General features: G+C 45.4%; 2 protein-coding genes across 3 annotated transcripts; one reads left to right on the forward strand and one right to left on the reverse strand.

Moving 5' to 3' along the window:
- Window positions 1–24,003: 24,003 nt before the first annotated feature.
- Window positions 24,004–55,961, reverse strand: TTLL6 (tubulin tyrosine ligase like 6; the record flags this gene model as incomplete). The annotated part of the gene is made up of 13 exons (XM_082679633.1): window positions 24,004–24,060; window positions 40,281–40,562; window positions 41,516–41,693; window positions 42,371–42,559; window positions 43,851–44,026; window positions 45,357–45,582; window positions 50,249–50,334; window positions 50,935–51,078; window positions 51,853–52,009; window positions 53,504–53,634; window positions 53,772–53,890; window positions 54,890–54,906; window positions 55,762–55,961. The coding sequence occupies 13 exons, from the start codon at window positions 55,959–55,961 to the stop codon at window positions 24,004–24,006; spliced, it is 1,962 nt and encodes a 653-aa protein (XP_082535759.1).
- A 23,447-nt stretch (window positions 55,962–79,408) lies between these two features.
- Window positions 79,409–102,083, forward strand: CALCOCO2 (calcium binding and coiled-coil domain 2). Of its 2 annotated transcripts, none has more exons than XM_082679185.1 (13): window positions 79,409–79,462; window positions 86,474–86,663; window positions 91,026–91,128; window positions 91,284–91,417; window positions 92,229–92,354; window positions 93,238–93,326; window positions 93,707–93,776; window positions 94,280–94,402; window positions 94,703–94,789; window positions 97,502–97,597; window positions 99,142–99,277; window positions 100,516–100,544; window positions 101,055–102,083. In XM_082679185.1, exons 2-13 carry the CDS (start codon window positions 86,484–86,486, stop codon window positions 101,226–101,228), a joined length of 1,347 nt encoding a protein of 448 aa, XP_082535311.1. In that variant the 5' UTR covers window positions 79,409–79,462; window positions 86,474–86,483; the 3' UTR covers window positions 101,229–102,083. The 2 variants fall into 2 exon arrangements, with proteins under 2 accessions (XP_082535311.1, XP_082535312.1); XM_082679186.1 differs by having other exon boundaries at window positions 79,428–79,481.
- Window positions 102,084–134,110: the final 32,027 nt, after the last annotated feature.

Below are 134,110 nucleotides of genomic sequence, written 5' to 3' on the forward strand. Positions count from 1 at the left end.
CATCCTGTGGCCCTCTTCCCTCCACCACCACCATAGCAAAAGCTTTTCCCTGTTCCCCTCACTGAGTTATCTGTTTCAAGAAACAAAGTTGGGAGAAGAGAAAGGCAAGCATTTCGCACACACGCACACACAATGGAGCAGAGGAAAACGGCCCGTAATCCATGCCTTCTAAGACATGTCCTGTCCATGGTGCTCATGAGTTCCTGTCTTTGAAGGAGCATAACCAAGATGGGAGGGAAAGATGCCACAAAACACTACCTTCTGAGAATTCAAGAAAGCCTTGAAAATAACCCTTCTGCCTCCAAGAGTGTCTGGCTGTACACACACACACATACATACACACACATATGCCCTCTGCCTTTCTGAATCCCAGCCTCAGCCTGAGATGAACATTGAGTAGCTCCTTGTTACCATCTGAGGACTCTGATCTGGAGGAAAGCCCATCTCATTCATACCCCCAAGGTTCTGGACTGGCCACTTATCCCAGAACCTGACACCTATGGGGCTGGAGGAATCTGTCCAACCGTCTACACTGTTACCCTAAACGTCCAGAGGTGAGATTGGGCCACACATAAGGAACTCCACCAAAGTGAGAGTTGGGATTGGTGCAGAGCTCCGGGCTCATAATCTGCTCAGCTCTAGGTCACTTGGGCTTAAACTAGTGCTTCTTCCCCTCTAGCCCCCTTCAGAGGTTTTCTAAGAGTTCTGAGAGGGTAGACGAAATGTCTTTTACTTTAAATGGGAAAATCACCCACTAAAAAATTTTTTTAAAAAATATTTGGCCTTGGGCTTCCCTGGTGGCGCAGTGGTTAAGAATCCGCCTGCCAATGCAGGGGACACAGGTTCGAGCCCTGGTCTGGGAAGATCCCACATGCCGCAGCAACTAAGCCCATGGGCCACAATTACTGAGCCTGCGCTCTAGAGCCCACGAGCCACAAGTACTGAAGCCCGTGCACCTAGAGCCCGAGCTGCACATCAAAGAGTAGCCCCTGCTTGACGCAACTAGAGAAAGCCGCGCAGCAACAAAGACCCAATGCAGCCAAAAATAAATAAATTTATTTTAAAAAATATTTGGCCTCCATAGAGTCCACAGCTTTATCCATGATTGGAAGGGATTGTGGCTGTTATTGTCCCCAGATGCCAGAAATTTTTCCCCAGAGACATGAAAATCTTTGCTCTCCCCTCACATTGCTTAGATGGCCACAGTAGGGCTTGAGAGGAGATTCCAATCTTAGAAGCTCCAGGTGTAGAAGGTAAATCAGGAGTTAAGGATCTAGAAGTTTAGAATAAGGATCTAGAAGTTTAGGAAGCCTCAAATCCCCTAGTTACCCAAACTAGTCAGTTGGCATTTGGAACTGGAGGATCCTTAGAGATCATTCAGTTCTAGCCAGCTATGTGCTCAAGCAGTGGCAGATGCTAAGGAAAAGAAGGAAGGAAAAGAAGCTGTCTTGCCTAAATCAGAACGACTTGACCTCAGGAAACTGATAGCCAGTTCTGTGGGTCCAGGCAACTCTGCGCTGCCACAGTGGGGGCAGGAGGAGGGATGAGCACTGAAGTTAGACGGCTGTGGCAGCTGGATGTGATATTGGAACGTCCAGTGATGCCCTGAGTACCCCTCTCGTGCCTCCTCCAGGCAGACAGGGGACTTTTGGGTACGTAGAAGCTTCGCAAGTTCAGGGTGGTTTTCAAGTCTCAGCTCCCTGTCTAGCAGGTCCTACGGGGCCAAAGCTTGGTCACAAGGGCAACCCGTCCCAGGTTGAGGGACTGCTGGTCTGGCTGTTCCAGCTCCTCTAGGCAAGACCAGGGCTCCAGTTTCTTATTCCTGAGGTCAGTCTGGAAACTTTCCAGAGCAACAGGGCTCAGCCTCAGAGGCCCAGATGGGGGCCTGAGGAAGAGCCATGGGAAGCAGACCATATCTTTCCATCCCCTCCAGTCCCTCCATATCCCCCAGGATCCAGCACAGGCCCAACCCAGATGTGCAGCTGCCTGTGTGTATGGAGGTGATGCAGACGGGGATTGGGGGTGCTCTCCGTCCTTGGATTGGAATCCCCCCCACTAGCCTACCTTTGGTTTCTGCCGCATTTATCCCCTGCTCGCCCGCCCCATCTGCATGGTTTTTCTAGCTCAGGAATCACCTGTCCCAGGGATGCAGGCCAAGCCTTGGACCAGGGGAGGTGCAGATGGACCGTGGACCTCGTCCCCCGGGGGCCCTTCGTGGCCTGAGACCCGTGCGTGTTAGGCGGGCTAGGCGGCTCCCAAGGGAAGCCAACAGCTCTCCACCAAGACGAGGGGCAGCCTAAGGACTTTCCCGCTTTTGTCCAAGAGCCTTAATTCCCTTCCGTGCCGTGTGTAAACACTTGGTCCGGCAGATTTTTCAGTAACGCGGCGGACCCAGCTGAGGTTTGTCTACTCGCCCGCGCCTGGCAAAACGGCCCCGTTGGCGGCTGAGGTCTCTAACCTCAAAGGCACAGCTGGAGAGCATGGGAGCCAGACCTCCCTTCCACCCAGAGACTTAGGTGCACCTTGCCCTCCAGGGATCCCTCACCCTCAGGCAGAGGTTCTACCTCAAGATGGAAGCTCTCGCTGGACCAAAACCCGCTTAGAGCGTCGGGGAGACACGCGCGGCCGCCTGCCCGACCCGGGTTTGCGACGCAGCCTCCCTGGACGCCGCTTTGGCCAGGACCTCGCGCCCCTACCTCCCTGCGCGTTGTCCCTCCTGGGGGCAACGTTGCTTCTTGGGGAGTCTCCTTTAGAATCCTCATCATCGTCGTCACTCATGTGCGGGTGTGCCAGGGAGTGTAAGCGCTCTGTATGTACTTTTCATTTAATCCCCACAGCAATAGAACTGGGTGGAGGGCAATTGTTATTCTCGTTTTTGTAGATAAGAAAACTGAGGTTTAGGAGATTAATTTGTCCAACTTCAAGAGGCTAATAAATAATGAAGCCTGGACTCCAACATGGGTCTTTTGGGCACCAAATCCAGGCTTTGACCATTTCACTTTCTCTTCCCTATTCAAACACCAAGTCGTTTCCAATTTTTAAAATGGAAATAAATCCCATTTAAAAGTACAAACTGATACACACAGACTTGAGGTATTTGGGAAGTTATAAAAGGAAAAAGGAGGAAATAAAGGGATTGGGGACAAATAAAATACTGACTCCAAAATAAAGGAATCCTTTAACACACACGCATTTTTTTAAATTGAGGCATAGTTGATGTACAATATTATACAAATTTCAGGAACACGCAGTCATTTTTCTATGTATTCCCCGTGACTTCTAAAACTACAAAGTTAGGGACTGAGCTCAGCCCGCTTATGCCTACCCCTCTCCTACCACCTTGTCTCACTTCGGAGTCTAGTCCATAAGACCAAGGAGGGAGCTATGCCTGGAATATTCACCTATAGCTGAATCGCCTGAGACTCAAACTCCTCAGTGTTTGTTGGCCCCATTGCCCACATCCATAGCACTGCAGAGAAAAACGATGGGATCGGTCTGGTGCTAAAACACTTTCCAATCCTGCTCGCTCCCTGGGGAAAAATGGGTGTTTGGTGAGCCTGAAGATGCTGAACTTGATTCCATGAGCGTTCTCAAAGGCTCACCCCTTGATATTGAGGGTGAAAGTTGGTGTGTGTGTTTGTGTGTGTGCGTGTGTGGTTTTTCTGGGATGTGGATTGACAGCCTTATTGATTTGTTTTCTAGTGGCAAATTTCACATATACAGAAGAGTAAACAGTAAAAATAAAAAATAAATTTCACACATACAGAAGAGTATAATAACCCCTTAAACTCGTCATTCAGTGTCAACAATTAACAACTCAAAACGAATCTTATTTCAGTTTTTTTCTGGAGTATTTTAAAGCATGTCCCAGACATCGTTTTATCCAAAAATTCTTTGGTTTGAATCCTTAACAGACAAGGACTTCTTTCTTTCTTTTTATTTTCTTTCTTTTTTTAATAGAACCTTCATGTGATTATCACACATAACAAAATTAACAATAACCTCTTAATACTATCCATGTTTCAGTTTCCTCAGTTGTCTCAAAATCTGTCTTTTTACAATTAGTTTACTCAAATCATAATCTAAATAAAGTCACACATTACATTCGGTTGATATGTCTCAGCATTCTTATGGCAGTCTACTTGTCTCCTTGTCTCCTTTTTTTCATACCATTTGTTTATTTGAAAACCTAGGTCAGGGACTTCTCTGGTCGTGCAGTGGTTAATAATCCGCCTGCCAATGCAGGGGACACGGGTTCAAGTCCTGGTCCGGGAAGATCCCACATGCCGCAGAGCAACTAAGCCCGTGCGCCACAACTGCTGAGCTTGTGCTCTAGAGCCCGCGAGCCACAACTACTGAGCCTGAGTACTACAACTACTGAAGCCCAAGTGCCTAGAGCCCGTGCTCTGAAACAGGAGAAGCCACCACAATGAGAAGCCCGCGCACCGCAATGAAGAGTAGCCCCTGCTCGCCGCAACTAGAGAAAGCCAGAGCTCAGCAACGAAGATGCAATGCAGGCAAAAATAAATTAATTAAAATAAATAGATTAAAAAAAAAAACCTGGGTCAACCATATTCCCAAAGGTATTGGTCATCTTCAAAAAAGATTACTGTTCTATGTTAGACCAAACAACTTATTCTTACAGGTTTCTGCTCCACTGTCTAGGGCAACTGGCTGTGGACAGGAGAGCTGCACAGTTTCCTGTACCGCCTCCCAAAGAAAATGGAGCTGGGCCAGGCAATGCCCCTCGCCCCACAGGCCATATTCTGCCCCCCTTTGGTTCCCTTATTGCCCTTGGAATGGGGGACCTCCCTCCCTCTCCCATTCCCAGGCAGCCAAGAATGGAATCCTCTGATGAGTCTTTGGATTATCCAGGTTTTGAGGAGTGTCGGAGACTGATACACAGCTTCAGATCTAGAGGCAAGATTACTGCCACTGTGGCAGGACTGTCCAGTCCCTTCCTTGGGGGTGCCCCCAGAGGCCTCCATGCTTCCCAAGGGAACCAAAAAGCATGGTCTGTTTCCAAGGTGCAGTGGCCAGACTAGCTTTGCCATATGTTATTCTTTCCTGCCCCTAGGGCATTACTGACATGGGGAGCTTGAACGTCTCTCCCTGCTCTGGCACATGTTGCCAGCTGTGTGTCCTTGGGCTGGCCATCTCTCTCCAACCCTCAGTCTCCTCATCTGTAAAGTGGGAGTGATTGTCTCTGCCCAGCCTTCCACACAGGGCTTCTTGGAGACAATAAAGATGAGGGAAGTGGAGATTCTGTATAAAGATTACAACATACATATAACCAATAGGTTGTTTCTCTCATAGTTGGTGTGTCCGAGGAGAATGTGAGGATTTCTACTGGGGGAAGAGGAACCAGCCTACAAGCTTGTTCTGGTCCCACGTCTATGGAGAAGCACCTCCATACACATACAGCAATGCCCCCCCCCCACCTCCAAACTAAGAAGAGATCTGGGCTTGGTGGTGCCCAACCGGAGAAGCTGTGACCTCCTGGCATGGAGAAGTGTACCATGATGCTGACTTTTCTCTCCCAGGAACTGCCAAAGAGCCTGGAGCTAGGATTTTGTTTCATCCCTGAACCCTTTCCCCACTGCCCACACCACTTCCCTCTTTCCAGGGCTCCCAGCTTTGGTGCCTCAGCCACCCCAAAGCCCCAACTCATCTCCAAGAGGAAGTCCAGGAAACACTGGCCAGGCCCTGGTTACAGGAGCTGAAGAGGGTCCAACTCAGCTGCAATAAATGGGCTCTAGCCTTCCAAGCTGAAGTCCCCCACCCCCCCGACTTTGCTCTCTGGGATCTGGTGAGAGGGAATCTCCATGAGCCAGTGCAGAATGCAGTGCAAACATCATTGAAGAGCCCTCACATTTTTCATTTCCAAACTACACTTAGCTCATAAAAAGCTGGTGAATGTAATAAATTATCCCCTGCAGAACATGGTTTTAATTAATTATTGGGTTATTCAAGGTGACTCATGTGTGAAATGCAATTTGCCCTCGTAAACTGAATCTCACATAATCCATTCAGAGTAACAGGCTGTTTGTGGTCCTCTCCAGAGACTTACACCAAACTCATATTTATCCTTAGAAGGTCTTGGGGTGAAATTAAAGTGTGACTTTAGCTTAAAGAGCTAAAGTCGGACAGCGGTACTAAGAGATTGAGTCTTGTTTCTCCAACTGCTGATTTGACAGAGTTTCTTTCCTAGAAAATCTGGTGTTTTGTGTACACGTGCACACATGCACATTTATGTATATTAGTCACTTGTTTTGCAATGTCTGCAAAGGACACGGGAAGCCATCTCGTTGCAGAATAGAAATGTAAGCTGAATTTTGCTTCAGCTAACCTGGCATCTGCTGGTCCTCCTACTGCTGGGGCCTCTGAAATTCAGTGTTTATCATCCAAGATTCATGTTTGCCGCCTATCATGAGGTCTCTGCTGTGCAAGCACAGAATTGCTCTTGTCTAGGATTTACACTCCTTTCTGTTTAACTTAAAAGCCCTTTACCCCAGGCCCCACACCTACAAAACAGGCTCCTTCCCAGAACGAGTGTGGGATCCCCATAGAGCCGTTAGCACTGCAGGGCTGGTCCATAGCATCAGGGAGGCTACATTTTTTAGACTTTTTTGAGTAGGGTTGGGGAGCTGAACGTGTTCATTTAAAGAGAGTCTGGAGGTATAGTGGGTGGGGGGAGCAGTCTGGCTGCTCTGAGCAGTGATACGTGTTTGCTAAGCTCCTTCCCCAGATCAAGGCAGTGCTAGTGGGAGGCAGGGAGGGGAGTAGAGGGACGGGGGTCCAAGGTCGATTTAAAGCCCCCCCACCCAGAATTCAACCAAGAAGAGGTGGGGGATTCTGGCACTGTGTCTGGGTTCCTGCCCTAGGGAAGAGTGGGGGTCTTTAGGGGGGAAGAAAAGAGGGGGAGATTTAAAAAGAAGAGCAGGGTGATGTGTTTTCTCTTAGTCTTAGTCTGGCCCCTGAGTTGAGCTTGGAGGCTCTGCCAGGGGACCTGTACCGAGCCAGATGGGAGCCAAGAGAGGCCTCCCCCAGCTTGTTTTCTTTTCCCTTTTGCCTCCTTTAATTTCCTTCCTTGATTTGGGTGCCAGAATTTATTATTTTTTTTAGGAAAAGGGAGGCTGGATTTCAAACACCCCTCAGCTCCCTGCGGACCCCAGAAATCTGTCCTGGCTGATCCCTGAAGTGGGGTCTTTCCAAATGGAGAGGAAAGTCTGTCTCAGCTGGAATCTCAGCCTGGAATTTTTTTTCCAGACATAGCCAAGACAAGGAGACTCCAAACTGAAACGAAATAAAATTGCCTTCCCTCTCTGGCTCACTCATATTTTCAGTTTCAGGAGGAAAGAAATTTTGATATCATTTCAAAGTATGTGGGAATTTAATAAGCATAGTTAGGTGGGTCACCCTCCCCACGAAGACAACTTGTCCAGTCCATAATACATCCAAAACAGTACCCACAAGCTCCGCCTGTGGACAGACTGACAGAACCAGTCTGACAGAACCACAGACAGCAGTTGCATCATCACACAGATGCTCTGACCGAACATGTGAGCCGATTAACCAGTGACCTGTTAATTTTTTCACCAGGAGTGAATGAATTCAGCGGAAGCCCCCTAGAAAAATGGATGCAGTCTATGACAGAGAGACGGATAGAGAGCCGGTTGGGAGCACATATAGAGAAAAGAATAGGGATCGAAATTGGAGCAAAGAAATTAGGAAATTTCAGTGCATGCAGAACAGAGGGGAAGTCCTGGTGAGCTGGACAGGAAAGCAGCGGGGGCTGGGATCTTCCATAACCTGTGTTGACACAGGTAGATATCCTAGTTCAGCACCCGCTAGGTTGGCCTTCTAAGATGCCAAAATGCCCAGGCAGCTCAGCCAGTTCCAGGAGAAATCAGCCAGAGCCATTGTTTGTCTTTTCTTCAACCAAACAGCTTTCCCTGAGCTGTTAACTCCTGAAGGGAGGTGGTCAGGCCCCTTCTGCTCCAATCTAGGATTGGACTCTCTCCCACAACTCCCATGGGGGAAAATCTCTCACCTTTACTCATTCCACATTGGAGAGGAAGTGCTTTAGGTTTGTTGCGTGTAAACAAAACAACCTTGAATGATCTCGAAGTTTTATCAACTTCAATTTTATTTCCTTGATCAGGTTATAGGCCAGAAGCAGGACCAGAGGCCCAACCAGAATTTTCAAGTCCCAAAAAGCCAATGAGTTTTTATTTTATTTTTATTATTAGTCTTATTCTTGGTCATCTCCTCTTGCCTGGTGTGACAGAGCCACAGCCATATTTACATAAAGAAGGCTGGAGCATTTAGGCAAATACTCAGATTCCAAGCCACCACCACCCCCATTTTAGCCATGCCAGTCAGATGGGGGAGAATGTGACAGAGGAGCAAGATTCCAAGGGCCCTGCTGGGCTGATGGCGATCTTTCCTTCATTTAGAAGTTTCCTTGGAGAGGGCTGAAAATGGGTAGCAGAATCCCCAGGAAGGGAAGAAATGAAGGAAATTCATGGTTTGGGGGTAAATCCAGTCAGTTTATAATTCCCATGACGTCTGGACCATTTCAGCCTCTGAGCAGCTGCTCTTTGAGGAGACACGGGGTGTGGGGGGTTGCCTTGCTGTCTTTTAAATCAAAATCTCCCTCCCCAGGGCTCTTCGTGAGGGCCTCCGGGAGTGTGGGATCTCAATGTCCTCCAGCAACCCCTCTCCTGACCCCCAACTCGGACCTCCCTTACTTGTCTGTTCCGCCTCACACAATTCATCCTCTGGGTTTGCCAGATATCCTGCTGGCCAAGAAACCGTCCCCAAGATCTCCTTCTTGACCCAATTCCAGCAAATGTCTTGAATCTTCCTGTGCCTCAGTTTCCCTATGTTTTTATTGAGGGAGGCTGGGAAGAGAGCTGAGGCACTGGTCTAGACAGGGGAGGATTTGGGCCACAGACTCATGTTTCTCCTGCATGGATTGGAGTCGGTCGCTGGTCGCTCCAGTGACACGGAGAGCAAGTGCCAAAAGCCACCTCAACCGAAGCGGGTGGGAGCAGCGGACCCACAGGCGCCCCAGAAGCCGCCTGGCTCTCGCCCCCTGTCCCCCAACTCACCCCCGGCCCCCAGCTCAATGCAGGGATCGGGAGAACTTCAGGCCCGCTGGCTTCCTCACCGTATCCTAGGATACCTGGCCTAAAGGGCCGACCTTCTTTAGAACGACGCGCGGTAGTCGGCCCAACCCGCTGAGATTGCCCGAAGCGGTCCGGCGGTCAAGGTGGGTTGGGAAGCCAGGGACTGGGGAGGCCGCGAGGGGCGCAGAGGGAGGCATTTCCCTCCAGGAGCATTTACTCCCATCAGGGGAGGTGCCTCTACCTCTGCTCGGTCTCCATCCCCAGATGCCCCGGGACAGCCCCAGCTCAAGTCGCCCGCCGACTCCCCGCCAAGTGGCCGCCGAAACAGCATCTCCAAGAGCGCCTCGGCCGGTCCCTGGGCGAAATGGACGGAAGATCTACAGAGCCGAGCCGACAGGGAGAAGGCGGGAAGTCCCGCAACAGTACATATGTTTCAACTTGAAAATGAACGGCTACAGTTTGGCTTAATTTTTGCTCTGAGTGGTGCAGACAATGTCCCCTTTTCACTCTTCGGTCGGAGATCGCAGATGTATAGACCTGGTCTGGGAGCTTAAAGTTAATTCCTACTGCCCTCGCCCCCACCCCGCCAAATAAATCTTTTTACTCGGACTACCAGCTAAGTGCCTGCTGTAGCATCGTTCTCATCGAGTTAAACTCTGAAAACTTGCTTCAGAAAAAAAAAAAAAAAAAAGACAAAAACAACCAAAAAAAAAAAACCCTTAGTTTTTATTTTTTAAAACGAATAAGTCAACGGCCTGATTTTTATTCTAATTCTGAGAGAAGTCTACATTTTAGTTGTTACAAAGACTGTGCGGATCAGACCTCATAAGCAGAAATGTAATTCGTTTTTAATTTTTCTGTTTTCAATTTTTCCATAATAAATTTTATTATCTATAAAATTAAAAATGAATACTACTAACATAATAAATACCAGATTTTAATCTATCTTTTTAAAAATTAGGTAATGTATGCTAAAAGTAGAATTCCAAGGTTACAAAAGGACATAGATTGAAAAGTAGTTCTCTGTCTCTTCTGACCTCCGTTCCTCCCAGAAGCAACCACTGTTCTCAGAGTCCCCTGTATCCTTACAAATACCTTCAACACAAAAGGCAGCATACCATACACATAGCTTTGCATTTTGTCTTTTTTTTTAAGTGTTAATGATGTTTTTACGTCTTTACTAATGTCTTTTTAATGGTTCCATTTTATTGTATGAATGTGTCACAATTTATTTAACCAGGCTACTACTGATAGATATAGATTGTTCCCAATTTTCTCTTCCTTTTTTCTTTTTTCTGCTATTGCACCAAAATACACTACTCTGTGTATATATGCAAGTGTATCGGTGTGAGATATTCTTAGAAATGGGAGGTATTTGATATCTTTGAGGCTTTGTGAATTTTTAATATTCATAGAGATTGAACATTGCTTCACAGTGTTAAAGCAATTTGTATGTCCTTTTTCAGAGAACTGTCTTTTCTTGTCCTCCCATTTTTCTATTGTTTTTTGTTAATCTCGTTTCCTACTAATTTGTTTTTTACGATATTTTACTAAAATGTGAGGTTGTGGTTTTTGTCCCTATGATTACACTTGTGACTGAGGATTTGGAGTTTATAGGTATTAGAGTTTTCCTGACATTTTTTTTTTCTGGAGGGAATAGAGTAGATTTCAGACTAGTGCCCATTTGGATTTTCTCTTGCAGAATTCCATTTTTATTGGAAAGTGGGGATAGAATTGTTTTTTCTTAATCATTTCCTCATCTCCTCTGACTCTCCTTAAGATTAGAAGACAAAGAAAAGTCCCAGGTTGGACTCTGATGGAAACGGCTTCAGCGCTACAGAACTAAGACCTCAGGCCTGGCTCCCCCTCTGTCTCCTTCCCTCGAAGCCTCAGCCCAGGGCAAACCCCTCAACAGGTCACAGACTCTCACCCAAGAACTTAGAAATCACTAGAAAATTGGGGTGGGGTCTAAGATAAGGTTCCTCCAGACACCTGGCAGATGGGCCTTTGGAGAATTGGCCCTTCCACTCTGGACGGCGGGGGTTGGGGGGGGGCGTCTGTCGACTTGGCCTCTGGTTCTCTGGAAACTGAGAAAAAGCTGCTCCGTCTCGGAACTTAGTGATCACCACGCGCTTAGTTTTCCCCAGAAGACATCTGGGACGGCCAGGACTGCGTGGGGTCGGGAGGGTCGGCGGGGATGAAGTTGGGGAACGAGGGAGGCAAGCGAGGAGTCGGAGGGATCGGAGGTGCTGCAGAGGCCGCATCTCGCTCTCCGCAGAGGCGCCCATCAACCGCGGGATCCCGGCAACGAGCCGACCTCCCCGCCTCCTGCCTCCCAAAACTCCAGGCGTGGCTCCGCGATCCCAGGTCGCAAACAGAGCCTCTTTCTACCGCACCGGATATTCCGCTGGTGGACCAACGAGCCTTTGCCAGCGCTTTGCTGGGCAGGGTGAGGGGACCTTCAGCCGCGCATTCCCACCACTTTCAGGAACTCTTTGGGAAGGCAGAATGGTTTGCGTCTTTATCCTACCTGGGCAGTGGAAAGAACCTGGGCAAAAAACGTTAGGCAGCTCTGTAGAGAAAAGGTCAAGAGAGAATTCGGGCCCTGCAGAGTTCCTTCATCAGGAGCCGGATCTACCCAAGGAGGAGAGGACGCGCGCTGACACTGAGCGCTTTGTGACCCAGACTAACAACTTGGAATTTGGGGGAATTTCAAGGTAGTCAAATGCCTCGGGGCAGTGTTTCAGATTTGAAAACAAGATATGCCTTCCCCAAGATTTTGTTATAAAGTTTTATCCCGTCAGAATTGTCAGAATTGAGGTATGGATTTGGTAAATCGAATTTTAAAGGTTTTTTTAAAAAATTAGATAATGACATTATCTATTTATTTTTCAGTCAAAAGACCTCTTTCCCAGGAGAGGCGTGAGGGGCTTTCTTACCTGATTTCTGATCAAAGGACGTTTAACTTCTTGGTCCCCTTATTGCATTATTTCAGGTGAGGAAATGATCCAATTATCCAAATATTTGCTTGAATTAGTGTAAGCCACATACTTGGGTTTAAGTGCTCAGCTCCAGGAAGAAGAGTTCTCCATCCCCACCCTCGGGACCCTTCTGCCCCTCCCTGTGGATGCCACTTCCCCACAACCCCACACTTCCTCTTTGGCCAGAGCCTGTCTTCCTGGGGTCTTTTTCCAGTAGCCATCTCTTCCTCTGGAGGAGTGAAGAGAAGAGATCTAGGGAAGGATTTGAGGGCAGAACCGGTGTCGCTGGTGGCAGTCGGGGTGCTTGAAGCACGCAGCTGCGGCGAGAAGACCCAGCTTTGTAACGGTGGCTCCCTCCACCCTGGACAGAGGGTCTGCGAACCTGGGGCCATGACCTACATGGGCTTTGTCCACGCTCCTGTGATACCAGGGGGAAACCACCAGCATCCTGATGTTTCCCAGCAACTTGTTGTTTTGATGCAGACGGTCTCCTATTAGCGTAATTCCCTTTTCGTGTGTGTGTGAGCAATATTTCAAAAAGCAAAGGAAATTGAGAAAGCAAGAACATTATTTGGTGGTTATGTAGTCCCAGTGGACAGTCCAATCCTTTTCACTCTCCCCCCCAAGTTCAAGGTGGAGCTGAGAGGGGTTTTAAGCTTCCGTTTCTGAAATCATTATTGACACTCTGACATCAATTTCTCCTTTCTTTGTCTTAATTTTTACTGTTCCCTGGAGCTCTTCTGAGACAGAATCTAACAGACAAGGGGACTTGTGGCGAGACAGAGGGTGAAGGAACCCTATTTTAGACCAACCGTGTTTCACAGAAAGCTGGCTCCGGGTCCTGAAGCATCAGGATGGGGGAGGGGATGTGGGGGGAAAGGCCAAAAGCGTGGTGCACTGGAGTCCAGCCCCTGGGGGAAGTGCAGACTCACCAACTGAGCCCTCAGCCGGGCTCATGGAAAGGACAGGCAGAGAAGTCTAGAAAGGCAAAGAAGTTAACGATGTTTGGCCGTCTGGGGACTTATCAGTGGGTCGGGGTCAGGCGGGGGCCGAGGCGACATGCTCGGGCAGACAGGGCCCGGGGTGGAGCTGCACAGGTGAGGACGCTGACCCCACTCGGGACGTGGCGGCTGGCTGGGCTAGGGGACAGTCCATCCCGGAGCCTCCAGGTGGGAGGAACGGGGTAGCTGGTGAAATATCAACCCCTTCTGGGTTCTGAAGCGGGAAGCCATTCCTCGGAGGTCATGGACTAGAAGAGCTGGGAGGCTGCTACCCCTTCCTCCCCACATCCTGAGATTCACTTCCAAACCCTTTGAATCCCCAACCCCTGGCCTTTGGGACAGTGCAAGTTCGTGAGTTTACCCCGCCTCCTGGCTCCTTCTCTCCAAGGGCAAAGAGGAGTCGCTCAGCTAGGTTGGGGGGTGGGGTAGGTGGGGGGAGGTGAGCAGAAATCTCTAGCCATTGGACAGGCATGCACCAGACAAGCCAGGAAAGTCTTAAAGTAAACTGGGGGTGAGGTGGGGTGGATTATGAGAACGTCCTCTCTAGAGCCCTCAATTCTGACAGCGACTGGGGCTGGGAGCGCCCCTCGGAGTCCTCCCACGCTTGAGCGAGCATCCGGGCTTAGCAGGCGGGCTTGGGAGGAAGGGCCGGGTCGCTAGAGGGATGCCTGGGAGGCTGGGGAGTCACAGACGCAAGTCATTGGCAGGGCTGTGTGGGGTTTCCAAGGCTGGATTTCCTCACTCTCTGCCGAGCTCGGGGCCGTTGGCTGGGGGCCGGGCTCGTGTGCCTCCCTGCGGTGAATCAGGCTTCTGACCTCAGCGCCATCCCGGCCACACTCCAGAGGGTAAACATCCTCTCCACTTTGAAAATTGGTGGGACAAGAAAGCGAGGGGGTGGCTGGGAGAGGGAGGGAGGAAAGAGAGAGACTGAGACGAGGGAAGTTTCTGAGATCCTCTCTCTCTTTCTCCTGCCAAGAATCCAGTGGTGGCCTTTCTTGAGGGTAGCCTGGCTGCCTGCTCGAGGCCGAAGAAGGAGCATCCCATGGGGGCATTGTTTCTCTCCAGCTAGATAAAGAATTGGCATGGACATATATACACCAACAAACGTAAGGTAGATAGCTAGTGGGAAGCAGCTGCATGGCACAGGGATATCGGCTCGGTGCTTTGTGACTGCCTGGAGGGGTGGGATAGGGAGGGTGGGAGGGAGGGAGACGCAAGAGGGAAGAGATATGGAAACATATGTATATGTATAACTGATCCACTTTGTTATAAAGCAAAAACTAACACACCATTGTAAAGCAATTATACCCCAATAAAGATGTTTAAAAAAAGTGAGGGTCCACTAATAAATTAACGTGATCAGAAAAAAAAAGAATTGGTTCTCTAGGGCCTCCGAAGTGGGACTTTGAAAATGGTTCCAGCCTTGGGGGATGGGGGGAGCAGGAAAGAGCTGGCAGGTACCAGCTGGATTCCCATCCCTCAAAGGACATCCTTTTGAAGGGACACTGGGCATCTGTGAAAGGTTAAGGGCACATACCCAACAAGAGGAAATTTTCACTGTTTGGGGAGGGACTTGGTCACTAAACTTTAAGAACATAGTTACTATGACTATCATTTTTAATGTTGAAGATGATGTGGAGGGAGCCTGTTTTGACTCTCAATTCAAAGTCATTCTTGGGCCATGGGCGGAGTAGGGAGAAGCTGTGAGGTCAAACAGATCCAGCACAGACCCGGATCCCTCTCCCCACCAGCTTCAGCAAGAGTCTTCATCTCCCCGAGCATAACCTTCTCGTCTGTAAAAGAGGGATGATACTAACAGCTACGGTGTTGATGCTGGAATCATATCAACACGGTATAGCCGAGGACTTTGTGTGAGCAAAAATATCCCACCAGCCTCAGCTTCCTCTCAGACCTTGCTAAGGCCCCAATTACATGAGTCCCAGAAAAACCCTGAGCCACTCGCCCTCTGTCTAGTCCCAGCCGAGTGACTAGAATGACTGAGAAGTGAATTAAAGGAAAAGTAACATCCAACTCCACTCTTCTCCACAGCCCCCAGAGAGGAAGGAAGGAAGGAAAGGAGGGAGGGAGGGAAAGGGAGAGAGCTCAGTTCCCTTTCTTCTGGTGTCCAGGCTGTAGCCCACCACACCAAGAGAACCAATGGCTCTGGGAAGAGACAGATGCTAGTAAATCACAGCTACCATGGGCAGAGACACCCCTAACAGTCTGTGTTTTACTCCGAGGCTGAAAATAAGTCAGGAGAACAGCCGGGCTGAAAGCTCTTCTTGGGTTTAGGACATCAGAAGACCTTCCTTGAAACTTCTCTAGAGTATAACTTGCATGTAACTAAGCCCAGTTCTGAGGTTGAGGTTGCCCATTCCCACCCTGTGTTCATGGGAGTCCTTATGGGAGCAGCAACGGAACGGAGGTGACCACGCTGGAATGTCCAAGCTCTGTTCCCTGCGTGGGAGCACGAGATCTAAACACTAGAAACTAATTCCAAGCCTGAAGTGTAAGTTCAAGCAGTGGTGGTCCAGGAGTCCAAGGTCTCCCCTGGCTTTGGAGACATGGACTGTTCAATCTTGAATCTGACACGTATTGGTTTACTTTGCTTCTCAGGCTCAGTTTTCTCATCTGTAAATGAGGATAGTAGCCCCCTTATCAGGTGGTTTGGGTAATAATAAAGCTCGTTATGTGCTTTGCCCCAGGGTCCGGAACATCATATTTGTTAAATAAACAGCAGCGATGCGTACTGATTCGGATTCTCAAGTCCGTACCGGAGGAAGCCAATTTCACGCCTCTGGGGAGTCGACTTTACTTCTCCGGCTTTGTGGGGCGAAGCCGGGAGAGGAGCGAAAGGGAAGCGCCTGGTAACCGGCTTTCCGGCCCTGCCATGAGCGTTTTCAGCGGGAGCTCAGGCACAGTTCCCCCAACCTCTGTCGTGCTTCCGGCCCCGACAGATCCTCCTCCGACCCCGCTGGGGCGAAGGCCTGGCTTCTCTGCGGGGAGCCCTTTTGCCCGCCCGGTCCGGCGCCGGAGCCCTGATGCGCTCGGCCGGACAGCGCGCGTGAGGCTCGGTGTCGGGGAAGCAGGCTGGGAGTAATGGTCCACCCGCGATTTTTCCCCGCTGGGGAGTGCGGGGCTCAGCGCCCCAAATCAGTCGTACTGCTTGGGTTGCTTGCAACCGCGCTTCGGGTCTGGGTGGTGGGGAGCGAGGTTTTTACTCCGCGTGTCCTAATCTCCAGTTACCGGCAAATTCGCCCTGATGCGCCTTTCCGGGGCCGCACCTTCTCCAACAGAAGCTCCAAACCAGCTCCGCACAGACCTCGCTCTCTCCTGGGGACCCCCAGCCCTACTCTGCCTTCTAAGTCTTCTCTCCAGAGAAGGGGATGGAGGACTTGCTCCAATCACGCCCTCCACCTCCACTTTCCCGGACCCCTTCTGACAGTGGCTTTTCCCTGCAGGGTTCCCAGAAGAAGAGCAAATGAAAATGTTAGGGGGAAAAGGACTGGTTACAGGGTCCGAGTCCAATGAACGATTTCTCTTTCTTCCTCCTGTCCCTCCTTCCCCTCAAACAGTCATGTTGGAAAAATAATCAGGAAATTTCAAATAACCAGGGAATCTGCTGGGGAATGGGGACCCAGAAGGAAACAGCCATCCCAACAGCTGGCTTTTCTTTTCTCAATAGGAGCCCAGTGCCTCCATTAGATATGAATATAGCTACTGTGCAACTCTCCGTGAAATATAAATTTCCCAACCAGGTGGCAAGGGATATGAATTTTCATTGGGCCCTAGAGACACCAAGAGGCTGCAAGTCAGAAGAGGGTCTATTCAGACGATGTCCAAACACAACCAAATTTTAACATGAAAACCAGAGATCTTGATTCAGATCTTTCCTGTTTAAATAAGGGGTGGGGGTCAGAAACACTATTGAAATATCCAAATAACTGAAAATATCTGTAAACAAATTCATCTCACTGGGCCTCCGTTTGTGTTGGTGGGTGTGGCAGACAGACTCTTTCCTGGTATAAAAACAAAAAAGAACCCCCTCTCCCTCCTTTGAGCGGCTGCTCACTTTCTCAGAAATGGAAAGAAAGAACTCAAGTCCTGCTTAGAGTGTGGGAGCTCTGCCAGTGATGGGACTGGGAACTGACATGGGAGAGTTTGGGGTGGAAAGGCAGAGGGGATGAGAAGTGCAGCAGACACTGAGTCAGAGCCCCTGAGACAAAGTCCAGGCTCTTTGTCTTTGATGTCGCCTAGCCTCAGTTTTCTCATCTGCAAGATGGGGATAATACTGATCTACAAGACTGCTGTGAAGAACAAAGTAATACATGTGAACATGCTTGATCATTATCAGACTTTCCTTGGCCTGTGCCAAATTCAAAGGGGATCATGGCAAGGAGAGCAAGGGTCCAGCTTGTGCCCCATCCTGGGGATGGATATGAGTGTCCCCATGGCTACTTGATGCCCTGACACCTGGGTTTGGCTGCCTCAGTCTCACCCTCTACCAGATCCAAGGGGAAGTGAGAGTCTATCACAGCGGGCTGCCTCAGCTCCTGTTTGCTTTGGCCACGTTGTGATGACCCTGCTTGGTTTGCTAGCAGGATTTGGGTGTTTGCTCTCCCGCCTGGCATGACTGAGGAGGCAGCAGGCATTCTGCTCCCAGTTATCATGCTGACCAATGTTGCTCATAGCAAGGGAACCTCAGTGCCTGCTTGGACTTCCTGCTGCTTCCGCCCCTTTCTCAGATGGGCAGGGTCCCTTTTTATTATCATCACTAAGACTCCTAGGCTTGGGGAAGCAGGGTGTTAGAGAGACACCATAGTCTTTCCCTTTAAAATGGCTGATGAATGGATAAAGGAGATGTGGTACATATATAGAATGGAATATTACTCAGCCATAAAAAGGAATGGAATTGGGTCATTTGTAGAGACGTGGATGGATCTAGAGACTGTCATACAGATGAACCGGTTTGCAGGGCAGAAATATAAACACACATGTAGAGAACAAACGTATGGACACCAAGGGGGGAAAGTGGCGGGGGGTGGCGGTGGTGGGATGAACTGGGAGGTTAGGATTGACATGTATCCACTAATATGTATAAAATGGATAACTAATAAGAACCTACTGTATAAAAGAATAAAATAAAATTCAAAAAATAAAATAAAATGGCTGCCCAAGTAGTACATACTCAAGAATTAAGAGGAGCCGGGAAATAAGCCAGCAAAAGAAGTCAGACAGAGAGCTGAAGACACCAAGCACCAAATCTAGATTTTTAAAATTAAATCCTAGATTTTGCTTTCTTTCCTCATGCTTTCTGGGGACAGTAGATATTCAGGAATAAAGAGGAAGAGGGGGCTTGATGAAGACCACCCCAGACCAGTCAGGGCCCATGGTTCGGGAGAGTCATGGCGGAAGCAGGATTAGTAGGTGCCTGGTGGGAGAAACACATGCTCAGAACAATCCCCTCCCACCTCAAGGCAGCTCCCGGAGCTTCTCACCACCTCTCCAGCACACAGCGCGTTCTCAGGAGACGTGAAATACCCTCCGCAGGACACATGGCCTGATCCGCTTTCCCAGGCTTCTGGTTAATAACAAGAGTCATGGCTGGAGAATGCAAAATAATTGAAAGCAATGCTTAGTAAATTGCAGTTTCAAGGTCTTCATTGCCTTCCTAACAATTTGCAAAACCCATTTTATTGCCTTTTTAGATTCCTCGAGTTGAAATGCCACTGTGTGCTGTAATTAAGCTAAGTGATATGCCAGCTGTGAAGACAAGGGTTGTGAATGATTACATTGGGCTCATGTAATCAGTCAGTATGGGTGGGGGAGGACGCTGGAACAGCTGCCAGTCTGCCTGCCTCACACTCCCTGCCAGGGTGGAGGGAAAACTGGAATCTGAAATGGCTCTTTTAAGGCTAGGGAGAGCTACCCAGGCTGTTTGAGGTGGGCTGGGGCCGTCCAGTGGGATGAGCCAGGTAAGTGGTTCCCAAACTCGGCTGTTCTCTGGACGCTCTGAGGGAGCTTTCTAAATCCAGGTCAACAGCCCCCCTCACCCCAGCCAGACTGACCACTTTCGTGTGATGGGTGGGGGCACAAAGATCTTTTAAGCTGCCGGGAGAACCTACCCAGTTCTGAGCCTGGAGGACCTACCCAGTCCAACATGGCTACATTTAACAATTTTGTCTTTAGGAAATCACTTTTGTATTTGGAAACGTTTCCTTCAGTGCTGCTCTTTTAAATCCATCTGGAGACAGAAACTCATCCACCTGCTTTATGAAACAATGACCCTGATCTCCTCCCCCAAAGCTCCTTCTCCCAAAATTCCTGTTCTCTTTCGAGGGACTCGGTTCGTTTGAAGCCATCTTTCTTGTTCTCTTTTCCTTTTCCCCTGCATTCATTCAGCTGCTATGTCCAAGCTCGACAATGTTTTTCTCACCTGTCTCCCTTTCTTTCCCACAGTCAGCCATCCTGATAGGGGCTGCAAGGGCTCGAAATCTGGGTCATGGTAATGAGCCTCCTAATCTCTCTCCCACCTTCGTTCTCTTCCCTTGCCAATCCTCCATTCTACCATCTACTATGAGATTCACCTTTCTAACACTTAATAAAGTCTCTCTTCCATTCAAAAACCTTCAGTGATTTCCCACTGCCCACTGAATTAGGTCAACACCTCCCAGGATAACATTTTAGACTCTTCACGATATCAATTCATTCAGCAAGTATTTACCGAATCCAATTATGTCCTAAGCACCAGGCTGAAAGCAGGGGATACAAAGAAGTAAAGACATGGTACAGTGCAGTGGAGAGACAGCCACACAAACAGGTCCACCATCACGAAGGGTACAATAACGACAACATAAACAAAGAGCACCTGGGTCTCCAATGTCTTCTTTTAAACTATCTTTCTATCGTCATCTCCCAATTTTTCCTTTCTGATCCAGCCAAATTGGACTAGACCTTACTTCTTTTTTTTTTTTTTTTTTTTTTTTAGACCTTACTTCTTAATCATTTTCAGGGTTGTTTTTATTTTCTTCCAGGACTTTATACCTCAGTCCCACACCTCATATACACTTTAAAAAATCCTATTTATAGGGAGAAGATATGTGTAGATGATATATCCGGTAAGGGGTTAATATCCAACATATATAAAGAAATAGCACACAACTCAATAGGAATTTTTTTTAAAGCCAAACAATCCAATTTAAAACAATGAGCAGAGGACCTGAATAGCCGTTTTTCCAAAAAAGACACACAGATGGCCGACAAATGAAAAGATGTTCAGCATCACTAATCATCGGGGAAATACAAAGAAAAGCCACAATGAGAGATCACCTCACACCTGTCGGGATCCCTACTATCAAAAAGATGACAAATAGCAAGTGTTGGTGAGGATGTGGAGAAAAGGGAATCCTCGTGCACTGTTGATGGGAACATAAATTGGTGCAGCCACCATGGAGAACAGTGCAGAGGTCACTGAAAAAATTAAAAGTAGGGCTTCCCTGGTGGCGCAGTGGTTGAGAGTCCGCCTGCCGATGCAGGGGACGCGGGTTCGTGCCCCGGTCCGGGAGGATCCCACATGCCGCGGAGCGGCTGGGCCTGTGAGCCATGGCCGCTGAGCCTGCGCATCCGGAGCCTGTGCTCCGCAACGGGAGAGTCCACAGCAGTGAGAGGCCCGCGTACCGCAAAAAAAAAAAAAAAAATGAAAAGTAAAACTACCATATGATCCAGAAATTCCACTTCTGGGTATTTATACAAAGAAAATGAAAGCACTAATTAGAAAAGATATATGCACCCCTATGTTCATTGCAGCATTATTTACAATAGGACAGTTATGGAAGCAACCTACGTGTCCATCGATAGATAAATGGATGAAGAAGATGTGGTATACATACACAATGGAATATTACCTAGCCATAAAAAGGAACGAAATCTCGCCATTTGTGACAGCATGGATAGTTCTAGAGAGAATTATTATTATTTTTACATCTTTATTGGAGTATAATTGCTTTACAACGGTGTGTTAGTTTCTGCTTTATAACAAAGTGAATCAGTTATACATATGCTCCCGTATCTCTTCCCTCTTGTGTCTCCCTCCCTCCCACCCTCCCTATTCTAGAGAGTATTATGCTAAGTGAAATAAGTCAAAGACAAATACCAATTTTTTTCGCTTATATGTAGACTAAAACACAAAACAAATGAACAAACAAAATAAAACAGAAACAGACTCATGCTGGTGTTCACCAGAGGGGAGGAAGTTGGGCTAAATAGGTGAAGGGGATTAAGAGAATCAAACTTCCAGCTATAAAATAAATAAATCACAGGGATGTAATGTACAGCGTAGGGTGTGTAGTTAATAATATTGTAATAACTTTGTTTGGTGACAGATGGTTACTACATTTATGGTGGTGGTCAATTCATAATGTGTGTAAACACTGAACCACTATGTTGTACACCTGAAACTGATATAATATTGTATGTCAACTATATACATCAATTTTTAAAAAATGTTTTGCTTTGTTTTTTGCCACACATGCGCAGCATGCAGAACTCCCCCAACCAGGGGTTGAACCCATGCCCCTTAAGTCCTAAAAAAAAAATTTGTAGGAGAAAGGGATTTGAACCTAAATTTTTTTGAACTTAAATTTTTATACAAAACTTCATGCAAAGGCAAATAAATCATCGCTGAAATGGAAAACTTTCTTACATTAAAAATCTTTTTAATAAAAAACAGTCCATTTATCTTTTTCTGTCACCTCAAGTATCACCTCTTCTATTGAAGCAGACTTGATCCTCGCAGCTGGGTGTGACAGCGTTTCCTTCTCATCCACCGATGCTCTTTTTCAGCGGCACTTAACTCAGGCTATTTCTCCGTGGACCTGTCTTACCCGACTGTGCACTCCATGGAGGCAAGGACCACCACAAGCGTCTTTTGTCCCCCATGAGCATTCAGCAGACAGCTGCTCTGCATAGCCCCAGGCAGGAGGCGGGTGGGGCTAGACAGGCAGACTACTGTTTTGCCTTCTCATTGGACAACTCAGAGCCGTTACAGTCTCTATAGGCAGGACCAGCTACCTAATTTGGTGGACCCAGTGCCAAATGAAAATACAGGACTCCTCACTGAAAACTTATTCAGCATTTCAAGATGGTAACGGCAGAGCATTAAACCAAACGCAAGGCCCTTCCTAGTGTGGAGCCCTGGGTGACTGCACAGACTGCATGCCCAGGAAGCCGACCCTGTCTCTAGGATCAAAATTGTCCCTTAGAAAGACAAATAATTCTGACTTCACCTTATTAAGAGACTTCCTTTTTATCAGCTCAGGAACCTTGAGTAGCTGGGGCTAGTGACTAGGGAGAAAAGGGGAAAGATACAGAGCTTCCAGGAAGCCCCATTTCAGCAAGTCTTACATCTTTTGTCTGGGCCAGACTATGACCTATGGCAATCTGATAGTGACAGTGGCATCAGGAAAGTGCTGGTGAAAGGGGGTGAGGTGACAGTTAAGCTTTTACTAGCCTGCCCAGTGGTAACCAGGGCTTCCTTCTTCTGGTATTCAGGTGGGCCTTGAATTACTACTAAAAAGAACCCTCTACCAGGAGTCCTTGATAATCAGGCCTAGGTCGGGATAAAGGTGGTGTGTCTTTGTGTGTGTTTCACAGCTGGACACAAAAGGCTAGAGCCTAACTTCTCCATTCAATATCTTGGATAATTAAAGTCTTTTGCCTGAAGGGTAATCTCAGAATCCCCTGACATCCTTGAGGCCAGAAATTCATCCCATTGGGAATCCATCAAGCAAAGCGAGTCAACATTGCAAAGCAGATGCTTGACTTCAGACCTCACCCTTCTCCCTCCTCTTCTGCTCCATACTCCTCCTCTAAAGCTCATCCCAGAGATCTAACTCAGGAAGAGCAAGTGAGGCAAAACTCCTGGCTCACATTCCTGGAGAGGGTAGAGAATGAACTGGCGGACAAACTGAGATGTTACGCCTCGAGTCTAGCCAGGCCCTATGCTAGCCAGAGACATGGCAGCCATGGTGCCCCCAAAATGGCCACCTCAGGCTGCGGGCTCCCAGCAAGGAGGACATGGCTTATTGAAGACCACTCATCCAAAAGAATTCTTCAGAGCCTCCTGACATATTTGGGGCTCTCTTAATGAGAGGCGCTCAGAACTCTCTCCCACCCGCCCCTTCCCATTCTCACTCTGGTTCAGGCGGCTCATCCTGGCATGGAGCATGGCAGTTTATTTGATTAACGCACACTCGAGGGGAAGATGCATCATTTCTGCAGGTCAGTGGGAGAAACACCTGCAGACAGGGTACTCTCACCTCACCTCTGTCTTCATCAGCAATTTGAGTTAGGCTGGTAAGGGAGATAGGCAGAAGATGTTTGCACACTCACGTGCTGGCATAGGAGGAGGTCTGGGCTTTACCTGATGAAGTTACAACCGCCTCAACTCCCTTACTCAGGGCTCAGAGTTCTCCATCAAGCTTAGCCTTCTGTCTTTTCTCTCTGGAGTTGAAGACAAACTGACACTGGCCTGTTGGTGCCCTGAGGGCTTTGGGCTCCTGGAAATTGTGAGTCCTTCTCTGCAGCTCTCCTCCCTTCGTGTTGCTCTGTCCTTGGGAGTGTTCTGGATGACAGTGCTCTATGCGGGACCCACAGGAATGTCACTAGTGGGGCAACTGGGGTGTGTCCTGGGCAGCACCAGTAACTCCCAGAAGTCATGGTCCTCCAGCACTGTAAGCTAACGGGGGGGTGGTGGTGGGGGGGCACAAAAGTCAAGGCTATTAGCCTCAGGGTGCTAATGGGTGGTAGTCATAAGACCAGGATGTCTAGATGAGGAAATAAAACTCAGTTGCTTCTATGGGCATTGTAGACACTGTAGGAAGAAACAAATCATTTCCTGGGAGTAAGAGGAGGAAAGGGACACAGTGGCAGAGATCCAGTCTGATTCTGGAAAGAGAAAAGAAAAAAAGATTTTTCTTATATTTTCCTTTAAAATGGCTTCTAGAATATTCCAGCCAATTAACTCATCGTCATCATTCCTATCTAATGGGTCAGGAGGCACTCAGGTGATTCACATCCACAGTAACCAGAAACTTTATTTTTTTTTAACATCTTTGTTGGAGTATAATCGCTTTACAATGTTGTGTTAGTTTCCGATGTATAACAAAGTGTATCAGCTATACGTCTACGTATATCCCCATATCGCCTCCCTCTTGCGTCTCCCTCCCACCCTCCCTATCCCACCCCTCTAGGTGGTCACAAAGCACCGAGCTGATCTCCTATACAACATTCATCTTCCTGTATCCTTACAGCCCCAAACATTTGATATGGATCATTTAAAAGCTGGCCACAGACAACAAGTGGTAGCAGTTCAGAGTACAAACTTAGCTCTTGGTATCTGTGTGCCCTTGGGCACGTTATTTAACTTCTCTAAACCTTGGTCTCCTCATTTGAAAAAAGAGAATAACAACAGTACTTACCACAAAGGGCTGCTTTGAGGATTGAGATACTGTATGCAAAGCTTTTAGTACACCAAAAGCAAGTGTCCAGAGTGCTGGGCTCAACACCATGAGCACAGTATCATCATCACCATCAACATCATCGTCATCATCATTGCAGCTACTTATTCAGTAGGGTGCCCGGCACCCTGCTTTAGCAAGCTTTAAATCATCCTTAAAATCCTACAAAATGGCCTATTTATCCCCTAAATAAGTGGCCCACTCACTATGAAAGTGGATCCCAAGAAAGGATGATGAGATCATAGAGATTTAAGCAGAAAAATGGAGGAAATTGTCAGGGGTCCATTCCTCAGGATGGGTCAGGATGCGATCTAAGTTCATGGCAGAGTGGTAAAGGGGAAGAAATATCAGGCTATGTTGTCCAGAGCCCACCACTCATGTGAGTTTGGGCAAATCATTTAATGTCCCCGAACCTTGATTCTCTTCATCTGCAATTTGAGGATAAAGGAATAATGTCTGCCTTGCCAAACTCACAGCACTGACCTGAGGATTATATGAGATACGGTACATAAACTTGATGTGGGAGATTTTATTATTACACCTACCAAGAAAGCCCATGATCCATAATTTGGACTTCTGTTCTGCTCTTTCCCTCTTTCATTCAACCATTATTTATTATGCAGAAGCCCTATTCTCACACCACATCCTGCTCCATTTGTAAATCAGTGTGTTGACAGGCATTCTGCTGTACATAATCAGACTTGTATGTGTCAGTCCTTTGCAATCCGGCTAGTTGGGAATTTTTAGAAGCCATTATTTGATCCAAAAGCAGAGGACCAGCTCTGAGATCTGGTGACACCACATGGTATTCTAGGAAGCCCTGCTTGGCCTTGGCCATCACTACTTCCTACAGAAATGCCTTCACGAAAGAGCCATTTATTATTCCCTCAGCTCTAACTGAAGCCTAATATTAAAAATGCCATTTGAAAGAACAATAGTGTAGCTTTAAGAGCTCGAGGGCTGGGAATCGGCAACGTCTGACTCAAATCCTTCCTCCACCACCGTGGAACCTCCTGAATGTTAAGCCTTATGCTCTTTGAGCCCCAGTTTTTTCTTTTATAAAGTGTACAGTTATGATTAGAATTAAATTAGATAATATATATATATTTAGAGGAGTGCTGGAGCCTAGAGAGTACGCTACCAAAAAAAGGGTAAATTTTACCATCATTAATATTTATTAGAAAACATGTCAATACCTTCAGCCATTATCCACCATGGATGGTAGTAAGTCTATAATAGCAAACGACCACATGACAAACTGCTCTTAGAAATTAGAGGCAGGGAAGGAAGTCTCCCCTAAAGAATCACCTATTTACTAGATGAGTAAACTTATCTTTACTCATATTTTCGATATGAAAATATCGAAACCTTCTCTGCCTACAAAATCCCAGAGCTTCTCAAGGAGTCTGAACCCAAGCTGACTTTGCTAAAGAACGGCATGAAGAAGCAGCATCCCGTGTCAGAGCTGTTCGCCAAGGTTCCACTGAGGGGGAAGCTGTCCTTGTTCCCAGCTCACTACAACCCAAAGCTGGTGCTGAGTGACCGGTCATGTGAGTGCCAGTGTGTACAGGGATGTCCAAGAGCTCAGTGTGGGGTGGGGGTGGGAGGATGAAGCCCCTGCCTTCAGAGAGACCCCAGTGCGATGGTGGAGGCATAGTCCATGTCCTTAAGGAGTCTCTATTCTGACTGGGGAGACCACAAAGTCCAAAACAGAATGCTATGTTTGGCTTTTTCTGTCTAGAGCCAAATTCAATGGTCATTACGGGAAGCACTTTATCACATCCTTTCAATATAATTATCTCTTCCCTTTCCCTGTGTGGCTTCTGATCATTATAACTTCATTTTAACAGTCATATTAAATACAAGTTTTTATTGTAATCTGCTACATGATCCCCCTTTTTAAAAGTAGGAGCATAAATAACTTAAAATTATGGAAAATCACGAACCGAAGACAGTGGGGGTAGGTTTGAGCCCCATCAGGACTGGGGAGTTTTGTTCCTATCACAGGCCCACAGGTCAGGCCTGGCCGTCACAGGTTCCTCTGCCCAGACCTGGGTCTAAACACAGGACAGTGTTCACTACCACACCTGAGATACTTCCTTGACAGGCAGATTCTCAGTGGCCTGTCCCAAATCTCTTGTGTCAGGATGTCCAGAGGTGTGGCCTTGGAAACGACAGGCTTAACAAGGAGCCCCATGTGATTCATGTCATCTGGGAAGTTTGGGAAACACCAGGCCCAGTTTTTCTCTGATGGTGGTAAGAGGACCAACAGAATCACCTAGAGGAGCTTCTTAAAATGCAGATTCCTGGGCCCCAGTAGGACCTACTGAATAAGAATTTCCAGGAGCAGGCCTTGGAATATGCATTTTTATGAGCACCCAAAGTGATCCCAATGGGCTGATGTTCACTCGCCAGCCCTTCTGCAGTGTGAGCTCCAGGTCACGAGGGGGTCAGGGCAGACTGTCTGGTCACAGTCTGCTGTAGGTGGCTGGCAGGAGTGAGGGAGGTGATTAAAATGTATCTCCTTCCATAATCCGCCGAGCAGCACAGATCCCTCCACCACAGGCAATACTATGTTGTAGAGTTCTCCTAAGTTTTTACATATCCCCTTCCTTTAGAAGCACTAACTTTCTGACAGAGGGCTCCCTTGCTATCTCTTTGGTCCTTTTACACAGTGGAATCAAAGCTTAAGGGTCTTTGTTTCCAGATCTTCTCAGACGCCACCATCCTGGTGTTCCGTGCCCTCAGTACACTCCATCACAGGGCCAGCTCTCAGGGCAAGTGACCTGGACCTAGGCCAGGCTGGCAGAGCACGAAAGGTGTGGAAATCAACCCCTCACGGTTGGCCTGGTTCTACTTACGGGACCGACATCAGCGACTGTCTCAATTTCACCCATGAGTGGAAGACAAGGCTAAGTGTACCTAAAGCAGCGGGGCCGGATCAGTCATAGCAGAAATATACATTGCAAGGGGGTCACATTTTGACTGAGGTTAAGTCTTAATTGTCTACTTACCTGTATGTATTTATGGATCTATCAGTCCACCTACCTACCCAACGTTCTAGAAGTATATGTACAGTGCCTGCCAGTGCACCAGACACATGAAGGGAATATGGGTGGGCCTACCTAGTTCCTCTCACATCCTCTTCGGCCAGAGGTCAGGCAGTGGCTGTACGCTTCCTGATCCTGTGTACACCGGTCTCGCACAGCACCTGTATGGCTTCTGCCAGGCCTCGGATCCAGTCGGGCTGCAGTGGCAACCACCAGCAGGTCCTTCAGGGAAACAGCATGGCTGTGAGAATTCTGCAAGAGGAGGAGGGAGGGCACATCCAGCTGCTTCTTCTCGCCAGAGCTTCGGCCGCAGAAGCAGCACTCCCGGGGCAGGGAGGGGTTTTCTGGAAAGGCAAAGGCATTGGCATCATCCGTCTGTGCTGCTGGACTCAGCACAAATTCCTGGCGAAGGCCACCTCCCACTAGGGTCTCCCACTGAAAATTGGCGGAAGCTGCTGCATCAGAATCAGCCACTGTGCCTTTCCTCCAAACAGTTTCTCTTCCCTGTTGTTTTTTTTTTTTTTCAAACTTAACACGCCCAACTTGTACAGGCTCAGTTGAGTGGGCCTCATCTGAATGAGAACAGGAAAGATTGAAGAGGGTACTTAGACATAGCTCTACTTTTATCATTTTTTTGCTTTCCCAATAAGACTAGAGACTCCCTAAGAACAAAAACTATGTCTCCACCATCAGACTGGGGTCTCCCTGAAGGCAGGGAATACAGCCCCCCTCAGATGGGGCACACCCCAAGATTAGGACAGGTTCTGTTGGTTTCTCCATCCCCTAAGCTCTTCGCACATCCCTGTACACTGGCACTCACGTGACTTGTCACTCAGCACCAGCTTTGGGCTGTAGTGAGCTGGGAACAAGGACAGCTTCTCCCTCAGTGGAACCCTGGCGAACAGCTCTGACACGGGATGCTGCTTCTTCATGCCATTCTTTAGCAAAGTCCAGCTTGGGTTCAGATTCCTTGAGAAGCTCTGGGATTTCGTAGGCAGAGAATTGTTTGACAATTTTTCCTGGATGAGGTGCCAAGGCATCTGCTGCTGCTTGCATTTGAAGGAGGCCCCCCTGTCCATCTCTGAGCTACTGCACTCAGAGCTGGTTTCCATGGTCACCCCTAGCAGAGACTGAGGGGTGTCTGAGACCTGGGTGGTGAATTCTGGGAAGGTTTCTACTGAGGTTAGAGGCTGAAAAAGAAAATGGTCCAAAATGAGATTGTGGAAAGCAAAGGGCTCCCTCCTATGCCATTTTTAATTAAAACAAACAGACGAAGAGCTGAGTTCATGAGCAGCAAGAAAGATTTTGGTTAGAACAGTTTCTTAACCATGAACTGGTTAAACACTAGGGCAGAAGATGGTGTGGAGTGTCCACAGAGCTTCCTCTGAAGGTCTTTAAACATGAGATCAATTTTATTTATTATTATTATTTTTAACATCTTTATTGGAGCATAATTGCTTTACAATGGTGTGTTAGTTTCTGCTTTATAACAAAGTGAATCAGTTACACATATACGTATGTTCCCATATATCTTCCCTCTTGCGTCTCCCTCCCTCCCACCCTCCCTATCTCACCCCTCTAGGTGGTCACAAACCACCGAGCTGATCTCCCTGTGCTATGCGGCTGCTTCCCACTAGCTATCTGTTTTACGTTTGGTAGTGTATATATGTCCATGCCACTCTCTCACTTTGTCCCAGCTTACCCTTCCCCCTCCCCATATCCTCAAGTCCATTCTCTAGTAGGTCTGTGTCTTTATTCCCATCTTACCCCTAGGTTCTTCATGACCTTTTTTTTTTTTTTCTTAGATTCCATATATATGTGTTAGCATACAGTATTTTTTTCTCTTTCTGACTTACTTCACTCTGTATGACAGACTCTAGGTCCATCCACCTCACTACAAATAACTCAATTTCGTTTCTCTTTATGGCTGAGTAATATTCCATTGTAAATATGTGCCACATCTTCTTTATCCATTCATCTGTTGATGGACACTTAGGTTTCTTCCATGTCCTGGCTATTGTAAATAGTGCTGCAATGAACATTTTGGCACATGACTCTTTTTGAATTATGGTTTTCTAAACATGAGATAGATTTTAAACCCTGGAGACTGGTAATAGAGAAATAGGTATTACTTCACAGCTATTAGACTGGCAAAAATTAGAAAGCTGGATATCAGTGTTGGTGGGAAGGGCGGGGGTGTCTCATGAACTGCTGTTGAGAATGTAGGCTGGTCCAGCCATTCTGGTGAACCATCTAGAAATACTTGGTTAGATAAGATTGCAAATATCCTGTGACCCAGCAATTCTGCTCCTAGCTATATATGCTAAATAAGTTATTAGATTGCTCCTTTTAAACAAGTACACCAAGGTTCCCAGCAACATTATTCACAATAGCCAAAAGTGGACACAACCCAAATGTCCACCAACAAATGAATGGATAAAAAAAATGTGGTGTATGGGCTTCCCTGGTGGCGCAGTGGTTGAGAGTCCGCCTGCCGATGCAGGGGACACGGGTTCGTGCCCCCGTCCGGGAAGATCCCACATGATGCAGAGCGGCTGGGCCCATGAGCCATGGCCGCTGAGCCTGCACGTCCGGAGCCTGTGCTCCGCAACGGGAGAGGCCACAGTGGTGAGAGGCCCGCATACCGCAAAAAAAAAAAAAAAAATGTGGTGTATACACACAATGGAATATTATTTAGCCTCAAAAAGGAAAGAAATTCTGATACACGCTACAACATAAATGAACTTTGAACACATTATTCTAAGTGAAATAAACCAGACACAGAAGTACAAATATTGTATGATTCTATTTATATGAGCTACCTAGAGTCCTGATAGAGACAGAAAATACAACAGAGAGGAACAAAATAAGGCAGGAAAGATATATGAAGACATAATGGAGAGAAACTTCTCAAATTTGGTGGAAGACATCAATATACAAAACCAACAAGCTCAAGAATCCTAAATAGGATAAATACAAATAAAACTACATCATATTGCATTTCAAATTGCTGAAATTCAGAGGTAAAGAGAGCAGCCAGAGAAAAATGTCACATTACATACATGGGACAATGATATGAATACAGTTAATTTCTCATTAAAAAAGAAAAAGAAGAAGATCAGAAGAACTGGAACAGCATTTTGAAAGTGCTTCAAGAATAATGTTAACCCAGAATTCTAGGTCCAACAAAAATCTCCTTCAAAATGAAGGCTTTTAAATAAAGACGTTTTCAGATAAACAAAAACAGAAAATTCATCACCAGTATACAGATGTGCACTACAATAAATACTACTAGTGTATGTTAGTACAAAAGAGAGAATAAGTTTGCCATATTTAAAATTAAGTACAACGTTACCTCTAAGTAGATTCTGACAAGCTGAAGATGAATATTGCAATCCATAGAATAACACCCCCCACAAAAAGGCAAAAACTTATAACTAAAAAGATGACGGAGAAATTAAAACTAACAAATACTCACTTTTTGATTGATCCAAAAGAAAGCAGAAAAGGAGGAACACGGGGAAAAAGCAGAAACAGAAAATATGTATAGAAAACAAACAGAATTTCAGCCCTAAATTGTATTAATAACTACATTAAATGAAAATGGAGTACTCCAATTATAAGGCAGATGTTGTCACACTGGATAAGAAAGCAAGACCCACTTATGTCTGTATATAAGAGAAATCCTTTAAATATAATGAGAAAAGTGAGTTGAAATTAAAAGGATTTTTTTAAAAAAGATATACCATGCAAACACTAACCACAACCAGCTGGAGTGGTTATATTAATATCAAACAAAATAAATTCTAGGACAGGGAGTACTACCTGGGATAAAGAAGATTTTATCATTTCATGATGATAAAAGGGTCACTACATCAAAAAGACAAAATAATTATAAATGTGTACCTAATAAAAGAGCTTCAAAACACATGAAACAAAAACTGACAGAACAAAAGGTAGAAATACACAAATCCACAATTGGGGTTGAGATGTTACCATCCATCTCTCAGCAACTGATATAAAAAGTAGAAACTAAATCAGTCTAGATATGGAAAATCTGAGTGACGCTGTCAACCAGAGTGATCTAATTGATTCACAGAACACTATACTCAGCAACTGTAGAACACACATTCTTTCCAAGTGCACATGAAACATTCATCAAGATAAATCATTTGCTGGGCCGTAAAATAAGTCTTGATAAATTTTAACAAAGCATTTCTACTAATCGCAAAGGAATTAAATCAGAAATTAATAACCATAAGATATCTAGAAAATCCCTAAATATTAAAAAATTAAACAATATACTTCTAGATCACCCATGGAACAAAAATGAAATCACAAGGAAATTAGGAAATATTTCAAACAATGATAATAAAAATGCAACATATGCAGATAAACTAGTGTTTACAGGGAAATTTATAGTGCTAAACACATATTAGAAAGGAAGAAAGGCTTACAATAAATAATCTAACTTTCTACTTTAAAAGGCTGGAAAATGGTGACCGAATTAAACTAAAAGCTAGTAGAATAAAAAGGAAGTAATAAAGATAATATTGGAAAGCAATGAAATAGAAAATAAACCATAGAGAAAATTAACAAAGCTTAAAGCTGGTTCTTTACTTAATAAAATGGATAAGCCCATAGTAAGATCAAGATTAAAAAAAGAGGAAACAGAAATTGCTTTTATCATCCATGAAAGAGGGGATATCACTACGGATCATGCAGACATCAAAGGGATAAGGAAATTTAAAACAATGAGAAGGGACAGTAGTCTTGGTTCTAGCTGAGATGGATTAAGCATACTGCATCTGTCTCTCCCACTGACTGTTCCTATAAAACCTGCACAGAATGCACGCATAGAGTAGCTATCTGACAATTCTGAAAAGTAAACAGTAGCAGGCAGATTGAGGAAGATGAGAATTTAAAGTACCAGCAAGAGAGCAGCGAGTCTACTGTTTTTCCTCCAGTATCCTCTGACCTGAACTCAAGGCAACTCAAAACTCAAAAGTGGCTACTGGGGAGTAGACAGAGAAAGCTCTACGAGAAGCCCTATAGCTGTGGCTCAAAGACCTTTTTTTCGTCTTTTCTTTTCTCCGCTCTCTGTACCCCCATGTCCATGATGAAATCCTGAGGTGGGTTTCGGTAATTAATAGAACTCAGTGATTAACAGAACTAAGTGTACAGAAAATTAATAAGAATATAGAAGGACTGAACGACATCAGCAACCAAACAGATCTAATTGACTCACTACGCAACAGCAGCAAAATAGACATTCTTCTGAAGTGCACGTGAAACATTCTCCAAAAGAGACCATATTCTGAGTCATAACATAAACTCTAACAAATTTAAAAGAACTGAAATCATATAAAGTATGTTCTCTGACGATATGGAATTAAAGTAGAAAGCAGTAACAGAAAAACACCAGGAAAATCTCCCAACAACTGAAAATTAAACAACACATTTCTCAATTGCCAAGATATGGAAGCAACCTAAGTATCCATCAACAGACGAATGGATAAAGAAGATGTGGTCTATATTTACAATGGAATATTACTTAGCTATAAAAAAAAGAAATTTTGCCATTTGCAGTAACATGGATGGACTTAGAGGACATTCGGCTAAGTGAAATAAGTCAGACAGAGAAAGACAAATACTGTACGATATCACTCATATGTAGACTCTAAAAAATACAACCCACTAGTGGATATAAAAAAAAAAGAAGCAGATTCACAGATATAGTGAATAAACTAGTGGCTACCAGTGGGGAGAGGGAAGGGGTGAGGGGCAATATAGGGGTAGGGGATTAAGAAGTACAAACTATTAGGTACAAAATAAGCTACAAGGATATATTGCACAACATGGGGAATAAAGCCAATATTTTACATAAAATAAATGGAGTATAACCTTTAAAAACTGTGAATCACTATATTGTATACCTGTAATTTATATAATATTGTACAGCAACTATACTTCAATAAAAATAAATTTTTTTAAATTAAAAATACCCTACATTTCTAAATAACCCATGGGTCATAAAGAAAATCTCAAGTGAAATTATAAAATATTTTGGACTAAATGAAAATGAAAATATATCAAAATTTGTGGTATCTAGCTAAAGTTGTTCTTAGGAATTTATAGCATTAAATGTTTATATTAGGGAAGAAGGTCTTAATCAACATTCTAAGCTTCCCTCGTAAGAAATTAGAAAAAAGAAAAGAAAAATAATCCAAAGCAAGCAGAACATAAGTATTAATAAGGGCAGAAATCAGTGAAATAAAAAATTGGAAAATAATAGAAAAAAAATGAAACAAAAACCCAGTTTTTCGAAAAGAATTAACTGATAAACTCCTAGCAACACTTACCAAGAAAAAAAAGAGAGTGAAAGAACAAACAAATTACCCATATCAGGAATGAAAGAGAGGGTATCACTACAAACTCTGCAGACATTACAAGGATAATAGGGACGTACTATAAACAACTTTTCACATATAAATCCAACAACTTAGATAAATTGGACTGATACCTCAAAAACCACAAACCACCAAAACTCACTCAAAATAAAATACATAACATTAAAGAAATTGAACTGTAGTTTAAAATATTCCAGAAAAGAAATCTCCAGGCCAAGATAATTTTACTGGAGAACTCTAACTGAATATTTAAATAAGAAATAATGACAATTCTACACTATCTCTTCCAGAAAACAGAAGAGGAGGGAACACTTCCCAATTTATTTTATGGAGCTAACAGACCAAAAAAAAAAAAAAAAGAAAAAAAGTAAAAGAAGAAATAAAACCTTATAAACTAACATCTTTTATGAACACAGACATAAAAATCCTCAACAGGGCTTCCCTGGTGGCGCAGTGGTTGAGAGTCCACCTGCCGATGCAGGGGACACGGGTTTGTGCCCCGGTCCGGGAAGATCCCACATGCCGCGGAGCGGCAAGGCCCGTGAGACATGGCCGCTGAGCCTGCGCGTCCGGAGCCTGTGCTCCGCAACGGGAGAGGCCACAACAGTGAGAGGCCCGCATACCGCAAAAAAAAAAAAAAAAATCCTCAACAAAACATTATTAAGTTGAATCCAGCAATGCATAAAAAGAACAATACATCATGGTTAAGTGGGGTTTATTCCAGGAATGTAAGACTGGCTAAAGATCAAAAATTAATCAATGATGGGACTTCCCTGGCAGTCCTCTGTGCTTTCACTGCAGGGCGCATGGGTTTGATCCCCGATCCACGAACTAAGATCCTGCACGTCACGAGGTGTGGCCAAAAAAAAAAAAAAAAAAAAAATCAATGTAATCCACCATATTAACAGTCTAAAGTAGAAAAACTATATGATACTATCAACTGATACCGAAAAAGCACTTGACAAAATTCATCATCCATTCATGATTAAAAACAACTCTCAGCAAACTAGGAATAGAAGCGAACATCTTCAACCTAGTAAAGAATATCTACAAAAACCCTACAGCTAACACCATACTTAATGATAAAAGACTGGAATGTTTCCCCTTTAAGACTGGAAACAGGGCAAGGATATCTGTTCTCTCCACTCCTGTTCAACACTGTACTAGAAATCCCAGCCAGGCAATAAGGTAAGAAAAAGAAATAAAAGGCATAAAGATTGGAAAGAAGGAAGTAAAACCCATCTTTATTTGAAGATGACATACTTGTTTGTTGAAAATCCTACAGAATCAACAACAAAAATCCTTACTAGAATTTATAAGGCACCCAAGCAATTCAATGAGAAAGGAAAGTCTTTCAATAAATAGTGTAGTAACTAGATGTGCATATGGGGAAAAAATCCTAGTGCCCATCACCTAGCACACTCAAAAGTTAATTTGAAACAGATCATGGAACTATACACAAAGCTAAAGCTATAAAGCTTTTAGAAAAAACCTAGGAGAATATCTTTGTGACCTGAGAGTGCATGAAAATTTCTTATATAGGACACAGAAAGCAAAAATCATAAAAGAAAAATTGATAAGCTTCGTCAAAATTAAGTTTTTTCACTAATCAAAAAACACTATCAAGAAAAAGAATAGGTAAGTTTCCAGACTATATAAAGCATTCCTACAACACAACAGTAAAAACATAAATAATCCTATTTCTTAAAAGGGAGGAAGGCAAAAACTTGAACAGACTCTCCATAAAGAAACATACAAGAATGACCAATAAGCATTTGACAAAGTGCTTGACATGCTTAATCATCAGAGAAATGCAAATTAAAACCGCAATAAGAAATCACAGCATAGCCATTAGAGTGGCTAAAATTTAAAAGACAGATAGCACCAAATGTTGACAAATGTGGAGCAATTGGTACTTTCATTCATTGTTGGCTGAAATGTACAAAAGATACAATCACTTTAAATAAAGACTTTGGAGTTTCTTATGAAGTTATACATAGAACTACCCTTTGACCTAGTAATCCTTCTTTTAGGTAATTATCCAAGAGAAATGAAAACTATGTCCACAAAAAGACTTGTACAGGAACGTTCATAAGAGCTTTAATTACAATAGCAATAAAAGAATAAAAACCGGGAAAACCCAAATGTCCATCAACAGGAGAATGATAAAAAAAAACCCTGCAGTGTATTTGTACAATGGAACACAATTCAGCAATAAAGAAGAACAAACAACTGATATACCCAACAACATGAATGGATCTCACAGATATAATACTGAACTAAAAAAGTCAGACTCAAAAGAATATATACTATATTATTCCATTTGCACAAAATTCTAGAACAGGCAAAACTACTCTAAGATGGAAAAAGTCAGAGTCAGGATAGTGGATGCCTTGAGGAGGGATGCAGGGAGCAGGAGGGCAATTGCCTAGGAATGGGCAGGAGGGAACTTTGGGGAAATATCAGAAAGTTCTATATTGTGATAGGGATATGGATTACACAGGTGTATTTATTTGTCAGAATTGTACAGTTAAGATTTTAGAAAAAAAAAGTGGGGCTCAATAAGAAAAAAAATAGGACATAGAATGAGATAAATAACCCAATCACATTTAAACAGATTTTAAATGCATGTATTTAAAAAAATCCCTTCTTGGGACTTCCCTGGTGGTCCAGTGGTTAAGACTCCGTGCTTCCACTGCAGGGGGCGCGGGTTAGATTCCCTGCTCGGGAAACTAAGATCCTGCATGCCACACAGCGTGACCAAAAAATTTTTTTAAATAAAAATGACAAAATAAAGATTATAAAAAAATTTAGAAATCCCTTCTTTACAAGAAAACAAACTAACAAAAGATGGTGGATAGATGAATGGGAGGTGAGCATAGGGATAAAGGGACAAGTAAATAAACAAACCAGTCAAAGGCTTTGAATGAACCAAGTATGATACAACATCCTGAACCAATGATTTTGATTAAATCAACATGAAATCCAAAAAAGAAAAAAAAGAATGAATTGTTGTTAGCTGCCTTATTTTTTTAATCTCTTTAGTGTTCAATAGTACTGCTTTAAGCCTTAAGTTAATGCAAAAAGAACAAGGGCAGTCTTAAGAAGTAGTTATATTAAAATAATAGCTAATGCGTACTGACTCCTGTGTGATAAACACCACTCGTGGATCCACTTTCTTGGCTCCTTTCGTTTACTCCTCACGATGATCCGCTGGTAGGTACTATTATGAAAACACCATTTTTCAGATGGGGAAACTGAGGCTTAAGCAGATTAGAGTGACTAGATGGGAGTCATACATATAATAAAAGGAGACCCCAGGATCTAAACAGTGGCAGCCAGATTCCCCAAAGTATACTCTTTACTCATTATTATTATTTTAAAATTTTATTTATTTTTGGCTGCATTGGGTCTTCGTTGCCGCACGCGGGCTTTCCCTAGTTGTGGTGTGTGGGCTTCTCCTGGCGGTGGCTTCTCTTGTTGCGGAGCACAGGCTCTAGGCACGCAGGCTTCAGTAGCTGTGGTTCACATAAACCCACATCATGTAAAACTTACCATCATAACCATTTTTAAGTGTACAGTATAGTAGTGTTAACTCTATGCACACTGTCGTGCAACACATCTCTAGAACCTTTTTAACTTGCAAAACTGAAACTTATACCCATTAAACATCCTTTTGTTTCTGCCTCTCCACAGCCCCTGGCAACCACCCTTCTACCTTTTGTTTCTAAGAGTTTGACTACTCTAGATGCTTCATATAGGTGGAATCATGCAGTATCTGTCTTTTTGTGACTGGCTGATTTCACTTTGGAGAAATGTCTATTTAAGCCTCTACCCATTTTTTTTTTTTTCAGTACGCGGGCCTCTCACTGTTGTGGCCTCTCCCGTTGCGAAGCACAGGCTCCGGACGCGCAGGCTCAGCGGCCGTGGCTCACGGGCCCAGCCGCTCTGCGGCATGTGGGATCTTCCCGGACGGGGGCACGAACCCGTGTCCCCTGCATCGGCAGGCGGACTCTCAACCACTGCGCCACCAGGGAAGCCTGCCTCTACCCATTTTTTAATCGGGTTGTTTTGTTGTTGTTGTCATTGTGAGCTGTAAGAGTTCTTTATATATTCTGGATATTAACCCCTTATCAGATATATGGTTTGCAAACGTTTTCTCCCATTCCACAGGTTGCCTTTTCATTTTGTTGACTGTTTAAGTCTGATGTAGTCCCACGTATCTACTTTTGCTTCTGTCGCCTGTGGGGTTGGTGTCATATCCATGAAATCAGTGCCAAATCCAATGTGATGAAGATCCAAAGCATACTCTTGTAACGGTGTTTATCAAACCACGGTTGCAAACCTACCAGTAGGTCAGGAAATTAACTTAGTGGACTGTAATGGGTATTGTTTTTTAATAATTCTACAGCATTTCTATTGATTGATTGATTGGCTGTGTTGGGTCTTCGTTTCTGTGCGAGGGCTTTCTCTAGTTGCGGCGAGCGGGGGCCACTCTTCATGGCGGTGCGCGGGCCTCTCACTGTCGCGGCCTCTCTTGTTGCAGAGCACAGGCTCCAGACGCGCAGGCTCAGCAGTTGTGGCTCATGGGCCCAGTTGCTCCGTGGCATGTGGGATCTTTTCAGACCAGGGCTAGAACCCGTGTCCCCTGGACCGACAGGCAGACTCTCAACCACTGTGCCACCAGGGAAGCCCATGTAACGGGTATTTTTAAAAGAATAGAATGAGGGTTTCCCTGGTGGCGCAGTGGTTGAGAGTCTGCCTGCCGATGCAGGGGACACGGGTTCGTGCCCCGGTCTGGGAAGATCCCACATGCCGCGAAGCGGCTGGGCCCGTGGGCCATGGCCGCTGAGCCTGCGCGTCCAGAGCCTGTGCTCCGCAACGGGAGAGGCCGCAGCAGTGAGAGGCCCGCGTACCGCAAAAAAAAAAAAAAAAATGAGTCACTATATGCAGTGTGGCTAAGCACTGTTTTAGAAAATTTTCTCCAGTTGTATGTGTGTGTATGTGATGGACTATGAAATAAAATGAATTTCTACTATGGGCTATGGTTAGAAATTTGAAAAACATTGCACTACTCTGCACTGCATTTGGACCAAGCAAAGATCCAACAACGCGGAAGATTTTCCAGTAGTTATAGTAGAGTCATCACATAGCTCTTGGTGGGCCTAGGTATGATGAACACAAGAGAACCTGTGTTAGCATTGTTGGTACTACATTCAGGTGGCAACTTAGTTTCCAGAAAAATAGAAAATCAACTGTCATATTAAATTAATATCTTATGCAAATTTTATTGGTGCTACTTGTTTTGTTTTGCAGTTGCATAAGAGCTATATACGTGTAAAGACTTTATATCTGGTTTTATACTTGCATATATTTATACAAATAATTTAAGTTTACAATTGGAATCTAAAAGAGCTTTCTTTCCTTCAAAAGGTGTCCGTACAACAATGGAGTTTGAAAAACACTGTTTAGGTCGTGGACTGGGTTCAACAATATCCCCCCGAAAATTCATGGACACCCACAGCCTCAGAACGTGACCTTATTTGGAAATAGGATCTTTGCAGATCTCAAGTTAAAATAAGCTCATATTGGATTAGGGTGAGCCCTAAATCCAATGACTGGTGTCCTTATAAAGCCACGTGAAGAAACACAGAGGAGAAGCACAGGAAGTCCGTGTGATGACAGGGGCAGGGATTGGAGTTATGCTGCCACAAGCCTAGGAATGCCAAGGATTGCCAGCAACCACCAGAATCTAGCAAGAAGCAAGGAAGGATCCTCCCTAGAGAGCCCTCACATGGAGCGTGGCCCTGCCAGCACCTTGTTTTCAGATCTCTAGCCTCCAGAACGGTGAGAGAATGGATTCGTGCTTCAAGCCACCAAGTTGATGGTAATTTGTTACAGCGGCCCTACAGAAACTAACACAACAGGCGGTAACCTGCCCAAAAGAGGGGATGCATAAGACGGCCTTTCTAAAAGCCCTAAAGGTATAGGTCTAGACTCCTAACAGTATGCCATTCCACAACTTGGGCTTCACAAGTGGGGAAATTGAGGCCCAGAGAGGGTAAGTGGTTTACTCAAAGGGCCATAGTACGTGCAGAGAAGGGACCAGAAAGCCAGACTCCTACCTCACCCCCCACCCCACCCCACCACCAGTTCGGCCCTCAGGGAAGGCAGACTGCTCTACTTACCACAGTGCTGGTGACTGTGTTCACTGCAGAGGTGGACTTGGCTTCCTTGATTCCGGAGACGGGTTTACTGAGCTCTGGCCTGGAGCAGCTGAGGAGGCTTGAATTCCTCAAGTCAGTAATAGAGCTGTAAGGCCTCGCAGATGTAGGCTTATGGGGAGCAGGGCCAGCCTCCTCCCTGGAGGCCTCCTGCTCGAGGCTGCTGTCTGTCTCATTTTTCTTTGTGTCTCTGATGCTCGACAGCAAGTCGGGTGTGCAGGACTCTAATGTCAATGGCTGGAGGTACTGGGAAGGAGGAAACCAAACGTATAGCCCATGGGAACCCAGCTCTGTCCACTTCCAGATCATCTGCACCCGAGGGTAGGTGCAAAGGAGATGAGGAGGAGAGGAAAGCAATCAGAATCAAAGTCTCTCTAATCGGGGGCTCTTAACCTGGGGTTCAAGGACCCCTAAAGGGCTCACGGATGGTTTCACGGGGCCTTTGAGCCACTTGAAACTGCAGTTTTAAAATTGTATCTTTGTATACGTTATGGCAAGAGATTCCATAGCTTTTTATCAGATTCTCGAAGAGTCTATGACCCTAACAAACTTATTTTTTTAAAAAATAAAAACCTGCTCTAAACCTGTCCCTTCAGGTAAGTCTTTGAGAAGGAGATAGACTGAAAAGTCAATGAATCTTTCCAGGGAGCCAGAAGAGAGAGCTAGGCAGAGAAGCAGGGGATCCAGAGATTCAGATGATAGGACAACTGGATAGCTGGCCCCAGCCTAGAGGCTGGTCCACACTTTGAGCAGAGAGCAGGCTGGAAGCACCAGCTGTGTTCAGTCACCCCATGTAGTGTTCTGAGGTCCTGCCTCCCAGAAGCTTTTCCCTGTGGCCTCCTCTCTCAGCTGTGCCCCTGGCCTGCTGGAGGGGAGCATTCCAACCCAAACTAGAGTTGGGGACCATGACCACAGGTAGTCTTAGAGCCTACTCCCTACATGGGGATGGTGGTCAGCCTCCCAGCTGCTTTTACTCCAGCTGAAGGAAGAAGGGCACACCAGTGAGAGTCCTCTCTGCCTGGATGGAGGGATCCTCTGAAGGCCTCCGGGCTCCCCTCCCGGGGCCCAGCTCTCCATGCGGCCCCATTCCCTCAGTGTGCCTGAGATCTCAGTAGCGGTCTCCTCAGCACCCGCCCCTGGACTGGCCCCAGCCAGGGAAGGGCGCTGGGCATGCGCTCTCCCCTCCCATCCAGGTTTACTTGTTTGGAGGCCGGGCTGGTGGCGGTCTTGGACTCCTGCCTTTGTTTCTGTCGCCAGTTCTGCGTGCGCTTGCCTCTCGCTCGCTCGCCTGCTGATTCCCCCTGCATTTCCATCCTCTTATCTTTCGTTTGGAAGGATATTTTCTCCTGTTTCAGTCTCAGCTCCTGGATCAGCTGCCTGCCCAGTGAGGAACAGTCATGTAGGTTAGGGATGGGCTGGGAATGTGGACACTGTCCTTGAGGGCAATGAGACACCCTGCCCTGCCCACCTCATAGAGTGGAGTGGCGGGCTGCACCCCACTCACCACACCCCACCTCTCTCCTCACTTCCCAGTAGGCCAGATCCCACAACTGGCAGGTGCTGGGAAGAAGGTCTCGGTAGGACGCTAAAGGTAGGGGCTCCCACGTTGGACCCCTTCACATGCTGGGCTTCTCTGGCCAATGATGTGACGGAAATAACTCAGTCACATGACTCAGGAGACAGGGGTTCTAGAGTCTCTTCTGCTGTTATCTGCTGTACGATCCTTTTTCTGCTCCATGAAATGAGGTGGAGGGCGGGGAATGGACCGAATGGGATGAGCCCCTTCCGGTCCTTAGATTTGACACCTGCATGAATCCAGGAGGCAGCCCTGAGGGGCTGGGCATGCTGGAGTGGGGGTGGGGGTGCCTGTCTCATGGGTGAGTTTCTAGAAACAGCCCCATATCCATTTAACAACATCCCACACCAAAGAATCTTACGATTCCTGGTCCTTGCGAGACCAAAGCAACTTCAAGGCGCCCCAAGGTTACCCCTCAGGTCAGGCAAACCCCTCTTCCCCCAACACCCTGCTCCCCTAGCCCCAGGAGCCTTCCTACCGGGCATACATCTCCCGAGCCCTGGAGGCAACTGTATTCTGGAAGAGGGAGTTGTTGTCCTGGAAAAACTTCTCATACTTCTCCGAATTCACACTGGGATAAATCAGGCGGAAGCCTCCACAGTTTTCCTTTTCATACTTCTCAGTTTTCTCTAGAAGCACGGCCTGAAAGCCCTTGACTTCCTCCTTCCTGTTGGGAAGCAGAACACAGGGCTGCAGTTAGGGTTTCCTGGGACCGAGCTTGGAGAGGACATGGCCTTTCCAAGGACACGGATGTCATCTAGGGCCAGACGGAGGCCTCGCACGCAACAGTGGTCAGTCCTAAATAAATGAACGCATGAATGTTTCCCTGAAAGGAGATTCTAGCCCTCCCGGGACAGCAAGTGTCACAGTGTACTGAGAGCTGGTTGGAACGGTCTTCCTGACATCTCACCAAATTCTCTCCCGTTACAAGTAGAGCCTATTTCCCCCTTGGCTTTGTTCTGATGAGGCAGACTGTCGCCATCTTCCCAATCACAGCCCCTGCTACCCTTCTCTGGCGAACTGACAGCTTGTGTTTTGCTAAATTTGAGGGCTTCGTGGATAAGGCTGATGAGCTTTTATGAGCTGTGATGATCTCATTCTTCCTCACAGCCCCCCGGGGAGGTGGAGGTCAGGGAGCGAGGAACGATAAGCCCCTTTTACAGCAGGGAAACCAGGAGCCCCTGAGCCACCCAGGGGCAAGTCATGACGAGGAGACTGATCCAGAGAAGGGCCCTGGCCGCCCCTTAGCTGACGCTGCCTCTTTCTCCAGAGTTTAATGGAAGGCAGCCCACCCAGCGGGCTCGGTGTCCAGACCTGCCACTTACCAGCGAGGTGACCTGTACAAGGCAGTTCCCCTTCCAGAGTCTTGGTCTTCTTAGCTCCAAAATTAGGACCATACAACACCCCATGCTACCGCCTACCCATCCCCCTTCCAGGGAAGACAGTGCACGTGAACACGCTCTGAGAAACACAGTGCCATCCAAACCGAGATGCCATGCCCCGGTTCCAGAAGCTCAGTCCCGAAGGATCAGGCTGGCTCTGCTCATGCGGGGGGCAGCGGGCCACCGTGGGATCTGAAAAGCAACAAAGCCACTCCTTGGCCAGGCTCCTGTCTTCTTTCTCACTCTACAGAGGAAGGCCTCTGTTAAAAGGTAAATGCTACCCAGCAGGGAGCAGGGCGACAGAGGCTCCTGCCCACACAGTGGCAAGGGGAGGATGGACAAATCTTCCTTTTTGTATAGATAAATGGTTTTACTTTTCAATTGGTAATCCCTGGATCTTCATATGATATTAATAAACTCATATCCATCACAGGTATTTATGTCTATAACTTAATCTCCTATTTTTAGGAACAAAGGAATAGCCACAGTAAAACTGTTCAAACTGCCACATCCTGCCAATATATATTAATTTTCCAAACAGGATTATCATTTGTTAGAATTGACCCATTACTGTACCTGGTCTCCCGAGAACGACACTGCTGCAGGAACTGCGCCCGTTGTCTCTCCTCCTCCAAGACTTTCTTTTTGTCACAGCTTCTCAGGTTGATCAGGACCAAAGTGTCATACAGCAGACTGTCCTTTACCTCTTTATCCAACCAGGAGTCAGTGGAGAAGCTCGGAGAGTGGTTGACCTGTGAGGGCAGGACGGCAGCTGGGGAGGCTGGGCAGGGTGCAAGCAGGGTGTGAGGCGGGACGGCCCCTCCAGGGAACCACCCGAGCCCACCTCGGTCGGGGCCCTGGCTACCAAGATGAGTGGAAAGGAGAGGGAGAGAGGGTCTAGGCTGGAGCCACAGTGAAGAAAGGAGGAAGCAGAACCCCCTCCAGTTTAACTAGCTTTCATTTTAGTCCTGTCTTCCTGAGAAGCACGGCAGGGGGCGGGGGGGGGCTGTCTTTGGTTTCCCCTCCACCTGGTGTGCGTGTGCCCCGTCCCGTGCACTGTGCATCCCAGAGAGTAGATGGAAGGGGACAGTCCAAAGGGCCAGGCTGGGAGGTGGGGAGGGGAAAGGAGTGATGTATTCGGGATCCTGACCGGGGTTTACAGGGAGACTGGTGGGAGGACGGAGAGGACTCATTTCTGCCCACAGAAGAGTCTACGTTGTTCAGAGGCACTGTGTGACATTTGAAGGTTTTCAGCAGTTTCTGAAGGCCTGCTCCTGGTGGCTTATTCTGCTCTTCGGGTGAGAGCTCCAAACGGCCATATTCTCCTTCCCAGCCACACTTGGGAATAAGGGCTGGGAATGGAGGAAAGGCAAGGCCCCAGGAATCTGTAAATCTGGGTCTTGCGCTCTGAGGGCTGACGCTGTGTCACTGGCAGCTGTCACCAGCACCTCTGATTTGTACCGCAGCCCCACTCCCACCCCCACTCCCGGCGTGCACCCTGAATGGCCACGGGAAAGGGCTGCTTGCACAGGTCCAATCGGGAAGAGAGGAGGCCACCCAGGAGCTTCTCTTCCTCCTCTTCCCACCACCCCATGGGTCTGGGGGAGGCAAGAAACTCACTGAGTGGCTCCCCACCCATTCCCGTGCCCACAGACACCGGGCCGCTCTCCGTTGGTGCTTGGGACTGAGTGGTCCAGGCCCCTGAGAACCAAGCCTGGTGGCTCCTGTCTGATCTTGAACACCCTCCACCCAGCTTTGGTGAAGAACCACCCCTTTCTGGGAGATGACTCTGTTATGAAAGGTAGAGCTGTGTTTAGAATCACTCTGGGCCTGAGATGAGAGCTTCTAAGTCTGGGTGGACCTCGAGAAGGCACAAGGAATTCTCTAATTCCCGGCCGTCTACCTCCCTCTGGTGGCCACTTTTCAGCAAAGGGAGAAGCCCCAGGCAGCAAGCACCTCTGGGGGGCAGTGGCTTGGGAAGTGGATTACAACATCCTGGCTGAGCAGGAGGGCGGAAGGATGGGCCCGGCCGGCTCACCCTGGTAACAGGCGTCAGTTTCACCCCTCGCCCCAAGCCCGCACCTCCAGCAGCCAGGGCTTGAGTTTGTGATCCAGCAAAATGTCGAAGCCCAGGATTTCAAAGCAGGCGCTGTTGAGTGTGTGATTGCGGAAGCAGGCGTGGTAGTTATGCTTGATCATGGGGTGAGCCGAGATGAGCGTCTTGATGATGATGTCCTCGATCTCTCTCCAGATCTGCCCCACGTTGTAGCCGTGGCTCTCCATGTACACGTTGAAGGTGGAGAGCTTCCTGGAAGGGAACCACGGGCCATGAGGCAGGGCAGCCCACCTCTGGTCATCTAAGGCCATGGCATGCTGGAAACCAGAAACTTCTGGAGAAGATAAGGCCCCAAAGCCAGTGGGGAGGGACACCCAGGAGCCAGAGTCATACCAGGGCTGTGTCGGCTCAGGAGGACCTTGCAGGAGCCGCAGGGCCGTACTCCTCAAGCCTCCACCGTCCTGGAGTGGGCAGAGATATACTGACATGTAAGCCCTGGCCTGGGCACTTTCACTGTAACATAGAAAGCACCTGTGGGCTGGGGCAGGCATTCGGTATCCCAGGTGAAAGCTGAATGGATGAATAAAAAATTTTTTAAAAACACACCCTACGGGCTTCCCTCGTGGCACAGTAGTTGAGTCCGCCTGCCGACGCAGGGGACACGGGTTCGTGCCCCGGTCCGGGAGGATCCCACGTGCCGCGGAGCACCTAGGACCGTGAGCCATGGCCTCTGAGCCTGCGCGTCCAGAGCCTGTGCTCCGCAACGGGAGAGGCCACAGCAGTGAGAGGCCCGCGTATCGCAAAAAAAAAACACCCTACATCATGGTTTTGCTTTGGAGGCAATGGTTTCTCAGCCTGTGCTGTTCATTAGAAGCACTTAGGGAGGCTTTTAAGGCCACCGATACCTGGGTTCCACCTCAGCTATCTGAGGGGATTCTGGGGACGCTAAAGACACAGAAATTTTGTTCACTGTTAACCCCCTAAAGGGCTGACCAGAGGGGAAAGGAAACCCCAGGGCATCTCAACAGATAGGGTTACCAACTGTCCCAGGGCAAACCAGACAGTCTGATTTTAGAGCTGAAAGTCCCACATCCCAGGAAACCCCTCAGTCACAGGCAAACCTAGATGGCTGGTCACCCTATCACAGAAATCAGAGGATATCTACCCCATGAGGAGAGGTTTGTGAGGAAACATCTGAGGAAATGCTCCGGTCAGCTCTGAGCTGGGCAGTACAGAGACAGGGCGAATCTGACAGGTCCCAATGGTGGGGACAGACACCCCCTCACATGCACACAGGTGTGCACAGAGAGCCAAAGTGGGAAGTGGAAATATTGGAGGAGGAAATACGGGCGATGCGGGGGAATGAAGAACAAAGAGAAGGATGAGAAGACAGGAAACACAGCTCACCCGGGCCATCCAAAGAGCTAGATGGACTCCCGTCAATGGAGCCAATGCACATTTGCTAAGGACCTGCTGTGTGTGCAAAACTCATGCAATGAGGGGATCCCAAGAAACCAGCACTTCTCTTCTGGGAAGCCTAAGGACCATCTGAGGAGTCAGCACACACATGAGACAACCAAAGAGGCATTTATATCACGACAGATGAACAGAGGCCACTCAATATAGAGGCACACCTTTTCTACCTGCCATTGTCAAGGATGGGGTGTTGCACGTACATGAATTTTCCAGATCGCTTGAAAGCAACCCTTTCAAGTGCAAAAAAAAAAAAAAAAAGTGTTTAATTTGCCTAACTGGAAAATAAATGTTCCCAGAGTAGATTACACACACCTCTACCTTCTTATAACAGACGTTATGAATCATAACATAACCTCTTCTTGATGACTCAGGCACATCACAATGAATACACATAATTGTGCAATTTCATAACGGCCAGTGGCTAGTCCATTCAATTGAACACACCAGCTATGTGCCAGGCACCCTGAAAGACGAAGAGGACCCGGTCTCTGCCCCAGAGGCCTGCCAGGTTTCCAGTTTTTCTTCTTCTTCATTGCTCCTACTGAGTTTGCAGCCTGGCAGGGGTTTACTGCCGGTACAGCTGGCCTCAGGCTAGGGAGGGGGGAATTTGAGGTAGGGGATGGGCTAGTAGGAGAAGCAGATTGTCTCAAAAGATGGGGAAGAGGAAGATGAGGAAAGGTGAAAGCAAACAGGAGGGAGAAAAGGCAAGGACTCTGCCCCGCAACATGGGAGGCACCTAGAAGGCCAGGGCACCATTCTAACCATCAAGGAACTTAAGTACCATTGGGGACACAAGGAAAACATGTGCCCCAAGCACAGAGAAGTTACGGGCTACAGCTGATGCTGACCGTGAGGGTGGTGGGAGTCCAGAGACAGAGAGGTTACTGGGGGTGGTTAGACTCGGATTCCATAGGCTTGTCCTTAGAGATGGAAGCCAGTCCTCTCATCAGACAGGTGAGGAATCAGAGGCCCACAGAGAAGATGGGTTTCACCCACACTGCAGTGGTTATATGGCTGAACCAGCACCGAGAACCAGGTCAGAGAAGGCAACACGGAAGCTTAGTTTGACAAAAGGGCCTTCAAGGATGTTCTCCCATGTTTTCAGTTGGAGCTGAGCAAAGGCAGAGAGGTGGGAATGAGCAAGGCCTGTGTATCAAAAATGAGCAAAAGAGTGTCCTGGGAGAACACCACGGAGCGGGTGGCACCGGCAGTACCGCTAGTGGTTAAGGGCACAGACTCCAGGGTTAATTCCAGCTCTGCCACTTCCTAGCTGTGCGAACTTGGGCAAGTTTCTTAACCTTTTTACACCTGTTCCCCAATATGCAAAATCGGGGTGATCATATCACGCCAACTTTATAGTGTTGTTATGAGGATTAAATAGGTTGAGGAACGTAAATTTCTTAGAGCAGTGCCGGCAGACAGGAAGTGCTCAACAAATAAAATGGTAACTATTAATGTAGTAATAATAATAGTGGGAAATGGGGTCTGGTCAAAGCATACAGCAAGCAGAGGAGTTTGAATTGGATGCTCTAGGCACCTGGGAGCCACACTGGTTACCTGAGAGCAGAAGTAATGAGTATACGGAATGTGTGATAATAACAGCACCCACTTGCATAGGGGGTATTGTTTTTGAGGCCTATTCATACCCATCATCTCAGTAGGTCCTTACGGCATATTTGTGAGGCTGGCCAGCCGGGATGCATTTTATTTATTTATTTTTGGGCCGCGCCCTGCGGCTTGCGAGATCTCAGCTCCCCAACCAGGGATCAAACCCGGGCCCCCTGCAGTGGAATTGCAGAGTCCTAACCACTGGACTGCCTGGGAATTCCTTATTGCGTCATTTTAGAGAGGAGAAACCGGAGGTACAGAAAGGTTAAGCAGAGGTGGCTGGGGCTAAGAAGAGTGAGGAGGCCGTGCGGCTGTCGAGGATGAGGATGAGGCTACGTCTGGTGGAAAGGAAGGGATGGAGGGACATTTGAAGGAGGAAACTTCAGAATTCAATGACATGCTGGAAAAGGAAACATCTAAGATGACACCAAACTCTCCAGTCCTGCGGGTTAGAAGTTAGAGAGGGGGAAGCTTGGACTGCTGAGGTGGAAGTGATGTGAGAGAACACGTGACATTGGGAAATGCTGAGCTGGAAGCAACGGGGAGACATCCAGGTGCAGCTGAGGAGAGATGGGCCTGGAGCACCGCAGGGGGACAGGTGGGGGGTAATGCAGGGGCAGGGGAAGGGGAGGCAGCCGACAGCTCCAGCAGGAGGGAGGATGGAGAAGAGGGATGAGGCCAGGCCCCGTGAGTGAGGCGAGGAGAAGGAAGGGGAAGGGGGGAGGGGGAATTAGGGTAGCAGAACAATACTCCACACCCTCACCTTAGCCCTGGCGCCACATAACACGCACCCCCCATCACAGCCTGAGGGCCCAAAGCCTGTTAGTGGGGTGTCCATTCTCGTAAGAGGAGGGAGATGAGGGCCCTTTGATGACATGCCTTTAGACGAAGGAGAAATCACAGTAACTACAAGCAATATCTGTGCTCTGTCACAGGTCACTTGAGTCTCAGAGTGACCCTACGAGGTGGGCAGGGCAGGGCGTCTCACTGCCCTATTCTACAGACCAAGAAATGGAAGCTCAGAGAGGTGAAGGGACTTGCTCCAGCTGACTCAGCTGGCGTGGGTCAGAGCAGGGACTGGAAGCCAGGCCTCACCGAGCCCCGATTTTCAACATGCAACCGCGCAAGAGGCCAGAGGGTGCCCACAGACCAGGTGGGCAAAGAGGAAGTGTGGGAGCTGTGGGCAAAGTCGGGTGGCCAGCGCCCTCCGATAAGGGGGAGATCGCCTCCTGCCAGCCCAACACGTCCCCTTCCAGCAGGCTTAACCTAGTGATTTTCCATTTGCTTTTTGGAACTCTGCTACCAAGGGAGTCATGAAATTTCCTGTGCTTCTCTGATGCTCTGAAGCCAAACAGACTGCCTGTTTATCAGTCCTTTAAGTCTGATGCAAGAGAAAGAGCAGGGGCATCGTGACACGTCACTTGAGAATCTCTGTTGGAGCAACACCCCAGGGAACCACAGGCCTGGCAGGTCCTTCTCCGGTGTCAGACCAGCAATTGATAAATATCTGTTGGTCTAAAAATGTCAGAAGGGCCAACTGTAATACGAGTATGTTTTGGTGTGTGTGTGTGTATCCTGCTGAGGAAACAGTTCGTGTTTATCTCTCCTCCTCCCAACCTCCTAGGGTTTATGATGTGGCCTTCTTTTAATGATTAACAGCCAGAGGGCAGAGACTAAGGAGTCTGTTCTGGGCTTAGAGGCAAAGAAATATATTCTGACACCATGTGACCCAAGATGGAAACACTGATGGGGACCGACAGGGTTTGGATAGAATCTCAGAGAGCAGCTCGGAGCCCAGCAGGGAAAGAAAAGAGAAGGGAAGCCGCTTCCTTACCTCTTGCTGCCAGAGTGAGCATCTCGAAGGAAATTGGAACTGTGCTTATTAATGGAATAATTAGTCAGGTGCATGCAGATATCGTCCTGGGGAAAGAGACACAAGTGTGTGGGGTCAGGAGGAAGGGCAGCCTTCCACTTCCTCTCTGTGCCCTTCCATGGCCCCTGGGGCTTAAGGAGATGGAAAAGAAAGGGGGCGTCTTAGGGCTTACTTACACTGGCAAAACAGAGGAAGTAAGAAGGCGTATCCTACAGCCTGGAGCATAAGAAACTCCCACTCCTGAGGTTGGGTGGCGCTGTGCTGAGGGGGGACTTCAGGAGCCCTGAGGGCCTGGGGATGTTGTGGGAGGGCTGGGGCCTTGCCCACATCCTTCTTTCCTTGAGCACCACAGAATTGTGGCTTTGCAGTCAGGCCACGAGTCCCCACCTCATCTCTTCCTAGCTCTGTGACCTCGGACAAGTCCCTTATAACTGGGTTTTAATTTCCTTATCTGTAAACTGGAGATGATAATCCCTATCTCTGAGGGCTTTGGGGAGGGCTAAAGGAAAGAACAGATACACCCTGGCACATAGTAAACCACAGTTCAGCAAGTGACAACCACATCCACCATGCCTTGAGAATGTAGGGGCAACTAGGAATTTTTACCAGCTAAGAGAGGAGGGGAGGCGGCGTGTCCCCGAGCTCACCAGGTTGTCTGGGCAGGGGCGGGAGTAGGAGGTGGTGGCGAAGCGCGCCAGTCCTTCATTGTACACAAAAATCCTGAGAGGGTCACAGGATGTCATGAGCACGTAAATCCGCAGGTCAAACTTGAACCCGTCGATGATAAAGGGCTGGGAGGAGAGAACAGAAGACACACGGCGTCAGAGAAGAAACCCCGACTTGAAGCCCATTAGCGCCCTGTCTTGTTTTCATGGCTTCAGCTCCAGTGTTACCTGCGTTACAGAGGCCAGGCTGGGCTGGGGTTGGGGAGGGGGACAAGGGGATTTAGGCTATGTGACCTTGTGCAAGCCACTAACCACACCAGGCCTCAGTTTCCTCATCTGTCAAATGGCATGAGTAACCGCCTCCAAGAGCTTTCCTGGCAACAAGACAAAATAACATGAAAAAGGCCTGTGATGAAGGCCACGTTGTCACCACGCAGGGCTTGCTACCGTCGCACTTCTGCCAGAGGTCTCCCTGCAGTTGCAGTATTGATTGCAGTGCCAGCCACGTCTCCTATGCAGCTTCTAGAAGGCTCCCTCCCTGTAAAGGGCTATACCTCCAGTCATGGACAGCTGGTTACCATGCTCTCTCCAGGGCTACTTCCCTCTCCCAAAGGAGGTGGGGCCTCCACAGACCCAAGGGGCTCTCCCAGCTGCCGTCTGTTAGAGGCAAGGGGCCAGCATGGCAGCGCCAGACCAATAGACAAGAGTGCAAGGGCAAGGGCGCTCTGGCCCAGGCACATGTCACGTCTCTGGTCAGAAGGCTTGGTCCAACCAAGTCCAAGGCAGGACTTGGCTCCACCCCCACCCCACCCTCCCTTCCCTCTTTTCACAACCAGTCCAGCGGAGCTACAGCCTGAGGTTGCCGTGGATGATAAATAAATAATCACGAGGAGGAAGTACCTTTGAGATATAGAGTTGACAGATCATATCCTCCCCTGGTTTGATTTCTTTCACTGTCCGGGTGATGAATATACCTCTGCCCTGGCAGCCCGAATCCGGCTTACAGATGTACACCTTATTTTTTCTTGACCTGCTGTAGTTCTGCAAATCTCCCCAGCTACCAGAGCAGGAAGAGAATGAGAGACACCTTTAGCGGGGGGATCAATGAAAATGAAGGCTAGCTCTTTATTTAAAAAAAAAAAGAAAAAAGTGACAAAAGCCCTGGAGTTGACAGACAGACGCCCAGAGATCTGGTTATAGGAGAGGCAGTTGAGCACACACAGCGGAGAGAAGATGGGCTCCGGAGGGAATTCAGACCTGGATTTCAGCCCCGGCAACAGCACTCACCAGCGGCGTAGCCCTTTACCAGGATTTGACCTCTCTAAGCCTCAGTTCCATCATCTACACAAGGAAGACAATGACAGCTATCTCACACATGACATGATGCGGGCACGGTGCCGGTCCACGCCGCACACCCCACACCCCACAAAGGTAACTGTGATCCGAGCGCTTCGGCTCTCTGAGTTTGCAGACAAGAGGTGTGAAGTTCTGAATCTGACTCAGGCCCTGACAAATGATGTGACTTTGGATCCATCAGTCTCTTCCCCTGCTCTGGGCTTCCGCCTTTCCTCTGTAACACCTCCACTCCAGTTAGAGCGTGACAGGGCAAGTACTATCTTTGAATGTAGTTTGAAGAAGGTATATTCAGAAGAAAGAAACCAACTTAAAGGGTTATAAATCTCAGGCTTGCTATACTTCTTGTTTTGCATTTTAACTCAAAGGAGCATTGGAGAAGTCACATGACTGCAATGTCCCTCAGTGGCCATGAAATCTGGAGACGCCTGTCAACCCGATGGCAAACACATTTTCTCTGAAGTTGCTGCTAAGCTCTGCAAATTGTTCCAGACAAGTTAGGAAAGGCTGAGAACCCTGGGGCGCTTGGTTTGGGAAAGCACTGGGGGGAGACGGGAGCGTGGGATTCCTGGGGGGCCTTTGTGAGTAAGTATAATTCTGATGGCAATGCTTCTCTACTCCCCCACCTCGTCCCAAACACCAGACTGTACCCAGGTCATGCTCACGTCATCTCACATTCCTCCTGCTTCTCGTGATGTGGTCCAGAGTATTTTAGGTACCAGGAATGGATGTCCATTTTCCAGGTGGATATAGTGAGACCAGCGATGGGAAAAGGCTGAATGCCATCCACCGCACTGCCATGGGTCAGAGGTTAGGTGTCCCTCCCTGCTCCTAACCTGGGTGCTAACGATTACCTCACTCCCTCCAGAAATGCTCGAGGGCCTTAAAAATTCCGAAAGTGCACAGTGAAAAGGCTGGAACAAGTTCAAAATCAACAGCTTTCAAGGTCAGAACAAATTCTCATCCCAACTGCAGGCACAGGCTCCAGGCACCCAGCCCCTAAATGTCATCTAATTGTATAGGCAGAGCCTTGTGTTTTCTCAAACTTGGACACACCCTTTATTCCTTCTCTTCCTGAAGAGGAGAGAGAGATGGGAGACCCTATGGGAAGGGAAAGTAGCAACCAGGGACTCGGGGGCAAGTGGAAAATGTAAACTGGCGGTGGGGAGTGGAGAAAGGGGCGCAGGTGGGCACTCACTCAGCAGGAAGACACCAGGTCCTAGGGAAAAAGTGGAAATCTTTTGGGAATATCTTTAACATGCGGCTCATATTCCTGGCCAGCAAGTCCTTGCGGCAGATTTCAGTCATCCCTGGGAAGTGATTGATTTTCTGCAAAGGAAGCCGGAAGTCGTGAACAAGGGGGCCCATGGGAGTACCCATGAGCTCCCCCTGGGGACAGTCATAAGACTGGGGCTCCACGGGGTAGATGCCACGCTTACACAGAGGACCGGCTCTGACCCAGATACCTGGTAACTTTTGATTTCCATCACCCGCCCCAGCGACACCGAGTAGTCAGTCCAGTAGAGAGTCCAGTCGTCGTTTTCCCCTCCCTCTCGAAGGCCATACTGTTGGGCAGCCCTACGCACTGCCGTGGCAGGTGGAGAAAGAAAGGCCCATCAGCCGGGAAGTGGGGGAGGAGCACGTGGTGGGGAGGTTACGTTTCTAGGTGCTCCCAGACCGTACACTGAAGCCAGACAACTGGGCTCCTTGGGACTGGAAGCCATCTTGCCCCATCTGGACACACCGTTGCCGAGAAAGGAACAGGGAGAGTGGAAAGCTCCTGGGGAACACAGCCTGTGCCCAGTGACCTCCACAGAAGGTTTTCTGGGGTGAATGTTTCACCCACCCTTGCCAGGAAGTAGGCCTCTGGGTTTCCTCCAAGCACTAGCACTGAATGTTCAGGGGATATAAACTAATCCTTAACGTCGACCAGAGCCAAGCTTAATTAGCAAGGTAAATTGACAGAAAAAACTATGCAGTGTATTTCAAAACCATATACATGCTATCACGTCCTTCTTCCCCGGTCCCCATTAATCTTAATAACTAGGAGCTGACTCCAACACAAACTCAAATGCCTTCAAGAGCCTGGAAAAAAAGAAGGGCCTGCAGTGACCAGGAGAGTCAGGACCAAACTAAAGCACCCAAATTCGAAATGAAAATAGTGGACTTCCCTGGTGGTGCAGTGGTTAAGAATCCGTCTGCCAATGCAGGGGACATGGGTTCAAGCCCTCGTTCGGGAAGATCCCACATGCCGCGGGGCAACGAAGCCCATGTGGCACAACTACTGAGCCTGCGCTCTAGAACCCATGAGTGTAGAGCCCGTGCTCCACAACAAGAGAAGTCACCACAGTGAGAAGCCCGCGCACCGCAACAAAGAGTAGCCCCCGCTCTCGGCAACTAGAGAAAGCCTGGGCAGCAACAAAGACCCAACGCAGTCAGAAAATAAAAATAAAATAAATAATTTTTTTTAAAAAATCACCCTTCAAAAAAAAAAAAGAAAGAAGAATATATGAGTGAGCCTTCCCAACTCTTTGGGGGAATCCAGTGGGTCCCCATGGTGGGTGCCTTGAATGCAGGTGCTCACCACTCTCATATCGGCAGCTGGATAGATTGATCACCAATCATCTGGAAAAGAGAAAGGGGAAAACACCAAGACAGAGACAGACACACATGCCAGAACAAGGGGCTGCACGTAGAAACATCGTGTCCCACGTGGAGCTGCCTGATACCTAAGTGGTCCCGCTAAGCCCGGTTTGACCATCCCTGTTACTGAGGACACAAATCCCCAGGGTTGCAGAGTGACAGAAAACATGGGTTCAGAGTACTGTTACTCTGCCCACGAGCTAGAAATTCTGTATTGTGATTATAGCTGATTTTGCTTGAAGCTTCATATTAACATCATCGCCTCCTCAATCCTTTTACTCCAGTGGCCCATCGGGAACGGGAAGTGAATATCTTTTTGGCCAAAATACTTCATGGTCTCCCTCCTCTTGCCCCCCCACTAAGGGAAGCTGTGAGTTAGAAAGCAGACAAGCTTTCAGACATCAATCAGTCTGAGGAGGAATTCACTCCCCCTCCAGAATGGAGCAAAAGGCATGGCAAAATATTAAAGAAGAACTAGAATGTGGAAGCTGCGGTCAGATCCTGAGAAGTCGGCGTGATTCTGTTACAAGTACTTTAAGTACTTTCTTAAAACAAGGAAATCCATCGTCTCTCCCCACACAATTTTTTAAAGGGATTCTAAACACAAATAGAATGAAGATTAGGACGGGCACGGTTTTATATTACACACCATTATTTGATTCTATAAAACAGATGATCAAAAGTGGGTTCTTTTTATATGAACCAAAAGTGGTGTGATTTTTACTCCGCACAGTTTCTCCTTTACCCACTCCTTAGCAGCCGAGGCCCGCCCCGCTCCAGGTCCCTCCTGCTCTTACCAACATGGATCCCCACTCCTCATCTTTCAGTCCTAACCTCTTTTTCTTCCTCTTCTTCTTGCCTTGCTGCTGGGCATGCTGAAGCCCATTTTGAGCCCCAGTGTTCTCTCTCACAAAAGCCAGGGTGACGATTTCTTTTGAATCTTCTATGGAACTGTCCTCTCTCTCTTCCGAGTCTGTCCCTTCCTCTCCTTCCAAAAGCAGGCACTGGAGCATCTCCCCTGCCTGGGGGAAGCTCTGGGGAAACACGGGTCCTCCCCTGGAGAGAGGGTAAATGGAGTGGCAGTTACTCGGATCCACCTGCAGGGGGACCCCCCTCCCTTGCTCTTGTGGGCGGTGGACCAGCGCTCAGAGACCAGACAACAGGTTGCAGTTTATAAAATGCCACGCCACCTCCACAGTTGGTGCAGGCTCCAGCAAGGAGCTGATTCCACCTTTTGCCATGACTATGACCTTGGGGACTCATTCAGCCAACACTGGCCTTGGTTTTTCCCTCCTGGGGTTTTCAGAAGCAAGCTGAGATGCTATGCATGGCACCATGCCATAAACAATCTTATTATTAAAGTGAGTAAGCGTCTGGAGACAGCCTCAGAACCAAGCCCTAAGCCTCCCTAGCTGAGGGAGTTAGTCCCCGTGGGTGCAGACGAGGTGCTTTGAGGAGGTCTGTTAACTATTTGGGCTCTGCACCAAACCTCCCTCCCACAATCTGCTGGCCTGAGAGTGAACACAACTGGCGCTCATGAGTGCAGGACTGACTCGTAGCTGGTTGAACAAGATTCAAGCCCGGGGCCAGATGCAGCCCTTCGGAGACCTCAACCACAGAAGAGGCTACAGTGTCTCGCTCACCATCCAATTCAAAATAAAAGCAAGACCAAATTGTAAAATACCTACAAGGAAGTCCAGCAAAGTTCCCATTCCACCCCCACCCCCGCCACCCCCATGATGACTTCTGTGATGTTTGCTTGAAATTTCAAATATCAAATTTTTTGACATGGTTTTTAATGCCCCTGCTTCACTAATCCTTAGGAATGTGCTTAGTCTGCCTTTGGGTACCCAGAACTGCCCAGGCCCAATAAACTGATTCATATCCTCTTCACATCTGAGGCTTCTATGACCATAAAGCCAAATTTCTGGTGCTTTCCCCTCCTCTCCTCACCTCCCCAAAGCCCGCCAACCTCCTCACTATTTCAGGCCCTCTCTCTTCTTGCTACTTACCCTGTTCTTTCCTCACAAACTCTTTGGCTTTGAAAAAAGATATTAATAATATCTTTATTATAATTTATTCTAATGTATTATTATCATTGAAATACTATAACATTAAAGGAAGCTCAGAAAAGGGCAGTGTGGGAAGTCACCCGCAGCTAACAGCAACTTTGGCCCTACTGTGTATTCTTTTTTATTCTAAATTTCTAAGCATAATTATTCTTATAGGATTGTAACCATAATAGATAAACAATTCTGTATCTGCTTTTCGTCCACTTACTATCATAACATAACCATCCTTTTGGCTGTGGCAAAGTTTACATAGTTCTAATTCTTAATGGTTGTGTAATAATATCCCATTGAAGGAACGTGTCTGAATTTAACCAACCATTGCCCTATTACTGGCAATGTAAGTTGCTTTCAATCTTGCTATTACATAAATAGCTCTAAAATGCACACTTTCATGTACAGAAGAGCTTGTATTTCTTCAGGATTATATTCTTAAGATATTTATCCAGAACTAGAATTACTAAGTTAATGAATATGAAAATCATGTAGCCTCTGATATTTTATTTATTTATTTATATCACCATGTTATTTCCCAGAGGGATTCCAACAATTTCGACTACCACCAGCAATGCGCAATGATAGCAGGCTCACCAGAGTCACACAATCTCTTGGGAATCATCTCCCCTCTGTACCCAACCGTGCTAATTCTAGACAACTTTTATACCTTACGGCCAGGTTTTTTTTTTTTAACATTAATACACCCTGCCACCTCTCTCTGCTTCTTTCTCAAACCAGAATGGGGAAGGGGGCTCTAACTCAGAGGCTACCTATGAATAATTTCATAATAAACCCTTACATGGGCATCATTCTTTAGGCTTTCCAAAGAATTGTCACATATACGATCCCACTGAATGCTCGTAGCCACTTCTCAGAGGGAGAGCAGAGTTTTTTAATGGCCAGGGATTGCCACTTGTTTCTCTCTCTTGCTGAAGAGGGCTGTCCCTTAACACCCAAGGCCTCTGTGGTGACACCGGAACAGGGGCAGAAAGGGTTGTGCTCAGCACAATTAACGATGAAACCTGGGTCTTGTGAGTCAGTTTCTCTTAGTGAACGGGCACATTCCTGGCAAAAGCTCAAGAGGACTATAGTACATGAGATCTTGACCTTGGGCTGCTCCCTTCCTGCCAGGTAAACGGCCATCTCCCCTCCCATGGCCTCCACAACAGCTCCTGTTTACCAAGCCCTCCAGGAGCACTGGCTCCGTTTACCTCAATGTTAATGTTAACTTGAGGAGAGAAAACTGACCCTGAATTTGGTCTCTGGAGTTGTGAGCTGTCTGTGCCCTTTTTCGAATCCTTGCCCAAGTGGTATAAACAAGCCGTGGCTGCTTATATGTGTCTGCCTCAAAGAGAAGAACAAAAAACAGTCAAATTCTGTTTACTTTCACACAAGAGGGCCTCAGGCACGTAAGCAAGGAAGGGATGGAGCCCATGTATTGATACTTCTGCAGGAGCTGGTTCATCCCGGCAGCCTTGCCCACCTTCCCCTGTAAACTATGCTACCTATGACACGAGAACCTCTTGGAAGGCACCCGAGACAGGTGCAAGACGGCAGACAACAGTCAGTGCCACGTGTGACTATATTTGCTTTCTCTTTGGGGGCTTTCTCTTTTCCCAGCCCTCTCCTTCCTGTTTCATCCCTAAGGCTAAATCCTTCTGGCTTCTCTCCAACCCTCGAAAGAGAACGGCTCACTCATAAGTTGCCCACCGGGCTTCCCTGTTGGCGCAGTGGTTGGGAGTCCGCCTGCCGATGCAGGGGACACGGGTTCGTGCCCCGGTCCGGGAAGATCCCACGTGCCGCGGAGCGGCTGGGCCCGTGAGCCATGGCCGCTGAGCCTGCGCGTCCGGAGCCTGTGCGCCACAGCGGGAGAGGCCACAACAGTGAGAGGCCCGCGTACCGCAAAAAAAGAAAAAGTTGCCTACCAGGGCTTGCGTCCTGAATCTAGCCTACAGAAATGTTTACTGGGCCACGGTAGTGGTGGTAGTTGTTATAGCTGTAAACTAGAAGTAGCTGCCAATAACTAGGAAATGTAGATTTCTCATAAAAATCTAGATTTCCATTCCTCTTTGGAAAAGCAGGTCCCCATTGCTTCACGCCAGCAATCAACTAGGGCCGAGCAATGGCTCCCTCTTTAGCCATTTTCCAGCCTGTCCCAGTCCCTGTCTTTCCCTATTGTCTCCGTGATTCAGGAGCCAAGTGACAGCTGCCCCTGTGCTATTATCTTCCATATAGTAGCATTAAGAGAGAGGGAACATTTTCATATGCCTCAGATCACTTCTCTCTCATTTAGGCTACACGCCTGACCCCAGACATCTGAATTTACCCATCCTCCACCTGCGCATCTCTACTTCTCTTTCCCAGTCTCAACAACTGCTCCCTGCTAACCTGGGAGTTCCTCTCCTGCCTTAAAATTTGTTCAAAAGCAGTCTTGCAGCCTCGGGGAATCAAAAGAGGTGGGGCCACAGATTCAAAGGACAAGGCTAAGGAGAATACAAAAGAGAGAAGGGGGCTGCTGCTGGCATCCTGAAATACTATATCTATTTCCCAGTTTAAGGGCCTCTGCAGTCAGGGATGTGGCTTTAAATCACTTGCTAAGAGGCAGCTGTAGTGACGTGGCTAAGAACTCAGGATTCTGGAGTCTATTTGCCTGGATTTCAATCCCTGCTCTGCCACTTCCTAGTTGTGTGACCTCAGGCAATTTACTTATCATAACAGCCCTCTGCCTTAGTTTCCCCATCTGTAAAATGGTCTGCCCCAGCCATGGGAATTAGATGAGGTAATTCATTTGAGTTAATACAATGTGCTTAGAACAGTGCCTGGCACATAGTAGGTGCTCACTAATTGCTACCTATCATTCTCAGCTGTGTGGCCCTGGACCGTGGACTCCCTGATGGAAGAGGCTATGTCTAAATTCTCAGCTCCTACCACAGTGTCTGGCGCATAGCAGAGGTTTCTATGCTTCTTGAATGAATGGACTGGAAGGATGAATAAACAAATGAACTAGTTTCACCTAACTAAGGTTCTTTTTCCCCATTTATATAATAGAAATGTTGCTGTGAGCATTAAAAAATAAAAAACACTTTTTAAAGCATCGACCTTGCATCTTTTCATATAGCAGGCACTTAAAACACTTAGTTTCATTCACTTATAATAGTAAATACAATTTACAACCTACTTACCAAGTAACAGGTATTAACTATACTAAAGCACTTTATATACATACTATCTCATCTCATCCTCATAATATCCTATCACAGATACTCTCTTCCCTCTATTACAGATGAGAAGGCTGAAACATGGAGAGGTTAAGAGGCAGAGCTGGGATTAGAAGCCGTGTCTGTCTGACCCCACCAGCTGTCTCTCCTCTATACTCCATGCACTGCCTTTTCCTCTCTGTTATCACCTATAAATGATTGTGACCATAAAGAGAAGCAACTGACTTCTTAGCTCCCAGAAACAGTCTCGGTGACTTCAGTCCCTCAAGAATCAGCTGGTCCCACATTGTTTTCCTTAAAGCCAAGTGCTTCTAAATTCCCACTTCCAACAAGGGGCCTAGGTCTCCTCAGGTTTGACATAATCTGGGACCAGCCCTATTGTTTCTACTTCGCATTTATTTTCACTCTGTTTCTTTCCCTTCTTTTCACCAGTATCCATGCTGTACCAGGGCTCTTATTTGGAGTGTAATTAGAACATTTTCTAGTGGAAGTCCTGAATATTACAACTGGGAGGGACCTTGGAGAGTGTCTAGTTCAATCTGTTTGCTTTTTAAAGGTTTTGAAATCCCCCCTCCCAGCTACTGGAGGGGACATGCACAAAGCCGGAGAGAAGTCTGCAGAGCCAGGATCAAAGCCCCAGCTTCCTGCCCTCCTACATAGCTTTCCATTATGCCAGGTAGGTGGGCAAGCAATGAGGACCAAGGGATTTGGGGAGTTCAAAAAAGAACACTATGTTGTACAAATATATGCAGCAAACATAGAAAATACCATCTTCAGTTTTTCTTGATGACACAAGACACATTCAATTCACCTTCCCAAGTAGGAGAGTTAAGACAGTGAAAAAACCCTGATGTTTCCTTCCATTTTGGTATGGGATTTGATCTTGGGATCTTCCAAGTCAGAGGCTGCCAACTAAAGCCGGGTTACGCAGCATGAAAATGACCTTCATTGGCCACCAGGGGGAGGGGATGAGCACTGGGATGGCTCCATGCAAACAAACACTTTGCAGGTTACTTGGAGGGACTCGTTTCCACTTCTGAAGGACTATTCATGTTGACTACTCTTCTTGGCTCTAAGGGTATTGCAGAAGGGTGGGAAATGTTTAGTGCTTTCCTTTGCAAGGCTGCATTAATATGGGTGTTCTGTAAATGGGAGGAAAAGAATCATTTGGTAGTTAAGTGTTTCAAGTTTTCGCCAAGTTTTTTCACCCTGACCTTCACAGCCTAGACTTTTCTTTCAGTCTGTAGGAATTCATACGGCACTGAAGAGTTTTTCCTACTGTGTCTGCCTGTGACTTTCCTTCTCTTCTCCCAAATAATAGGCTTTCCTGCACTCCCCTCCTCTTCTCATCTTCTGGTCCTCATTCCCCTTCTAGATGCATCCTCTGAAGGCTTTCAGTGGGTAGTCCTTGGAAAAGGTCGAAGTAGATAGGGGAAAAAAAAAGATGTGGAGGTAGGACCCCTGAATCTTGCTTTCAGCTTTGCCTCTTTGACATAGTATGTCATAAGAAGCCAGTATTTATCTCCTCCCTCATTCCCTGTCTTCTCCATCATTACAGAATCACCAGGAAGATAAAAGCTTCATATCCAGAAAAGTGCATTGAGCTTTGAAGCAGGCAGGATAAAATAAGATGCCTTCTATGGTCTTTGGCTTTGCATTCTAGCCACCCTTTGAATTTCAGCACAGGGCCTGAAGGGATCCTTAGCAAAACGTGGACTAACAAGGGAGGGGAGGGGACACTCAAGTACTCAAGGGCTTTGCCAGTAAGTGCTGAGAATGACTGACCACATTCCCTGGGAACAATAAGAATCTTGCTGACTCAGATGCCACCTTTTATTCTGCTAGAAACTGAGGAATTCTGCAAGACTGGAAGATGCACTTTTCAGAGCAGGCTCATGCCCAGTCATTTTCTCCACAAAACGCAGTGCATAACTAACAAAGACAGATGGTTCTGGATCTAAATCCCGTCTCTACCACTTACTACAAGGGCGACTGTGGGTGAGTAACTGAGTTTCTTTGTACCTCAGTTCCCTCATAAGTAAAGTGAAGATAATAATATTCATCTCATGGGGTTGCTTTAAAGATTAAATGAGTTAATATTTCTAAAGCTCTTAAAGCAGTGTTTGGCTCAAAATAAGGGCTATATTGTCAAATGAAAATATAATGGTGGCATTGGTGTATACAATAAATAACTTATTTAAGTGCCTGGCACATACCAGTGCTTAGTAAACTGTTAGCTCCCTTCCTGCGTCATCCCCAAATGGAAGTTACATTTTTCCCTAGGGTTCATATCCCAAAGAACTTTTCTCAAGCTTAGAAGAGTTTTCCTTCAGGAGGGTGAGAAATAACATCTGGAAATGAAAGAAAAAGAGGCTGGAAAGGGGGTAGGTTATTTGCAGAGGGCTGTGCTGCCAAGAAAAACAGCAGTGTCTTTCTGTTAAGGATTCTCCAGGCAAAGGAAGAAAGGTTATCAAGAGAAGGATCCAAAGATGGGGAAGGGGGAGGTGGAGAGGGTTGTGCGATTCCCAGGGATCTCTTGTATCTAAGGGACTGCTCCCTGGGGGCACCGGGTTTGGGAAATCGAGGGAGGTCAGGAAGTGAGGGTGCACACAAAGGGCGACCCGGGTTCGGGAGAAAAGCTAGGACAGGAGGGGAGTAAGGAGCTGGGAAAAGAAGGGTCGGTGTGCGAGAAAGGTCCTGGGCATGGGGGTCTTGAGGATGAGAAAAGGGTGTTAGAATATTTTAGCAGTGAACTCAGTATGGGGCGTGGAAGAGGGTGAGCGATACCTAGACCTGCTGAGAAGCGGTGGGCTATGGAGCCGAGAGGAAGCGGGTGCGGGTGGCTTTTGCCACCTGGTAGAACGCCACCAGGGAGGGCAGAGGGGGTAGCCCTGGGGCACTGGGCACCGTGGGGGCCAACGGGGACATGTAGAACCTGGTTTTCAGTGGGGAGGCACTAGGAAGCCGCGGCCTGGGGACAGCACCGAGCTTTGGGGCGCTCTTACCCGCGATTTTTACTCTCCTGTCTCAGCCCCGCTCTGCCACCTGTACCGCTCGCAACCACACTTGTGGGTCCACTGCTCCAAGGATTGAGACACGCTCCCATTGGCTGCCAGACAACCCGTAACCCCAACCCGCGCCCCTCCTAACTTGGGGTCTGCCCGGCCCTCCTATTTGCATATAGGGCTTTCCAGGCCTTCGACTGGCCCCTGCGGTATGCTGACATGCGCGCCCATCCCGCTCCCCAATTAACCGCTCGGAGAAGGAAGCGCCCGAGGTCGCCCTGGGAGACGCCAAGGACGCGGGGACGCCGGGCCGCGCTCCCAGCGCGCGAGGCGCGACTACCGCTCACCCTACGCAGGTCCCCGCCCTCCCCGGTCCGCCCCGCCTCGGCGTCCGCGTCGGTCCGGGCCCGCGCCGTCGGGGCGTCGTGCGCAGGCGCGGCTGGAACGTCCTGGCTAACGCAGATCCACAAGTCTACCTCCGGAGCTCCGGCGGCGCGGGTGGCGCCGAGCTAGGGGCACCTTGCCCTTCGGGCCTCTGCGGAGGATAAAAAGCCAAAACCGGGAGCAGGAGGCACCTTGCAGAGAGCACTGGATTGAGACCTAAGTCAAGATCTCAGGTTGCTTGTGTAACCTCAGGCAGCTGACGTGACCTGAGGCCTCGCTTCTTTAGCAGTAAAATGGGCATCACAAACCTGTGATGAACAGCTCAGGCTTATTGAATCATGCCATCTCCTCAGAGTGTGAGGGGTCCTGGCCCTTGCACTGAACTGGCCAATAAGAGAGGGCCGCCCAGGGCTCAGGGGTCTTGGCTTCTCGAAGCAACACCTTGACTGTCCTTAGGTGGAGAATCAGAGTAGTGACTGGATTTAAATAATTGTGGTTTCCTAATGTTTCCACCTGTCTAAGCTCAGAGTCCTGCCTGCAAAGGATTGGCAGCCAGTAGGGCTGTTTCTGCCTGGGTTGATTCAGGATTGGTGAAAGATTGAACAAAGGATAGATGTTAAGGTCTTGAACCATAGTGATTTGGTGAAACTCCCTTATGGATTGAGCCGAGGAGTCTTGCTGCCTGTGTCCATCCCTCTTCATTCTTGAAATTTTTCCAGATGCTTAACTTGATGCCACTGAAATGTAACTGCTCCTGTAAAAAAAATCATTTAGTCCCAAGGAGTAAGATTTATGTAAGATTTGGATCGTTACTCTCCACTGAGGGTAGAGCTCTTTTCCAGCAGTTGAGGGGAGACATGTAAAAAGGAGAAACAAGGCCATCTCAGAAAACCTGTAGTCGAAACAACTAAGGGAAGAGGCAAAATCCACGTCTCTGATGTGAAGCATGTTGGAGTTAGTCCAGGAGTGTTTCTTAGAGTATGTAAGCTTTTAGCAGATTCATTGGGAACATTCTGGTCAGTGACTATGCCCAGGACTTCATGCTATGCTGTGATAGGATATTGGAGAAACAGCAGGTGAAGGGACTAAAAAGAACCCTTCAGGATGGTTTTTACTTTAAGGTGGAAACATTTGAGCTACAGCAGATGCAGAAAGAAATCTTATCTGAACTTCCCTTATCTGAATAATGCAGAGGTTTACAAGAGCCAGCAGTTACAACCCAGCAACACCCCCACCCCTCCAGGGAGACCTCCAGTCAGGGAGGCACCATCCCGGGATACACGGATATTCCAAACAAACTGTCTAAATAAGTCTCATCAGAGCCTTCTATCCTTTGAAGCCTTGAACACCCCCGCACACACCCTTATTAAACTGATGTATAAACCTTAATTCCTAGCTATGGGGGGAGTTACTCACTCTAGACTGCTCTCGTATGCATATAAACTGTTACCTTTCAGACGTAAATTGGTAGAGGAAAAGATTTCCTGCCAACACAGGACACTGCCCCTTTACCTGTTGATCTGCCCAGGCAGGAGGATAGAGGCAAAGGCATAGCTTAACCCGAAGCAGACACTGAAATCCTGCTACGTGGTACTTAAGTTCACACTGTAGGGCCCGAGGTGGAACCAGCAGCCCATCTGCTGCTCTTCCAGAAAACTCTCTGCCATCCTGTCCTCTTCCCTTTTCCCTTTTCCCTCTTCCCTCCAGGTGGCCCTAGGCCATCTTGCCCTTCCCCCTCTCCAGGGCCTCGAGGACCCAGGTGACCATCATCGACTTGTCACTCAGCAGATGCTTCCCTAAGACCAACTGTCCCAGCTTGGTTCCCCTCCCCCCATCCTGCCTCTTTCTTTTCCCAGTGTCCTACCAATCTGCTCTGGCAAGCTCACACTTTGGTCTCTGGTTCCTGTGGAGTGATATTGTGATGGAAATGAGGGAGAGGATGCAGGAGGGAGCTGCAAAGATTTACAGCTTCCAGAGGGCTTCCATTAAAATCCCTGACAACGGGTTATTTATGAGAGGGTTGGCTGCAGTGGGAGCTAATAGGCCAGAGCCTGGCACTGCTGTCCTTTCAGGGGTGATGACAAGAACAAACGCAGGGTGAATAGTAGAGCTGCCCCCACTGTAGAACAAAGCAGGCTTCGACCCCATTGGGCATCCTCTCCAGGGCCAGAGAGTGACAGCCAGGAGAACTGAGAGCATCAGCGATTTGTAGCAGACAAACCGGAAACAGAAAAATACACGTGACAAATAAGTGAGGGGTTTTCTGAGCCTGGGTATGAAGGTTGAAGCAGTGTGTTGGAGGGTCCTTCCAGTCGTTGCAAAATGTGAGCTATGTACCCTCCTCTGAGCTCCAACTCAGAGGAAAGATTGTGTGAGAAAATACAGGTCTGAAACTTTGGTTTTCACTTTTTGTGCCTAAGGCACCCACCTGACTAAATAAATAGTAAGACAATAACAAACCCCTCAGAAGGTTGTTTACGGTTGACACACACTCTCAGTTTGAGATGCTTCCTTTAAGTAATTAATGAAAAAAGAGAGAGTCCTGCTTTTGCTCCCCTGAACCAAGGTCCCACCTGGAAGCACTCTCTTCCTGTGCCAGTCAAAAGAAAGTCTTGGTATATGTACCAGGGAGGAAGTAGGGAGTTGAAATGCTGCAATGTATTAGGAAATGTTATAGAACTGTGTCTAATCACAGAATCAGAAGTCTTGTTAAATCAGAAGAGATCTTAAAGACCCTGGTATTTCTCTTGTTTTCAGATGAGGAAAGTGAGGCCCAGAAAAATATGGTGGCTTGGCCAAGGCCTTGCAGGGTTTCATAGAGAACGGCTCCTTCCTTCACACATTCTTAGTACTGTTATTGGTGAAACAGAAACAGAAGTTGCTGTCCAGCACCTCTTTTGATGTCTCCCATTTTGGTATGTATCTGGTGGGGCTGAGAGAGCCCCTGGGAATGGGGTTACTTGACGAGGGCAATGGCGCTTCCAGGCTTCTGGGTTTTCTTTGGTTTTTTTGTTTTGTTGTTTTGTTTTTAAATTTATTTATTTTTGGCTGCGTTGGGCCTTTGTTGCTGTGCGGGCTTTCTCTAGTTGCCACGAGCAGGAGCTGCTCTTCGTTGTGGTGCACGGGCTTCTCATTGAGGTGGCTTCTCCTGTCGCAGAGCATGGGCTCTAGTTGCGTGGGCTTCAGTAGTTGTGGCTCGTGGGCTCTAGAGCGCAGGCTCAGTAGCTGTGGCGCATGGGCTTAGTTGCTCTGTGGCATGTGGGATCTTCCTGGACCAGGGCTTGAACCATGTCCCCTGCATTGGCAGGCAGATTCTTAACCACTGCACCACCAGGGAAGCTCTCCAGGCTTCTGTTTTTATCTTGTCCTTCTTCATCTTCCCTCTGCCTTCTGGGGAAAACAGCTTTCCTTGAAAGGAGCTATTCATGGTTGTTTTTAGGGCACCCTTTTCTTGGCATAGATGCTCTTAGAAACAAGTTCCATAGAAAGTGCCCTGACTGCAGCTGAAATAACAGGCACATTACTTGAACAATTTCTATGTGCAAGGCAGTTTGCTGGGTGCCATGGGAGACACCCAGACACATGCACTTATAAGTGCACTGCATGTAGCAAAGGATCCTCTGCGAAGTTGCCTTTTTATTTTTCTTCAAAGTGCTTGGAACACTCATTTCCCACCAACACTCCTTTTTGGTGGGCCAAACAATATTTATGTGTGTGACATGGGTATATAGTATGGATTCCTCTCACTTACACATTGCTGATATTTTATAGGGTAAAAATAGTAATGATAGTCAAATTCAAGAATTACAAAGCAGTTAAATAGATGTAGAATCTTTGCTTTTTAAAAGTTGTTTAGGGAATTCCCTGGCATTCCAGTGGCTAGGACTCTGTGCTTCCACTTGCAGGGGCATGGGTTCAACCCCTGGTCAGGGAACTAAGATCCCACATGATGCACAGCACAGCCAAAAAAGAATATAAATAAATAAATATATAAAGTTTGTTTAATGCATAACCTAAATATTCAATGGTTAGAGAATGGGGAAGTAAACTGGTAGAATCACTTATGTAACAACAACCAAAAAAAAAAACAAAACCAATCATTATGAAGTTTTACAGCAGTATAAAAGAATTTTTTACCTAATAGTAGTAAGTGAAAAATAATTTTATAAAGGCTATGACTATAATTATGTCAAACATGTATTTGTTTGCATTAAAATTTTGAAATACTAAGAGAATGTTCACCAAAAATGGTAAAACCGGGGCTTCCCTGGTGGCACAGTGGTTAAGAATCCGCCTGCCAATGCAGGGGACATGGGTTCGAGCCCTGGTCCGGGAAGATCCCACGTGCCGCGGAGCAGCTAAGCCCGTGGGCCACAGCTACTGAGCCTGCGCTCTAGAGCCCGCGAGCCACAACTCCTGAAGCCTGGGCGCCTAGAACCAGTGCTCTGCAACAAGAGAAGCCACCACAATGAGAAGCCTGCGCACTGCAACAAGGAGCAGCTGCCACTCACCGCAACTAGAGAAAGCCCGTGCACAGCACCAAAGATCCAATGCAGCCCAAAATAAACAAAATAAAATTAATTAAAAAACAAAACAAAACAAAAAATGGTAAAACCATGACCCATACTGGTATAAAAGTGAATGCATGTTAAAGATGTTATTTAACTTATTCACTGAAGATAGTCAGATAGTCAGATCGTTCAGCTGGTTCAAAAAAAGCAGCACAATTTGTCTGATAAAAAGAATTGCCAACACAAATAATCAATAACCAAACTATAATAGGAATATAAAAGAGTTGTATTTGAGCCAACCAGGAGACAGCCTCTCAGATATCTCTGAGGAGCTGCTCTGGAGAAGCATGGTTTTCAGCACAGTTTTATATCTTGTCAGAACAAAGAACATCAAACAAGTCAGAGATACATTCCTTCAAGGTTTCCAGGAAAAAAAAAAACAAAACCAGATCAACATGTACACAGCAAGTCAGTATGGCCTTAGCACCTGGGAAGAGAGTCTTATCATCAGAAGAGTACCAGCACTGGTGTCCCAGGAACTTTATTTTTAACATGGATATTCTTTACTTCTGGTCAATGTCCCCTTTTCTTTGATGAGTAAAGCAGATGCATAATGTATGTTTGAGAGGCCACAAACAGTCTGTATTAGTTAGCATAAAATTCAACATAAATCATCTATAAGCCAGAATGACTTCCCCATACCTCTATGTGAAAATTTCTTCCATTATTTCCCCCTTTTGATCGTAAATCTTTTTTTTTTTTTTTTTGCGGTACGCGGGCCTCTCACTGTTGTGGCCTCTCCCGTTGCGGAGCACAGGCTCCGGACGCGCAGGCTCAGCGGCCATGGCTCACGGGCCCAGCCGCTCCGCGGCATGTGGGATCTTCCCGGATCGGGGCACGAACCCGTGTCCCCTGCATCGGCAGGCGGACTCTCAACCACTGCGCCACCAGGGAAGCCCAAAAGCCAGTAGTATTTCAGATAAAAAGTCACAAAAATCATAATCACATTTACCAATTAGTCAAATCCCAAGTAGTTGATTTTTGTTCTGCTTGAATTTAGTTTTTCCTTTAGTTTTGCTGACCATGCCTGGTGATTGAGGATGATAGTGACAGTAATAATTTTAAGAAGTTTGTAAGGTTTTTTTTTAAGATTCCTATGATTGGGAATTCCCTAGAGGTCCAGTGGTTAGGACTCTGTGCTTCCACTGCAGGGGGCACGGGTTCAATGCCCAGTTGGGGAACTAAGATCCCGCATGCCATGTGGCATGGTCAAAAAATAAAAGAATTTTATTTTTAAAAATAAAAGAATTTTATTTTTAAAAATAAAAGATAAAAAGAAGACTCCTATGATTTGCCCAGTGAAGTGGGTGCCTTGATCACTGGAGACTGTGGAAAGCATACCCCACATGGAAAATACATTTTCTAACAGTTTCTTTGTCCTTGGGAGGATGTCAGCTTTGCAGCAAGGGAAGGCTTTAACCCATCAAACAAAAAGGGGGTTGCCAGGGAGCCAGGAAGAGCCAAGCAGCTGTATTGGGTTTCCCATAGCAGCCCCAACTGTTTAATTTACAGCTATTGTTTACCCATCTTAATTTCTCTGATTTGGGAGCAGACTGTTGTCATGTTACAAAGACATCAAGATGGCAAAAGTCTGACAGCAAGGGGTTCATTTTTGCAAAAGCAGAATGGACTTTATCTACACGTGCCATAACCTTTACAGATTCTGTTGTTGTTGCCTTTGTATGAAAGTCAGCTAGAGCATTTCTCTAATACTTCGGTTCAGTCCCTTTAGTGTGAACCTCAATTTTGATGACTAATGACATTTTTGTGTGAGGACATATAAGACTTCCAGGAGGGACTTCGCTGGTGGTCCAGTGGTAAAGTATCCACCTTCCAATGCAGGGGACACAGGTTCGATCCCCGGTCAGGATACTAAGATCCCACATGCCACAGGGCAACTAAGCCCGCCAGCCACAACTACTGAGCTTGTGCGCTTCAACAAGAGAGCCCACGTGCTGCAAACTACAAAGCCAACGCTCCCTGGAGCCCACATGCCACAACTAGAGAGAGAAAACCCACACACCACAACTAGAGAGAAGCCCCCGCACCACAACAAAGACCCCACATGCCACAACTAAGACCTGAAGCAGCCAAAAAAAAAAAGACTTCCAGGAATTTCACATAATTTCTGGAACGTTTATAATATATATTTATATAGGCATAACATAAAGGAGGCTTAATGTTACCTTTTATTTGACAATGCTTCCCATGTAATTTAACATAACAAATAAGCCCAATTAGTTTAATATCTCCCTTTGAGACACTTTAGGACAAAATTACTTTCTTTTCCCTTAACAAAATTCATTTCCATTCCTCATACCATTTTTTTCTGGCTGCATTGGGTCTTTGTTTTTGCACGCAGGCTTTCTCTAGTTGCGGCGAGCAGGGGCTACTCTTCATTGAGGTGCGCGGGCTTCTCATTTTGGTGGCTTCTCTTGTTGCAGAGCATGGGCTGTACGCACGCGGGCGTCAGTAGTTGGAGCACGTGGTCTCAGTAATTGTGGCGCATGGGCTTGGTGGCTCCATGGCATGTGGGATCTTCCCGGACCAGGGATCGAACCCATGTTCCCTGCATTGGCAGCTGGATTCTTAACCACTGTGCAACCAGGGAAGTCCCTCCTCATACCTTCTTTTACTTAAAACAGACACCTATTTTCCTTGTATACTGAAACATTTCCCATATTATTTCTAGTAGCTTTAATTACATATGTATTATAATTTGTAGCCCTTAAAAAACCTTAGTTGCTAGATTAAGAAACCAAGAAGCAAGCCACTGTGAACTGTTTGTCATACCAACATTGCCTGATTGGTGAACTTATGAATATATTTCCAAACCTCTAGAAACATATATTTTCTCTTCCAATAAACCCAAACATCTAAGAAGACAAAGTAGGTAAACTTAGACTTGCTTAGCAATTAATGTTTTAGTATTTTATCTTAATTGGAAATGATCTGAATATTCAATGAGTTCCATTATTTAAATTAATTTAGCAAAACCCAAAAATCTGGAGAACCTATTTTTAAGTAGACATACCAGGGAGATCCCTGGTGGTCTAGTGGTTAGGATTCTGGGCTTTCACTGCTGTGACCTGATCAGGGAACTGAGATCCTACAAACAGCGTGGTGTGGCCAAAAAAAAAAATAGACATACCGTAAAATGTAATTATTCTCGGGACTTCCCTGGTGGCACAGTGGTTAAGAATCCGCCTGCCAATGCAAGGGACACGTGTTTGAGCCCTGATCCAGGAAGATCCCACATGCCATGGAGCAACTAAGCCCGTGTGCCACAACTACTGAGCCTGCATGCCACAACTACTGAAGCCTGTGTGTCTAGAGCCTGATCTCTGCAACAAGAGAAGCCACTGCAATGAGAAGCCTGTCCACTGCAACAAAGAGTAGCCTCCGCTTGCCACAACTAGAAAAACCTCACGAGCAGCAACAAAGACTCAACGCAGCCATAAATAAATAAATAAAAATTTAAAATTAATTAATTAATTTAAAAAATGTAATTATTCTTAATCACCTAAAAACTCTTATCCTATTTGTCTCTATTTTATTACTTATGAAAATATCATCATACCAAGTTAATTTTCTTGTTGACAAGTTTTATAACAGAGATAACATAAGTTTATTGACTTTCAGTAAACCCAGGCACATTAAAAGTATTATACTTAATGTTGATGACTCCAAAGACATGCCTGTATTAATAAAACCAATAACTTAAACTTGTTTTCATTCATTAAAGATTAATCTTAGATCATGTGATCCTTTAAAAATTGGGGTTAGTTTTTCATTACTTGTAGAAATATTTGATTTGTAAGTGCTTACTTTTAAGTCAATTAAATAGAGCTCTTTTACAAATTAATTTTGATAATATCATCTGGAGGTAGAAACATCATATTTATAAAACACACGTATATCCAGATAGACACACACAGAGATCTCATAGTTTTCTTGCTTGAGTTTAAAAGGCGTCTCTCCTCCCTTTCCCCCACCTGCCTTTTGTTTTCAATTTTAGTTTCTAGTAAATTGAGCCAAGGCTGTAGTCTCAGGCAATGTGGTCTGTGTTTGCATTTCAAGGACATGATAAGAGTTATAACTTCAAGTTTTCTCCTAGGAGTACTTTTGTTCTCTCAGGGTAAGAATTTTGAAAAGATGTTTTATCAAGCCAGATTTCTTTAACTGCACATGCAAAAAGCAGTTCTGGAATGTCAAAAGAGCTCCATCCTGGCCATTTTAGGGTTAGATAAGTACTTGCAAGTATTGGCTCCGTAATTGTACATGAAGCCAACAGTTCCAGTGGGTCGCTGTCTGTCTGGGAGCTGATAGGCTTTAGAAGCATAGTTTCCCTTTTTTTTTTTTTTTTTTTTTTTTTTGCGGTACACAGTTCTCTCACTGTTGTGGCCTCTCCCGCTGCGGAGCACAGGCTCCGGACGCGCAGGCTCAGCAGCCATGGCTCACGGGCCCAGCCGCTCCGCGGCATGTGGGATCTTCCCGGACCGGGGCACGAACCCGTGTCCCCTGCATCAGCAGGTGTGAGGGGGCTATGTTCTACTTTGGTGGGAATAGGACTGAGTTGACGCCCTGCATTCAATTTGTGCTTTTCCTGGAGTTTCTTTTCTGTTCTTTCCGGAGGAGAAGGGCCGAAAAAGGACCATTCCAGGGCGCGGCGCTGGGCTTGCCACATTTGGGAGCGCCGCCTGAAGTTGGGCGCACAGCCCCCCGCCGCCCTGCCGTTGGGCTGGTGGAGGCCGCAACACTGTTAGGGTTGCATCAGTCCTCCTGTTTGCACTATTTCTTTTTGCGACCATGGCCCCACCTTAAGTATTTCCAATTGAGAAACAAAACCTCAGGAAACCGAAACTTAACCAGCCGCTCTCGCTTCTGTAATTACGCTTGCTGACCCCCCCCGCAACCGTCCAACCAATCAGACGGCGACTAGTGTCTCTGTTTAAAAGTCAACCAATCGGCGACTAGTGTCTTTGTTTAAAAGTCAACCAATCGGCGACTAGTGTCTCTGTTTAAAAGTCAACCAATCGGCGACTAGTGTCTTTGTTTAAAAGTCAACCAATCGGCGACTATGTTTGTACCGGTCTATAAAAGAGCTGTACTGAACTCCGCCGGGACCTCTTAGCGTCACCTGCAACGAGTGCGCGGAGGTCCAGGTTCGAACCTGCGATAAATGACCCTTGCCGTTTGGCTTTGACTCTCGACTCTGGTGGTCTTGTGGAGGGCCTCGCGACCTTGGGCATTTCAGGTGGACTCTCAACCACTGCGCCACCAGGGAAGCCCTCCCACTTTTTTTAAAAAGTCTAATTTTACTATAAAGTACACATCTTTCCAATTTTAAGCTACATTTTTTAAAAAAGGTCAGCCGACCTAGTTCACTCCAAAGTTCTTTCTAGGTCTCTTGCCTAGAAATTCTCCCTAGGTCCTTGCCTAGGAATTTCCCCCTAGGTCCTTTTGTCTAGGAATTCTCCCTAGGTTACTTTCACCTAGAAAATGAACTGTTACCCCCTTAAGACTACGAATCTTAAGATAACAGCTCAAATAAAAGTGACGGACCATTACTTAATAAAAGGATATCCAGATATCAGGAAAAACTCACCAAAGCATCTGAAGAGTGCTGTGAAGCAGGGGTGGAGGGTGGGAGTCTCCTCAGGGGGCTTGGTACCAAGCACCAGCACAAAGTAGCATCCACGTGACCTCAGGCCAGTTTTTCTGATATCCTGTCAAGAACTCCAAGCATTGTCGATGTAAATAATTAATAACCAAACTATAATAGGAATAGAAAGGAGTTGTAGTTCAGCCAAACTGAGGACTATAGCATAGGACACAGCCCCTCAGATATCTCTGAGGAACTGCTCTGGATAAGCATGGTTTTCAACACAGTTTTATATCTTGTCAGAACAAAGAACATCAAAAAAGTCAGGGATACATTCCTTCAAGGTTTAAAAAAAAAAAAAAAAAAACATCAGCACATACACAGCAAGCAGTATGGCCTTGACACCTGGGAAGGGAGTCTTATCATCAAAGGAGTTCCAGCATTGGTGTCCCAGGAAGGGAGACGTTTACTTTTTATTTTTAACATGGACATTTTTTACTTCGGGTCAATATAACCTTTTCTTTGATGACTAAAACAGATGTATAATATATGTTCGATAGGCCACAAACAGGCTGTTTTAGTTAGCATAAAATTCAAGTTCAATCATCTACAAGCCAGAATGATTTCCCCATACCACAATATGTGAAAATTTCTTCCATTAGAATATTGAAAGGAGGGACTTCCCTGATGGTCCAGTGGTTAAGAATCTGCCTTCCACTGCAGGGGATGCAGGTTCGATCCCTGGTCGGGGAACTAAGATCCCACACGCGCTGGGCAACTAAGCCTGCACGCCACAACTAGAGAGAAGCCCACACGCCACAACGAAGAGCCCGTGCGCCGCAACTAAGACCCAATGCAACCAAATAAATAAATAAATACTTAAAAAATATATATTGAAAGGAATTGCAAGCAGAGGTAAAACTGATTTTTTTCCACAAGGAAAGGAGGGAAAACATTCAAGCCTCTGTCAGACAAGTCAGAAATTACTCATCCACAAATTACTTAAAATTTACAGAATTGTGAAATAATTCCCGTGAAATCAATTTGAATCAGCTAATTAAAGGAAGGGTGTGCAACACACACATTTTTCTCTACAGATGGCAGTCTTAAAAACATGGGTGGGATTATGGAATTTTTTTTTTTAGTTTATTTAATGTAATTTTAAAAAACAAATATATCCCTCCACAATTTTTTTTAACATCTTTATTGCCAAATTTTTAACAGGACATTCCAAAGCACCTTTAAATATTAACACCCCCTGAAGTGCTTAGTAGGGGATTTGATTTGCCAGAACATTTTAGAAACGCATGGTTAATTTGAGGCATACCTGGTTCCTGTTTCTGTCTCTCTTTTTTTTTTTTAATTTTATTTATTTATCTGTTTGCGCCGGGTCTTAGTTGCGGCATGTGGGCTCCTTAGTTGTGACATGCAAACTCTTAGTTGCAGCATGCATGTGGGATCTAGTTCCCTGACCAGGGATCAAACCCAGGCTGCACCACCAGGGAAGCCCCTGGTTCCTCTTTCTCCTGAAGTTTATAAAATACCATACTTGATCTAATTAATAGTCTCCTTCTTCCCATTGATTACTCATTCCTTCTCTTTCTCAAACCTGGGCATACAAGCTATCTCTGCTTTGTAAGTCATCAAATTGCAGAGTCTCTAAATGGTTACAGAGACAGCAAGCTTCAGGGATAAAAATTCCTCTCACCTTCCTTTTCCATGGAGTCGAGAGTCCAAAGGCCAGAGGAGCCATTGCTACTGTACAGGACTGGGCAGGGCCGGAGCTGAGGGCAAAGGTGAAAGTAGCAGCAGCTACTTGGGCGCCTTCTCCTTCCCAAAGTCCACACCCCTGCCGCCCAGATGCTGCAGGTCTGCACTAGCCAGGACAATGATCACGTAGACCTAGTTAAATTTACATTAAAAGAAAAAATCCAGTTTCCAGTTGTAATAGCCACATTTCAAGCGTTCAATACCCACACGTGGCAAGTGGCTACTGGATCAGATAGTGCAAGTAGCGAACATTTCCATCATCGCAGAGAATTCTACAGGACTGCACCACTGAAGATGACCACTCCCTCCCTCCATCTCAGATTTCTCTCCCATCACTTTTTCTGCCAGCCACGTTTGTTATTCAAATAAATCAAGCGTCTGACAAAGACTGTCTCTTTGACCAAACTGAAGTTAGGTGCCTCTGAGCACTTTTCTCAACTAGGTCTCAACTTTTGGCTTCTGTGTCTAATCCTTGCCAAGGCCAGTTTTAGCAAAAATCCTAAGTCAATTTAGAGGGAATCCTCCACCCCTGAGATCTGATCCATCCCTAGCTTGCCCTCAGCAAAAATCCTACTTAGTCAGTTTAGCAAGAATCCCCACTACCCTTGGTGTGTCCTCTTGGTAATTTTTCATCTACTGACCCCCCTCACTCTGCTTAATGGCTATAAATTCCGACTTGTCTTTATTGTATTTGGAGCTGAGCACAATCTCTCTCCCCTGTTTTAATGTTCCTATTGCAACAGTTCTGAATAAAGTCTTCCTTACCATTTAACAGGCTTCAGAATAATTTTTTCTTTAACACCTCTTCTATGAAACCTTCCTTCTTGCCCCTAGGAAAAATTAATTCTCTTCTATCTTAGCACCACGTCAATTCCTCTTCTAAAGCCAATATCGTGGTATTAAACTCATTTATGTGTTTTCGTCCCTTATGGATTACTGAACTCTCATGAAAAGTATAGCGAGTATAGTGATTAAGAGTACACTTGAGTCAGAATGCTGGGTTCAAAGCCTTCTAATGGCACTTACTAGCTGTGTGAGCTTGGGCAAGTAACTTTATTTCTCTAAGCCTCAATTTTATCATCTGTAAAATGGGGATAATAAAAGTGCTTCTCTTATAAGAATTAAATGAGATAACCCACTGTGTCAGGCACAGACAAATTACCCCAATCCCCAGTCTTTGTTCGACTCCATACCTGGAAGTTGAAGATAAAAGTGGAAGATTTTCTCTGTAGGTCTGAATGTAAATTCCCATTTCTTCAATATTCAGTCATAAAGGGTTGTACTTGCAGGCTTCCCTTGACACTTCTATTGGAAATAAGTAAATCAGACTAATTAACCTTTTTTTTTTATTATTCTGTGCTGTCAAATTTAGCTCTCCAAGCTATCAACAAAACAACCTATTGATAAGACAAAAGTGAGTTTATTCTTACTGCAGTAAGGAAGACTAGTATCTTGACAGAGTTGTAATAGTGGCCGACAGGTGGCAGGATAAAGTAGTAGTATTTATTGAGAATTTGAAGATTGGTTGGAGGCGGGGTGGGGGGGGGGCGGGAATCTTTCAGTGCAGGTGCGGGGGGCGCAGGATTTGATTAGAATTGGGCAAGGGTCATGATATAATAGTTTAGGACTGGAGGGCACAGCAAGGATTTTGAGGCCAGCGGTTCTAAGAGTCTTGGAGTGTACAGAATTGTCAAGTGATACTTCCTATTGAAAAGCTGATGGTTCTTTTAGGAAGTTCTTAAAATGAACAATGGATTTATTTGCATTTTTAACTTCCAGGCAAGAGTGTTAATAGTTGTCATATTAACATAGACAGTAAGCTGTGTGTGTGTAGGAGGTGTCAGTTCTCAGTGCTTTTAAGAAAGCTAATAAGTAGAATTAATGGAAATATATCCAAGATTCTAAGGTCACCCCTGTAGATAGAGTTTTAAAGGGAAGAGTATTATTTTGGTAACTCAGAAGGTGATCTGAACTTTCAGTAGAAACCCCACTCCCAGGTTTACTCATCATTTCCCACCATCCTTTCATCTCAGTTGAGTGCCACCAGTCTTGTGAGAAGGCAGGATTAAGAATGCTCATTCTCGGGCTTCCCTGGTGGCGCAGTGGTTGAGAGTCCACCTGCCGATGCAGGGGACGTGGGTTCGTGCCCCGGCTTGGGAGAATCCCACATGCCGCGGAGCGGCTGGGCCCGTGAGCCATGGCCGCTGAGCCTGTGCGTCCGGAGCCTGTGCTCCGCAACGGAAGAGGCCACAACAGTGAGAGGCCCGCGTACAGCAAAAAAAAAAAAAAAAAGAATGCTCATTCTCCTGCCTGAAACCTCACGTGGCTTCAGGGGCATAAATCCCTGGTTAGATGACATGGAAAACTTTCTCTCCAGATTTAGACAGATGCCACTCCTTGGAGAAAGGGCACTTCTGAATTTAACCTTCCATAGACAGCATGTTCAGTGTTAAGAAATAATTATCCTGGGCTTCCCTGGTGGCGCAGTGGTTAAGAATCTGCGTGGCAATGAAGGGGACACGGGTTCAAGCTCTGGTCTGGGAAGATCCCACATGCTGTGGAGCAACTAAGCCCGTGCGCCACAACTACTGAGCCTGTGCTCTAAAACCCATGCTCTGCAACAAGAGAAGCCACTGCAATGAGAAGCCTGCACACTGCAATGAAGAATAGCCCCCACTCGCTGCAACTAGAGAAAGCCTGCACGCAGCAACAAAGACCCAACATAGCCACAAATAAATAAATAAATTTGTATTAAAAAAAAAAAAAGAATATGCCTGCCAATGCAGAGGACACGGCTTCAAGCTCTGCTCTGGGAAGATCCCACATGCCACGGAACAACTAAGCCCATGCACCACAACTACTGAGCCTGAGCTCTAGATCCCGCGAGCCACAACTACTGAATCCTGCGCCTAGAGCCCGTGCTCCGCAACAAGGGAAGCCACCACAATGAGAAGCCTGCGCACTGCAACAAAGAGAAGCCGCCACTCGCTGCAACTAGAGGAAGCCCGTGTGCAGCAACGAAGACCCAATGCAGCCAAAAATAAAAATAAATAATTTTTTTAAAAAAGAAATAATTATCCTGACACTTGATAAAACAGTAAAAGAGACTTTAACCAGGACTACTGCAATAGGGGAGAGAGATTGCACTCAACTCCAAATACAATAAGGACAAGTGGATAGAAAATTACTAAGAGGAGACATCAAGGGTGAGGGAATTGTTGCTAAACCTACTTACAGGATTCTTGCTGAAGGCAGGCCAGGGTTTGATCAGATATCAAGGGTGGGGAATTTTCTCTAAACTGACTTAGCAGGATTCTTGCTGAGTTTATTCTTACTCCGATTAGGAAGAGCACTACATTAACAGAGTTAACACTAAAGAATTCTGTCTTTCTGGAGGGGTAATGATGAAACACAAACTGGGCTACCCAGGGGGGTTGCTGGGTCTCCTTTAGGGGCAAGTGGGAGGCATGATTAAATGACAAAGAGATTCTCATCTATAAGACTCTTAGTGAAGTATTACGTGGAGCAGGAGAAAAATGAAGATGACTTCTGAATGGTCCTTCAAATGTATGGAGCTTGCACTCAGGTCTAAAAGAAAAAAAAAATTTTTTTTAAAGGAAGGTAAATGGCTCTTTCTAGGGAAAGAAGTAGGCTCCTTGGAATGTGATCTTTGCTCCAGACTGGGGAAAACCATACAGGGCTGCGGAGCAACCCTGGGGCCCAGTCACCTAAACACTACAAGTCCCCAAAAGCACCGCGGTGAGGGCGGGGCTTGCTGACCGTTACGACGTAGCGGGCGGGGTCAGACGGCACCGCTCTGCCCTGGGTTTTCAGCCCCGCCCCTGTCTCTTTCCCCGCCCTGTTGCTGTGGCGCCGCCGCTGGCTGTAGCCCCTGGTGAGTCCCTGGAGTGAAGGTGGGCAATTAGGGACAGTTGGGCCCTCGGGTTCCCCGACTTCACACATCCAGTCCTGAGAAAGGGCCATGGGCGGGCAGTGGTGCGGCTGGTTTCAGTTTTCACCTCCTTCCATCCTTCTAGGGTGACCGTGAGAGTGGCGTCATGGGGCCCCTGGAGCCCCTCCGCGGCCTTGGAGGGTTGAGGGCAGTTTTTTCCCCGAGGAGGGTAGGGATTCAGTGCCCGGGGCCGGGTGGGCGGCTCCTGGGGCAGAAGGAATCCTCTGACCCGAGTGAGGGTCTTGAAGTCACGACGTCATGCCCCCGCCTCTCTGGCCGAGGTCGTGTTGGTTCCTTAATCCCCGTGCTTGACGTCATTGGTGGCTGTGGCCGAGGGCGGACCTTGCCCAGTCACCCTAGGCAAGTTACTTTCTCTTTGGGCCTCAATTTCCCCGTCTTGATCCCTGAAGCCCCCTTCCTTCAGTTGAGGCCGTTTGTAATTGGAGGAGATGTTCTAGACGACCGAGAAGAAAGAGCACTTGGGGTGCGGTGACCTGCTTCTTTACCGTTGATCTCCGGTGGCCCCTCCCTCCCCACCATCCCCCCCCATCTTCCCCCACCCCCAATTTAGTTTGGGGCTAATGTTCCCACTCTAATTTATTATGATTTCAACCCCTCCTGGACATTTAAACTTTTTTCTATCACTTGGATTCTTTGCTTCTGATGTAAGCCAACAAGTGGCCATGGTTGGAGCTGAGTAGAATAATACAAAAGCTATGTATTATAACATTTCCACTATTGCAAAAACTGTTAAAAGCAAAAGACTTTTAATACAATAGGTCTTTGTAGACTGTGTAGAGCACATGATTAAGGAATATCCAGGTGAGTGACTTTCACCGATACTTTCAGAGGGCCTCTATTTGAAACTCTACCCTTTTGCAGAAATGACAGCTGTGGAGTGGGAAGGACCCTAAGAAAGGTAGTAAGAGTTACGTAACACAAGTCATGTGGTCTTTGGAGTCAGATAGTACAAATAGGGCTCTTTAAAATTTTTGACTGTGCTTATTAATATAATACCATGCTTCCTCATTTTCTTAGATGAAAAGACAGTTAAACTCTTTCATTTCCTTTTTCCTTCACTTGGGATCATCATTATAGCTGGAAAGTTCCTTAGAGATTTTCTTGCCTGATCCGTGTGTTTTACGGATGAGGAAACTGAGGCCTAAAAAGAGGTAATGTGACTTGGCCAAGATCTCAGAGCTAGTTAGTGGCAGAACTAAGACAGGAACCCAGGTGCCTTGGCTCCTAGCTTAGTCCCCTTTCTATTACACTTCAAACACTGTCACTACCCAGGTCACTTCAAGGGTTAGCAGAATCACCCTTTTCACAGAAAAAGTATAAAATCTCAGTAAAGTAAAATGGAATAAAATGGAGATTTAGTCCACAGCTTGGAGCTTTTCGCAGTTTCTCCTGGTTGCCCAGAACAGTTTTTCTGTTCTTCCCTAGTACTGTTGGCACTGTGGTGTTGTGGTATGTGGGATGAAGGCTGCTTAGAATAAGCCGGGCAGCTAATCCAAACAGTTGTTACTGAATTAGGTATTAAAAGTCTCCTGGGGGTACAAAATTTACTTAAGGCACTAGAAAGATTTTAGGTAAGGAACTGGAATGAACTTGGAAAATTCGGATTAGAGCAAGTGGCTCTCATAATTTGAGGACCAGTGACTATGTGTCTGTGCTTTTGCTCCCCATCTCAGGGCCATCTACACATCCATAATATCTATTGTCAGTGTTCTCTAAAGGGTAGTTTTGTGGAAGCATCTATTCCAGGGCCAGGGGGAGTGGAACTCAAATCAGTTTGTCCATTTTGCTAATTGCTAGTAGTTTAGAAACTTAAGTAAGCAGAAGGATGAAGGGATTAGGTTGAATGTGTGTTTAGTTTTTACTTATTTTTGTTTTTACTATTCCCAAATGAAGAACTGATTGGCATTTCTCTCTCGGCTGTGGATTCATTTGGTTTCCTTCTGTGAACTGATCCAGAGAAACTTATAATCTATAGTCTTCACTTCTCTTGAAACATGTGCCCACTGGTATAAAAGGCGAATGTAAAAATGTTGGGCATTCTTTGTGCTAGAATTTTAGTTTTTGTTGCTGTCGTTTTATAAGGTTATTCTTTGTGGTTCAGCACACATGAGGAAAAAGCTTTAGGAAAATTGGTGAATTGATTTGGTTGAATATTTGCACTGTTAGAACCTAAACCAGAAAGCTTAAAAAAAAAAAAAGACAGAAAGCTTAACATTTTTCAATTATCCTGCTAAAAAGCGTATCAGCGTAGTTTACAGATTCAAGAAAGAGCAGGAGTAGAACTGGCTTCTTGTTCCTTCAGGAGAATATAGGAGAATCTATGCCCTCATGGAACAGTCCTGGGAGTACTGTATTAGGCTTGAGAAGCTCATTAGATGAAAATGTGTCAGGTTTTCTTAGAAGCCAGGAGCCAGTTCGGGAGACTCATTTTAAGATATATTGCCTATTATTGCCTGCCTCCTCTGAGGACCCTAATCATTTTGGAAACTGAGCTGAAAAAAAAGAAAAAGTAGCAACTGTGTCAGAGTCCAACTAAAGTGCCTCTGACAGTTTGTGGAATCTCTGCATTATTTTCCCACGTTTGATGGTTTGTTTTCTGTTTTTGGTTTTGGTTTTTTTGCGGTACGAGGGCCTCTCATTGTTGTGGCCTCTCCCGTTGCGGAGCACAGGCTCCGGACGCGCAGGCTCGGCGGCCATGGCTCACGGGTCCAGCCGCTCCGCGGCATGTGGGATCTTCCCGGACCGGGGCACGAACCCGCGTCCCCCGCATCGGAAGGCGGACTCTCAACCACTGCGCCACCAGGGAAGCCCTGATGGTTTGTTTTTAAAATTTTCTATTTGTTTTCCCTGGTCACTCGTTATATGGCCAGTCTTTGATTTGAGGGTAGGAGTAAGGAATTAAGTGGAATACCATTCCATGACTTCTAGGGAGCCTAATTCATCCCACTGCTTTTTAATGACTCTAGGTTTCTAAATTTAACATTTGCTCTTTTTGTATTTCTTCTCTCTTCCTTGTCTCTGTGGATATTGCCAGAATTAGAAGTGGATGGTGGACAGGTTCTATAGTGGGAAGAGTGGTTAAAAGAGGGGAGCTGATGCTTAAATCATTCTAATTTTCCTTCCGCATCCTTCCTGCCCGCCCCCGCCACAAACAGTCATTTCTAGACTGCTTTGTCAGAAAGACAATTTCCCAAGCCGTTGTTGGAGCCCATTTCTCCCAGGGAATTTTATCGCTGGGAGGGAGGATAAGCTTTAAGGATCACTGACCTTAAAAATCAGTAGATAGCTTCCTTCCAGGAAAAGTTGAATGAGGTACCTCCTCACTGACCCAGTGTAGATTGACATGGTTATGCTCTAGGTTTACCCATGGCCTTTTCTAAAAGTCGTCGGCTTTGGTAAGAAGCAGAAAAGCCACTATTTTTCTTCACTCTACCTCCTCAAACCCTTCTGCAGTCTTGGCAGAAGAGTTTTTTATTTCAAGAATGATTGAGTTCCAAACACCCGGAGTGCCATTGGGTATCCCCTGAGTCCTTCTGGGAATGTAATGAGGTCTCTGAAATGGAAAACTTCATGGAGTCTCTTATATTTTTGATAAGCAAGGAACCAAGGCTGTTGACTTTTCCAGACAGATGTTAGGTTTTCAGATGAATGACAAGAGATGAAGGTTCCATTGGCTGTGCACTCAGGCCTCAGAATATGAGCTCTTTCATGTCATTTTGTGTGTGTATGCTGTCCTTTCTTCAGTGAGATTCTGTCAGGATCTCAGTTCCCCAACCAGCGGTTGAACCCGAACCACAGCAGTGAAAGCCCAGAATCCTAACCACTAGGCCACCAGGGAACTCCCGCCTCACCCTATTTTAGAAAAGAGAAAGCTGAGAAACAGCTTCTCCAAAGGTACCCAACAAGTTAAGAGCAGGGCTAAAGACAATAATCAGCCCCTCCATCATTCACAGCATTGTTTACCTACAAAGCCGCTTCCTTTCGCTTTTTGATGAATTGCATATGTATCTTATTCATTCATTTATTCAGTGAGTAAGTACTATGAGTACATAGCAATAAGTGATTGCTATGGGCTAGGTGTTCTGTTGTGTATGTAGTGGTGATAGTGTTATGAAGGAAAAGAACAGGGAGTATGATGGTATTTAGGCTAATTGAGAGACAGGCCCCGAATTCACTCTTTCCTGAGTGTTCTCATGATCCACAGTAAAGGACAGATTAAGTCACATGCTCAGATAAATGGTGCTCCAGGCTTAGGACACAGGGGCTATGCTGGCCTCAGTGTGACTGAAGACCACTAGGAAAGACAGGGGGTCTGCGAGCTGAGAAATCTCCCTGCCCAACCTCCCACAGCATCCAACAGATCAGTAGTCAACAGCTTATCATGAGGAACAAGTACTGGCCTAGACTGGAATGTGACCTCTTTCTTCCTTAGAAAAACTGATCTGAGGTTTGAGGTTGAGGATGTGGCCAAACTGTGTCACAAACCAGAAAGCTAGTACATTTCTTAGTTCCTTAGCTCAGTCTCGAGAACAGACAGTTCAGTGCCTCAAAGTTCTCTTACCTTCTCTGTGAAAAAATTGACTTCTGGGGGAGCTGGAAGAGGAGGCCTGTTAGCTTAGAGTTCAAAATAAAACCAGGAAATAAGTGGGGTGGGGCAGAGCTAGAAGAGCTACTGTGTTTTTCTGGTTATTGTACTTACTCTTTTTTTAAGGGGTGTGTGTGTGTGTGTGTGTGTGTGTGTGTGTGTCTGTGTGTGTGTGTGTACAATCTTCCAACACGTTCTAACAGCTGAATTTGTAAGATACCATGTAGTAGTATTTGCAAATATACAGCCCTTTCTGCATCTGCTGTGTGGAGCTGCAGTATTGTTTTCATTTCCCAGTAGAACTCTGGGTTGAGAAACATAGACTCACTAAATGCATTTAGAAGACAGGCATGTGGCTTTTGAGGTCCCGACAATTCAAAAGACTTTGTTTTCTTTTGTGTGTTGTTTTTATCTCCCCAATAGTTCCCATCCTTGATCACATTTTATCTGTACTATGACCTAGAAAGGTGAAATACAGCTTACTATCCCCATTTTATAGATAGGAATCCAAACTTGCTTGCTGTCCTCCATGGGCTGCATTTTTCTGTTTCTTTGCTTTTATGCATGCTGCTTCGTTCATCTGGAATTTCCTCACCCCCAAACACATTTGTCAGAATTCTAATCTTCCTTGAGGGCTTATCTAGGATTCTACTCACTCCTCGAAGCTTTTCTTCATTTTCCTAACCAGTTTCATTTCTCTCTCTTTTGAACCCAAGAGCATTTTGCACTTATTTGGCAGTCACTTAAATTCTCATCTAACCTCCATATCGGATTGGGACTCTTTTGAGGGCAAAGACTGACGGAAAAGAAAAGAAACACAAACGTAATAGTCACTAACATCTGTAAAACCCTCTCTTTATCCAGACTTTGTGCACGTGCTTTATTCTGTCACTCAGCCTTTACTTTGTGTGAATTGCCTACTCTATGGCAGGTACTGATTTAAGGACTAGACACTGCACATTGTAGGCATACCTATCTGCTTCACAGATACTATTTTTTCTTTTTTTTTTTTTGCGGTACGCGGGCCTCTCACTGTTGTGGCCTCTCCCGTTGCAGAGCATAGGCTCCGGACACGCAGGCTCAGCGGCCATGGCTCACGGGCCCAGCCGCTCCGCGGCATGTGGGATCTTCCCGGACCGGGGCACGAACCCATGTCCCGTGCATCAGCAGGCGGACTCTCAACCTCTGCGCCACCAGGGAAGCCCACAGATACTATTTTTTTTTACAAAATTGAAAGTTTGTGGCAACCCTACCTTGAGCAAGTCTGTTGGCGCCATTTTTCTAACTGCATTTGCTCACTTCATGTCTCTGTGTCACATTTTGATAGTTCTCACAATATTTCAGACTTTTTCATTATTATTATATTTGTTACGGTGCTCTGTTATCAGTGGTCTTTGATGTTACTTTTGGAAGTCTTTGGCATTTTTTAGCAATAAATTTTTTTCAATTAATGTATGTACATTTTTTTAGACATAATGCTACTGCACACTTAATAGACTACAGTATAGTGTAAACATAACTTTCATATGCACTGGGAAACCAAAAAAACTGTGTGACTTGCTTTATTGAGGTATGTGCTTTATTGAGATGGTCTAGAACTGAACTTGCAATGTCTCCGAGGTATGCCTGTGTTTCAATTAATGCTCACAAAAAAAAGAATGAGGTAGATGTTATTAGCCCCATTTTACAGATGAGGAACCATGCACAGAGTCCAGTTAAGTAAATTACCCAAGGGCGTGCGTTTAATAGGTGATGAAGCTGGAATTTGAACTCCAACATTTTGATTTCTGAACCCATGCTCGTCACCACTGCATGTCAAATAATCTCCTTCTCTCATCCCTATCTTTCTTTCTGCACCCATCCCCAGCTCCTAGCAGAGTGCCTTAATGTATAGAAGGACCCGATAATTACAGGATAAATGAAATTGAATAGAGAAGCTGAAATCTAGAGAAATTGACATTCCAAAAGTCATAGGGCTTGTTGGAATGAAAAATCTAGAATCTAAGTCTTAACAGTTCCCAGCTCAGGAACCTCTAGGCTGCCTTACTTAAGGCATTTAGAGGAAGGGGAGCAAACTAGATGTGAGCAGAAAACAAGGATATGTGAGGGTGGTGGTGCCTGTGGTGAAGAGGTCACAGAGACTCAGAAAATTCTTATAGCACAGGAAGTTATGAATGCAAAGTGGCTCATAGTGAAACCGAAAGCAAGTTGTGTGATCTCAATACTTGTCAGGCTTTTGCTTTAACTGACTTGCCCCGAACTGAATGTTTCCTGGGTGAGAGCCCAGAAATTTCCAGCATTTCAGACAACCCTTTTTGAGCCTTATTCTATCCCATATCTCATAACAGGACCCCTACCATGGAAGAGACAGTAGAAGATCCCCCCACATCAGCTGTCTTGCTGGACCACTGTCATTTCTCTCAGGTCATCTTTAACAGTGTGGAGAAGTTCTACGTCCCTGGAGGGGACATCACATGCTATTACACCCTCACCCAGCATTTCATTCCCCGTCGAAAGGATTGGATTGGCATCTTTAGAGTAAGTGCTTAATTTAGTACCAAGTGACTGGGAACTAGAGGTTCATCTTAGTTACCTGAGTGTGTGTCTGTCTCTGTATTATAAGCATTTTGCATATATGTGTGGCCAATGTTAAAATCCTAAACTAAGCTCCCTAGCACTTCTCCCTACACACACCAGCATGTGCTGTAGGACTCAAATTTTAATTTCAGTCTTAAGCTAAAATAAGATAGCAAATCATACAATCCACAAGTTTTATTATACTTTCAAAGACCAAATGTAAATGTTTTTTAAATTATCCTATTTTGAAATATTCATCTATGACTTGACTGGGGTAGGTGGCCCCTTATATAATTTCTGTGAATTTAAACGTCCCTTGCTTACTTAGTACAGTGTTTAATTTGTTTTAATATAAGTATTACAAATCTGGAAAGGATGTTGAAAATTTACCTTGTCCTATATCTTGCATCCAAGAAGTTTGTTCCTGAATAAGCGTGTCTTGCTTCTTTGTGAAGATTTCCAAGAACGGAAAGTTTATGAGCTCCCTCGGTTTCCTCTTCCAGTGTCTAATCGCCCTGTCAGTTCAAGTACAGAAATGGTACTTTTTATTATAGTCAACTTACTGTCTAGCTCCTCTTCTTTCCCCCTCTGTATCTCTGTCTCTGACATCCCCTCACACACAAACACACACATGCACACTCTTACTCATTCACTCACTCACACACCATAATGACAAATCGTCCTAATTACAGAGACAGAGATAAAGGTCAAACGTAAGTAACTTACACTGCTGAGTCCCAACATAAGTGACCTTTGTTTTGACACCTCAGTATGTCATGTGCTTGTTTACCAATGCTGTTCATCCTAAAATCAGACATCGTTCTTGAGTGCACTGTGTAGGAGCTGATGCTAATTCACATTTCCTCATCGAATTCCTTCTCCTTAATTGTTTGGAATTCCAAGCTAAGTGATAGAACGATGGAAGCTGTAGGTAACAAGGCTGGTGTTTAGAGGTGGGGGTAGTGGACAACCGGAGGGACAGCCGGAGCAACTTCCAGTGAGGACTTCACTCTAAAACAGATGAGAGTCTTATGCTTTTTATTTATTTATTATTTATTTAATTATTTATTTATTTTAATTAATTAATTTATTTATTTATTTTTGGCTGTGTTTGGTCTTCGTTTCTGTGCGAGGGTTTCTCTAGTTGCGGCGAGCGGGGGCCACTCTTCATCGCGGTGCGCAGGCCTCTCACTATTGCGGCCTCTCTTGTTGTGGAGCACAGGCTCCAGACGCGCAGGCTCAGTAGTTGTGGCTCACGGGCCTAGTTGCTCCACAGCATATGGGATCTTCCCAGACCAGGGTTCGAACCCATGTCCGCTGCATTGGCAGGCAGATTCTCAACCACTGCGCCACCAGGGAAGCCCTATTTTTTTTTATTTATTTATTTATTTGGCTGTGTCAGGTCTTCATTGCTACACGAGGGCTTTCTCTAGTTGCGGTGAGCGGGTGCTACTTCTTGTTGCCGTGTGTGGGCTTCTCGTTGCAGTGGCTTCTCTTGTTGCAGAGCACGGGCTCTAGGCACACGGGCTTCAGTAGTTGTGGTGCGCGGGCTTCAGTAGTTGTGGTGCACGGGTTTCAGTAGTTGTGGCACGCAGGCTCAGTAGTTGTGGCTCTCGGGCTCTAGAGTGCAGGCTCAGTAGTTGTGGTGCACGGGCTTAGTTGCCCCGCGGCATGTGGGATCTTCCCAGACCAGGGCTTGAACCCATGTCCCCTGCATTGGCAGGTGTATTCTTTTTTTTTTTTTTTTTTTTTTTGCGGTACGTGGGCCTCTCACTGTTGTGGCCTCTCCCGTTGCGGAGCACAGGCTCTGGATGTGCAGGCTCAGCGGCCATGGCTCACGGGCCCAGCCGCTCTGCGGCATGTGGGATCTTCCCGGACCGGGGCATGAACCCGCATCCCCTGCATCGGCAGGCGGACTCTCAACCACTGCGCCACCAGGGAAGCCCAGCAGGTGTATTCTTAACCACTGCACCACCAGGGAAGTCCCGAAAGTGTTATTCTTTTTAAAAACAAATGTTTAAAAGCATTGTTTTTAAATGCATCTATACTTCATTCATTTCAGAGGTATTGCGTACCACAATAAGGAAATTGTGGTTAACCCAGAGAATGGCCTCTGATGTTCATTGTCACAAAGCTGTTGATTTGAACACCTACCCTAAAGTGTGTAAGCAAAGTTTAAGACTAATAAAGAGAGAACACAAACTTTTTGAGAACATATGATGTGCTAGGTCTTTGATGAGGGGGGTGTGTGTGTGTGTGTGTGTGTGTGTTTGTGTGTGTTTGTGTTTTCTAATTTAATCCTTACAGCACAGCAGCCCCCTGAGGTAAGTAGTAGTATTGCTTGTGCACAGATGAATAAAGTGAATGTACTCAAGATGGTGACCTTCCCAAGGTCTCCTAGCGGTGAAGCAAGTTTGTTTGACTCCCAAACCTCTGCTTTTCTTCCTCTTTTCTGCTGAATTCCTTTGAACAACAGATGGTCAGTTAGAGAATTAAGGGCTGACTGTAAAGTTGTGTACTTCCTAGCTCACTTCTAAAGTGCTCCTGGTGTTCTTGCAGTGTAGTCTTAATCATACCCCTCAACTCCTCATCTGCCCTAACACCGCTGGTTCCCAGCACCAAGTAGGCCCTCACAAAATGTTTCTGCACGTGCAATATGCTACATCTTCTCCATAGAGTGAAAGCTACCACCAGTGATAAAGCCTAAAGTGGATGGGAGTTAGCTTTTCTTCCTTCAACGTGGAGCCCTGCGCTCCATACTCTCCTTTACCCGGGCATTTATGCGATGTTCCAAGGTTCCGGGGAGGGGAGATGTCATAGCACAAGAGGCAGGCTGCGACTAGGACTGCTCAGATGGAAGAGCCAAGGACAGAAATCGCAGGTGGCTAGAAGTTGCTTCCTTGTTCCAAGGCAGCAGTAATTCTTAGGCCTTCCTAGATGATATTTTGGTCACAGTGCATTAAGAAACTCCAGGATGTGAATGAAGACTCCATAAAATTCCTGCTTCCTGTACCTCCACAGGTTTCAGTGGCCCAGAGGTGCTTACAGCAATGGTGTGGGTGTTAATGAGACACTAAAACATGCCCTAGTATGTGTGATGCACTTACAGCCTTTTCAACCTTGCTCTGATTCCTTAGTATATGAATGTGGAATTTATTTTTAGTTCTTTTTCTTCCCACTGGGCTCAGGCAGGGTCACAATATGGCAATAAATGTAATTTTGCTTATTTGCTGAATATTCTCCCCTTGAAGACACACGGCTCCTTTTCTGTTCTCCGGTGTACTCTCATCTTCCAGATGGGATTTGAGCCGTCTTTTACCCTCTTCACATTTAGTGAGAATGTTTTCCACTTCGCCAGCTTTCTGCTCTGAGGCATAGTTTACAGCATCCTTATATCTTATGACTTACTGCATTCCATACCTAGAAGGGGCCTTTATGACTACCAGATTGTTGTTGTTATCTTTATCACCAAAAAGCCTTCATTAAACATGCATTAAGAAAAACACTGAAGAAAGAAAACTCTACAGATTGGACTCAGTTATCTGGTACCTCATAGTGTAAGAACACTCTTGCATCCAACCCCAACACACACATTATTTTTAAAATGCACTTTTAGGGGCTTCCCTGGTGGCGCAGTGGTTGAGAGTCCGCCTGCCGATGCAGGGGACACGGGTTTGTGCCCCGGTCCGGGAAGATCCCACATGCCGCAGAGCGGCTGGGCCCGTGAGCCATGGCCGCTGAGCCTGCGCATCCGGAGCCTGTGCTCCGCGGTGGGAGGGGCCACAGTGGTGAGAGGCCCGTGTACCGCAAAAATAAATAAATAAATAAATAAAATAAAATGCACTTTTAAACGCAGTGATATAACCGGGTTGGTATAGGTGACAAGACTGAATTGGACACAGGAGAGGACGAACCAGTGGAGAGGGCAGATCAGAAGTGCTTTCTGATTAAGAAGTTCCAAGAACACTGTTGTAGGAAAATAGCGGGATCAAGGTTCACAATCCCACAACTTTTCCCCGATCACTCTCGGTTCTATGTCTGACTTGGAGATACAATATTTGGAACTCTTGTCCTGGGTGTTGAATGGCCAGTTTTTGTTTCCTTCTAAGACAAGTAATTTAGACTGTGTGTGTGCATACCAGTTTTTAATTGTATATATAGTTATCATAAGTCAAAAAACAAGATTTGATCCATTGTGGGTAGATCTTATCATAATGAACTTACTCTATTGTAAAATCAACATAACAAAAAGTGCATTTTACGAAGACGTGGCCCAAACCTGAGCGCTTTCAGATGCTGAACAAGAGCCTCTTGTCATTGCAGGTGGGATGGAAGACAACCCGTGAGTACTACACCTTCATGTGGGTTACTTTGCCTGTTGACCTAAACAGCAAATCTCCCAAACAGCAGGAGGTCCAGTTCAAAGGTGAGAAAAATACTGGATCAAAGGTAGAAGACAGCTAGCAGCCAAGACTACTGAATTCCCTTGAGCCTGAGCTTTCTGGGTAGATAAAAGACTTCCGGATTTTTAGTTTTCTGAATAGACCTTATTTTGGATTAAAAATCATGTTCTGTTTTCAGCTTATTACCTGCCCAAGGATGATGAGTATTACCAGTTCTGCTATGTGGATCAGGATGGTGTGGTCCGGGGGGCAAGTATCCCTTTCCAGTTCTGTCCAGAAAATGAGGAGGACATCCTGGTTGTTACCACTCAGGTCTGTAAGCGTCTCATCTCAATCCCTTCCTGCCGCTAAGGGTAGCAATTCCGGGATAGGGTAGAATTTTAGTCAGTAAGCCTTTATTGAATGTCTAACAGTTAACTGTTGGGAAAATTTTATACAGTACCCATTCAAACCCACCATTCCTAAGGGAATGACTTAGGAATGTTAACAAGAATCATAACAATAAGTGATTTCTCCTTTCTCTAAAACTTCTGTAACTCAGTTGACATTCAGTTATTTAACTTTCCCAGTTACTTAATTTTTGTCATCTGCACATCTTATCACCATAGTAAATTTTATAAGCTCCTTTGAGGAGAGACACACCAGATATTCATCTTTGTATCTCTCAGATTCATTTGCTTACTCAGTTATTTAACAGGACACCTACTTCCATCCAACACTCTGGTAGGCACTAGGGATGTAGTGAAGAATCAATTAAAATCCTGTCCCAGTCTCAAGGAGCTAAGTCTGAGAGGAGAGACAAACAATATTAAGTGTTTGCAAGAAAAAACTCTGTTCTTTTGTCAATTACCCCTTTTAACTTTTTGTGGCCTTAATTTTGTTTATCTTTCTTTCTTGGTAATGGCAGCCTCAATGCTGCAATTATACAGACACACCTCTCTTACCCCGCTTCCCTACATACTGAGGGGCTGCTTCCACTTGGGGTACACAGATGTCACTACAGTGAGTGGGAATCAGCTAGACCCTAACCATCCCAGCCTATGGGAATTTTCTGCTAGAGGGACTTGAATATCCATTGAGCTATAAAGGGCCAAACATGAGTTTATGGAACGTTCTTTCGTAGGGTGAGGTGGAAGAGATTGAGCAGCACAACGAGGAGCTCTGCAGGGAAAACAAGCAGCTGAAGGACAGCTGTGTCAGCCTCCAGAAGCAGAACGCAGACATGCAGGCTAGGCTCCAGAAGAAGCAGGTATGGCTGCTGGTTAAAGGTGAACTTGGAGGTTGGAGATCAGAATCATTTTCTGTTTTTCTTGTGATCTCACGCCCTTATACTAATATCTGGCACAGATTTTAGTATATTAGAGATTTCCTTTTTATTGTTTACATATTGCAATGATATTTTCATTTAATGAATTAAATACATATACTATTAGTAAAATAATTTCATCTATTTCTTTTTACTTGTTTTAATGTTGCTACTAAAATTTTTAAATTATGTATGTGGCTTTCATGAATTAATTGGACAGCACGTTTCTAGGAGAAAAGCACCTTTATTTTGCCCACTGCTGTGTCTGCAGTGCCAGAACAGTGTCTGGTGTGTAATAGGCACTCAGTAAATATTTGTTTAATGAATTAATGGACAAATATAAGCTCCACTAGAAGAGAAATTAGGTAGATGTATTTTTTCTTCCTTTTTTTAATTGAGTTGTAGTTGATTTACAATGTTGTGTTAGTTTCAGGTGTACAGCAAAGTGATTCAGTTTTATATATATATATATATATATATATATATATATATATATATATTAATTAGATACTTTTCCCGTATAGGTTATTACAAAATGTTGAGTATAGTTCTCTGTGCTATACAGTAGGTTCATGTTGGTTATTTATTTTATATATAGTAGTGTGTATAATGTTAATCCCAAACTCCTAAGGTAGATGTATTTTTAATATGGAAAGAACATATTAAGAACATTTTAATATAGAACTCCTTTTACTTGGATATTTCATTCACTGCTGTGTCATGCTATATGCCTGACATATAAGTGCTCAATAAATATTTGTTGGCTGCCTGAGATACTAAACACTGTCTTAGAAATGTTAAGTCCCTTTGATGTTTCAATCTACAGGAGGAGCTAGAAACCCTAAAGAGCATCAATAAGAAATTGGAACAGACAATGAAAGAGCAGAAGGACTGTTGGGAGACAGAGCTTCTTCAGTGAGTGTGACTCTTGAATGGGAGGAGCTGCTGTATTATAGACACCCTTAGGCAGGGTCTGATTAGATTTTAGAACAGTCTTCCTATTATGACAGTGATAGGTATGATTCTCCTTCTTTGATTCATGAGCTCTTTGATTCTAGGTTAGAGAATTAGTATCAGAATTGTAAGGACAAATGACCTGAATTCAAGTATTAGCGTTAAGTATTGAACACTTGCAGTTTGAGGTCAGGAAGCCAAAATAGGACTGAAGAAGAGACTAGTGGATTTAAAAATAACTCTGCAGGCTTAGGGCCAAGGCAGCCTTAAATCGTTTAAGGTCTGGGGGAGCTGACCTAGAATCAGTATTTTTTTTCACTTAGTCGTCTCCACTTCCACAGGCTGAAAGAACAAAACCAGAAGATGTCCTCAGAAAATGAAAAGATGGGAGTCAGAGTGGATCAGCTTCAGGTAGGTAATGCCAAACCTTTGCCAAAGTATATTTCCTTAGCCTTGCCACCACTCCATTGCGGTGGCCCAGGAAGATACAGCTCATTGTACTGAGGGCCTAGTGGTGGATCGCTCAGAGCATCACACTACAGTTTCAGTGTGTGTGTTTTCCGTTCTTGGCCCTCCACACCCTTTTTAACTTTTCTTTTAGCTACAAAATCTTTTCAAGCAAAGTCTTACTAAAAAGCCTGGAATGTAAAGCAGGTAGCAGCAGGACTCTCTTTTTTAGGAAGCTGTGCCTTGAAGAGGGGCTTTAAAGGGTGGCTTGTCAGATTTTACTCAGCTGAGCCTTAGATTCTCAGGTGTAAGGTAGAGCTGAAGAGTGAAGACGTTCTTAGGGGTATTTGGCAGCTGGGAGTTGCTGGGGACACACATCTCTTCATGTTACTGCACATTTAAAAGCATTGTTCCTGTTTAGTTTTCCTTCTTTTTTATTTTGGTTACATTCACTATTTTTGCTTTAGGCCCAGCTGTCAACTCAAGAGAAAGAAATAGAGAAGCTTGTTCAGGGAGTCCAAGATAAAGCAGAGCAGTTGGAGGACCTGAAAAAGGAAAACGGCCAGCTCTTTCTCAGCTTAACTGAACAGGTAGAGTCATGGAACAAAATATTTTTAGGCATTTGTGAAAAAATATATACATTGTTCTTTCTTTGCTCTATCATATACCTGGGTGTCACTGGCTGCGGGAAAGGTCTCAGGGAAGCCATCTGAAATGAGGTATCTAACGGCTTTTCTCAGAAACTTACAAGAGAAGACTTGCTTTTCTCTCTGCACCCTGCTCGCTCATTAGCTTAGCAGGCCTTTCCCCAGTGCGTGCGCACGTGTGCTTGTGCGTGTGCGTGTGCGTGTGTTTTCCCAGCAGTGGTACTGAAATCTGTTTTTGTGCAGAGGGAACACCGGAAGGAGCTCGAACGGACAGTGGAGGAGATGAAGCAGAAAGAAACTACTGCAGCGAAGAAAGAACAGGAGTTAACGGCATGTCTGTCTTTGGATGGCTATGTGGGAGGGAGCCTAAAGAAAGGAAGGGATAGAGCCTATTTTCAGGGGATGGACAGGAGAAATGACACAGATTAGAATAGCATTTACCTCTGGACTTTCTTCTGTCTACCCAAAGGGACAGAGAATCTGCCATTTATAGACTGTTGAGGAGAGGTGGGCATTTCTAATATGTGACGAGTGAAAAGGAATATTGGAAGTTAAACTTCACGAGAGATTGTAGTAAATAGAGCCTTGGGCTAGGAATCACACAGAATAACCCCTACCCCCTTCTTAAAGAGTTTTTGTCGGGGCAGACAAATTAATGATTGTCAAATGAGCTCTACAATTAGAAGATATTATAGTAGTCAAACAAATTTTGTTATAATTAATATAATGTTAGCGATTATCATAATTATAAATTGTTCTGAGCTATGTAATATAGTAATGAAAGCCTAATTGACTAATAATTTCCTATAATATATTGTTGGAAACAAGGCCTCATGGTGATCACAGGTGCCTAGAAGCTCCATTTTCTGAACTGTTGTAAGGACATGAGAACTCCTGATGTGTGGAGAATATCCAGTTATTGGGAATGTAACTCATATCCTCTATGCATCATTCATTCATTCAATCATTATCTAATTGATCATTGAGTACCTACTGTATATAAGATACTGCGTATTTTAGCTTATATAATAAAGAATAGATGCAACAAAGTTTGAAAATCTTCAACTCACAGATTAAGTATAGCTCACAGGAATGTTTTATTGTTCTAGATGGTGTTTTTTAAAAAACTGATTTGGTGAACAGCACTTAAAAATGGGAACATTTCCCGTTAAAAGAAATTTGTATTTCCAGCTTCTTGAAAAATCAGAGGCTCTGGCAACATATGAGCCGACACTCCCGCCCAGTAGCAGTATCTGGAGCTGGAGCTGCTGACCCCTTAGATGGGTCATGCGTTCCCCATGTGGCTGCCGTCCTCACTGTTTTGTTACATCCCACTCCTTCATTCAGTTCCATTACTTGCCAGGCCCTATGGGCACTTTTGAGTTTGTGACCTCTGATGTAACAAAGAAATCTGCTTTAAATAATCTACAGCCATTCAAAGGTTTGAACCTCCTTGGTTTTCATGGAATACTTTGAAAGATCCAGGGGCTCCCCAGCTGTCTGACAGCAATTCTTTATTCCTCATGCATCCAAAAGTCCCCTAACTCTGACGACTATGTATCTTAGGCTTCAGGAGCCTAAGAACAAGAAAACAGCAGTGGAGGAGCAGCTAGTACAAGAGGTGGAACGCCAAAAGGCAAAGGTAGAGGCCGGGAAAGCCTGTTTCTTAGAGAAGTACAAAGAGTGTCAGCGGCTCCACAAACAGATCAGGCAACTCAGGGCTGCCGCACGGGTAGGTGACAGAGATGAGGGGCCCAGGAAGCAAAGGGTGTGAAGGTTTGTGGCTCCTGGACCAAGCCCAGAGGATTGTACACCCTTGTTAAGGAGAATACACCCTCTGCCAAAAAGAGGGATGGAATATGGGGCCAGAAACCAGCCTGGAGATCCCCAGAAATAGAGGCCCCAGCTCAGCCATGGGTCTCAGGGAAGGTTTTTTTTTTTTTTGCAGTATGCAGGCCTCTCACTGTTGTGGCCTCTCCCGTTGCGGAGCACAGGCTCCGGACGCGCAGGCTCAGCGGCCATGGCTCACGGGCCCAGCCGCTCCGCGGCATGTGGGATCTTCCCGTACCAGGGCACGAACCCGTGTCCCCTGCATCAGCAGGCGGACTCTCAACCACTGCGCCACCAGGGAAGCCCTCAGGGAAGGTTTTTATAACCATTGAGCAGGTTTCTGTACAGACTCAGATAGTGCTTTCTTATTTCTGCCTTTTGAGGAAGTGAACCAGGACCAGAAGAGCCAGCAGGAGCCAGTGGGGGTGGGGAACCAGGGGCCTGCAGTCAGCACTGTCATCGGGTAGCCCCCTTTCGCATTACTACCTCAGGGTCGGCTAGAAGTGCACAGCATTCAAATAAAAAATCTTGAAAAAAAACCCCACAACTGGTAGGATTAGCTTAAAGTGTTTTTGTGAGGTATTCGCATGTGTGTGTACATAGGCAGGTGTCGGGAAGCGCTGAAGCGTGCCTGTGAGTTTTGGCTCCATGAAACTAGTCAGGTGAACCCATCGTACTGGGAAGCCCAGGACCGCAGTCTGGGTTCCTTTTAGCCTTGGATAAATGCCTTCCAGGGTTCCTTCTTCCTCAGTGTAACTTGAGTCCATATGCCTATCTTCACACTGGGAGGGAGTCACACCAGCCTAACTCAGTGCTTCACGCTCTGTTGGGTGAGATGTTTATTCAAGACAAAGATGATGATTGTTTCCATGGTTGCGTGGGGTTTAAAAAAAGCTCAGTTTATCCCTAATTCTGTTAAGCCAGTCTTGAGGTTTCCCCCAAGCTAACTTTTTCTCTCTTTGGTCACTTACTCCCAGCTAAACCAAACGAAACTGGCATCTTGATGCCAGCCCAAGCCTTCAGGCATTTTGTTAACTCATTTTTCTGTAAGTCAGCATCACCTCCATGGTACCACTCCTCCCTACCCCCATGTCCTTCTCCACCACCTCAGTCCCACCACTTTGGACAGCCAGATCCTCTTTGATCTTGTTTTACCCCACCTTGGATCCAGACTGCAATAGGTGGTCCTAATCCTAATTTTTTTTTTGACAGGACCAGAACTTTGACCTGTCAAAAAGACTGAGTGAGAACAAGATTATATATAACGTTCTGCAGAAAGAGAAAGAGAGAATGGAAGAAGAAAATGGTGTAAGTGTGTAAAAGACTTTTTAAGGGAAGGAGCAGGGTGACCCAGAGATGTGATGATAACATAAAAAGTTAAACAAAAGAGCCCTTTCTGGGACATTGGATGAGACAGTTGCTCCCAAACAAAGGGTACATTTCATCTGGTTTCCTAATCTACCGCAAAACCCATTCTTTGTTCTGTAACTGAAGCTTGTTTGGCATGGCAGTAGTGACCTTGAAAGGAACAGCCTTGATGAAGATCTAACTTATTATTTTTGCTTTTAACTCCACAGCTATTCTAAGTATTGTCTTTGGGGAGTAATATCCTACATCATTTTTGTGCTAGCTGAGGGACCCTTTTCCTTCAGCACAACTTTTTTCTTTTTCTCTGCTGCCAAACCAGGAGAAGTGGTGGTCTGTACCAGTGCTGGACCCATGGTAGGCCCCAAATAAATACCATGCATTCATTCATTCATCAGTTCATTCTTTCATCCAACCAGTATTTATTTTCTGCTGTATGCTAACACATTATTATTGATTGATTGAGGATGATGGCAGCAAATAAGGTTGAACTTGAAGTCATTCTCACGTGCTTGCTGGCATCAAAGAGCAGGTGTCCATGCATTCTGGCTGCTCCTCCGATCTGCACCTCCAGCCATTCTCCATCTCTACCCTCTCCATAACCTTCTGGGCTGTGCCTTCAAGTGATCATTTCTACCTTTGATTATATCATTTATGCCAATGTGTTTCAATTTTGCAGAAAGACTTTGGGGTCTGTTTCTGGTCCTGTCATTCTCATCCTCTTGATTTAGTTAGCGGTACTTTGACTTTGAAATAGTCGATGGTGTGGGCTGGGGGTGGGGGAAGGGTGTGCAGCGGATGGGGAGGAAGAATGCACACAACTTGCAGCAAGAAGAGAAAGATCTGATATTTGGAGCTTTGTTAGGAACTGTAGTAAAACCCTCTGAAGATGTTAAGAGGAAATTTACTGATTTTCTTTTTTCTAAGAACTTTAAACGCTGCCTGTCCCCCTTGTGGCTTGATCTCTTACATTCTTTCTCTCTCTCGCATTCCCTCCCTCTCTTTTTTCCTCCCTCTCACTCTCTGTTGGTATATCCATTTAATGGGATAAAACATGAAGAGGGAAAATTATATCAGATGAATATTCACACTATGTAAGAAAATTGTTCTAGGAAGGAGACTAAAAAGCATTCTGCTCTCAATAATGTGTAACAATTTCAATCTTAATATAGCTCCCACCACCCTCACATATCCATAAAACTTCTGTACCCCCTTCAGTTGGTGTGTATTTAAAGGTCTAAAATTCCTTTTTGCATTCATTCTAAACAAAATTCAATACATATTTAAATTCAGATATTAAGAACTCAGATCTTTGGAATACTGAGGCTGCTGCTTCCCCTTTTGAAGGATTATGGTTTATCATTTCTTGGGCTTCTCCAGTGCCACACTGTTAATTGAGAACTACCTGTAATGGGCATCCCTGGCCAGTTCCTTGTGGCCATTTGTTGTTGGCTTTTAACATGTCTCTTTAAATACTCTATCCTTAGCTTTTGAAGATGGAGAACAGCACACTGCTGAGTTACATGGGTCAGAATTATGACTCTTTGCCGTATCAAGCGCCTGCTTCGAATCAAGGAGGTGCGAGACCAAACCCAGGACTTGTCTATGGAAACCCATATTCTGGTAAGACAACTTTGCCATTCGAGGTGGAGGCCCCTGCTTGCATCCCTTTCCTCCAATAAATTTTCTTTTTATCTGAAATGCTAATTAAGACCAGCCTCATTGTTAAGACTTGTTGGGCAGAAGCTGAGTACCCAACAGAAAGACTGCCAGGCAAGAAGTGTTAATTGAGAAATAAATCTGAATCTAGAAGACACAAATAGATCATTCGCCTAGAGGCAGCAGACACAAATTGAGTCCCGTGGCTATATTCCAAATATATGAGTCAGAGAAATGTCTCTGTGTAGAAGATATATACATCTAAAGCTGAGGAGGCTAATTAAGATTTGGAAGTGGAAGCACGAGAGGCGGACTCTGCCACCCAGGATGGGCTGTTAGGCAGCCACCCCCGTGGCCTGACCAAGGGTAGCAGGGATGTGCTCAACAGAGACTCCTGAGTGGTTTGGAGGACAGGAAGTGGGGTGACAACCAGTCTTGTCATTGAAGGACCCGGGGTCAGATGTCTTTGCCAAACAGGGAACTTTCCTCCTTTTTTGTCTCCAAAGCGATATGAGACCTCATTTGCTTTTTTGCGACAGTTTAAAGCAGTCCTCTTCTCTTTTTTTTTTTTTTGCGGTACACGGGCCTCTTACTGTCGTGGCCTCTCCCGTTGCGGAGCACAGGCTCCGGACGCGCAGGCTCAGCGGCCATGGCTCAGGGGCCCAGCCGCTTAGTGGCATGTGGGATCTTCCCAGACCGGGGCACGAACCTGTGTCACCTGCATCGGCAGGTGGACTCTCAACCACTGCGCCACCAGGGAAGCCCAGTCCTGTTCTCTTAACAGTCACAATCTGATCTTTGCAACAGGCAGGGGTACAAGTTTATTTTTCCTTAAAAGTATATTTTTAAACATTTCATTTAAAAAATGACTGTGTGGATTTGGTCTTAAAATCTATTCTCAGACTATTTCCGTGTTAAATTGTTACTGTTTTCATTAAAATCTCATTTTCTCCACACTGAAAATAGGTTTATTGTTTTTTTCTGATTATATAATGGCTACTGAAAATGCCACTTCATTATTTTTTCCTCTTTTCCCACTATCCTTGACCTAGATCCCCTCTATCAAAGTAGATGGTATATATGAGAGCTAAAGAATCAGAAGGGGAACAATGAGGGTTACAAAAAACAGCTGCTAGAACACAGCTGGAGAATGTATTCTAAGGATGCATTTCATTGAGTGCAGTCTTTTTTATTACCTTCAGGTATCCAAGAAAGTCCTGCCCCCAGCCTGGTAAGTATTTGATTCCTGAGATTGCCCACAGCAAATCTTTGAGAAGATTTCCCTTCCTGCTCCATCCAGTTCACGGGAGAACCGTAGGGAGACTGGTTCGCTGTGATAATCCAAGTCAGCAGGGTCAATTTGGTCAGTGCCGAAAGCTGAGAGAGCCTGTTAGGGCGGGGAGAAGAAAACACAGTTCATCCATCAGTGTTCCGCTGAAGACTTTTCACCTGTGAATTGAGTTTGGTAGAAGGACTAGGGAGGAGATATGAACCAGGCAGGTAGCCAAACAAGGTATGTCCAGTGCCCCTTCCAGGCAGTATTACATCCCTTCAATCCTGGGGTTAGAGAATGCCCCAGTGAGTAGCTCCAAATGTGAATTTGTTCATTCATCCTCTATTTCTTGATCACCTACCATCTGCCAAGCATGATGCTAGGTGCTGAGGATATAGTAGAAAGTCAGACACAGTCTCTGCCGCATATAGCTTACATTCGGACTGACCTCTTTGCTTTTCCTCCCAGCTCTCCATCAAGAAATGCCCCACCTGCAAATCAGACTTTCCTGATGACTTGTTTGATCACACCTTGGAGCAGCACATGCAGCCCCTTAGTTTGAATTGTCCAATTTGTGACAAGGCCTTCCCAGCAAAAGAGAAGCAGATCTTTGAAGACCATGTGTTGTGCCACACTCTCTAAGTGTCCCGGCCTCCTGGATCTATACTGTCCATGGATTTTATAGAGTAGAAGCTTCTACTATGAGTTATGACCCAAGATCCTGCCTAACCTGAATCATTAGGGATTTACTTAGTCCTGCTGCCCTATAGGTGGAGTCATGTCGATTATCTGAAGCATAGTGTTAAGGGCTGTTACTTCCATCCTTGTGGGTTTTAGTACCTTTTAAGTCACATAACTCCAGCTGTGTCAGCCTCTCAACTAAAATGCCCATTCTTGCGAGGGTCTCCAGCATAAAGGCCCTGGGTTGGAGCTGACCTGGCTGTTCACAGGAGGCCTGACTCGAGTACTAAGTGAGTAGTTTTCCAGGTTGTCCCACTGCCATTCAAGGTCAGGCCTTGAGTGTGTTTGTACTCAGTCCTCAGTCCTAACCCTGGGGCTGGTGACTGATCAGAGGTTGAGAATTTCTACCTCCTCCTCAGGCCTCCTTCTCCAACTAATTTAGAATAGTCAAAAAAGGCATGGCAGAGAACCCAGATATCCAATTTGGATACCAAAGTTTTCTCATCTTGATTTCCCAGCTCCCGACGGAAGCATTCCTGAACAATGGACATGAAATATTTCACTCACAGAAAGGCTTTCTCTCTGGATACCTCTGACTGGCATTTTCTCCTCTGGTTTTTTCCTGTGCACATAACTATTATTGTTGTAAGTCCTTTCTTAATGGTTAGTGGGACTTGTTAGAAACTGTATGGGTTTGCAACTTTCTGAGCAGGTGAGTTTGAATATGGATAAGTTAGAATAAGAACTATTGTTAATCGTTTTAATACTAAAAATAAACTAGTCCTCTATTCAGGGACTTTGGTAATTTAAAATAAACCTTGAGTTCATGTTTTTTTATTTTTAAGCTTGTGGGGAAAGTATAATCAAAAGGATTGTCGGAATTATAGACTCCACCAAGGATTTCTCTTCACCTGTCTTAACTAGTCAACAAAAGAGTGTCCTGGCCATTATCTTGAGGTGGAGAGGGAGGTGACGAAGCATTAGTTTGAGAAATCTGGAGCCCTGACTTTCTTGTTCTAACTTTCTGTGCATTTTTGAAAGGGTGTGGATTTGGGCACCTTTTGTGAACTAACTTCAGTTCCCTCCATCCAGATCTGCCTAATTGAACTATAAGAAGCAATTCCATTTTCTCCACCCCAGGGACTGAACAAATGGAAATGACTCCCAGGCCGTCAGCCAGCTGGTCACTGTAGAGACTTTTACAGAAACTTTTGAATGATGTGAAACATGATGCTGTGCATCAGGTTGAGCCAATTATAGCTCTGCATTCCTTCTGTGGTTTTCCCTGACGTGACTAAGTTAGGCCTTAGACTAACTGTATTGTCCTAGTCACAGCTCCTCACCTTTATTTCTCCTTTGATAAAATGAAGATGAGACTATACTCCCACTGCTTCTCCCGTATCACCATTTCGATATGATGTCTCTTGGACTCATAAGCCTTTGCCCTGTAAGAATCAGATGTGACATTAAGACAAAGTTTAGAATAGAAATATAGGACTTCCCTGGTGGCGCAGTGGTTAAGAATCCGCCTGCCAGTGCAGGGGACAAGGGTTGGATCCCTTGTCCAGGGAGTTCCCACATGCCCCGGAGCAACTAAGCCCGTGTGCCACAACTACTGAGCCCACGTGCCGCAACTACTGAAGCCTGCGCGCCTAGAGCTCCACAACAAGAGAAGCCACGGCAATGAGAAGCCTGCGCACCGCAACGAAGAGTAGCCCCCGCTCACCGCAACTAGAGAAAGCCCACGCGCAGCAACGAAGACCCAACGCAGCCAAAAAAATAAATGAATGAATGAATAGAAATATAACGGGGAGAGAGTAACACACTTTTTCTGGCAGATACCCTTCCTGCAAAATTTCTGTTGCTCCCCAGATAGTTCCAGTGAAGAATTGCAGTTTCATTTATTTTATACTAGTCAGCTCTTAATTAAGCACACGAATGGAGAGGAGCAGTGGTGCACATAACCCAAATCAGCGAATACCATTTTCTGGTGAATCACCCACCCCTTTGCCCCTGCTACCCTGAGGGTTACCGTGATTATCAACAGCAGCAGGAGCCCTTCCACAGGCTTGGTACAAAAAAGCAGTTGAGGTGTTAATCATCCTTTTTGCTGGATGTAAAACAAAGCATCTTTAACCACTGTTCATTATCCCCAGCTGCTCTTACCAAGGCTTTGAAGGGGAAATTACACTCCAGGCATCTACTAGTGGTAAAGGAAACAGTCATTCTTACATAATCCAATCATCACCCCAGCCTTTCCCGTCTATACCTCTTACACCCACAGATTTTAAAGCTGGAAAATTCCTGCAAGAAATAACAGCTTGTGGGAGCAAAATGGATTTGAGAATCTGTGTACTTATTATGGCAACAAGTTTTCCTTCCTAGTTCATTTTCTCTTTTCTAATATTAAAATGTTTTTGCGTTACCTTAGCACACTCACTAAGCAGTGGGGAAAAAAGTCACCCTGACATACATGAGTGTGAGTGGTGAAGGAAAGCTAACCTAAAATCAGAGAAGGGAGAGTTGGCAAGATATTTGGTAAACTTAGACCCCTAAGAACACCTGTAGCTTCAGCCCTTTTGCCTCATCTTGCTAAAAATTGGGATGAAATGGAACTGCCTTGATGTTTAAATATGATCCTGGGATTCGAGTGATTTTCTACAGTGGCTGTGGACTGCACTGAGCTAAGCACTCTCTAACCTGGTCTCCTAGCAACAAATGCTAATGAGATGGTAGGCTGTGGCAAAAACATGCCGTCCATTACCTAGGGAAAAAAGCAAAATGGACTCAGCATAACATAGAGATCAAACCTGAAGAGATAGCACCTAATTCTCCTGAGTTAACCAACAACAGGCCACAAGCTCGGGGAAATTACACTGAGATCTCCTTAATTGATCTCATATAAATATTAAAATAATGGCTTTATAAGCATGTAGTGCTTTATAGTTTAGAATACATTTCATATAGTCCATGTATACTTTCAGTAACCCTTTGAAACAGAGCTTTTTTTAAATTTATTAATTATTTTTGGCTGCATTGGGTCTTCTTTGCTACGCGGGCGGGCTTACTCTAGTTGCGGTGCGCGGGCTTCTCATTGAGGTGGCTTCTCTTGTTGTGGAGCACGGGCTCTAGGCGTGCGGGCTTCAGTAGTTGTGGCACGTGGGCTCAGTAGCTGTGGCTCACAGGCTTAGTTGCTCCACAACATGTGGAATCTTCCCAGACCAGGAATCAAACCCGTGTCCCCTGCATTGGCGGGCAGATTCTTAACCACTGCGCCACCAGGGAAGTCCCTGAAACAGCTATTAACTCCCATTTTTATAGATGAATAAGATGAAACGTGGAGAAATAACCTGCTAAAAGTGGAAACAACCCAAATGTCCGTCAGTTGATGAGTGGGTAAATATGATATAGCCATACAACGGGATATTATTTGGCAATAAAAAGGAACGAAGTACTGAGATGTCACAACATGGACGAACCTTGAAAACATGCTGTGAAAGAAGCTAGTCACAGAAGATCACATACTGTATGATTCCATTTATATGAAATGTCCAAAATAAGAAAATATTCTATGGAAATAAAATAGATTAGTATTTTCCTAGGGCTGGGTGTTGGGGGAAATGGAGAATGACTGCTAATGGGTGTGGAGATTCTTTCTGGGGTAGAGAAAATGTTCTAAAATTTATTACAGAGATGGTTGCACAACTGTGTGAATATACTAAATACCACTGAATTATACACTTAACAGGTGAATTGTGTGCTATGTGAGTTATATCTCAAGTTGGTATGTTTTTAAAAGGTTAAAAGGATGTATTTTTTTTTTTTTTTTTGGCCATGCCATGTGGCATGCGGGATCTTAATTCCCCAACCAGGGATCAAACCTGTGCCCCCTGCATGGAGAGCGTGCAGTCTTCACCACCAGACCGCCAGGGAAGTCCCTAGGATGTCTTAAATACAGATACAGAGCAGGTTCAGCACTGTTGACCTTGGTTAAATCACACTTGTCAGTACAACCCCTGCCTCAGCAGTGTTGGGTTCTCCCCCTCTCTTGGGCTGGAGGCAGCGCTTCAGTTGTGATTAGTAGCGTCAGGCCAATTAATGGTAGCCTACCATCTGGCCAGCAGCATTGGTGGTCTCTGGGAATATCTATTTTGTGGAGATGAATGGACCCAATAAAGTTGGGGTAAAGAGTCACCAGCCCACAAATCCCAGGTAATCATATGAAGGGATCCAGCCTGCTCTGCCTAGTGTTATTACTTTCTCCCTGTGGAAAGAAAGAATATGACACTCTGGGGAACTAAGTCTGTCGTTTACCCAGTCAGTCAACATTTAGTGAGCACCCACAGTGTGCAGAGCTAATACAGGGCCAGGATTTTTTTTTTTTTTAATAGAAAAGTTCTTCCCTCGAGGGATCTGCAAGATTAATGAAGACATTCTGTCTGCCCTCTGGGAGCCCTCGAACTGCTGGGGGAGAGATTCTCAGGTTTCAGGGGTCTCCTAATCTGTTGGGGAAATGAGATTAACTGCCCAATTTAAGGACGCAAAGATAAGGGACATCATCTCGCAAACTGAAGACATGAGGGCTATGGGACCTGAGTGTTAATTAAGATGTGAGCAAAGCCCAAGTTAATGATGTCTTATATGAGTGTGCTTTGGAAGAGGTTGAGGGACAAAAATGGCAGACCAAAATGGGGAGGGTATCCTGAGGGTCTCTACAAAGGGGGAGAGAGAAGCCGCTCCAGAATGCAAAGAACTTTGAAGCAAAAGTACTAGCATATAAAAAGAAACAAGTTTCTGTCCTGAAAGACACTCCAGTCAGTTGAACCACATCTAACAAGCTCATTTGAGCTCAAAAGGGACAGGAGGGAGGGTGGCGAAGGGTGTCAGTTTTAAGGATATAGGAGTGTCTCAGAGCCCCAGGCTTAAGATTCCCAGCCCTCAGGGCTGGAGTGCTAGGTGACACAGAGACATCATCCCTTGCCATTTGTTACCCTGCTTCTCTGCCTCTGAGTCAAACCTCTTTCACTGCAGTCTGATTCTCTGCCTCCCAGACTGCATGATGGAAACTGGTTGCTGCTTATCTGAGTTTTTAGGCTACTCTGCTTTAAAAAAAAGAGTTGTGAAAGGAAAGGATGGGAATCTCAGTCCAACTCTAGATTCCCTGAGGGAGGGACTTGTTTGGCCCTGCTAGGGTGAACCAATGCACTCACTCCTTGTTCAGTCAACTGTGGCCAGAATGTGCGGTCACCCTGCACCAACCTGGCAGCTCTGAGTCACTGCAGGGATGGGAAGGGAGGTGCATGGGGAGAGGAGAGTACCAGAGAAGATGGTCTGAGCTGAGCGTGCAACAGATAATTGCAATAATTTATAACAAATGCTGCGGGTGGGAGGATGGGATTCAAATCTGATTAAAGGATGAGTGGCCTTTAGGTGGAGAAAACTGGGGAGGATGCCATAATAGAGCGCAGGATGGGGACTTCCGTGGTGGTCCAGTGGTTAAGACTCTGCACTCCCAGTGCAGGGGGCCCAGGTTCGATCCCTGGTCAGGGAACTAGAACCTGCATGCTGCAACTAAAAGAGCCCGTATGCCACAGCTAAAATCCCCGCATGCCACAACGAAGGTCCCGCACACGGCAGCGAAGATCCCGCGTGCCACAGCTAAGAACCAGGCACAGCCAAATAAATAAATAAATTTTTTTTTAAAGACAAAGGATGGAATACTACCGAGCAATAAAAAGGAGCAAACCTGGCACATGCAATAACTTGACTGACATCTCCACAGAATTAAGCTAAATTTGAAAGCATTTTAAATTACATACTATATATTCTGTTCATTTAACACTCTTGAAATTTCAAAATTATAGAAATGGAGACTAGGCTACTGATGCTGGGGGTTAGGTAGAAGGGAGGTTGGGGTGTGAGGGCTATGTGAGGAAGGGGTCCTCGTGCTGTATCTTGACTCTGGTGGTGGATCCACAAACCTACATGTGATAAAAATGCATTGAACCAACTATGTAATGAGAACCAGAAAAATGGGAAATTGAATAAGGTAGGTGAATTGCATCAACGTTGATATCCTGGTTGTGATACTGTACTAAGGTTTTGCAAGATGTTGCCACTGAGGGAAGCTGCATTAAAAGGTGCATGTGAGGGTTTCCCTGGTGGCGCAGTGGTTGAGAGTCCGCCTGCCGATGCAGGGGACATGGGTTCGTGCCCCGGTCTGGGAAGATCCCACATGTCGCGGAGCGGCTGGGCCTGTGAGCCATGGCCGCTGAGCCTGCGCGTCCGGAGCCTGTGCTCCGCAACGGGAGAGGCCACAACAGTGAGAGGCCCGTGTACCGCAAAACAAAAACAAACAAAAAAAAAGGTGCATGTGATCTCTCTATTATTTCTTAAAATTGTACATGAATCTACAATTACCACAAAAGTAAAGTTTTATTTTCTAAAAAAGAGCAGGAGCTTCAAAAAGCAGGTCATGACAAGGAGATTGCAACAATCCGTGTGATGAGAGCACGGCGTTCCTAGTGGGGCAGAGTGAGAAAGGAGGAGGCTGGAAAGGTTAAATCCAGCCTGGGAAAGGCCTTGTATACCGTCCTGAGGAATAATCTGGACTTGGTCCTATTAAAGGCAATAGAGAGCTTTTGAGGTCTTATAATAGGGGAGTGATGTAGTCAAACATATTCTAGAATGATCCCTGTGGTTCTAGGTTGTGGAAGCACTGTGGAGAATGGATTGGGTGTAGGGATAATAATCAGGGGAAGCCGGGAGGAAGGGAGACCAGTTAGGAGACCACTACAGTGGTTCAAGAGAGCTCAGGAGGGCCTGGACCAGACAGTGGAGATGCAGAAGGGAGGGAAAACCAGAGCTATTTAGGAGTTGAAGTCAACAGGACTTTTGTGATCAATTAGGTGCCAAAGAATGAGGTTATATTAATTTCCATAACAACACTAACTGGGTGCCTTAAAGCAACAGAAAGTTATTCTTTCACAGGGGCAGATTCTGGAGGCTCTTAGAAGTTCAAAACCAAGGTGTTGGCAGGACCACACTCCCTCCCGAGGCTGGAGGGGACAGTCCGTCCTTTGAGTGGCTGTTGGCATCCCTTGGCTTGCAGCGTCATGCCAGTCTCTGCCTCCGTGGTCACAATACCTCCTCTTCTCAGTGTGTCTCCTCCTCCAAGTGTCTCTTAAGGGCACTCCTCACTGGATTTAGTACCCACCTAGATAATCCAAGATAAGCGCCTCTCAGGATCCTTAATCACATCTTTCTTCTTATAAGGCAGTATACTTTATCCATATAAGGTAGTAATTATAAGACATGGACATCTCTTTTCAACCTGCTACAGAGAGGTAGGGAAGAATAGATGATAACTACGATTCTGACCCAGACCACCAAGATAGATGATACAGAAGGGAGAGTTGCTCTCAGGCAGAGAGTTTAAGTTTTAAGCATATTGAATCTGAGGAACTTGCAGGAATAGACAGTAGATGATTGGAGAAATGTTTCTGCAAGAAGATGGGCTGGGGGACTTCCCTGGTGGTCCAGTAGTTAAGAATCCGCCTTCCAATGCAGGGGACGTGGGTTCGACCCCTGGTGGGGGAACTAAGATCCCACATGCCACGGGACAACCAAGCTCGTGCGCCACAACTGGAGAAAAGCCTGTGTGCCACAATTAAGACCTGATGCAGCCAAATAAGAAGATGGGTTGGAGCTGCAAGTTGTTACTGACACAGGGCAGTGTAGCTGCAGCCATGGGAATGAGTGTGCTAACGTGGAGGGTCAGTTGAGGACAGGCCCTGAATAACATCAACTTTCGGGGCTAGGCAGCCATCCAAGAAGCAGAAGAAAGCTGCCACCTGAAAGCCGAGGGGTGAAACAGCTTCAGAAAATGAGTTCAATAGTGTCAAATACTAGCAGGTAAATTAGGTGCAAAGGAATCATTAACAAAGGAAAAGAAAAACATATGGAAAGAAGACGTGCAAGTGAAGTATAAGGTGATGGAGGCCTAAGTAATTTAGTCAGTTTTAGCTATATCAGTAGGGCTAGAAAGAAACCTTTGATTTCAGGAACTAAACGTTGACAGGCAGATGCGCTTCTTTTCTCTCTTTAAAAACCAGTATTTGCTCATTAAAGAACATTTGAAATGCATGAAATAGAAATAAAAGAAATATAGTTCCATCAAGTAATCACTATTAACATTTCCATCCAGTTCTTTCTATGCATAGGTGACCTTAAAAAAAAAATTTATTTATACGTGTGTGCTCCTGTGTGTGCATAGCCACCTGCCTTGATTTCAAACATAAGGATCCTTCTCTAAATCCTCCTGGAGGATCTGTCTCCAGGTAGGGAGACTGAGTTCTGGACCTTGGTGAGGCTCCCCCAGGGCGAGCTGCAGGAGCCTCGGCCTCCCAACCTGGGCCATCTTCCTGCACCTCCTCCCGCAGAAGCTGCTGCACTGGTCTGGCCTGGACAAACACCAGGCACTTTTCTCTGGGTCAGTATTTCACATCCGTTGTCAGAGGCTAATCCTTTCTCAACATCTGCTCCCTGGGGTGTTGTTCACTGCCCCGATACCTCTGATACCACCTGGTCTCTCTACAAGCCCCCAAGGCAGAGGTGTTTTCTCCACCTTACTGCTTCTTGGTGTTGATCCTCCTCTCCTTTTTGAATCCTATACCCTTTGCCTGAGCCAATAATCTCCCGCCAGTTACAAGAAGAAGCCCCCTCCACCTGGAAGCCTTCTCTGATTACTGAACACACAGGTGCCTGGTAGATGCTTGTTGCCTCCTGTTGAATTCGGTGACCCCTGCCTAGTCTTCAGCCAGCACAATCTAGTCCCTGCCATCCCCTCTGTGCTTTTGTAGTGAAATGGTCGATTCCCCAAGTCAATTCCCCAGAATCTGCCAGGCGGCCCAGAACACATTCTGACCAAATGTCCGGCTCGCCACCATGTGCTTCCTGACTGCTGCTTCCTGCTGTCAGTGTGTGGGAGCCCAGAGGACACACTTTTATTTGAACAGCATCTCGAGATAGACAGGGCTGAGAAAACCAACGCAAAGGTGTGACAAAATATACTGCAGAGAGTAACTAGAAATTCTTTCCAATGTTTGTGTTTTGCTCCCCACCACTGGCTGGAAAAGGCATTTTCCAATTGCATTTCTTTTGATTTATGCCTGGCTTGTTCCTCTAATCAGCTCCCAAGAAAAGGGACAGACTCTCTTCTCTGTTCCTTCCCCTCAGTGCAAATCTTTGACCTCAGGAGTCATCACATATTATTTAAATCCAAGATACATTGAGTGTTTGCTACCAGTTAAGCGCTCTTGTCATCCCCTTTTATAGAGGAGGGAGCCAGGGCTTAGTGAGGATGAGGACTGGACGAGGGTGGCACTGCTGCAGGAGGCCAAGCTGGATCGGGGTTTAGGTTTGTAACACAGAATCCTGCTGTGGGGCAATGGGTGGGGTGGGTGTGGCGCCTGAGGCCAACTTCCTCTCGTCCACCCATTCTGCCCTCTGCAATAAAGTTCATAGTCCAGGAAATCCCCTGCAAGTGACAATGACTCTGAAACTTTCCCGAAGATAAAAACTGCTTGGCCAGGGCCCCACTCACCACTCGCCATCCCTTCAGCTGATGCTTAGTAACTCTTCCTTTGCCAGTAGTCGGGCTTTCCAGCTACCTTCAAGTCAGGACAAATTCTCTTAAAGAGGCCCTAGGGACATCCAGGCTCGGATTCAGGCCCATCCCCCATTATGGAGGACCCATCCCTGCCACCCCACCCAACCCACTATCCCTTCCTTCCTTTCTTCCTTCCCGGAGTTTTTGCAGCTCAGCTCTCACTCAGCCAAAGGGAAGCAACTGCTAATGTTAAGCAGTAAGGAGACTTAAGTAGGGGCCCAGGAGGTACTTTTTAAACAGAAATTTACTCAGGTTCAGGAAACAGCTATAAAGGGCATCTTGGCAATGCAGGCGCTCCTTCTCCTGGTTGTAAACCCCAGGCAATGCCATACAGAGTGTCTGTTTATCAGTTGTCATGGATTCAGGAAGCCACACAGACCTGCCCATCACCAGGGCATCCCCAGGCCCTGCCTCCAGAAATGACCACCCCTGAGTTGAGATCCACTCTTGGAAAGAAACTGAGGAGGGGCTTTCACAATTTTCTTAGGCTTCACACCCTTTGTTGTTAGGAAATTCTTTCTACAGCCAACTTCAGTACCTGTTAACATATTCTGAACAATAGAATTGTTTTTGTTGTTGTCCCCCATTTAATTTGAATAAAATAATAGGCATTGAATGTTTGTATGACAAGCATTGTATTAAGCACTTTGTACTTGGTCATTTTAATTCCCACAAAAAGCCATTAATCATTACTGTATAAACAGTTAATGATCAAAGGTATCATTAATATACCCATTTTACAGATGGGGCACCAAGACTTAGGTTGAGTAAATTACCCAACATCATACAATAACAGAGTAGGGATTTGAATTCAGACAGTCCCAACTTCAGGGCCCATGTGCTTAATTAATTATTAATGCTCTGTATCTCCCTACAATTTTCCTTTCCCCAAATGGGATCGTTCCACCTGCATATATACCTGTCCACAATATTTCCCCTTGAGGCAGGCAAGAAGGGGAAACGATCTAGTCTCACCTTTGGGACTAGAACTGGTCCCAAAGACCCTGAATAGAGTCATATTAGGGACCAGGGCCATGGAAGCTTTCCATTCCATCTCCTAATTCAATCTCTGACCACATCCACACCAGCCTTTCCCTTGTATGGCCCCATCTTGTTAATATCCTTCGTAACAAAGTGGTTCCTCAGCCTAACTGGAGGACTGTGAGCCATTCAGGAAAGCTCCAACAGACCAGGAGCTCTGGTCACAAGCGGAAAATAAACCCCTCTTTGCAGAGCAGCTGTATTTGCTAATTAAAAATTACTTCAACAGGGCTTCCCTGGTGGTGCAGTGGTTGAGAGTCAGCCTGCCGATGCAGGGGACACGGGTTCGTGCCCCGGTCCGGGAGGATCCCACATGCCGCAGAGCGGCTGGGCCCGTGAGCCATGACCGCTGAGACTGCGCGTCCGGAGCCTGTGCTCCGCAACGGGAGAGGCCACAGCAGTGAGAGGCCCGTGTACCGCAAAAAATTAATAATAATAAAACAAAATAAATAAAATTACTTCAACAAAATGCCATAAGGAAAAGATACCTGGGGAGGCATTATGCTCTCAGTAGTTTTGGTAGGAACTCAGCATTGAATTCCAACTGAGGAAACAGCAGAGTAAAACACTGTGATCAGCTCCTGTGGCTGGGTTCTCCCTCACACATCACATAGACCACTACATCCCTCCCTCTTATTCTCTACCCCACTGGGCTTGTCACTGCCCCGGCTCCATACCTTATGACCCCATAGAGTAGGCAGGCTTGTGGTAAAGAGCCCAGACTCTGGAACCAGACAGCCTGGCAGCAACCTTTAGCAAGTTACTTAGCCTCTCTTGGCCTTGGCTTCCCCATTTATGAGTGGCAAATGAGTTAAAATGTTCAAAGCATTTAGAACAGGGTCTGACACATTGATTGGGAACAATAAATGTTCCACCCTTCCATGTAATTCATAGCCCTGTAAAATTGGGCAGGCCACTTTGAAAAAGGGCATGATGTAGTGATTAAGAGCACTTGGTTTGAAGTCAGATAACCTTGCCCTTGAATCCTAACTTTCAACAACTTATTTAACCTCTCTGAACCTCAGTTTCCCTATTTGTAAAATGAACCTAATAACATCTACCTCTCATTAGGATTGTTGAGAGGATTAAATGAGACAATATATGTAAGGGGCTTAGCACAGGGTCTGGATGGAAGTAAGCACTCAATGATTGGCCTTGGTTACTATTATTATTAACTCTCTGAACTTCACCCCTTCATGTATGACTTGGAGACACCACTGCCCTATGAATTCTGTGAAGCCTGAAGGACATGCCATCTAGTTTCCCCTCCACTCTCTCCTGCTCTTTTAGGATGTTCCAACTACTGCCTGTGTGACACTCACCTGTCAAAGCCAACTCAAAATACTGCCTCTTCCCAGAAGCCTTCCTGGGTCCCTACCTAGTGCTTTAGAGCCCCTGACTTGTTCTGACTTGAATTCAGAGTCACTTGGTCCCGTTCTTGTCTCCTGCCCATTCTACCTGCTGAGCCAGAAGTCCCAGGGGACAGAACCTCTTCCTATTCAATATCTTCCCAGTGGAGAAGCTTAAACCACCCCTCTGCCATCTTACCTTGAGACCAAGAAAGATGTTGGCTGAGGTCAGCCTTTGTTACTGACCAGGCCTGGGTAGGCATGGCTCCAGAGCCCCCAGCAGGAAGGAGGGAGACAGATGTGGGTGTGCGGGCCTTCAGCCTCAGACTCATTGGGTAGCTGAGCTAAAAAGAAGGACCCTGAGCCCTCTGGTGGGGAGTCTGGGCTTCCAAGTAACATTCCATTCCGCTTACTCCCTCCCAGGGCCTTTTCAAGGGCACCAAGGGCACGCGATGCTTTAGGACTGCCCACATAATGACAAAAACTAAGATGCACTCACATGCCACATGAAATGTCATTTATACATAAACTAGGTACAAGTGGAACTGCAGTTAACTGGTTGGCGTTTTTGTCTTATAGCCATTTATTTAAATACGAATTTTCATTTTGCAATTTTCTTTGTTCATTTTGAAACCAAAAACTTTTTTCCATCTTTCAACCATAGTCCCTAGGCCCTAAGCCTATGTCTAAGGTATGGGCCGGCAGTGCCTGGTTAGAGTCCCAAATCCCAGTGCTTGTCAATTCCTGGGCCCATCTGGACCACCCGACCATACCTATCCACGCAACTATCTATCATCTATGTAGCATCTAACTACCTACCTATCTATCCATCATCATCTATGTAGACTGCCTAAAGTAATAAAGGCAACTGGACAGAGGGTAGAAAAGCCACATGTGGTGTGAGACTGCCCTCTAGAGGTTGCTCCAGGAAGGTGCAGATGGGGAGCCCCCTCAGCCGTCAGGCTGAGATCAACCCCACCATTCACTCACTCACATTTATTGAGCGCCTACCTATACCAGGCGTCCTGTACGCACTTTGGGAACAAAGGGTAATAGGAATAAAATTCATCCCTGTCATCTGGGAGGTCACCATTTTGTAGCGGTGACTACAAACACAAACACAATTACAATTCAGTGCAATGACTACTGTAATATATGTGTGTACCAAGTTCCATGGGAGCACAGGGGGGATGTGAATAAGTCTGGGACAGTAGGGGAAGGGTCACCACAGGGGAGGTGACATTTTACTTGGACTTCGAAGGATAAGTAAGCATTTTCCAGGCAGCGCTAGACAGGGAAGACATTCTGGGCAGAGGGAATCGCATGAGCAAAGGCAACGCACTGTAGAACTGTGAGCTTGTTGGGGGGCAGTGAGAGGCGCCCTGCAGCTGGAGTGTGCATAGCATAGAACAGTGCAAGACCCGCCTAGAGAGGCAGGTGGCGCCAGATGGGACGCAGCTCCTGTTTGAAAAACAGGGACATGCTACTCTGGCCAGGACCCTGTGCCCAACAAGAGGGAGGAATGTCTCTCCATTCCCATGGGTTTGGTTAAGGTCTTGCATTGGCCTCCTTGTTTCTCTCCTGCCCCTCACATCACTACCTAAGGACGCTTCTAAATCACAGTCAGGTTGCTCCTGATTTCTGCCTGCTTAAACCTCTCCATTGGCACATCAACATGCACAGGGCAAAGGCCAGACTCCCAGCCTCACATATAAGGGGGTGAGTTTGGGGCTCTTTCAAGGAGAAAGTTCTTTACATAATGGGGGTTTATTACGAGGCCGCACGAGGAAGGCAGGAGGACAGGAGTCTCAGCCGCCAAACAACAAGGCCGTGCAGTGACTGGAAGGCGACTGAGCAATGCCGAAGGCTGCAATACAGCTGTGAGGGAGACAGTCCTTTACTGGCAAACATGACACATTCCTACAAAAGTGTACGAGGGTGATATGTCTGAAAGCTGAACAATAGATTCGTGTGTTAGAGGAAAGAAAGTTCTGGCCCCAGGGAGCAAAACAAAAAAAATATATCTCAAAATACCTAAACATGGTCCAGAAGCAGAATAAAATAGTGACTAAGAGTATTGGTCCCGGCACCAGGCTGCCTGGCTGCATCGCTTATTACCTATGAGATTCTGGGGAAATTAATTAATTGACTGCTCTCTGCCTCGGGGTCCTTTCTACACTAGTGCCCATTTCATACATTTTTGTGCAGATTACAAGTTTCACACGTGTCCTGTGTTTGAAATAGAGTGTCCACGTAGGAGCCACTCAATAAACATTCTCTATTATGATTCATGCAGGCCTTGGGGCAGAGAGGCCTAAGTACTCCCTGAAGTACTACTCTCCACTACCTCGTCTCCCTTTCTTCTGGTTGGTAATGGAAACCCCACCCTCAAGGATAAGTGGTAGTCCAGCCAGAGACCAGATTTCATCACCCTCCTTGCAGCCCGCTGTGGCCACATGACCGAGTTCTGGCCAATAGGAGGCAAGCAGTACTGAGGTGCCCAACTTCTGGATCCCGTCCTTAGAAGGAGAAAAGGTGCTTGCCCTTCACGCCTCCCCTTCCTGCTGATGAGAAGTGGCTTAGACACAGAGATGGAAGCACATGTTGAAGGTGGCAGAGGCACTCCAAAAGCCCCAGGCTGCTCCCTTCTTACTGCTACATGAGAAGGAATTGATCTTCTGTCTTACCTAAGCCACTGTATTAGGACCTAAGCCACTGTATTAGGGGCCTCTGTCACAGCAGTTTAGTGTATACCTTTAATGAACGCAGTATCTTTTCTAAAGTAATCCTTCCCCGTTAGAATAGTGGGCAAGAGGCACAAAGAGATAGTTTACTCACATACATCAGGATAAAACATCTAAAAATGGCCTTTGAATAGATGAAAGTATGCTCAATTTTACTCATGAAGAAGAGAAACGCAAATTAAAAGTACACCGTAACCCCATTTCTCATTTATCAGATGGACAGAAATTCAAAGGCTTGACCACATACTCCGTTGGCGAGGCTGTATGGGAAACACACACTTTCATATTTTGCTGCTGTGACATAAGACAAATATATTTGGTCTCTGCCACTGTTGCCTGACACTGAGCCCCTAAAGCCCTAGGAATTTCCTGAGTGTAGGGGTGATAAGCCCCTTTCAACTTTACCTGGATTTATGCTAGTGAGGTGACTCTTGGAGGATAGGGGCCGGTTGCCAGAGGAATCAACCACAAGATCAGAGGGTTGGAACTTTCAGCTCCATCCCACGTCCACCTCTGGGGAGGGGAGAAGGTCTGAGGATCAAATTAATCACCAATGGCCAATGATTAAATTAATCATGCCTGTGTAATGGAACCTCCATTAAAATCCTAAATGAATGGGTTCAGGGAGCTGCACATAGAGGTGCTGCGTGGCTGGTGCACCTGGAGAGGGTGGGGGAGCTTCGCACCCCTTCCCCACATACCTTGCCCTGTGAACCTCTTCCATCTGGCTGTTCCTGAGTTACATCCTTTATAATACACCAGTAAGAGTATGCAAAGTGTTTCCCTGAGTTCTGCGAGCCATTCTAGGAAATTATTGAACCTGAGAGGGCTTCCCTGGTGGCGCAGTGGTTGGGAGTCTGCCTGCCAAGGCAGGGGACACAGGTTCGATCCCTGGCCTGGGAGGATCCCACATGCCGCAGAGCGACTAAGCCTGTGCACCATGGCTGCTGAGCCTGCACTCTGGAGCCTGCAAGCCACAACTACTGAGCCCGCCAGCCACAACTACTGAAGCCCGCGCGCCTGGAGCCCGTACTCTGCAACAGGAGAGGCCACGACAATGAGAAGCCCGCGCACAGCAGCAAAGACACAACACAGCCAAAAATAAAAACAAATAAATGTGGGAAGCCCTGATTTACAGCTGGTCGGTCAGAAGTATGTGAGGCCTGGACTTACGACTGGTGTCTGAAGTGAGGAAGTAGCTTTGTGGGCCTGAGCTCTTAACCTGTGGGGTCTTGGGGTCTGCTCTAACTCTGGGTAGTTAGTGTGTGAATTGAATTCTAGGACACCCAGTTGGTGTCTGCAGAGAATTGGAGAATTGGTTGGTATAGGAAAAAAACCCACACATTTGGTGTCAGAAGTATTGTTGGTGTTTAGAGGAAACAGTTTTCCTTTAGCTGGTAGGAGTGCAAAATGGTACAACCCCTATGGAGGAGGATCTGGCAATATCTAACAAAATAGGCATTGACCCTTTGACCTGGCAATCCCAGTCAAGAATTTATCCTGAATATAACCCTCCAACACTATTTTTTAAAAAAATACACACAGGTTTTTCAGCATTATTTGTAATAGCAAAGTATGAGAAACAAATGCCCAAACATAGGAGATTGGCTAAAGAAATTCTAGTACATCCCTGCAGTGGAGTACTAAGCAGCTATAAAAAAGGAACAAGAAAGTTTGCTTTGAACTGATACAGAGTCACGGTCAGGATGTATCATTAAGTGGAAAAAGCAAGATACAAAAGAGTATGCGGATATCCCCTGCTTCTCAAAAGTTCACTTTACACCACTTTGCTTTTACAGAAGACCTACATTAGTATCTGTTTTTGCTAACCAAAAGAAATCTGAAGAGGATTTTTGCTTTAAGAAAAAAGGTGAAAGGGGGGACTTCCCTAGTGGTCCAGTGGTTAAGAATCCACCTTCCAATGCAGGGGACGGGGGTTCGATCCCTGGTCTTGGAACTAAGATTCCACATGCTGCAGGGCAATTAAGCCTGCGAGCTGCAACTGGAGAGAAGCCCACCCACCGCGACGAAGATGCCACATGCTGCAACTAAGACCCGAAGCAGCCAAATAAATAAATATTTTTTTAAAAAAAAAAAGGTGAAAGGGGATTCCCTGGCGATACAGTGGTTAGTGCTCTCACTGCCAAGGGTATGGATTCATCCCTGGTCACGGAAATAAAATCCCACAAGCCGCCTGGAGCGGCCAGAACAAAAGAAGGAAAGAAAAGCGCTCAGCTTTGCAGCTAGCTGGGCAGCGGGAGTGGCGCCACCAGGCGCCTTCCCTGGGAACTACACTCAGCATCTCAGCATCAAGCCACTGCAGCTCTGAACGAGTCTGTGAGCATCTGTGATTTATCTGTTTATTTTGTGCATCCCATTAGCAAGATGTGTCCGAAGGTAATTGTTTCTTCACTTCACGCCATTTTATTTTATGAAAGATTTCATAGGAACACTCTACTTTAAGATAGCAAGGGAAACCTGTATATGTATAGAAGACTACCTTTCATATAAAAGAAATATTCCCAGTCACAAATGGGATTAAGGAAGGGGGAGGGAAGAATTAGTAGTAGCTTCAAAGAAAACTAAACAAATGAAAGAATGAGACAATTACTTCCAGGCAAACCAAAACACTGCATGAGAAAGGAAATGTAATTATAGTATAATATATGGCTTAGCTGGGAGTCATAGTTATTTAGTCATAAAATGTAAATGTTGAATTAACCAAAAATTATGATATGTGAAGTGTGGAGGTGTACAAGAGGAGAAACCAGGAATTGAAGGGAGCTCTATGCTCATCTACCATAATAATAAGTAAAATGGGTAATGTCTAATGTTGAGAAATTAGGCGTTAACAGTATAAGCATATTACTTAGAAATATGGGGGTAATACCAGAGGAAACAGCTAGAAATGTTAGATGAAAATAGTGGCCTCTGAGAAGTAGGGAGGGGTCAGGCAGGGAATTGATATTTTCCATTATAAGCCTTTTAGTATCATTTGCTTTTTTTTAACATCTTTTTTAAAAATTTTATATTCATTCATTCATTCATTCATTTTTGGCTGCGTTGGGTCTTTGTTGCTGCGCGTGGGCTTTCTCTAGTTGTGGTGAATGAGGGGCTACTCTTCATTGCAGTGCACAGGCTTCTCATTGCGGTGGCTTCTCTTGTTGTAGAGCATGGGTTCTAGGTGCACGGGCTTCAGTAGCTGTGGCGCGTGGGCTCTGTAGTTGTGGCTCACGGGCTCTAGAGTGCAGGCTCAGTAGTTGTGGCACACGGGCTTCATTGCTCCGCGGCATGTGGGATCTTCCCTGACCAGGGATGGAACCCATGTCCCCTGCAGTGGCAGGCAGATTCTTAACCACTGCGCCACCAGGGAAGTCCTCATTTGCTTTTAAATGGTGTAAATATATTATGTTGACTTCAAAAACATGTTTTTCACTTAAAAAAAAATAAATGAAAAGTTAAGAACAGGAGACTCCATACCAGCAGTAAAAGCTAGTAGAGCGTGAAGGGAACTGGGGAACCCACTTCTGTTCTCATTTGGTCAAACCACATTCTATCCCTCTGACGTCAGCAAAGACCGCACACAGGGGAATATTACTGGCAATTATCTGACCCAATCCTGAGAAGTTTGGGTTTTTAAAACAGAACAAAGGACTTAACCTGGGTTCCCCCAGAAGCAGACCCTGAGTCTGTTTTTCAGGACAAATAGTGTTATTGGGTGGTAGTCCCAGGAAGCATGGGCAGAGAGGGGTGTGGGGGAGTGAGGGGAGGTATGCAACACAAGATGTGTTCCGCAGCAGATGATTGCTATGGGCAGCTGGGGCTCAGTCCTTACAGAACCCACCTCAGAGCTGTCCCAACCACGAGTGAGAAAGCTGGGGTATTTATCCACCAACTCCTACCCACCATTGGTTGAGGGCCACCCCCAGAGCTGTTAACTCCCACCAGCTGCCCCGTTTCCCGCCTGCCCCAAGGAGGTCACCTCACTTCAACAGCAGAGCGTGCCTCAAGTGGGAAGTTGCAGGAGCGTGATGTCGAGAACCATGTGTGTGGAAGGGAAGGTACATGAGGGGAGAGTGGACGTGGAAGGGATACAGGAGGGACACTGACGTTGTCTGCTTTTCTTTTGGCCGGGGTGAAGCTTCTCAAGAAGGGGCTGGGATGCACTGTACTGTGCGTCCTATAAGAGGGGAAAGGGGGGAGAACTGAGGGGACAGAGAAAGCTGAGTGAGAGGGACCGTCCACATTAAACATCCTCCTTTCTAAGGCCTAGGATGGGAAGACCCTTCCCTTTTATGGTACGAGGGAACATGTAACAAAGTTACTGCTCTTTTTTCCCATACTCTACTGGTCTTTTCAGCCCCTTTAGTCATTGTTGCCTGGTGTGTGTTTCATGAAGGGCAGACAGGACATCACTTTACAGGGGTCTTCTGTCGAGCTAGCCCAGATTTCTAGGTGGAGTAACTGTTAGTCACCCCCTGATGGTGTCAGCTTTGCCTAAAGACTCTTCTGTCACAGCCGCCAGGCAAGTACAGCAGTTCATGGCATAAATCCAGACGACAACGTCCCGAGTAAGAAAAACGATTAGTTATCCTCCTTGTATCTCGTTCTTAGAAATCCCCTGGCAGACTTCCCCTCATATATCATTGGCCAAACTTGGGTTTGCTGTAGAGGAACCAACCATCCTGGTTTGCCTAGGACCAAGGGTTTTCTGGGCTGTGGGTCTTTCATGCTAAAACCAAGATAGTGCCCTCAACATAAAAACAAAAGCAAACAAACAAAAAAATGATTAAAAAATGGGCAGAGGACCTATTGAAAAATAGATATTTTTCAATAAAAGACATACAGATGACCAACAGACACATGAAAAGATGTTCAACATTGCTAATCATCAGGGAAATGCAAATTAAAACCACAATGAGAGATCACCTCACACCTGTCAGAATGGCTATCATTCAAAGACATCAAATAACAAGAGTTGGCGAGGTAGAGAACAAACGTATGGACACCGAGGGGGGAAAGCGGCGGGGTGGTGGTGGTGCTGTGATGAATTGGGAGATTGGGATTGACATGTATACACTGATGTGTATAAAATGGATGACTGGGCTTCCCTGGTGGCGCAGTGGTTGGGAGTCCGCCTGCCGATGCAGGGGACACGGGCTCGTGCCCCAGTCCGGGAAGATCCCACATGCTGCAGAGCGGCTGGGCCCGTGAGCCATGGCCGCTGAGCCTGCGCTTCCGGAGCCTGTGCTCCACAATGGGAGAGGCCACAACAGTGAGAGGCCCGCATACCGCAAAAAAAAAAAAGGATGACTAATAAGAACCTGCTGTATAAAAAAATAAATAAAATTAAATTAAAAAAAAAAACAAACAAACAACAAAAAAAGAGTTGGTGAGGATGTGGAGAAAAGGGAACCCTCATGCACTGTTGATGAGAATGTAAATTGGTGCAAGCACTATGGAAAACAATATGGCGATTCTCCAGAAAGTTAAAAATAGAATTGCTATATGATCCAGAAATTTCACTTCCAGGCATTTACCTGAAGAAAACAAAACCTCTAATCTGAAAAGATATATGCACCCTTATGTTCAACCTAAGTGTCCATTGATAAATGAATGGACAAAGAAGATGTAGTATATATATATATATATATATATATACACACACACATATACATACATGTAATGGAATATTATTCAGCCATAAAAAATGAAATCTTGCCATTTGTGACAACATGGATGGATCTAGAGACTATTATGCTAAGTGAAATAAATCAGAGAGAGAAAGATAAATAATGTACGATCTCACTTATATGTGCAATCTAAAAAACAAAACGAAAACAGACTCATAGATACAAAGAACAAGTGGGTGGTTGCCAGAGGGGAGGGGGTAGGGGTTGAGTGATATAGGTGCAGGGGATTAAGAGGTACAAACCCCCAGTTATGAAATAAATAAGCCACAGGAATGTAATATGCAGTATAAGGAATATAGTCAATAATATTCCAATAACTTTGGGGACAGATGGTTACTAGACTAACCATGGTGATTGTTTCATAACGTCAAATCACAATGTACTACACCTGGAAACTAACATAATATTGCATGTCAACCACATTAAAAAAAAAAAGGAAAAGAAAAAAACCAAGACAGTCCCATGCAAACTGGGACAGTTGATCACCCTAGCTCCATGCTATAATACATGTCTTTGGTGTGCTGCTCAAATTCCCTTTGCTGGGCTGGGGATTCCCCTGAGGGTTGACTACTAATGACCCACAGATTGTCTCCAACTCCAAAGAATTGCCTTCAGCTGAACCAGAGCCACCTTGCTGTGGAGGTTACACCATCATCACCACAGCCCCTCCTCAGGGGAGCCTGTAGCCAGTGATTAACTCATGGGGGGTACAAAAGGTTGGCCCCTGGTTCCAAGATGGGAGGAACTGTGTGGTGCAATTTACACTCCAGAACTCCCCATGGACTCAGATTGAAGCTAATCTCCAAATGAGACCATGTCCTTGCTTCCCAGATTCCCTCATTTCCCTTCTCCCGAGGGCAGTCCATCTAACAATCAAGCATCCCTGTCTTAGGCTGTGCTCTAGTGAACCCAACAGAAGACACTCAACCATTGCTAAACCAATTAACGACAAGGGCAATGGAATTGCCATGACTCACTTCAGGTGCTGCCACTGGAGTTGGGATAGGGTCTCCTTCCACTGACACATGTAACACCGTGGAGAAAAAACACCAGTACAAACTGCCCTTCAGAAGGAAGAAAAGGAAGACATGGTTATTAGTCAGGCAATCAAACCAACAGGGGCGCCCTAGCAAGTAAAACTCTTGGGAAAGAATGGAAGTAATCCGCTTACATCTGGGCTACACATTGTATAAGGAGCAAAGCGTGGGGTTTTATGAAATTTAAGCTTTTACTCCCTGTGAAACACCTCTATATCTTTATAATAAGCCCTCTTATTTTAAAAACAAACTAACTTGCAACCAAAGAGTCCTAGGTGACATAGAAAGGAGCATCCAGAGTCGTGTTCATTTCACAAAACTTGAGAGATACCGTGGACTTGGCTGAGTTGGGCAGAGGGGTGCGAGAAAGAATATGTGACCACAGAAAGGGGAGCTGGCAGTCCTTGCTACGTGGTTGGTTAAGCTCTTCCCTGGTGTCTTTTTTTTTTTTTGGTAGTTTCTCTTTTTTTTTAATTGAAGTATAGTTAATTTACAATGCTGTGTTAATTTCAAGTGTACAGCAAAATGATTCAGATATATATATATATATATATGAATATATATATATATTCTTTTTCAGATTCTTTTCCATTATAGGTTATTACAAGATATTGAGTAGTTCCCTGTGCTATACAGTAGGTCCTTGTTGGTTACCTATTTTATATATAGTAGTGTGTATATGTTAATCCCAAACTCCTAATTTATCTCCCCCACCCCTTCCCTGGTGTCTTTTGGTGCTCAGTCCATGTGTCCACTAAGACCAAGGCTTCAGATGACCTGATAGCAAGACACAGTGTGTTGGCCATTGTTTGTGGACTTCAGTAAGGTGCAGCCAGAGACAAGCTGTTATCCCGCAATGGCCCAGCTGACCAAAAATGGTAAAACCCCGGGCGACCTGACGTCGTTGCAGTCATGATCAAGAATTAGCCTTGGGGAATGTAAAATAGCTAGCTAGTGGGAAGCAGCCGCATAGCACAGGGAGATCAGCTCGGTGCTTTGTGTCCACCTAGAGGGGTGGGATAGGGAGCGGGGAGGGAGACGCAAGAGGGAGGGGATATGGGGATATATGTATGCATATAGCTGATTCACTTCGTTATACAGCAGAAACTAACACAACATTGTAAAGCAATTAAACTCCAATCAAGATGTTAAAAAAAAAACAAAAAACAAAAAACGACTTAGCCTTGGGGGAATTCCCTGGCGGCACAGTAGTTAGGACTCTGTGCTTTCACTGCTGAGGGCCCTGGTTTGATCCCTGGTCAGGGAACTAAGATCCCACAAGCTCCATGGAACGGCCAAAAAAAAAAAAAAAAAGAATTAGCCTTGGAATGGGAGTTTGGGATTAGCAGAGGCAAACTATTATATATAGAATGGATAAACAACAAGGTCATACTCTATAATACAGGGAACTATATTCAATATTCTGTGACAAACCATAATGCAAAAGAATATGAAAAAGAATACATGTATAACTGAGTCACTTTGCTGTACAGAAGAAATTAACACAACTTTGTAAATCAACTATACCTCAATAAAAAATTTTTAAGAAATTAGCCTTGGGCTTCCCTGGTGGCGCAGTGGTTAAGAATCCACCTGCCAAGGCAGGCACCACGGGTTCGAGCCTTGGTCCAGGAAGATCCCACATGCCGCGAAGCAGCTAAGCCCGTGCGCCATAACTACTGAGCCTGGGCTCTACAGCCTGTGAGCCACAGCTACTGAGCCCGTGCGCCACAACTACTGAAGCCCACACGTCTAGAGCCCGTGCTCCGCAACAAGAGAAGCCATCACAGTGCGAAGCCCGCGCACTGCAACGAAGAGCAGCACTCTCCCACACTCGCCGCAACTAGAGAAAGCCCGCATGCAGCAAAGAGAAGATCCAACACAGCCAAAAAAAATAAATTAAAGAAAATAAATACAGAAAATTAAAAAACAAACAACAAATTAGCCTTGAATCCTGCTGAATTGCTGTGTCAGATTTTCTGATTCTCTATACCTTCCCACACCCAGGAATGAAGTTAGAGCATTGATTAGAGAAACTGTAAGATCTTAGCTGTTGGAATGAAGGTATTGATCGATTCATTCAGTCAACAGATATTTGTTGAGCACCTACTCTGGGCCAGGTACTATTCTAAGCACAGTGAATGAACATCCCTGCCCTCAAGGAGCTCATGTAGGAGGGAGAAAGATGATAAATAGTAAACATAACAATTACATTTGTTTGTAACAGTCAGTACAGAACAGTATGTTAGAAGGTGCTGAGTACTGTGGAGGAAATAACAGAGCAGGCTAAGAAATTTGGAGAGAGAATAGGGAAATGGTGGTTGCAATTTTAAATAGAGAGGTCAGGGCAAGCTTCATTGAAAAGGCAAGATTTGAGTGAAGACATGAAAGAAACTAGGGAGTGAGTTACCTGGACATAAACGGGGAAGAGCAAGAATATGCCTGGGAGTTCAAGCAACAGCCAAAAGGCTAAGGGGGCTGGAGCGGGGTATGGGGTGGGGGGACTTGTAGGACAGGTCAGACAGGTAGTGGGGGACCAAGTGGGACGGAGTTTGGGCTTTTACTCTGAGAGAAATGAGAAAGCCTTTGCAGGATTTTGAGCAGAGGAGTGACACAGTATACTTATATCTTAAAGGATCTCTCTGGCTGCTGGGTCGGATGAGGATAGATGATAAGGAAGCAAGTAAAAGCTGGGCAAGTGTTCGGAGGTCTCTGCAGTAACCCAGATGAGAGAATGAAGGCGGTTCAGGCTACAGCGGTACCATTGGAGGTGTGATTAAGTGGTCAGATCCTGGACGAATTTTGAAAGCAGAACCAGCATAGTTTCCTGGGATCGAATGTAGGGTGTAAGAGAAAACAGCTTTGTTGGGAAAAAAAAAAAAACCACCACCAAACCTCAGATCTCTCCAAACCATCTTTCATTGAGCCCCCTCTGCTGGACAAATGTGAAATTGCCTCCCATCTTAAAAGACCTTCCCCATGGCTGTGGAACGCGAGGTTGCAGGGATGACTGACCTTCGAGGGCAGATTAGAGGAGCAAGTCAGACACCTCCACCCTCATTATTCACCATCCATACCCTGAAGCTAAAGCATGAATTGGAGAATTGGTATAGCTGAGCAGAACCCCCTAGGCAGACCCAGCTCTGAATCTTCACCAAGCCTGGATATTATCAAAGAAAGACAAGATTCTTAGTTTGGACTTTTTAGCAGAGAACTCCCAAAGGAAATGCTCAGGTCACCAAAATTTTATGGGAATTGTAGTACCAGAAAAAAAAAAGTAATGCTGGCAAATAGAGGCCTGAGATTTTCTTAAACCAATGTTACAGGAAGACTCGATCCCAAACCTCATAAAAATGATACCAGCAATAATAGGAAGTAGATGTTTCCCTAGAGGAGACCCTACCCACTGGTCCTCTTTGAAGCAGTCCTGAAGGATGCTGGTTATATCAATATAAAGGAAGTCCTCCAAGCAGGTAGATCATAGGGACCAAGGAAGTCACTCCACTGCTCAAGAAGTGAGTTATACAATGATGCCAATGTGATTTGCTGTTGCATCATTTACCTACACAGGCTTGTCCAGCAGCAAGATACAGCACAGCCCCTGGACCAGTGGCCAAGTATGGTGCTTTCATGGAGGCCTCCCACTAAACCCTTTTCTTAAGAATAACTAATGTGATTCTCCTTTTTTTTTTCCTTTCCCACTATTGCATATGAGTAGTGGTTACTGGTAGGTACTACTAATCAGAATTAAAATTGGGATTTTGTATGGTCAGTAATATGTAGGGAAATGTACCTTATAATTGATGCTAATGTGAGCATGTATGTTTAGGAATACTCTGTGTTAGAAAAAATTCAGTAAATTTATATGAATGTGTCTTGGTCAGCAAAATGCTGGGAGATGCAAAACTGATTTAAAAAATAAATTGTACCATTTGACTTTTTTTTTTTTAAATCATAAGAGAGAGGGAGGCATTGGGCTAGAAAGTGGAAGAATTTTGTGCAAAGATAATGACTGAGATCCTTAAACTGAAGGTCTAAGTTATGGACAAAATGCAATGCAATCCACCTAGTGCTCCAAAAGATCTTGGCACTGCACCTGCATAAATGAACCAAGTGTCCATGAATCTGTCCTGATCCTTGCACCATCTGAGACCTCTGCTGCATGGAAGGAAGCCCAAGTGTGCAGAAGGTGGGGCTCTATCTATTGTTTAGTCCATAAATAACAGGACGATGTGGAGCCACACCAAGGTAAGATCGAACCTGAACTAGAAGATTAGATAGACATCAGAGGGAGGTAATACACTTGGGGAATAGCTGCCTCACTATGGTGCTCCTGGCTACTAGCTGGACACAGATGATTTTAGCTTTGGGAAGAAGGTGAGTAGTGGTCATTCTTGAAGTGGTTGGGCCGTGCTTAGAGGGCTCATCTTAGGCTGTACTGGGAGAAAGGTGGTGGGGGGATGGGGTTTAGAATGTAGTGGGGACTTTTCAAGGTATCTGCCTGGCTAATGGGGGTCTTCACTCCCTCTTCTCTAGTTACTGCCCTTCAATTCTTGATATGGACTCCAGCAGTCACGTTTGAAAGGTTTCTTTATGTCTAAATGCATGTTTTGTAATGTTTTGATTTCTCATTTAATTACATTGTGGTCGGAGAATGTGGTCTGTGTGACATTGATTCTTTGGTATTTATTGAAGCTTGTTTTGTTATTTAGTAAGTGGCCAATAAGTGTTCCATGTGTGCTTGAAAAGAATGTGTACTCTTTAACTGCTGAGTGCAGAGTTCTATATAAGTTCACTTAATGAAGGGAGTTAATTGTGTCATTCAAATCTTCTATATCCTGGTTCATTATTGGTCTGTAGATCTGTCAATTACTGACAGAGATGCATTATCTCCCAACATGATGCTGAATTTCTGAATTTCCCCTTATAATTATGTCAATGTTCACTTTATATGCATGTTATTAGATGCATACACTTTATTTTATTTATTTATTTATTTTATTTATTTATTTTTGGCTGTGTTGGGTCTTCGTTGCTGCCCGTGGGCTTTCTCTGGTTGCGGCAAGTGGGAGCTACTCTGTGTTGTTGAGAAGTGTTGCGCCGGCTTCTCAATGCGGTGGCTTCTCTTGTTAAGGAGCACAGGCTCTAGGCACGCGGGCTTCAGTAGTTGTGGTGCATGGTCTCAGTAGTTGTGACGCACGGGCTTAGGTGCTCCGCAGCATGTGGGATCTTCCCGGAGGAACAGGGCTTGAACCCGTGTCCCCTGCATTGGCAGGCAGATTCTCAACCGCTGTGCCACCAGGGAAGCCCAGGAAAGTTTTTCTTTATCAACTGAATCTATTTGATTATCCCAAAATACAGTTCCTACTGGAAAGGCAAGACAAATGCTTGTTTATTTTCCTTTAATGACCAATTTTCAAAGTAACGTTTGTTTGTTTGTTTGTTTGTTTGTTTTAGGCCATGCCTCACGGCATGCAGGATCTTAGTTCCCCAACCAGGGATCAAACCTGCACCCCCTGCAGTGGAAGCACAGAGCCTTCACCAGTGGGCCACCAAGGAAGTCCCTCAAAGTAAGTTTTAGTTAAACAGTCATTTAAAATTATAACAAATAACTCTGTTCTCAAACCCACTCTAATCATCTTTCACTCCCACCAATCTACAAAACTTTCCTTGTTAAGTTGACCAATGACCTCCAGGTTGCTCCACCCAGAAGTAAAGCCTAGTTCTCACTGATTCGCCTATCGGCAGCAGTTGAGACAGTTGATCACTTCTCCTTGAAACATTTTCTTCATTTTACTTTCAAGACACCACTTTGCCTAATTATCCTCCTACTTCCTGAGCCATTCCTTCTCAGACTCCTTTGCTAGTTCCCCTCATTTCCCTGACCTCTTAAGATTGGACTTCTCTATCTACACTCATTCTTTTTTCAACTTTAACCGAAAGGTATGTTTTTATTGTTAATTTATATATTTGATTTTTCAAAGTAAATGTAATATATATTCATTATATACAATTAAAAATTCAAAAAAGAAAAAGATTAATTGAGGCATTGTTACTTATAAACTAAAAACCCAGGGGCAACCATTGTTAACAAATGTATTTTTCAGACTTATTAGGTTCTCTATTTAGGAGTTGTGAAATGCCATTAAAATGTATTTACGTCACCTTGGGGACTTCCCTGGCGGTCCAGTGGTTAAGACTCGGCGCTTCCACTGCAGGGGAACTAAGATCCCGCATGCCTCGCAGCCAAAAAAAAAAAGAAAACAAACGTATTTACATCACCTGAAACTAACAGAACATTGTAAATCAACTATATTTCAATTTAAAAAAAATTTTAATAGTATTTACATATCACTTGGATATATTTTCCTCCATATTGTAGTGTGTGTGTGTTCTGATACACAATTTTTGTTTAATTTTTACACATATTTTAAAAATTGTGGTAAAATGTACATAACAGGGCTTCCCTGGTGGCGCAGTGGTTGAGAGTCCGCCTGCCGATGCAGGGGACGTGGGTTCGTGCCCCGGTCAGGGAAGATCCCACATGCCATGGAGCAACTAAGCCCATGCGCCACAACTACTGAGCCTGCGCTCTAGAGCCCACAAGCCACAATTACTGAGCCCGTGTGCCACAACTACGGAGCCTGCAAGCCACAACTACTGAGCCCACATGCCACAACACTGAAGCCCACGTGCCTAGAGCCCATGCTCTGCAACAAGAGAAGCGACCCCAATGAGAAGACCGCACACCACAACAAAGAGTAGCCCCCGCTCACCGCACCTAGAGAAAGCCCACGCACAGCAACAAAGATCCAACGCAGCCATAAATAAATAAATATAATTAATTAATTAATTTAAAAAATACTTTTACATTTACTTGTGTATTTACTTTTGCTAATGCTCTTTATTTCTTCATGTGGATTTGAATTACTGTCTAGTTTCCTATCATTTCAACCTGAAGGACTCCCTTTAGTATTTCTTGTAGGCAATTCTGCTAGTAGTGAATTTTCTCAGTCTTTGTTTATCTAGGAATGTCTTAATTTTTTCTATTTTTTTTTTTGTGTGTGTGTGTGGTACACGGGCCTCTCACTGTTGTGGCCTCTCCCATTGTGGAGCACAGGCTCCGAACGTGCAGGCTCAGCAGCCATGGCTCACGGGCCCAGCCGTTCTGCACCACGTGGGATCCTCCCAGACCGGGGTACGAACCTGTGTCCCCTGCATCGGCAGGCAGACTCTCAACGACTGCGTCACCAAGGAAGCCCCCCTTCTATGGTTTCTGAAGGATATTTTTGCTATATATAGAATTCCTGGCTAACAGGTTTGTTTGTTTGTTTGTTTTGGCTATGCCACGCAGCTTGTGAGGTCTTAGTTCCCCGACCAGGGACTGAATCTACACCTTGGCAGTGAAAGCACAGAATCCTAACCACTGGATCTTTCAGCACTTTGAATATGTCATCCCACTACCTTCTGGCCTCCATACTTTATGGTAAGAAATCAGCTGTTAATCTTATTGAGGATTCCTCTGTCCATGATCAGTCATTTTTCTCTTGCTGCTTTGAAGTTTCTCTCTTTGCCTTTGTCTTTTGACAGTTTGGCTCTGACGTGTCTAGGTGTGATAAATGCTAACTACTTACTGATGACTTCCAAATACATATTTCAAGCCCAGACTTCTCCTGGACCCCAGACTCATATATTCAAATGCCTACATTTTGTCCTCACTTGAATGTGTAACAGTCACCTCAAACTTAATATGGTAAAATTGAAATCCTAATCCCACTTTCCCAAAAATACCCTGCTCTAAACATAGTCAAACCTTATCTCAGTTAATCCCAACTCCATTATTCCAGCTCTTCAAGGTAGAAACCTTGGAGTCATTCTTAATTGCTCTCATTCTCTCATTCTCATAATCCATTAATAGCAATTGTTGTCTCTACTTTTAAAATAAAACCAGAATCCTATCATTTCTTACCACTTCCACTGGTCCAAGCCACATCATCTCTCATCTAGATTATTACAATAACCTCCAACTGGGGTCCCTGCCTATCCTGGTCAGTACTATTTTCTCAGAATTACCCTTTTAAAACGGAAGTCAGACTATGTCACTCCTCTACTCAAAACCCTCTAATGAGTCACCATTTCATTCAGAGTAAAAGTCAAAATTCTTATAAAGCTAACATTTACAAGCCCTCCTCTCCCACCACCAGTATCTCTCTGATTACATCTCCAGTGATACTCCTTGCTCCCTCCTCTCTATTCAAACTGGTCTATTCCTATTCCTAGAATGTGTTAATCATTCTTCTGCCACAGCACTTGCTGTTCTTTCTGCCTGGAATATGTTTCCCCCAGATATCCTCATACTTTATTGCCCCTCTTTCAAGACTTTTTCAAATATTACCTTCTCAGTGAAACTTTCTATTGTAGACAAATTGTTTTTCTTTGTGGTAACTTTTAATATCTTCTCTTTGTAGAGTGGTCTGTAGTTTGACTAAAATGGGAAATGGGATTTTTCTTTTTTTATAGCTATCCTACTTGGGATTTGTTGAGATTTCTAAACTATAGGATTCATGTTTTTTATCAGTCTGTAAACGTCTCAACCATTATATTTCAATATTTATTATTTCCCATTCTCTCTGTTCTCTCCTTCTAATATTCTAATTAGGTGGATGTTAGCTCTCATTTTGCCCTCCACGGCCTTTAACCTCCTTTTCATATTTTTGATCTTTTATTTCTTTGTGCTTCAATAGGAATAATTTTCTCAGACCTGTTTCCAGTTTGCTGACTTTTCCTTCAGCTCTCATTAATCTTTTGTTTAACCTATCCATTAAGTTTTTTTCTTAACTTCAAGTACTATATTTTTCATTTTTTGCTTCATTCATTTGTTTTTCTTTGTTCATTTCTTTTTTATTATTTATTTATTCATTTATTTATTTACTTATTTTTGCTTTTTACTGAAGTATAGTTGATTTACAGTGTTGTGTTAGTTTCGGGTGTACAGCACAGTGATTCAGTCATATATATATATATGTATATATATATATTCTTTTCCCTTATAGGTTATTATAAAATATTGAGTATAGTTCCCTATGCTATACAGTAGTAGGTCTTTGTTGGTTACCTATTTTATATATATTGTAGCGTGTATATGTTAATCCCAAACTCCTAATTTATCCCTCTCGCCCCCCATTTATTTCTTTTTCAAATCTGCAAGTTCTTTTTTATACCATCTTGATTTTTTTCTCATGTCCCTAATCATTGTAAACATACTTAGTTTTAAATAATAACAAATGCATCTGTGACACTATGTGCCAAGCACTGTTCTAGGCACTTTATAAATATTAATTCATTTAATCCTCATAACAACCCTGTATAAGGAAGTGGAGGCACAGAGAACTTAGTCAACTTGCCCAAGATCACCTGGATGGTAAGTAGAATGCCTTGACTAGAATGCCTGGCAGTCTGGGTTTAAAGTCCACATTCTTAATCACTATACTTTACTGCCTCTTTTATAGTTGAGTTGCAATCTGAATATTGTGTTATCTGAAATTCTTGCTGTTTGTTATGTTTGCTGATGCTCGCTCATTGTGGACTGTTTCTTTATGGAGATTATGTTTCAGTTATTGTGAGAATCCTGCATGGGTCCAGAGGAGTTTGACATTGTTTCATCCCAGGGACATCCCCTGTCTAGAACAGCTTTCAATATCAGTTCCTTAGCCTGGACATTCCTGGACCCAGGGTATAGATTTGAATCCAAAACCCAACATATAGTCCTGTCACTATAAATTCTCAGGAAAGTTTTTGTTTGTTTGTTTGTTTTTCTTTTCCCACTGAGAGCCAGGAATAGGCACACAAGCTTCATTGTTACCTCCCTGTGGATGGTAGTCCACATTTGAAGTCCACCCTTCAAAGGGTGTAGCCTTTTGAGGATCTTAGGTTTATCTGCAAATTTCAATTTTAACTCCTTATTTTATACAGACCCCAAATCCTTCTGTCCCCATGGGCGATTAAGAGCCAAGCCACTTAATTGCTGCGACTGATACCCCTTTCCCTGTCCCACTATATTCCCAGTCATGGCAGCTTCAGTTTAATATTACATGTTTACTGCTCTAATTTTATGTTCTCGCTTTCTTTTGGGTCCTTAGGGACTCTCGTTACTTTCTTGTGAGCTCAGCTATGCATTTAAAAGCTAGGATTTATCACCATGAATCATCTATGCCAAAAGCTCCCCCCACCCCAAAAAAAACCTCCCTTTATATTTGTTACTATTGTTGTTACAGAATATATCATCACCACCTGGGTCATTTGGCAGAGGAGATATTATTTTCAGACTGTGGGAAATTGGTAATTTGGATATAATATAGAATATATTTTATTTTAGCTGTCAGAAACAAGGCTATGCGTTTTAAAATATGTGTGCTATATTTATGTAGCATTTTTAGGTGTTGTGGCAGGAGGATTTTCAGAATACTTAGTCTGGCCATATTGCCAGAAATGGAGTATAGCAGTCATATTTCTGCTGTCCCATGGCCATGACTGATTGGTCTAAAATTGGCCACACCAACTCTCCTGGGTTTCTACATCTCATTCACTCTGCCTGGAATATCTTCATCCATTCTCACTCTCTCCCTTGATATATCTAGCTAACATATGTTTATCCTCAAATCTCAGCCCAGAATTTTTTTTTCCAAAAAGTTCTTCCTTGGTTCTCTCCACCTCCCTTCTCTGTACTTTGCAGGAAGTTTTCTTGTAGTGCTCCTTAAGATACTAGTTCTTAGTATTTATTTGCCTATTTATTTTCTTGTTAACTGAGTTTCCTTAGTGTGGAAATTGGTTCTATTCATCTGTGTTCCCCCAGAACCAAGTGCACTGCTTGGAGCTGTCAAGTAATCAAAAATGTTTGTTGAACTGAATTCCTAAAGGAAGAGTGAAACTGAATTCCTAAAGGAAGAGTGAAAAGGAAGAGGAAAAGCGAGACGATCTGAGATAAGACTCTGGGTGGAAGAGGTAGATTTGAGGAGTCAGAAATGCCTTTGGAAAGAGGGACCTGCTGGTATTGTTATCCACAAGTTTGCCCTTTGCCACCTTCATCAAAAGCTTTTTTGCCATACAAGTGAACTTATTTACAAAGCATAAAGAGACCCACAGATAGAAAACAAACTTATGGTTACCAAAGGGTAAAGTAGGGAGGAGGGATAAACTAGGAGTTTGGGATTAACATATACACACCAAAATAGATAACCAACAAGGACCTACTGTATAGCACAGGGAACTATACCCAATATTTTGTAATAATCTATAGGAGAAAGAACAAG

Source organism: Grampus griseus (genome assembly GCF_964374135.1).
Source record: "Grampus griseus genome assembly, chromosome: 20".
Classification (NCBI taxonomy): Eukaryota; Metazoa; Chordata; class Mammalia; order Artiodactyla; family Delphinidae; genus Grampus; species Grampus griseus.

What these genes read in the sequence shown, in the direction of transcription:
- CALCOCO2 (XM_082679185.1), top strand. Translation starts at nt 86,484, where the DNA reads ATGGAAGAGACAGTAGAAGATCCCCCCACATCAGCTGTCTTGCTGGAC. An exon ending in CTAGGCTCCAGAAGAAGCAG is followed by an intron (nt 92,355 to 93,237) that starts GTATGGCTGCTG and finishes TTCAATCTACAG; the next exon opens with GAGGAGCTAGAAACCCTAAA. An exon ending in TCAGAGTGGATCAGCTTCAG is followed by an intron (nt 93,777 to 94,279) that starts GTAGGTAATGCC and finishes TTTTTGCTTTAG; the next exon opens with GCCCAGCTGTCAACTCAAGA.